At 39.2% G+C, this 144,179-nt stretch overlaps 4 protein-coding genes and 4 long non-coding RNA genes across 8 annotated transcripts in view; 2 read left to right on the top strand and 6 right to left on the bottom strand.

The window, feature by feature from the left end:
* Positions 1 to 961, top strand: part of LOC106085587 (THO complex subunit 3) — a 3,912-nt gene extending 2,951 nt beyond the window's left edge. The window contains exons 3-4 of the mRNA XM_013249900.2: positions 69 to 353; positions 411 to 961. Of these exons, the coding sequence (XP_013105354.1) occupies positions 69 to 353; positions 411 to 905 (780 nt within the window). The 3' untranslated portion in view covers positions 906 to 961. The remainder of the gene's footprint in view (positions 1 to 68; positions 354 to 410) is intronic.
* A 34,169-nt stretch (positions 962 to 35,130) lies between these two features.
* Positions 35,131 to 38,619, bottom strand: LOC131995321 (uncharacterized). The gene is made up of 2 exons (XR_009397377.1): positions 37,189 to 38,619; positions 35,131 to 37,126 (listed from the first exon to the last, which is right to left on the bottom strand). It is a non-coding gene; the product is annotated as an uncharacterized LOC131995321 (long non-coding RNA).
* An 8,235-nt stretch (positions 38,620 to 46,854) lies between these two features.
* On the bottom strand, positions 46,855 to 99,718 carry LOC106085584 (myb-like protein I). Its single transcript, XM_013249896.2, has 7 exons — positions 97,801 to 99,718; positions 91,807 to 92,512; positions 91,586 to 91,739; positions 91,398 to 91,522; positions 70,984 to 71,086; positions 47,513 to 47,799; positions 46,855 to 47,445 (listed from the first exon to the last, which is right to left on the bottom strand). The coding sequence occupies exons 1-7, from the start codon at positions 99,416 to 99,418 to the stop codon at positions 47,331 to 47,333; spliced, it is 3,108 nt and encodes a 1,035-aa protein (XP_013105350.2). The 5' UTR covers positions 99,419 to 99,718; the 3' UTR covers positions 46,855 to 47,330.
* Positions 61,103 to 62,252, bottom strand: LOC131995035 (uncharacterized). Its single transcript, XR_009397083.1, has 3 exons — positions 61,709 to 62,252; positions 61,547 to 61,653; positions 61,103 to 61,467 (listed from the first exon to the last, which is right to left on the bottom strand). It is a non-coding gene; the product is annotated as an uncharacterized LOC131995035 (long non-coding RNA).
* A 3,931-nt stretch (positions 99,719 to 103,649) lies between the features above and the next one.
* Positions 103,650 to 105,560, bottom strand: LOC106085568 (uncharacterized). The gene is made up of 3 exons (XM_059363202.1): positions 104,227 to 105,560; positions 103,971 to 104,157; positions 103,650 to 103,919 (listed from the first exon to the last, which is right to left on the bottom strand). Exons 2-3 carry the CDS (start codon positions 104,109 to 104,111, stop codon positions 103,707 to 103,709), a joined length of 354 nt encoding a protein of 117 aa, XP_059219185.1. The 5' UTR covers positions 104,112 to 104,157; positions 104,227 to 105,560; the 3' UTR covers positions 103,650 to 103,706.
* Positions 105,561 to 108,939: 3,379 nt separating this feature from the next.
* On the bottom strand, positions 108,940 to 109,451 carry LOC106085590 (uncharacterized). The gene is made up of 3 exons (XR_001220992.2): positions 109,259 to 109,451; positions 109,100 to 109,187; positions 108,940 to 109,027 (listed from the first exon to the last, which is right to left on the bottom strand). It is a non-coding gene; the product is annotated as an uncharacterized LOC106085590 (long non-coding RNA).
* Positions 109,452 to 120,153: 10,702 nt separating this feature from the next.
* On the bottom strand, positions 120,154 to 120,885 carry LOC106085589 (uncharacterized). The gene is made up of 2 exons (XR_001220991.2): positions 120,639 to 120,885; positions 120,154 to 120,562 (listed from the first exon to the last, which is right to left on the bottom strand). It is a non-coding gene; the product is annotated as an uncharacterized LOC106085589 (long non-coding RNA).
* Positions 120,886 to 124,035: 3,150 nt separating this feature from the next.
* Positions 124,036 to 124,961, top strand: LOC106085588 (putative lipoyltransferase 2, mitochondrial). Its single transcript, XM_013249901.2, has one exon. The coding sequence runs from the start codon at positions 124,088 to 124,090 to the stop codon at positions 124,841 to 124,843; it is 756 nt and encodes a 251-aa protein (XP_013105355.1). The 5' UTR covers positions 124,036 to 124,087; the 3' UTR covers positions 124,844 to 124,961.
* The last annotated feature ends 19,218 nt before the right edge of the window (positions 124,962 to 144,179 follow it).

Here is a 144,179-nt window from a genome sequence, read left to right as displayed (position 1 = left end):
TGTAAAAGCCAAAACAAATGAACAGATGAAAGAAATTTAAAACCAACATATTTCTTTTTTTGCTTTAGAGTAAAGAAAATACATATCGTGGCCATAGTGGTTCTGTGGATCAGCTGTGTTGGCATGCTTCAAATCCGGATTTATTAAGCACTGCGAGTGGAGATAAAACTGTTCGAATTTGGGATATTAGAGCAGGCAAATGTTCATCTGTTACCAATACAAAGGGAGAAAACATTAATATAACTTGGTCCCCTGATGGCAAAACCATAGCTGTAGGAAATAAGGAAGACCTTGTGACTTTCATTGACACAAGAACGAATAAAATTCGTGCGGAGGAACAGTTTAATTTTGAGGTATGATGAGAAATAAAAATAATAACAAAGTAAGTATTTTTATGTACTTTTTTTCAGGTGAACGAAATTGCCTGGAATAACAGCAGTGATCTTTTCTTTCTCACCAATGGAATGGGTTGTGTTCATATACTTAGCTATCCCAGCTTGGAATTACAGCATATTTTAAAAGCACATCCTGCCACATGCATATGTATTGAGTTCGACCCAACAGGAAAATATTTTGCAACAGGTTCGGCCGATGCTCTTGTGTCTTTGTGGGACGCAAATGAATTAGCATGTTTGCGGGTATTGTCGCGATTAGATTGGCCAGTGAGAACTATTTCATTTAGTTATGATGGCAAACTTATTGCGTCCGCATCTGAAGATTTGCTTATTGATATTGCTCACACGGAGACGGGAGAAAAAGTTGCCGACGTATCTGTGGATGCAGCCACGTTTACAGTCGCATGGCACCCGAAGCAATACCTATTAGCATTCGCTTGTGATGACAAGGACAGTAATGATCGACGCCGCGAAGCCGGTAATTTAAAAGTTTTTGGGTTTCAAGAATAATAATTGTTAACGAAACTATAAAAATAAAAAGCTAACATAATGATAAGAAAGTCGAAGCATCATTTTGAGATACTCAAATTACTAATATTTATATTGTAGATAATAGGTAGTACGTTGCGCTTCGTTACACAACATAATGGCGTTTTGAGTAGAAAAAGTGTAAATGATAAAGGTAAAGAAAAATTCTGAAATAAAGGGTGATTTTTTGAGGTTAGGATTTTCATGCATTAGTATTTGACAGATCACGTGGGATTTCAGACATGGTGTCAAAGAGAAAGATGCTCAGTATGCTTTGACATTTCATCATGAATAGACTTACTAACGAGCAACGCTTGCAAATCATTGAATTTTATTACCAAAATCAGTGTTCGGTTCGGTGAATGAACACACTTCGAACCGAACACTGATTTTGGTAATAAAATTCAATGATTTGCAAGCGTTGCTCGTTAGTAAGTCTATTCATGATGAAATGTCAAAGCATACTGAGCATCTTTCAGTCAAATACTAATGCATGAAAATCCTAACCTCAAAAAAATCACCCTTTATAAGAAGAGAATAGGGTTAAAGCGTCAATCCGCCACGTCCACACGTATGTGCATTCACGCTCACCAAAATGTCTACTCTGTGAGTGCAAACCAGTGGTTATTGTTGTTTTTGCGGTTTGTTGTGTTTTAGCTTTCTGCATGAATCTGTTGAGTATCAAGATCCAGGAACTCTGCGACTAAGATGGTGTGCGTCCAAAAAGATCTGGGTCTGAATCGAGTGGGTCTGGCTGGGCAGTTAAATAGGTGACGTGTATCATGTGGTCCCCGTTCACAATCGGGACATTTATATTGCACGTCGACATCAATCCTTGCTCTATAGGAATTGAGGCGGCTGCATCTCCCGTAAAGCAATCGAGCCAGAAATATTCTGGTTTGCCGAGGGAGGTCAATTTCTTCAGTTGGAATGGGGGGCGGTCGGTCTCCAAGAACTACATTCACCCGTTAGCTATTTACCGCATCTGCTACCGTGTCTGCATGAATGTTGTCTAGAACCACTTGATATCTAGAGGTTCTCTCTTGTAGCGCTAAACCTCACCCAAAAGGTATTGCTTAGACAGCATGAAGTTATGTCTTCGCACTGGTAGCATCCTTGTCCTCTGATGGAGGTGGTCCACATGAGAACTGAGGAGACAGTCCGTCGCTGTTCGGAGGGCAGCATTCTGACAGGTCTGTACATTATTCCACTGTATGTCGCCGCTGACGAGTCCACACTGGCGCTGCATAACTTACCACAGATCGGCCAATTTCTTAGTGCGTGATCAACAAGGTTTCTTTGTCTGCAACCCAAGTTCTGCCGGCAAGTGACTTGAGGATCTTGTTTCTACTTTTGACTTTATCGCAAATTGCTGTGGCATGTGGGGAGAATTTGTAAGAGCTGTCAAATGTGACGCCAAGTATTTTGGGACACTTGATGGTCGGAATCATTTCTCCATCGACCATCACTGTTATTAGTATATGTAGGTTACAATGTGGCTGAAGATATACCGGAATCTTGGAATAATGATTTGATCAAAGTTTTTTAATTACGGAATTTATGGTGAAGGAATCCTTGAGGAGCTTCAAACCATTTAAGTCACCCGGACCTGATGAAATATTTCCGGCGTTACTACAGAAAGAGAGACTATCTGGCGCCTCATCTGGCCAAAATTTTCACAGCGTGCCTAGGACTTGCATATACTCCAAAAGACTGGCAGGAAGCAAGGGTGGTGTGTACACCCAAGCCCGACAAGGCCAGTTACGCGACGCCCAAAGGCCTACAGACCCATAAGCCTTACGTAATTTCTACTCAAAACCATGGAACGTATTGTGGACACCATGATAAAGAGTAGGACATCCAGCGAATACAAACAGCATGTTTATTACTGAGTCTATTACTGAAAGGAAGTAAGAAGGAGGTCAGTATAGCTATTGGTATCATAGCGGGACACAGGACTACGAGCTCACTTATGTAAAATCGGTGCGGCAAGTGATAGCATGTATAGGGCATGCGGAGAAGATTATGAGACGTTGGAGCATTTTTTTTGTCATTGCCCGGCTTTCGCGTCTAACAGATACCCGCACTTAGGTGGAGACACAATACCAGACATGAATCAACTTAGGGGAGTTGTATTAAGGATTTTGTATGTAGCACGGAATTCCTAACTTAAAATTTTTCTTTTTAGAGGCGCACAACAAGCCGATTACTGGCTTAGGTATATGTCCATAGTGGCATGGGGCGGATTAATATCTGCACCCTCTTTTGAACCTTACCTAGGGGCCATGAAATGTGATGCGCATTAAAGTCCCCTAGAACCAGACGATTATGGCCAGATAGTAACCCATTTATGTCGGGGTTGTACGCTTGGCCATTAATTTGGACACAGCTACCAACCGGCGGCATGTACACATTGTATAGCTTGATATCGGCAATACTGGATCTGACCATACACTCCATGTAGGGGTCATATAGTTTATACAAGCAGAGTATATCTCCCTAAGCCAGACTGGCTACTCGGACACACCTTATAATTCAATCTGTGATACATCATCAGGCCCTGGCGACTTAAAGGAGTCGAAACTTTTTATCGCCCAAAGAATTTTTGACTCAGACACAATTTCCCCAACGACTTCCGACGAATGCATACCAGTGACAACCTCTTCTAGATCAGCTACTGTGAATGGGGAATATATTAAAGTATTTTTGGATGAATCCGGTGGCACTGTGGACGAAACATATTTTTTCTTTGCTAAGGTGCCTGCCGCGTTTTTTCTCCCCAACTCCGGTTGAACGGCTTCCTATACACACAAACATTTTACATATATCATTCTGCGATATCATAGATATTTACCGTTACTTAATTGTATTAGAAGATAGACACATTCCGTGTGCATAAACATTTCCAATTCATCCAGTCCCTTTTGCCAGGGCATAACGATCAATTCGCAAGCTGATTTTTTTCGTAAAGGCATCGCATACACATATATACGTTGTGTCGTATTCGGTCGTGTCATTCCGAATTCGGTGGTATATTAAGAGAAGTTTTTTTTTTTGTTTTACATACAACACAAGAGCATAACTCTGCGCTCTTCTTTTCTTTATTTTCTGTTACGTTTTTTCGCGTTATCGAGATAGAAAGAAATAGAAGAGAGTTGAAGTTGTGTAGAGAAAAAAAGGGTGTTGCTGTTATTATAGAAATATCAGTTCTCACATAACCTTGTAGAAATTTTTGATTATGGTTTGGCAACTGGCAAACAGGTTATCCACAACCATTAAAAAATGAATATATATTATACGTGTTTACACTAATCGGAAACAAGAACCCAAAATTTCTGTACCCATTCTAGATAGAATATTTTATTTATACTCATTTACATACTCTCAGAAATTTATTCTTTAACCAATTCTATACTTCAAATTATGTTCTGAGAACTGTCGGGGATTTTTTTGTTCTTTTTCCCGATGGAGAAGTATTTTCTCGGGATACCTACTATTATCTTTTTCTATTCCCGGTCGTGGCGACAGACAATCTGGTAGCTTAATGAGATGGATTATATTTGCCAACACTGGAAATCATCAGTTTCTTCTTTTTGTTTTAAATTGTATTATTTCCAATGAGATGATATTCTCTCTTTCTATTTCTGTCATTTATGAAGGCGGTCCCCTAAATGGATCCTATTAGGATATACGAATATGAGACAGAAAGAAACAAACTTTCGATCACCGATAATTTTCAATTCGTTTTTGTCTTGACTTAAGAATATAAGTGGTAGTTTTGAGGGGTTGGCATGCAAAATTCAAGTTGTGCCGGTAAAGTAAGAACGTTAATGAAATATATATAAGAGCTTTTGGTGGATGTACACCACAAAATTGAAATGAACATATTTAAATTTCTAAAGGAATAGAGCACACCCTAATCGAAAAAATTTCATGAGCAATTTTGATTTTCATATGTTAGTTTCGTTTGTATCACTCGACATGTACAACTCAACATGTGTTAAATTTGACGTCATAAGACAACTACATGCCGTGTAATAGAGCCTTAATGTGATGAACAATTTAATAAATGTATCCCAGAATGCTATTTGATTAAAGTAAAGACATTACATACTACTTTGGCAAAATAAAAGCTCTGTGTGATAAGAAATTACTTTAAATATGAAGAACCATGTGCTTTAAGAGATAAAACTGGAAAATATCATTAGCTTAATAAAACTAAAGAATTACAACAACAAATATCCTTAAAAGTAACGCTAACCTAACTGTCTCACCGCAAACAACAACAAAATGTTGCCTCCATTACAACAGAACAAAAGAAAGCATTGTTAACCAGCCTAACAACAAAAATTTTAAAACCATCTTCAACCGCCATGTATCATCTTGGAAGCAATTTTCAACATTTTGTAAACGTTTACCATCATCATCCATATCGCCATTTTTTCGACAAGGTCCTGATTCGTTTGGAGAAACACATTAACTGAAACCTTTTTAAAAATCTGACGTTTGGCTATTATCTTGCGTAGATTACTTTTTTTCCCTTTCTCCAAAGTACATTGCAATAATAGTATAAATATATTTTATTAAAATCATACTATACTAAATTTATTACACTGGCGTACTAAAACCATTAAATTAACGTTATTTCTTAATATTGCATTTTACATTTTCATATTCATTCACAATAGTTTCCTCCTTATTTGCTTGTCTGGCTTATTGAATTGCCAAATGTATGTATGGAATAGGCAGTCATTCAAATAAATTTGTAACGTTTAAAATAGAATTATAATTCCCTTTTTCTTTTTTTTTTTGAAAGATGAAACCTAAATTGAGAGATAACAAGTATAGGGAGTGAATAGAGATTTTTGTTTTGGGGTAACTTCATATTAAAGGCTGGTAAAACGTTTTCTTGGGGGAAATGTCCTACTGAATGAAATCAGCAAGTTTTTTGCTTCATAATCTATTATCTAAAAAAGTAATCACGAAAAAATGTTGCGAAAAACGAGCATAGTACCAGCCATTAGGCTAGAAGACTTTTCAACCATATTAGGTGTGAGAGCTTCAAGGGCCGTGCGGTGGTATGTTGTATTTAAATCGTATTAAAGCCTAGTACTGACTTTGAGTTTTCGCCCAAACAGTTGTTAAAACGCACTATAAAAAACTTTTGCGAAATGACTACAAAATTTTTTCAAATAAGCAGTACTAAGTTCTTTTACAAAATGATTTAAACATGTTGCTAGCAACATTGGCAAATTTCATAGATTGTAAATGTACATTATTAAATGCAGCGAACAATGACAATCATCTGTTAACAAAAACGACCAAAAGTCTAAGTGACTGCCTAATCCCTACGAATTCAATAAAAACCTCTGCTCCAGTGCCCTCATTCATATATAGACTATATAGAGGGACCAGAGAAGTTCGGGGCGCCCCCATCCCAAAGCTTCCTCTCCGAGAAGTCAAACTCTCTAGTCGCCAAGCACCGCCACAATACCCTGTACTTTCTCCATTATCAACACTATCGTAAGAAATTTTATTAATAACATACATGCTCACAACGTGCCTGGGATTTATATACTCGGAAATCCTGGCAAGAGGCAAGGGTGGTATTTATATCCAAGCCCGGCAAGTTATGCGACATCAAAAGCCTTACGTCCTTTCTACTCAAAACCATGGAACGCATTATGGACCCCATTATAAAGAGTAGGACATGCAGCGAACTGCTCAAATACAAACAGCATGCCTATGTCAAGGGAAGGTCGGTGGAGACTGCTCTGCACACGGTTGTGCATAAAATTGAAGAATCCTTCATTGCCAAAAAGTACATCCTGGCGGTATGCATTGACATCGAGGGGGCGTTAATAATCTGCGGACAACGTTTATTAATAACATACTTACTAAAAGATGCATTACGGTAGGCTTGGGTCAGCAGGGGAACACCTTACGGAGGTATACTGTCTCCTCTACTTTGGAATATAGCCATTAACAATATATTATTAGCTCTGGAAAAAAGGTGTAAAAGGGGTATGCTGATGACGTACAAATTGCGTTAAAGGGAAGTTTCCCAATACTCTTAGAGATATGCTTCAGGAAGCCCTACGTGCGACAGCGAAATTGGCTATCGAAAGTGGTGTAGGCGTAAATCCGTACGAGATAGAAGTAGGTATGTTTAGCCGGAGGTAAAAGTTATTTGCAGTGGCATTTGTCCCCTTGAAGGAGAGAATGTTCCATTTACTAAAAGCGCTAAATACCTGAGTGTTTGGCTAGACAGGAAATTTAACTTTAAATCCAACATTTTGGAAAAGGCAAGAAAGTCAACTCTTGCCCTTACACCTGCAAGAGGGCTATTGGCAAAACTTGGGGGGGTTTAAACCGCGTATCCAGGATTCACTAATAGAAGGTTAGGTCACATGCAAAAACACAAAGTGGATAGGCCCCATAAACATCATTAAGGATGTCAAATCTGACGATTGAAAATGTCATCATATAGGAGAAAACGTAAACAAAGAATGAATGTAAAAAGAGAACAAGTTGACATCCTCAATGCCAAGTACTGCCAAATATTAAAAAAAAAGTATATCGGCTGATCGCTTGGCTTAACCTTATTCAGTGAATCCTGCCGCGTATCATGCACTGGGTATATACTGCAGTTGTCAGACTTATAATGTTATTTGGTGTTGTGGTCTGTTAGACGCTTGCTTCAATATCTATGGACATCGTGGCTAGACAAATTGCTGCTGTGAGAGTAAGGTCATGCGGCGCCTGTGGACACTGTGTTATTCTTGATACAAAGAACGATTTTCCAGGCATTGTGGATTACACACTGACTGTGACGCTTATTGATAAAGGTACTGTATTCTATTTCTGATAGAATCTATTTGAACTACAATATCCCTGTTAATAAAACTAGCATAGATTTGTACATGGATGGCTTCGTACTTAAAACTAGCAGTTTGTAGAAAAATTTGTTTTTAGCTTGGTTGACAGTCACATGATAACAATGATGTCAACATACAACTGTTTGCTACCAAAACAACGCTTTACAAAAAAGTTTAATTACAATTAAACAAATTAGCAACACTGTTGGAAACATTGTGAGATTTCACAAAATTCAATTGATGTTTAGCAACATTTTCCGCACAATAGAAGTCAGTACTAGGCTTAATAATGGTGAAAACGCATCCATGCTACAACTATGAGGTAGCGTCATTAGCATTAATTGATGTTAAGCAAAACTTACCGCATAATATAAGTCAGTATTAGGCTTAAGTGATTAAGTGTGTGTTTATTTGAGTCTTCTTCTTTTTCGATTACATTTGTATGTACTACTTATCGATAACAATAAAAAAAATTATATTCGGAACTATTATTGTCTCGTTCCAATACACGATGATATGGATACTTGCCTACGTGCTTTACAATGAATTGAATAGATATGAATATGGATATCAAAACAAAGTGCTTATGTCTCTTTAATCTTTCCCGAAGATCGGGGATTTCAATGTCGCTTTGATTCGCTGCAATCTCCTTATGCTGTCTCTTGGTTGCATTTATTTGCGCGCTCAAGTTGTTTGTATTTTCACCTTTTGAAATGTCTTGAGATGTTGAAGTCTCCTCCTCCGCTACATCAAAGTCCATGTCCAATGGTAACAAGCCAGGCATCTTATTTGCAAAAATTTGCACTTTAGATGCCTGTTAAATTAGTGCTTTCTCGAAAAATTTATGAATTATTGAATTTTTCCAAGATAAATAAAAAAATATACGTCTGGATGAGTTCAGAGTTGCCGTGTTTTTTTTTCAGTATTAGGCTTAATAAATGTGAAAACGCATCCATGGTACAACTAAGAGGTAGTGTCTTTTGCATTACACAAAAAACTACCTTGAGTAACAAATGCTGTAGATTGAAATGTGAAAGTGGCTTTAGAAAAAAACTTTGTTTTACAACTAATATTTTACAAATGTGTTTTTTATTTGTATTTGCATCTTTATGATACTGTTTGTTGCTAATCGGATCAAATTGGCCATCTTTTTAAGATTTTAGAAGAAAATCACAGCAGTGTTATCCAGCCTTTAACCTTTAGATTTAGTGCAGTTGTATTGATGGCTTCGAACACTAAACAATGGCTCTCGCTGTTGCTCCGTGTGCCTTGGTTCGAATCCCGGCCGGGCTCTGCCAAATTATTTTCTTCCATTTTTCAAGTTGTTTGCCTGTTAGGGCGAAGTTCATTAAATTTTACAATTTTTGTTTGTTTCTCTTTCGAGATGAGTTCAATGATCAGAGATTGCAAAAGAAAAAGGTAAGTCAAAGATAGCAACACACACCAACCACTATGGGACACATTTCGTCTTTGGTTAGAATACATTTTGTCTTTGGTTAGAAGACTTTTTCCCAATGCATGTGTTTTTGTGTAATGACATACTTTTTTCTGTGGCAATTACACTACTTCCGTAGTACACATCAAGATATATTCATTTACAGGTAGTGGCAGTTGTCCAACAACAAAATATGAGTGTGCAATAATAATAAGTGCAACTCTGATTTTGTGTAAGTTCGTGCCATTTTTCGTTGTTTGTGTGTGCTATGGTTCTTAACTATAATACACACACAACCAAATCTCGTTGACAGAATGTTTACGGCACGCTACCTGGTAATTAAGTCATGGTACACATGATTATGTGCATCTGTTGGAAGTTGTATTTATGGCTTCGAACACCAGACAACAGCAGCGGCTCTCATTGTTGCTCCGTGTGCCCAGTAGTATTTTAGTATTCTCAATGGTATAAGTTAAATAAGCATTCCAAAAGCCTTTGCCAGCATATTCCACTTGTATCAAAATAATGTTGTAATTTCAAAACCAATAGCACAACACTATCTTTCACAATGGTCATAACATCGTACAGATTTATTGTAGTAGCTTGCTATGAAAGAAATATTTTTATTTATTTTAGAAGTATATTTAATGATATTTATTAGCAAATTCTTTCTAATTTATACATTAACAAATCCTTATTTTTTCCAAGTACATGTGAGCAAGATCACTAATACTAACAAACACTTAGTTACAATTAGAAGTTTGGCGTTCGCGTTTATTTTACGTAAGAAAACTACTTGTTGCGTAGCAACTGTGGTTGTGCCCTTTTTGGGCATCGTGAAATGTACATTCATTTTCTCTAGATGAAAAAATAAGTTATAGCGAAACGAAAACTTTTCATCAATATCTTTCGCTTATTTCTTTTATATGGATTTTCACCGCGAAAAACGAATATAGTTCCAACCTTAAGAGTGTAAAAGGGTTACCATGGCGTCCTTTAAACGGAATTTAGCAGGAAAAATTACACTCACGGTGACTTCGACTTCTTGATTTTTTAACTAGGTGTCATATCATCTAATTTAACCACGAATCATCTTACAAACGAAAAACCACTTGCAAATTATTGAATTTTATTATCAAAATGCATGCCCTGTTAAGAAAGTTAAAGTTCAAAGGAAAGAGTATGCCAAAATTGGACAAAGCGGATGGACCATTTGAGGCTATTTGCATGAAATAATTTTCGAACAGTAAATTATATGGACCGTACTATTGATTCCAATAAAGACTTCATCCATTCATTTATTGTTTCACGAAAGTGTAACGGCGGTACTGATGAGTGTTTAGGGCAAAGTAAAAAGTAATATTTTTTTTTTATTTTTTATTGTCAATGTTTAGGATACCTCTTTCCAGAATCAAGCTCGAGTCTAAATAGGATGAGATGTTTTTGTCAGCTTTCAGTCTTTGTGTTAAACTTATTGAAGCCGAACTTACGAAATTGAACATTTTGCCCTCTTCGCCAGTTTTATCGCGTTTTTAGCATAATGAAAATGGAAAGATAGTAGAATTTAAGCACATCGAGTAAAACTATTAACGATAATAAGTATTAACATCTCAATGTGAGTTTAACTCAAGAACAAATGAGGATTTGTGCGATAAGGAATTGCTTGGAAGTACGGATATGATTTCGGAATGAGTTAAAAAGTTAAGGTAGGAAGAATTTTAGCCACTTCAATTTAGGGGATTGTGGTGAGTTATGTTTCGGGGGTCCATAGGGGATCGGCGGTAAGCGATCGAAGGGTGGGTAGACAGGGATTCTATTGACACCAGGATCCCTCACCATTAGACCAATCTATAATCAATTACTGTTCATAACTCCGGACAAAATGTGGTACAATCTAGTTTTATATTTTGGAATGGACGTTTCATCGGCCCGGTTACCAAAGAACCTACGCAGGCTGAGCTTAAGTCGGAGGGAAAATTCACAGTACCGCTGCCCGATACCAGCGTCAAGATGGTGAGAAGCTGTCGGATCTGTATATCATCACTTGCTCTGGTTTACGGCCATGGAGTAGTATGAGCAAGAGTATAGTTTTTCCTATTGTCTTGAGGATTTAGCGATGTATGGCTGACCTCAATTACGACGATTTTCATCCTACTGTTTATACATCTTCTTTCATGATCGCAAGGCGGATGTAATGACCGATATCTGGTTTATATTCACAGATACCCGAGCTTCGTCAGCATTTGAGATTAATTTTCTTAATGTTTTGTCACAGGCGAGTTTTGATATACTGAGTTATTAGGAGTTAGATTTTAGTTGGTCAAATGTGATTATTGTAGTGGCATTATAAATTCAATTCCTATCGCATTACCTTTTGTTATATATGTATATATTGGGTTGCCCAAAAAGTTTTTTGCGGATTTTTTAAAAGAAAGTAAATGCATTTTTAATAAAACTTAGAATGAACTTTAATCAAATATACTTTTTTTATCAAATATACTTTTTCCTTTGTAAAACTGTCAAATAAAACTATTTTAAGGTTTCATTAAGTTTTGTGAATACGGCTGTTATATTTTAATGGACGAGAAAAGAGCTTACGAGGGTTACGTTAATACGGGAAGAAAAATTCACGGTGTCGGGCGACTGCAGAACATTCCAACGAGGTTAACAGGTGAGGAGAGCACTTGTCCTTCTTATAGTCCACTGATGATGCGTGTTAATATTGAGCCCAGTGGGCGTTTGAACAGTACGGGAGTGTTTGAAATAATGAACGCCGCAGTTGGGGCGACTCAGGCTTTGATGTTAAGTTAATGCACAGTGAAATGGGAGTCGCGGTTACAGAGGCGGTGAGGACAGCTCTTTATAGTTCCACGGCAACCTCGAATAGCGTACACGACACGACTAATTTTGACTGGCCCCGCGATTATCCGACAGGAAATAGGACCCATCGAGGACCGTCGGTGTATACGAATACGGCACAGCCGGATGGATATAGGGGCGTACCCGTATCGTATGATCAAGGCAAGATAGAAATACCCATATATTAGTAAGTGGGGTATCAAATTAGACGGTACAACCAGTACACCCATCATAGAAGATTTAATTTTTAGAGCAGATTCCAGATTGCTGGATTCCATCATCTCTCAATGAGGAATAATTTGAAGAAGAAACCTGACAGTACAGATGGTAAATGTTGGAATTTGGATTAACCGGACACCATTTTAAACAGTGTACTGCTGCCCAAAGAGGTTATTTTTGCTTTCGTTGTGGACAGTCCGGCGTAACGGCTCCACAATGCAGTATTTGCAGAACGGGAAACCGCAAATCGAACATGACACTAGGTAAGTATTCACGTTCGGCACAAACGATGGATCAAGTAAGCCGAAGGATAAGGGTGTTGGAACTTTGGCAGGACCCAAAGACGTAAATGCGATGATCCGAAGCCGCACTAGGCCGACTATTGAGATAACTGTCATTACCAAACCGGACTTGATATTGTCATTTCATATTTGATTGGAGAATTGAGAATTTAATAATCTGTTTCTAGGAGAATTGTCAAGGCTAGGGAACGCTACAGTTGAAGGCGTAGGCATAGACAAAATTTTTCTTCGGCTGTGATTAATGAGATATCAGCATTAGATCCTCGGCCACCAAAAATCAGTCTACGATTTTAAAAATAACATTCAGTTTAACAACGTTTTCAGGAGCACTTCAACACTGATGAGAAATTTGAAGCCATATGGATGTTCAGATGCTAAACCAAAATTAAGGACCAACTTCACACAACAATTTACTTGGAAATGACCAATTAATCATTTTGTTTTTATTTTATATTTTTTGGGTCATTTTACTATTAATTTCATAATTTATAATATTTTAAGCCAAAATTCATCATATTTGGCATAATTTTAAATCAAACATTCAAGACACTCAAGATCCTTACTTCAAGCGCTTGTTGGTGAGTATTATAAAACTGCGAGTATATATAATATAAGATTATTTTATAATCTATGGGACAAATGCGATGAAAGAAAAACTATTTCACAATTTAGAAACATTATTTATAAAAAAAATCTTAGAAAACCTAAAACATTTTCTTATTCTTGTTTGAACCTTTAGGTGGAGCGGACGTTTTGTTATTTCACTCCGCAAGAATTTTGCTGTAACTCGTAATAGGTCATTATTTTTGGAAGAAAAATTCATGTCACTCAAGGATCGCTGCGATTGAGGTATCCATTTGGCGATTGATCTCGCTCTCAGGTTTATTGAGAGGCTTGGTGCAAATGATCCTAAGACTCTCACTAATAGGGAGCGAGATTCCTTAAATTGGGCTCGGGAATTTTCTGCACAGGCTACCTCAAAGGCTACAAGTCTAGGTTTGGAAACTGCACCGCAGTCAGCCAAAAAGCTGCGGTCACCTGGAGGGCATCCCCTGCCTAAAAGAACTAGGGCGAACAAGATGGGTCCAGGAACCTTTGCTAATGTCGCTAGGGTCAGTTTGGTGATGGCAGTTGTCGACAAGGGAGAAGAACAGGGCTGCATACCTAGGAATAATTGGAGTGGGATAGTCAATGGACTCTCATCAGTATACTCCGATGTCCTTGCAGAATTTCCTGGATCTCCTCCAGTTTGAGAAGATGCAGGCTGGTATCGAGGCCGATACTAACTAATTGCCTTCGAGAATCAACGCTCAAATGAAAAGTATCGTTGTGCGCTAAAAAATATTGGTGAGATCTGGCCATGTGCAGCACTAGATTTAGTCAAAAAGGAAGATATTCCTTCTTGACCAATAGCGCATGCTTGGATACCAAGCATTCCCTCAGATCCTGAATCGATACTTGGAAGACTAAGGGAATGTAATCCCAATCTTTCAACCACCGACTGGAAGATTGGTAGATAGGATGAGGCTGATGGTGACCGGAGACATGCAGTATTCGTACCATACTTATTGAACGTTACAATAATACTATTCTTGAAAGATCTTACCATAATCAGGTTTCGCGTCCGTGGAATTCCTCATTTGCATTTTCAGCATTCAAAAGAAATTTAATTCTTTATTTCCGCTCTTTAAGCAAATTATGTAACTGTTGCTGTATTTTATTGCCATAGACTTCATTGAGTCATATTTTTAGCCCTTTTCTTTCCAGTCTCCCTGACAATTTGCTTTTTGTTATTTTTTTTTTACGTAGGGAAAGTGCGTTAGATTTTTATTTTTACTTCTTATGTTTACGATTTTTTATTTTAGTTTTTATATGTTATTTTTTTTTTATTTTTTATGTTAATGTTTGAAAAATTCACCAATTCGATTTTATGTTCATGTGTTTAAATTCTAAATATTTATATATAGTTCTTTTTTTATTTTGTGTAATGAAACCTCCGTCCTATCAATGTATATTCCACTAAAGGAGTTTGATTGATAATTTACAACTAAATAAATAAATAAAATAAATATTTCCTACATCTGCCTATTTAACAGAACCCAGCAGACTAATGGACCAGACACTTCTAAACTCTGGCTGTCTCGCAAACCTCAACAAGTCTGAAGAGGTTGTATCCTAGTTGAAACTAAAGGTCTATAGAAGCGGTGGGGTTGGGCAATCAAGAGACGACTCAGTAGTTGTTGCTGAACACTTGCCTGAGGAACTATCGACCACATCGCTAAAGTCTGGCGGATTGCAGTAGACTGAAAATCCTCCTGCCACAATCAAGACATGAGAGGATGGCATCAAAACGGGACCCGACAAGCCCTGGGTGGAAGAGTGGTTCCAAAGAGTTCTCACCTGCCCCTGGATGCGTACGTAAGCTCATCATGGCAAGTTCTAACGAATCTTGTGAGGATGAATTCCTGGCGGAGACAGAAGACGAGGCTAACACAACAGTGGTGGAAGTTCTGAATCCTGACTGGTCCGGTTTCTACAGATAAATCTGCACCATGGTAAGGTCGCTTCGGCGGCACTAAAGATCGTCCTGATAGCAGGGGGATTTGACGTGGTTCTTATCCAGGAACCACGGGTGTGTGGAGGAATGGTTCGTGAACTAAGAATTCCAGGATTTAAACTTCTCAAGGGTATTCCGTATTCTTGCAAAGAGTAGTCAAAATGTTTTTCTTCTTACGTCGTTAAGCACTCAAGATTTAGTAGTAGCCAGCCTTGAAACAAACAAGTCTCATTATTGGCTGGCTTCCCCATATATGTGCGCACGATTCAGAGATTCCGCCTTCAAACCTTAAGTCTCTGATTGAAGCCGCGTCTGTAGGGAGAAAGTAATGCTAATGAACATCACCAGATATGGGGAAGTACGGTTGTCAAAAAAAGGGGCGAGCTTCAATCTGGCGATTTGTAATAAAGGGGATAAATCGACCTTTGTTACCAGGAACAGGCAGGAGGTACTAGATATTACCTTTATATCGGAAGATATAAGTGGAAGAATATGCGACTGGGAAGTGTTGGATGACAATAGCTACTCGGATCATCTTTATATTAGTTTCAGCCTTGGAGAAAATACTGAAGTAGTGGTCCCTCGACTAAACAGAAGAAAGGCTGATTGGGATAAATTTCGGCATAAATTCTGCACGTCTATCCCTTCAAGACCAGAAAAGGAAGTGGAAACTACGGAGGATATAGACATAATGGTCAAGCGGATCACGAAGGCCATGAATGATTCGTTTGTGTCAGCATGCCCTAGTGTCAAGCCAAGGGGCAAACAGCGACCGCCATGGTGGACCCCAGAGCTGGTTCGTCTAAGGAAGGACTGCAGAAAACTCTTCAACAGGACAAAAGCCACAAGAGCACGATTGGGACATCTATAAGTCTGAGTTAAGGAAATATAAGGGCGAGCTTAGAAAGGCTCAGAACAGATCCTGGGTAGAATTCTGCAGCTCCGTGGAAGATACATCTGAGGCCTCTGGGATATGGAAGATTCTGTCGTCGAGACCTATTACGTATATTCAGAAGTCAAAGAATGTATGGACAATGTCTAGTGAGGAAACACTAGAACTACTCGTTGATACACATTTCCCAGGAAATTCACCAACGGACAACGTATCGCCAGAAGAGGTTGTCACTGGTATGCGTTCGTTGTGTATTATGTCTGAGCCGAAAATCCTTTGGGCGATAAGAACTTTTGACTCCTTTAAGTCGCCGGGCCCTGATGATGTATCACCGATTGAATTACAAACTGTGTCAGACTGGTTCCCTGGCTTAGGGAGATATACTTTGCTTGTATCAGAATGTCATTTATACCTATGGGATGGAGGAAAACCATAGCACACGAAGACGAACGATTTTCGTCCTATTAGTCTGTCATCCTTTATGCTGAAGACTCTTGAGAAACATATCTTAGGGCAAAGATCCTTGGAGATCCCCCGACGAGGCAGCAGCATGCAAATAGTAAAGGAAAATCCACTGAAACAGCCCTTCACGACCTAGTCGGCTACATAGAGGATTCTCTCGCTGTCAAGGCAGATACAATGGTAGCATTTCTTGATATTGAGTTTGCTTTCAATAAAACCGACGTTAATCATTAATGAGTTGGAGTTTCTAGGCATCAATTCTACCGTATGAAAGTTTATTAATAATTTACTTACTAAAAAAAGATGCATTACGGCAGGTTTGGGATTTGTGGATCTAAAAAGATGGGTCAGCAGAGGAACACCCCAAGGAGGTGTACTGTCTCCGCTACTTCTATACGGATGGTTCCAAACTAAACGAGCAGGTGGGCTTTGGGGTATACTCTATAGATCTAGAACTGGTCATATCGAAAAGGTTACCCGACCACTGCAGTGTGTATCAAGCAGAGATCCTTGCAATAAAGGAAGTGGTGCAATGGCTAAGATATAATGTCATTACGACGATTGGCATAAATATCTTCTCATGTAGCCAATAAATCCCTGGAGAACGTATTTCTGAACACAAAAACCGTCCACGACTGTTTCAGATTTCTCAACGAGATGGCTGAACAGTACAAAATTCCCCAATTCTGGGTGTCGGGCCACAGAGATATCCTAGTGTGTTTTACTCTCTAAAATTTTTTATAATTCTCTCCATGATTCAAAATAAAATAATTTGACAGAACCAATGACGTTTTTAAAAGTTAACATAATATTAAATAACGTTTTCTTTCCTGCCTGGCGTTAAATCAGAAGAAACACCTCCATACGTGAGTTTATTCGTTGCTGTCTCAACAACGACAGAAGCCAAGAGAATAAGAATATGTGTGAATTGAGCATCAACGTTAAGGTAAACATTTTTAGTTTTGTGCGCCACTACTTTATGATAAGCTCAAAAATGTGATTAAAGTGGTTATTAGCTCCATAAACCAATTATTTGAACGTTGTTTTTTCTTTTAAGCAACTTTTTTTTTACTATTTTTATAAAAGTAAATAATTGAAATTTTTCACATGAATGAAAAACTTTTTATTTCATTGGATTAAATTGCGTATAAAAGATGAAATGTATTGCTTAAAAATATAAATACATAAGAAAAGAAGAAAATTGTCGTTTCTGTTATGAACCTATCGTCTTTGTCGGGGAGATGGTCTGTAGAGAGTATTATGAACAAATAAATTTATATACATATTTAATATGAATCGTAATCAATGCCAATCTTAGCATTTTGCGTACATTACCACGAAATCTAGTTTCACATATGTCATCTTTTGTCCTCAGCACCGTTTTTCAAGTCAAAATACCACTATATTGAAAATAATGTATTAAAATAAGATAATATTAATAATATTTATATGCTATATATACCACGTTTGCATTTTACAATTTCCTCGGATTTGTTGCGTTTGGAATTTTCCGTTCTATTTTTCACATAACTAACGTTTTTCATAATCATTTTTTTGTAATTTGCAATTAAAATTAAATAGTTGTATTTTAGGGAGAAGTAAAAGAACATCCACTCTCTATTTTTCTTGATATTTTTTATACCCACGCCACCTTGTGTCTGTATATGATAGAAGTGAGGCATATATTTTACTCATTCTCACTTCTCTTCGCAATGAATCTGATCAATGTACAGTTTATACTATTAAATACCAATTTAATTCGTAGAATTAAAAATATGTTCAACGTATGCCTTTTTTATCAACCACTTGTTGTGACCCAAAAGTAAATCAAATTTCTATGTCAAAAATTATTAAAGCAATTAACACCTTGTTTGAAGTTTTTATAAGTCAATACCATATTTAATCGATTAAATTTAGGTCTATATTTTTTCTGTGTATACGGTTTTAAATCATTAAAATCCGGATAAAGGTAGAAATCATAAATAAATTTATTCAACCCTAGTAAAAAGGTTAAAAATTCGGGACACATTTAAGATCAAATTGTATCTAAATATATCTAATTAAATATAATTTGATCCAAATATATCAACTTCTCAACCCAGAGGTGTTAGTTTTCAGTGGCACGCTGTTCGGACTCGGCATTAAACAGGAGGTCCCCTTATCATTGAGCTTAAATTTGAAACGGGCAGCACTCAATTGATATTGTGAGAAGTTAATTTTCCCCTAATTTGTTCCGTAATGGCATGTTTGGGAAACACTAAACACATATCTGATGGCAGATATAATTGGATCTGAAGGTTGGCCAATTTAACGCAGCACGTTTTCTCAACGAAACGATTTTGATATCTGCCAAGGTCAAATACTTAGGACAGGAAACTGAATTGGAAGTGTCACATTCAGGAGCGTACCGAGAAGGCTCACAGAAGTTAAGGCCGTAGGTTCGAAATGGGGCTTGAATCCGAGGATAGTCCACTGGCTCTATAGAAGCGTGATAAGAACAATACTTACTTACGCCTCATTAATTTCTTGGACTGATATGGAGAAAAAGTGCAACGTAAGGACCATACAACAAGTTCAGAGAACATGTTGTCTTGGCATAGGCGAAGCGGCACTGGATATCCGAACCATTGACATGCAGATTAGGTGTGAGGCAGCCACTGCAGCTATGAGACTTAAGGCGATGAGAGAACGGATCGGGAAGGAAGGGAGGAGGTGTCCGATCGGATACCTGAGACGACACTTGTGGTCGAGTGCGAGGCACTGCAGCCAGCTGCACACTATTGGATTGACGGAACCCTAGTATTGCCATCTGGAAGATCATGTTACACGGTTGGGTCAAAGCTAGAGGACAGAGTGGGCCTGGAGTCTACATTGAGAACCCAGGGACTGAGATCTGTTTTAGACTGCCTGGCCATAATACGGTCCTGCAGGCGGGTAGCCAGCCGATCCCGAAATGCATGAGGTGGTGTGGTGCTAACTTGAGGACGTCGAGTGTGAACATCTTTACGGACAGTCGAAATGCAATAAGGGTAATAACAAGCAGGACGGAAGGGTCACGAACAGTCTTGCAGTATAAGAAGGAGATTAACGCCTTCTCTGAGGATGGAAAAATTCGCATCGTTTGGGTGTCGGGCCATAACGGAGTAAGGGGGAATAAAAGTGGGTTGCCCAAAAAGTAATTGCGGATTTTTCATATAGTTGGCGTTGACAAATTTTTTCACAGCTTGTGACTCTGTAATTGCATTCTTTCTTCTGTCAGTTATCAGCTGCCACTTTTAGCTTGCTTTAGAAAAAAAGTGTAATAGAGTATATTTGATTAAAGTTCATTCTAAGTTTTATTAAAAATGCATTTACTTTCTTTTAAAAAATCCGCAATTACTTTTTGGGCCACCCAATATTATATCTTATACTATGTATATATACTATTTATAACTATAACTATGATAGTAAATATAATTGGATATTTGACCAGATATTATTATATCTTCTATACATAATTATATCCAAAAGATATGCCATATATAACTGGCCTTGGATATAATTATATCTGGCCTAAGATATAATTATATATGTATATCTTGCGCTACAAATAACTGCATTTATTTCTTTCAGTGTTTTAACGTAGAAATGTTTATATTTTATTTAAAATTATATAGTAAATTATATGTTCACATTAGTAATAAGTATTAGGCATTTACTAACAAAGTTTCCAATTCTCAAACTGTGAGATTTTTAATTTTTAAAATTTGAGCAATATGTGATTGTTGGTGCTTAGCCCACTCCCCAGAATATATTTGAAATTTATGGAAATTTGTTGCGAAATAAATATAGGTTCAGTAACGAAATGTTACAAGGTTACAGGTTTATTGAGAGGCTTGGTGTGAATGATCCTAAGACTCACTAATAGGGGGAGAGAAAAAAATTGAGCTAGGGAATTCGTTGCACAAGCTACCCCAAAGACTACACGTCTGTATTCGGAAACTGCACCGCAGTCAGCCAAAAGGCCGCGGTCACCTGAAGGGCATCCTCTGCCTAAAATAACTGGGGCGAACAACAGTAAGATGGGTCCAAGAACCTTTGCTAATGTCGCTAGGGACAGTTTGATGATGACAGTTGTCGACAATGGAGACGAACAGGGCTACATACCTAGGAATAATTGGAGTGGGATAGTCAACGGACTGTCATCAGTATACTCCAATGTCCTTGCGGAATTTCCTGGGTATCCTCCAGTTTGTGACGATGCAGGCTAGTATCGAGGCAGATACAGACTAATTGCTAAAGCGGTGGGGTTGGGGAATCAGGAGACGACTCAGCAGTTGTTGCTGAACACTTGCCTGAGGAACTACCGACCACATCGCTAAAGTCTGACGGATTGCAGGAGACTGAAAGCACCCGTGCCACAATCGAGACAGGAGGGGATGGCATCGAAACAGGACCGGACAAGCCCTATGTGGGTGGGTCACAAAGTTGGATTCGGCTCAAAGTTTGCGCCAGCGGCGATTTTCAAGAAAATTGGTTCAGCCGTTTCTGAGTCTATAAGGAACACACAAACATACTAACAAACAAACAAACACAAATTGATTTTTATATGTAAGATATAAAATAGAATAGACTGGGGCTGAGGATGGATGATAACACAAGTGGATTTAGATTTCGTGGCATTCCAAGCAAAATGCTAAAATTGGTATATTCATTTTAAATATGTATGTATATAAATAATATTGTTTATAATACTCTTTACAGGCGTTGTCGCCGACAACAAACAGAGGCTCAAAATGGAATCGACAATTTTACTTTGAACATTAAGAAAAAATAAAATTTTTTTAGCAATATTTTTAATGTTTTTTGCGTAGTTTAATCCAATGAAATAAAATGTTTTTTATTACTGTGAAAAATATCAATTATAAATTTTTACAAAACAGCAAAAACGTCTTTTAAATGAAATTGCAAATTTCGAATGAATTGAATGAATCTTGAGTTAATAACCATTTTAATTGGATTGAGCTTATCATAAATCCAAATTGCAAAATTGTTAATCAATAATACAATTTCCTTTATAGGTCCGATTTCAGCAAATTTTTTTATTGAATGTACAAATTTCTTAATTAAACATAGTTTTTCATGTTTTCTGAGTAGATTGGATGAGGCTGATGGTGACAGGAGATATGCAGTATTCGTACTAAACTCCGGCTGTCTCGCAGACCTCAACAAGTCTGCAGGAGTTGTATCCCATGGATTCAACAAGTTGAAATTGAAGGTCCATAGAGGCGGTGAGGTTGGGGATTCAGGAAACGACTCGGCAGTTGTTGCTGAACACTTGCCTGTGGAACTGCAAGAGACTGAAAATCCCCCGGCAACAATCGAGACATGAGGGGATGGCATCGAAACGGGACCCGACAAGCCCTGTGTGGGTGAGTCATCCAGTTCGACTTGGCTCAAAGTGTGCGCCAGCGGGGAAGCACCGAACTCAGAAAGTACTTCGACAGCAGCAGTTAGTGAAGCATCTAAGGAAAAATCGTCCACACCGCAAGTGCCCAGTGTTCTGAGGAAGATTGGTTCCACAGCTTTCTCACCTACCCCCAGATGCGTACGGAAGCTCATCATGACAAGCTCTAACGAATCTTGTGACGATGAACCCCTGGTGGAGTCAAAAGACGAGGCTAACATAACAGTAGTTGAAGTTCTGTATCCTGACTATGGTCCGGTTACTACATATAAATCTCCACCATTGAAAGGCCTCTTCGGCGGCACTAAAGGTCCTCCTGATGGCAGGGGGATTTGACGTGGTTCTTATCCAGGAACAATGGGTGTGTGGAGGAATGGTTCGTGGACTAACAATTCCGGGATTTAAATTTCAAGGGTACGGGGAATGGGCGGCACAGAGCTTGTATGCTTGCAAAGGGTAGTATAAATCTTTTTCTTCTTTCGTGGCTAAGCACTGAAGATGTAGAAGTAGCCAGCCCTATATATGGCACACAATTCAGAGATGCCGCCTTCAAACCTTAAGTCGCTTGTTGAAGCTGCTCCTGTATGGAAGAAAAGCCTCATTGTAGAAAGTGATGCTAATGCACATCTCCAGATATGGAGAAGTACGGATGTCAACGAAAGGGGCTGAGCTGCGTATTCAATATATTATAAGTTGCAATTTGGCGATTTGTAATAAAGGGGATAAACCGACGTTTATTACTAGGAACAGGCAGGAGGTACTAGATATTACCTTTATATCGGAAGATATAAGTGGAAGAATATGCGTCTGGGAAGTGTTGGATAACCACAGCTACTCTGATCATCGCTATATTAGTTTCAGCCTAAGAGAAAATACTGAAGTAGTGGTCCCTCGGCTAAACAAAAGGAAGGCGGATTGGGATAAATTTGGGCACAAATTCTGCACCACTATCCCTTCTAGACTAGAAAAGGAAGTGGAAAGATATAGACATAGTGGTCAATGGTGGACCCTAGAGCTGGTTCGTCTAAGGAAGAACTGCAAAAAACTCTTTAACAGAGCAAAAGTCACAAGAGCACAACATGATTGGGACATCTATACTGCTGAACTAAGGAAATATAAGGGCGAGCTGAGAAAGGCTCAGAACAAATCCTGGGTAGAATTCTGCAGCTCCGTGGAGGATACATCTGAGTCCTCTAGGCTAAGGAAGATTCTGTCCTCGAGACCTATTACGTATATTCAGAAGTCAGAGAATGTATGGACACCACACCACACCACCTTACCACATGAAGGCGAACGTTTTTCGTCCTATTTGTCTGTCATCCTTTATGCTGAAGACTCTTGAGAGGTTGATAGAAACATATCTTAGGGCAAAGAACTCTGGAGGTCGCCTGTCGCCGCAGCAGTATGTATATAGTAAAGCAAATCCACTGAAACAGCCCTTCACGACCTAGTCGGCTGTCAAGGAATTTCTTGGCATTAAAGGTGCCAATGTAATGTAATGTAAAACCGACGTCAATCATGAAAGAGTTGGAGTTTCTAGGCATCAACTCTACCGTTAGAAAGTTTATTAATAACTTACTTACTAAAAAATGCATTACGGCAGAGTTGGGATCTGTGGGTCTAAAAAGATGGGTCAGCAGAAAGACACCTCAGGGAGGTGTACTGTCTCCCTATTTTGGAATATAGCCATTAACAATGTATTATTGTCTCCGGAAGAAAAGGTGTAAACGTGGTCGCGTATGCTGATGACGTGGCAATTCCCAGCACTCGTAAGAGATATACTTCGGGAAGCTCTACGTGCAACAGCAAAGTGGGCTACCAAAAGTGGTCTAGGTATAAATCCGTGCAAGACATAATAAGTAGTTTTAGCAGGAGATACAAGTTGCCTACAGTGGAATCTGTCTCCTTGGGTGGAGAGAATGTTCCATTTACAGAAAGCGCAAAATACCTTTGTGTTTTGCTGGACAGGAAATTGAACTTTAAATCCAACATTTTGGAAAGGGCAACAAAGGCCACTCTTGCCCTATATACCTGCAAGAGAGCCATTGGCAAAAGTTGGGTGTTTAGACCGCGTGCCATGCATTGGGTATATACTGCAGTTATCAGACCTATAATGCTATATGGTGATGTGGTCTGGTGGACGGCGCTTCAAAAGTCCACCTACTGCTCAATACTTAACTGTATCCAAAGAATGGCTTGTTTGTGTATCACAGCCGCACTATCTAAATTGCAGCGATCACTATCGTGAGGTTAAGGGAGCTTTCTCATTGGTCAAGTGGCGGCTTATTCCTATTGGTTATTATTTGCGTAAACCACGTCAGGAATACTAAAACCATCTTCATCCCATCTTTTTTCTTCAGAAAAAAATACCTTTTTCCATTTTCTCCAAAATCCGTATGTTTTTTCATTATGTTGTGTATGTTAATGCCGCCTTTTATCTTTATAAAGACCAATGAATGCAATGAAAGCTAATCTTTTCTTTAATAAAATGATCCGAAGTCTTTAAAACTTGTTTAAAGCATCTGGTTGTGACTGGGAGGGTAGACGGGTTCTTTATATAATTATCGATTTTCGACGTTGTTCGGGGTTGACCCAGAACTCCATATAGTACTATAAGTAAACCCAATTTTAAAAGCCCATTTTTCAAAAACATTTACAGATCTCATTATATTTTTGCAATCGCCCGATTTCAAAGAAGTTTGATATGTTAATGCTTATATTTGTCCTTTATCTTTCGCTAATAAAGGGTTTTCATATTTTACTAATTATCACATTTATTGATGTTCAACAATTCAAAAACAATGAGTTTCTTTTTGTTTATGTTCATAAAAATTAAATGACCAATCTTTTGTCACTCGCCAAAAACTGAGTGAGCTTGGCTGGGAACTTTTGATGCATCCACCATATAGCCCTGACCTTGCACCATCAGACTACTATTTATTTCGATCTTTGCAGAACTCCTTAAATGGTAAAACTTTCGGCAATGATGAGGCTATAAAATCGCACTTGGTTCAGTTTTTTGCAGATAAAGGCCAGAAGTTCTATGAGCGTGGAATACTAAATTTGCCAGGAAGATGGCAAAAGGTTATTGAACAAAATGGCAATCATATATTTGATTAAAGTTCATTCTTAGTTTTATTAAAAATGCATTTACTTTCTTTTAAAAAATCCGCAATTACTTTTTAGGCAACCCAATATTATTGAACGTAAAAATTTAAGATTAAAATTTTGTAAATAAATAATATAAAATAAATTCCTTTATTTTTTTACTTTTTTTCTTTATGTGTTTGGGTGAAACTATATTTATTTCGCGCACTGTATAATAATAACTAATTGGATTAGATTATATATAATTTCATATATAATAGGAAGTTAACAACCTTCAATTCACGGATGGTGCATTCTGGAACCATGTTTAATTTAGAAAGCAAAACTTCCATAGATCACATGCGAGGGCTGTTAGATAAGTTTCTGGCCATTTCCATTAGAGAGTTTGACATTTTCTAGCATAATCGTACTAGGAACGTTTTGACGTAGGACCATCATTTGTGTTGTTTACAGTGACTTGAAAAAATTGCAAATGCAAATTTTGCCCATGAACATTCCACTAAGGAACAGGGGCAAACTTCTCATATATCAGTGAGTGCAGTCCGATTCAAGTTTTAAGCTCAATGATAAGGGGCCTCCTTTTTATAGCCGAGTCCGAACGGCGTGCCGCAGTGCGACACCTCTTTCGAGAGAAGTTTTACATGGCATAGTACCTCAGAGATGTTGCCAGCATTAGGAGGGGAAAACCACCGTTGAAAATTTTTTCTGATGGTCTCGCCAGGATTCGAACCCAGGCATTCAGCGTCATAGGCGGACATGCTAACCTCTGCGCTTCGGTGGCCTCCAAAAAAAAAATTACTTTGGGAAAAAAATGGAATTCGTGAAAATTTTCGTGCGACCACTTTTCACAACTTCCGTGGATTATCACGACAAGAGTGCATTGATGAACTAAAATCTTTGTATGACGATGAATCACCATTCTATAACACTGATTTAATAAACTAAGTCGTGGCCGACGCTCGCTCAAAGTCGAATTCTGTGGAGGTCATCCAAAAATATTGATATCGATGCCGTGCGTGAACTTATAATGCAAGATCATCATGTGACATACCACAAGATAGAGGCATTCTTGGACAATTCTTTCACCAGCATACTTTCGATATCAACGTACACTTTGCCGCAAAAAAGGTTTGTTCTGCTAAATCCAGTACAGTTTGATAATCGCTCGAGTCGATTGGTGCTATATCTAAATCTGAATCGATTTCTTTCAAATTCACCAGTGATGGCTAGACTCTTAAGAGATTCACTTTTGCAAATTGCAATACTAGTTCAAATCGGAAGAACATGTATATGGGAGCTATATCCAAATCTGAACCGATTCCCCACAATTTCAATAGGCTTCGTCTCTAGGCCAATAAAAAATCCTGTGCCAAATTTGAAGAAATCGGTAGGAAATTACGACCTGTACTTTGTACACAAATTAACATGAACAGACCCACGAACATATGTAAATTGAATCAGAAAGTGTTTCCGGGTCCATCAGTATACTTATCAATGTTTCTCTTCCCTTTGGGTGTTACAAACAAATGCACTAAATACTAATTTCCTCTATCACAGTAGTCGTGAAGGATATTATAAGTATATGTATTTGTACTTAAAAATCCGCTTTTTAATTTTGAATGGAATTAAAGAAATGATTTTGTAGGTAATAACACTAAAAGAACAAAATTCAATTATTTGTGGTGCAAGATGTACACATATAAAGCCTAAGATATAATTATATATAAGTTATATAAAGCATATTTTTTTGGATATATGGGATATATAATTATGTGTGGTTCCATATACAATTATATCTTCTACCACATATAATTATACATAGCATCAGATATAATTATATAAAGTTGAATATGACAGATCTATTTGGATCTGATTAGGTCTAGTTTTATTTAATCCCACATATCTTTGGATCTGACCATATACATTTTTGTATATAACGTTCAGCTTCATAGGCGGACATGCTTACTTCTGAGCTACGGTGGTCTCCATCACCAATTACTCTTCAATTAATTCCCACATTGTCCCAATAGGTCTACGTGTATATATATCCGCTCGGTGGGTTTTTTAGGGGCTATAAGACCAGGTCATCAAGTCTTAATATTTGATGTCTTGTTCATATTCTTCTACCGAATATTGTTCATTTGCGTCCGATATTCTCCCCTTCGGTCTATATGTTAACTCTTTTTTTCCAATTGATATGTTCAAACTGCTTAGACATCCCCAGAATTTCCTCCGTCACACGCTATTCGGGTATTTGCTATTTGAAGGCATAAATAATTAAAACCTACCCAAAGTTCAGTATAATCAGATAAAAATCAACGCTTTCCAAGGATAAGTACACTGAACAAAGTTTTGTCCTTATGTTAAAGATTCCATCAAAAGATAAGCGAACTTAATTTTTAAGGAAACATTTCCTTTTTTCTGATATTAAGGATCTTTTATTTTAAATGGTAAGTTAATATATTCCTCCTTTGGGGTGATCCGGATCGTGAGAGGAGGAGGCTATTACTGCAAGGATTCAGATTAGGTTTAAGTGGCAGTCTACCATCAGATTCACTTAGAAGTTTTCGTCCATTGTGATACCACTGGAACAGAAGAAGGAAGATGCCTTCTAGTTCCTACCGTTGAACCATCCAGATCACTTTTTTTCATACCCAAGATATCTGCAAAATCATTTACTTTACTTACTTTAATTGGCAATGACAGAATATTTCTTCCACTAGCCGAACGTAGAATAGCGTTCCAAGCGCCTCGATCTTCTGCGCTCATTCTAAAATCTCTGATACCAAGTTTCGAGGTGTCTCTCACAACTTGATCTTTCCATCGGGCTTTTGGTCTTCCCGGTTTGCTTGTACCACCGTGTTTGCCTTCAAAAGACTTCTTTGCTGGAGCTTCTTCATCCATTCTGACAACATGACCTAGCCAACGTCGTCATACAGCTTATACAGCTCGTGGTTCATACGTCGCCTATATTCTCCGTTAACGCAAACTGGTCCATATATTTTACGAAGAATCTTTCTCTCAAATACTCCAAGCACTGCCTCATCTGCTTTCACAAGTACCCATGCTTCAGAACCATATAACAGCACGGGTAGTATCAGTGTCTTATAAAGTGTAGTCTTCGTCTGTCGAGAGGTGGCCTTGTTTCTAAACTGCTTACTTAGTCCAAAGTAGAATCTGTTTCCCAGTATTATTCTTCGCTTTATCTCAAAACTGGTGTCATTCGTTTCGGTTACGACGGTGCCGAGGTAGATAAAGTTACTGACTATCTCAAAGTTGTGGTTCCCAAATTTCTCCATGTTCTTTATCTGCTCGGTTGTACAAGGCTTTTTGTGAGTGGAAACCATCCATTTCATCTTATCTCCATTTACTGCCAGACCCATTTTCACTGACTCTTTTTCGATTCTTTCAAAGGCTGCAGTTACTACTTCCGGTGACTGACCTATGATATCGATATCGTCAGCATAGGCGAGTAGCAAATCATAAATACCAAAAAAAGGTATTTCTTGGGTATTTACCCAATAAATACCCATGCGTTGGTATACATGGGTCAAAACACAAAACAGCCTTACAAATAAAAACGTCTTAAAATGTTTAGTTTCTTTAGGTTAAGATGTTAATTTAGATTCCATTGTAGGATATTGTTCGGTTATAGACCATTTCGTTCAATGCTTTCTCTACACAAAAAAGCACAGCAAAAAATTTTCAAAAGTAAGGCAAAATGTGCGATGTACGGGAATAAAAAAAAGAGTTTTTCGGTTCCAAGTCAGAACTATACAGCGGATGACTCTTCAAATCGATGTTTTCAGTGCTCAAAAATGCAGTTGTTTGAGCCGATGTGTGAGAGCTCGCATTGTCGTGGTAAAGAGTGATCCGTCTACGACGTTTGGTTTTCCCGATTTCTAGGAAGAAAACTGGCAAAAAAAATGGTTGTGTACTACTCAAAATTGACTGTGTTGTTCTAGTGGTACGATTGCAACATGCCCAGTTTTTCCGAAAAAACAGGAGATCATTTGCTTGGCAGAAGAAACTTTTATTGGATTTGACTCATCTTGAAATACCCATACAGTCTACTGCTGTTTACTTTCGGGCTTATACGAGTAAAATTGTGTGGGATCCAACACGAAAAAATTTTTTTGACGGTCAAATGTTCATGCAATATTAAATGTATGCTGGACCCACTAATGCTCAAGGTTGTCTCAATCTCACGATAGGTCACATGACGAACTTGAAATATCAGTTGGCGAACAGCATCAATGGTTTTTGGAACAACTGATTTTGAACGACCTTCACGAAACTCGTCTTGGAGTGAACTACGACCTCGGTTGAATTCATCATACCATCGATAAACACTGGTCCTTGATGGAGCTTCATCTCCAAAAATTAAATTAAGTTCATCGGTGCACTGTTGTTGAGTTAATCCACGTCGAAAGTTGTAAAATATAATCGCACGAAAATGTTCCATTTTGCTAAGATTGTATAGATGGTACCAGTACAAAAAAATAAATATTCATAATTAAAGCAATGGAAATGTGTATGTGGCCGAATGTGGCGAGCATCCGTTACGTTTATTTTAATAAAATCAACTATTCAAAGTGAAATTTAGTTTTTCGTTTACATGTCCTTTTGCAAGAAACCTCTAAATTTTAAGTAATCAGTATTTGTTTTTGCTTTTGCTTTTCAAGGAGAAAATCGCCCGGATGACCCGAAAATTGTGATGAAAGTCCCAAAGCAACTTTAAGACACATCTCGTAAAGAGTGAAGGGTGTCTGATTACGATTTTGGTAAGATGTGTATAAGAGCCAATGAACACGCTAAGTCACAATTTGAAGCATTTAAATCTAGTTGGATTTTCTTTTCTTTTTTTAATACAATACTAAAAAGAAGTGGAATACAACACGAGAAATCGGTATTGGCGATCATGTCCGTAAAGTCTAATGCTATTGGTTTGGACTTAATACATCCTAAATTTTTAAAAACCTTTCTGCCTGATATATTGCCCTACTTGACATTCATGTTTAATAATGTACTTACCATAAACCTGTATCCCACGGAATGTAAACATGCGAAGATAGTGCCCATTCCTAAAAGCTGGCACTACGTCTTTTTTGGGCAAATATTTCCCAAATTCGTTCTTTCGGTGGTTTGACAAGGTTACCACATTTGATTTTTTTGGGTTTGCAGCTGCAAAAACAATAGCACAACACTATCTTTCACAATAGTTGCGCAGCGACTGTGGTTGTGCTTTTCTTGGGCGTCGTGAAATGTTAAAACAAACACTTTTTATCAATATTTTTCGCCTATTTTTTTTATATGGAGTTTCACCGCGAAAATCGAATATAGTACTAACCTTAAGTCTAACATTGCAAACGACTATCGCCTAATCGCAATTTTGCCATATCTCTCTAAAGTGTTCGGGCGGATAATTCACAAACAAGTGCACGCATATTTGGATGATCAAAAAATAAGAATTGATTTAAGATCTGGAATTGACAATGATCTTACAGCCTTTCTGGTACTGTTATACCAAGGCCTTTTGAATGCACCGATCACTATTGACCAAAGCATTTTTTTAAATTTCTCCAACACTGCTATCACATTGATATGAAACTATCTTCGAAATAGAACACAATCAGTTTTTGTTGGTAATGCCAGCTGCGCGCCCTTAGCAATGAATAGAGAGAGGTTCCCTCAAGGTTCTATCTTGGCAACTTCTGTTCTCAATGTACATCAATGATTTGCCACATCAACTTCAATATTTACTTAAACATTCATACATATATGTATATGCAGATGATGTGCAAATTTAACTTCATTGTCCCAAATCGACATTATCAAATGGTGTATTGGAACTAAACAGCGATCTCTGCAAGGTGCATACATGGGCCACAGCGAAAAAACTTCTTATCAAACCAAATAAATTTTAATTCATGCTCATAACCGACCGAAGGTAAAATAAAACATGTGAACTTCCAGTTTTAATTGGAGAAGTTTGCAAAGCTAAGAATCTGGGTATAACAATGACCAGCAATCTGAAATGGACCGAGCATGACATCGCAATGACGGGAAAAATATTTGGCATGCTCAGAACCCTATACCCGAGCTCATCTACTCAAGCAGCAACATATTCGAACTCTTCTGGCCAAATCATACTCACTACCAACACTGATGCATGGCAACGAATTGTTCGGAAAAGTGATTCAAGAAGCAGGCAAAGATTGTAAACAGCCTATAGGAAAGCTGCTCACTATTTAACGATTGTAGGGATTGATTTTAGCAATCAACTAAATGCCAAAGCTCTTATAATGTCACATAAAATCATATACAAATAAGTAAAAGCGCGTAAAGTTCTTTGAATGACTTTTTGAAATATATAAGAGCTATATAAAAATGTTTATACCGATATGGACCGCAGGATTCACTAATAGAAGGTTAGGTCACATGCAAAAACACAAAGTGGATAGGCCCCATAAACATCATTAAGGATGTCAAATCTGACGATTGAAAATGTCATCATATAGGAGAAAACGTAAACAAAGAATGAATGTAAAAAGAGAACAAGTTGACATCCTCAATGCCAAGTACTGCCAAATATTAAAAAAAAAGTATATCGGCTGATCGCTTGGCTTAACCTTATTCAGTGAATCCTGTATGGACCGCAATGGTTTGGGTGTTAGAAGTCGTAGAAAAATACCAACTTCAAAATTGCAGGCAATCTGAATAATAATTGCGCCCTGCAGAGGCTCAGAAAGTCGCATTGGAGGATCGATTTATAGCAGCTATATTAGGTTACGAACCGATTTACACCATACTTGACGCAGTTCAATTCAAAACAAACCGTTAAGTACGGCCAAATCGAAGAAGAATTGCCCGATTATTCAAATCGCGAGATTTATATGGCAGCATTATCGGGTTATGAACTGATTTAGACAAGACTTGGCATAGTTTTTGAAAGTCATATCAAAACCACACGTTCAAAATTTCAATCAAATCGGGTGGTAAATGGGCTTTCTAGAGGTTCAAGAAGTCAAATCTGAAGGTCGGTATATATGGCAGCTATATCAGGTTATGGACTGACTTGAACTACACTTGGCACAGATGTTGGGAGTTATAACAAAACGCAACGCAAAATTTCGGCCAAATCGGATAAGAATTGCGCCCTCTAGAAGTTAAATCGGGAGATCGGTTTTTATGGCAGATATATTAAAACATAGACTGATTTACCCCATTTTTTATCCTAACCGACCTATGATAATAAGAAGCGACTAGCTTTAGTCTTTCGAAGGTTTACGTACTTTCGACAGATAGCCGGGCGGACGGACATAGCTAGATCGATTTAAAACGCCATGACGATAACAAATATATATACTTTACGGGGTCTTAGAGGAATATTTCGGTGTTACAAACGGAATGACGAAATTAATTTACCCCCGTCCTATGGTGGAGGGTATTAAAAGAGGCGGAATATCTTAACAATAAAGTGGGGTTTGGCCGTATTTCGTATTTGAAGGCCATCGTATGTGCGGTCGTTGTTCGTTTGTAGGACGATTCATGTTTAAATTATAGATCAAAGTAAAGAGGTTTGACAGTGAAACAAAATACGAAACGTGCGTTAACTTTTTGAACCAGTGTTGCCAAAAAGATAATAGCTAAAAAAATTACCCTTATATATGGAAAACAATTAGGGATTTATGTATATATATTCTTTATCGTCATGTCGTTTAATAATATATATATATATATATATATATATATATATATATATAATTGCTAGTACCCCGGAGGACGCGTTTCGATAACTGGTTCGTCTGACCGATTGTAGGACACTGAACATCTGAAATCTCTAACTCTAAACCAATAAGCAATTTACTTTTTCACTCTTTATGCTGCATACGAAAAAGTTCTCCCCGCTTTCAAGTACTCTGGATTCCACCAGACCGTCGGTCCCAAGTGGAGGATCTGGTTAACAATTTCTGAACATGTGTCGAACTCTGTAGAGGATCCACCCTTACAAATGTTGAGCTCCGAGTATAGAGGGGACATTTTTACGCTGGATTTTGCGTCGGCAAAATATATCGGTACTGTCAAACAGCTAGTGAGAGGTATCCACATTCTCTGGGAGGGCGCAAAGCTCGACCTGCTGAAAAGGATAGACATCCTCCAGCCAACAAAGGCGACGGTCTCCATCAAGGGATAGGGCAGTAAATATGCGACGGAACGCATGTTGAGATTCTTGAGCAAGCAAAACCTAGGTTTGGTCGCAGAGAAGTGGGAGGAGAAGGAGGAAGAAATTCCCCTTGTGGTTGGCATCAAGTCTCCGTGACGTTTTAAGTTAAGACTAAAGGCAAGGCGCACTACGGGAGCAAGGGTGTCTTTTTCAAGATTGGGAAGACTAGGATAGGCAGAAATCCTCATATTGAGACATCAGGCTAAGCAGTGGCAGTTCACTCAATACCGCCCAACTAACAGGGGGTTGACAACAAGAGAAATATTAGGCAGTGCAATGGCGAGAGACCCAATGCAGCCTAACGAACAGGAACCCGACGATAGACCCATCACCATTTCAAGATTCGGAAGAGTGGGATAAGTAAGCATCCTAATATTCAAACATTAGGCAGAGCAGCGGCAGGAGTCTCAATGCAGCCTGACGAACAGGGAGCCAACATTGGTACCATCACCTACTACTAAGAAGACCACCAACTTAAGATTTGGAGAATGCTAAGAGAAGTAATTGAAACATCAGGCAGTACAGGGAAAGGGAAACTCAATACAGCCTAACGAACAGGGACCCGATGATAGAACAATTGCCGAGTTTATAAAGATTCGGAAGACTAGGATAGACAAAGAACCTAATACGATGACTTCAGGCAGTGCAGTGACAAGAAAGTCAATGCAGTCCTAAGAACAGGGAATAGACAATGAGATCACCACCTACTGCCAAAATGCCCATCTAATGGAGGACCAATGATTGAGGTTATCCTGATAAACCTCCATCGGAGCGAGACTGCTACCTCGCTCTGTTCGAGAGAGGAGCCATGGACGGCCTGGAACAACGTTTCTGGACTGAACCATATTAACTATCAATTATTCTATGCTAACACTGGTACTCGGCAGGGGGCCTGCGTTATTTGTTATAAAAATTTGAATTAAATATTTTCCTCAGAGTTGTCAACGTCGGATGCAAAAGTGGTGATACAGGGAGACAGTGGAGCATACCTGGCATAACTTTATCTGCCTTTCGACAACTTCGCCCACGTCCGCGCTGCATCGGCTGTTAAGGAAAGCAAAACAGACAGGAAACGAGGTACTAATAGGGTGCGATGCAAACCCTCACCACATTTCGAGGGGTAGTACCAACACTAATAAGCGTGACCAAGCACTGGCAGAGTTCTTGAACGCCGCTACCTTTGTTAATAGGATTAGGGAGGAGGTATTAGATGTGACGATGTGTTCGGAAAATCTAAGCGATGAGGTTCAGGATTGAGACCCTCCAATTCATGGAACACTCTTTCTCTGACCATAGCTACATTAGGTTTGAAATAACACGGCCAGCGCCGAATCCGATAAGCTTCCGGAATAAGTTGAAAAACAACAGGCCAAAATTCAGAAGACTACTCAGAAGAAGACTTGGGCAAGATAATTTAGATTGTCCAAGTATAGAAAACATTGACGGCAATCTCAACAGGATTACGACTGCACTGGTGGCGTCTATCGAAGATAGTTGTCCTCTTCGGGAAAGGAAATCAACCCAAGAACAATCCAGGATGATCGGTGAGATTCGCAACATTGGGAAAGAGGTCCGCAGAGTTGTTAACAAAGCACGTCGTAAAAAAGCGGAAGTTTATTAATATGTGTATTACACACGGCTCAAGGAATACAACAAGATCACCAGAGCTGCAAAACGTGCCTCCTGGAAGCTTTTCTGCGAACAGGTCGATAGCGTTAATGACGCCGTCAAGGTGATAAAGTTTCATTCAAAAACCATGTCCAAACTAAAACGTTAGTAGACGACATGGGAGTTAGAGCAGAAACAATGAAAGACATGTTGAGACTTTTAATGAAAACCCATTTTTCACAGCATACGACGGGACTCACGGAACACCGGAATCTTGGAATAATGAGGTTGATCGTATTGCAGGTTTACAATTGTGGAATAGTATTAACTTTCTAAGAACTAACACACGTCTTCAAGGTACGAAATTTGTTATGGAATGAAAATAAAATTTAATGTCATTTGTTAACTAAATTAATATGTAGTCTTTCAAGTGAGAGTTGTTGTCGATTTTAACTCCAACACTCTTCCTCATTCGATTACAACACCAAGAATTTTTCTTATATTGAAGACGGTACTGGTTTCGGCATTTCATCGGCAACCATCATCTGACTTAGACAGTAAACGCATGCGACATCTTTCTTTTCAATATGATGATCTTTAGCAAAATATATTTTTGTGTCAATATGCTTTGTTCGTTGGCTTAGTTTCCCCTCTTTTATCCTTAAGAAGCTTTCAAAGCCAAATAGCTTCTTTACACGCCTCAGAGGATGCTATAAATTCTGCTTCTGTTGATGACAGGGAAACACAGGTTTGTTTTCTGCATGACCAACTGATGGATCCTCAATTTAATTGGAAAACATACCCTGAATTGGGTTTTCTATCCTTTATGACTTCAGCCCAATTAGTATCCGCATATCCTTGAAGGATATATGACTCAAGTTCCGCTTTACTAAGCCTTAGAAAATAATTAGATGTACCCTTTATCCAAACCTCTGACTTGGCTCGCTGACTTTACGCGCAAGAATAGACACGCAGGTAGCAATATCTGGTCTCGAATTAGAACTCAGATTAGAACTTAAAACTTGTATTATCCAGCAACTTTTCTGACATAGATTTACCCATATGATGGGTTCATTGGATAATTCGATTCTTTTGACTTATCAAGTCAATATTCTTTCAAAAGATTATTAATGTAAGTCCTCTGACGTACGCAAGAATTCGACGACTCATCTTGGAGTATTTCCATGTCAGTAACGTAAACCAGATCGTATATTAACCAGTCGGCACTGGAGTGTTGAAAACTGCCATTGGACAAAACATTATGTAAAGTACCGTTCCAGATGTGTGCAGCTTGCTTCAGTCCATAATACTTTTCCTTAGTTTGCATACAAGGTTTTGATCACTTTCTGCAAATCTTGGTGGTTGAGCCGTATATATCCTTCATTCATCTCACCATTTAAAAACGCAGAGTTTACATCATAGTGTACAACCGACATATTCTTACGTCCAGCTATAGACAATAGAGTTCGTACAGTGGCTTGTTTTATTACTTAAGCATAGACTTCCTCGTAATCCAATCCATACTTTTGAATAAATCCTCGTGCTACCAAACGAGCCTTATTTCTTTGCACTTTCCCCTCAGCGTCACGTTTAAGCTTCTATGTCTACTTGCAGCTAACAATATTCAAGTTTTGCGGAGCTATTACCTAATCCCATGTGCCAGTTTTCTTTAAATGATTAAACTCTTCTTTTAATGCATCAATCCATTTTTCTCGCTGGTGTGATTTCAATGCCGCGTTGTAAGTTCTTGGTTCAATCAATTCCGATTTTGGCTCAAATGCGTTATAACCAAATTTTTCTGCATGCCTGTTTTCACAAGATTCAAGAGTATACACATTTTGAATAAATTTAACATCCCTACTTATTGTTACTTTTTTTGCTTTCGTGTTTACCATATGATAACCATTGGAATATTCGTCGTAACCGACAAATGTCAAAATTTCCGTTTTGGTGTCCCATTTTTGCCGTTTCTTACTAGGAATCAATACAGGTCCTTTGGTTCCGAAAATTTTTAACTTTTGTGTATCTGGGCGTCTTTTTTCCCATAATTCATATGGTATCACATTCACGGATCTTGAATATAAACGGTTTTGGAGATAGTTTTATGTCATTATTGCCTCACCCCAGAAATCATTCGGTAGTTAAGCTTCTTCCAACAAGCATCGCGTCATTTCTACCTGTGTCCGGGTTTTCCTTTCCGCAATACCATTCTGTTGAGGACAATAGGGGACTGTGTACTGGTATTGTATACCCTTACTTTCCAAATACTCACCACCATTATCAGATCTCAAAACTGTGGGGTACCTTCCGAATTTATTATTTACCAACTCAACAAATGACTTTATCTTTTCAAAGACTTTATCTTTAGTATTAAGTAAATACACAACCGTGTATCGGCTGAAATCGTCAATAAACGTAAGAATATTTCTTACATTGGTCCACTGACGTCAGTGTGCACCAGGTCTAGAACTCGTGTAGAGTTTTTAGTTGATTGTTTATTGAATAGTGCCCTCGTCGTCTTACATTTGACGCAAACATCACAGATTTTTCGAATACCATAATCTTTCACCGTATGATTATCTATGAGGTTTTTCTTTTCCATCTCTAATTGCATTATGCCAATAATGTAGGCAATTTGAAGATTTGCATTCGGCTAACATACCTTTTTGTCCTTGACGTAAATGGAAAAGTCCTGAGGATAAGTCCGCAATTCCTATTTCTTTCCCATTTCTTCTTCGAATTCGTGCTGTCTCGTTCTTGAATGTAATGCTTTGCCCCTTTTTCAATATTTTATTGACAGATAGCAGATTGCCTTGAAAGGAGGGTATGTATAAAACATCTTCAAGTTTAATGTTAAAAGTGTTGTCGGTGAGCGATACAAAATGCCAACGTTGTGACTTAATATGACAAGTCGAGAATCCATTCCGAACCGCTATTACAAGCGGAAAACAATATCATTACCTTTCTCTGATTCCTTGAACCCGGTAGGCTACTAAACAACATCGCTGCTAACCACCGTTCAGAAAAATTCCCACAAATTGCTTCCAACTTCTCGAATAACAAATTCATGTCCATGATATGGTCTGATATACTCGTGCCCATTGAATATATCATGCTACATATCTGCTTCATTATCCGCACGCTGCTTCAAAGAGTATTCTTCTCGTAGTGACTTTGAAGAATCGTCCATTATTCGTGGGCTGTTTTGGTCTTCTTTATTAACATTAACTGAACATCTTCGACAGAAAGTCCAATAATTGCGGTGGCGTCTTCATTCTGCTTTGTCCAAACTTCTGTTATTTTTTATGGCACAGGCTCAGAAACGCAAATCCATAATCCTTTTACGCAAAATCAACTCCAACTTATATTTCCATAGATGGTAATTATCTGCATTTAGTTTTGCAAACGAAGTTCCATACTGACAGTCCCATTACCTATTGCAGGGTTGTAATTGTGGAATAGTATTAACTTTCTAAGAACTAACACACGTCTTTAAGGTACGAAATTTTATTACGGAATGAAAATTAAATAAATGTTAATTGAAAATATATACACAAAATCATTGATGATTTGATTGTTAACTAATTTAAAATATAAGGTGTTTCAAATGAGAGTTGTTGTCGATTGTAAATCCAACCGATCGAAGGCTTATCATAACGGAATTTTTGGGCAAGGACGACACCAAAGGCCTACAGACCTATAAGCCTTACGTTCTTTCTAATCAAAACCAAAACCGTATGTTGGACACCATGATAAAGAGTAGGACATCCCTACCGAAGTTGTGTATAAAATAGAAGAATCCTTCAAAGCCAAAAGTACACACTGGTGGTATGCATTGACACACTGATCCAATCCTTAGGCCAGTACCGGGTGGACCCGTTCCTTAGAGACTGCATAAACCATATGCTAAGGAACAGGTGGCTATATTGTGTGTCTCATGACATAAATAAAAGGGAGAAAGTGGCGCTAGGTCGCCACAGGGGGCATTTTATCGCCACTCCTATGGGTGACCACCATAAATGACCTATTACGGATGCTGACTGAGGAGAAATTTGAACCCGTCTGCTATGCAGATGATGTTATAATACTTCTTAGGGGTAAGGATTCGAACTATGCAGAAGAGCCGAAAGGGTCTTGTATATGGCATATGACTGGGCTACACCCAGGGGTCTCAATGTTAACCCAGAGAAGGGGTCTCAATGTTAACCCAATTTAACGCACCACGTTGTCTTGGCATAGGCGGAGCGATGATGACCACGCCCACTAGGGCACTGGAAACTATTCTAGATATGCGACCCATTGACATACAGATTAAGTGTAAGTCAGCCACTGCGGCTATGACACTTAAGGCGATGGGAGAATGAATTGGGAATGGGAGTAGCTCATACCATCGCGGTATAATGGAGGCGAACAAAGGAAACCTGGAAGAAAGGGAAGAGGTTTCCGATCGGATACCTGAGATGAACCTTGAGGTCGAGTACGAGGCACTGCTGCCAGCCGCACACTGGGATCTGGGATCTGTTAGAGTACCTGACCATAATGCGGTCCTGCAGACGAAAATCCCGGCGGAACCAGGTGGTGGTGCTGTGAACATCTTTTCGGACAATAAAATTGCCATAAATGCAGTAACAAGCAGGACGGTAGGACACGAACAGTTTTGCAGTGTAAGAAGGAGATTAACGCCTTCTCTGAGGATGGCAAAATCCGCATCGTTTGAGTGTCGGGCCATAACGGAGTAAGGGGGAAAGAAAGGGCAGACGATTTGGCGGTGAAGGCCAGAGGACTGCCGCCAATAAACTTGGTTAACCCGAAGCCTTTCGAGTCAACGAAGTCCGAGTTAAGGGCTTGAGCGACGAATGCGCATGCAACCCTGTGGAACAGCGAAATAGTCCCCAGTAGCGGAAAGAGGCGAAATACATGCACATGCCTGCAAAAGCAGTTAGCAGTACTTCCACACAAATGTAAACACCGTTTCAAAAAAACATTGTTTGTCATTGACACGATGTCATGCACCTCCCATTGCTTAAAATACGCCTGGTGAAGGGGCTGTTAAATATGTCCATTTACGAGTCCTACACATTAAATAAGGCCTGCTGTTACAGCACTGCGAAAAATGCAATATTTGTGTGACCTAAAAAAAAACAAAAAATGAAAAGAAACATTTTTTTTTATTTTTGACTTAACTTGATAACAAAATTGTAGTAAACAACATTCCCCTTCATTGCAGGCAGACGTGGGTGCATGCGATACAGCAAGGGTAAATATGATCATGCACCATCCGACTCCATTTCTACCGCAAACTCAGGTTCGATTCCTGCGGCCGACATTTTTTTTAATTTAATTTTTTAGAAAATTCCGCGCAATTTTTTATGTATTTCTCATTAAACATTTTTTTAAAGTATTTTCTATATTTTTTCAAATTATTTAATTTGTTTGTTTTTTTTTTTATTAATTTTTATTTACAATGTCATTGTCAAAATATAAAGTGTGATTTTTTTGAGGTTAGGATTTTCATGCATTAGTATTTGACAGATCACGTGGGATTTCAGACATGGTGTCAAAGAGAAAGAAGCTCAGTATGCTTTGACATTTCATCATGAATAGACTTACTAACGAGCAACGCTTGCAAATCATTGAATTTTATTACCAAAATCAGTGTTCGGTTCGAAATGTGTTCATTCACCGTAACGTTGCGTCCAACAGCATCTTTGAAAAAATACGGTCCAATGATTCCACCAGCGTACAAACCACACCAAACAGTGCATTTTTCGGGATGCATGGGCAGTTCTTGAACGGCTTCTGGTTGCTCTTCACTCCAAATGGGGCAATTTTGCTTATTTACGTAGCCATTCAACCAGAAATGAGCCTCATCGCTGAACAAAATTTGTCAAAATTTGAACACATTTCGAACCGAACACTGATTTTGGTAATAAAATTCAATGATTTGCAAGCGTTGCTCGTTAGTAAGTCTATTCATGATGAAATGTCAAAGCATACTGAGCATCTTTCTCTTTGACACCATGTCTGAAATCCCACGTGATCTGTCAAATACTAATGCATGAAAATCCTAACCTCAAAAAAATCACCCTTTATAAAAGAGTGGCGTGGCTGACTCACTGATCGTCGCCTAACTCAAACGGCTAAAGGTAAAGGGTGATTTTTTTGAGGTTAGGATTTTCATGCATTAGTATTTGACAGATCACGTGGGATTTCAGACATGGTGTCAAAGAGAAAGATGCTCAGTATGCTTTGACATTTCATCATGAATAGACTTACTAACGAGCAACGCTTGCAAATCATTGAATTTTATTACCAAAATCAGTGTTCGGTTCGAAATGTGTTCAAATTTTGACAAATTTTGTTCAGCGATGAGGCTCATTTCTGGTTGAATGGCTACGTAAATAAGCAAAATTGCCGCATTTGGAGTGAAGAGCAACCAGAAGCCGTTCAAGAACTGCCCATGCATCCCGAAAAATGCACTGTTTGGTGTGGTTTGTACGCTGGTGGAATCATTGGACCGTATTTTTTCAAAGATGCTGTTGGACGCAACGTTACGGTGAATGAACACATTTCGAACCGAACACTGATTTTGGTAATAAAATTCAATGATTTGCAAGCGTTGCTCGTTAGTAAGTCTATTCATGATGAAATGTCAAAGCATACTGAGCATCTTTCTCTTTGACACCATGTCTGAAATCCCACGTGATCTGTCAAATACTAATGCATGAAAATCCTAACCTCAAAAAAATCACCCTTTAGAATCATGAAATTTTGCACAAATGTTGTTAATGGGCCATATGCATGGAATAAGACGGCATAAAGCGATGTTCATGTACTAAAAAGTACGAAATTGTGTGTTTTTACCTAGCACGAATAGATAGGTTGAAAATTATGATTTTGGGCTCAATTTAAAGAGCGTATCGAAAAGATTTGGTGATAACAGTTTTCCAAAATAGTGCCGGAAGTGGGAGAAATAGTACGTTTAGTGCAGCAATTGGTACTATTTGGTACTTTCTTTGTAAATTGAGCTACAGCTCTGAATTTTCGAGCTTTGGTACACCATGGCAAACTTAATTGGATGGCTAGAAGAGTTTTTGGAAATTTGTACTGTTAGGTACTTAAAAAATTACCAAAAAATTTACGAAATTGGTAAACTTTGTACAGGGCGGATAGATAGAGCTAGAATTCGAACTTTGTCTTAAAAAATTGGAAAAATAGTACTGGTAGGGAGAAAACGTACGTTTAGTACAGCAATTGCTACCATTTAGTACTTTCTTTACTAGAGCTAGAGGTCTGAAATTTTGCATGTCGATAGAACTAGGAAATATATGATGGGTGACTAAATGATCTATTCAAAATTCGTACATGTTGGTACAATTTTGTATTTTGGCATGTAGATAGGTTGGGGTTAAGTGACTGTTTGTCATTAGACTCACTTAGACGTTTTTGTCCATTATGATACCACAGGAACAGAAGAAGGTAGATGCCTTCTAGTTCCTACCGTTGAACCATCCAGATCGCTTTAAAAAGCCCAATAACTTGTGAATGTTCACATCCACTAAATCAGGCAGGTTCTCAAAAAAATTAGAATGGAACTCCTACTGACTGCTAGTGCAGGACACACAAACAGAAGGTGTTCTATAGTCTCTCCTTCTTCGATTTCCTCACAGTTTCTGCAAAATTCGTTGCTGCCAACCTTCAGTCTGTCAGCATGTTTTCCGATTAGACAGTGACCTGTCATGATGGACACAATGACTGAGGCGTATGTTCTAGCCAGTGACAGCAAAGCAGTAGACGTCTTCAAGTCTAGATGAGGCCACTACTTCAGTATTTTCTCTAAGGCTAGAACTAATATAACGATGATCAGAGTAGCTATGGTCATCCAACACTTCCCAGACGCATATACTTCCACTTATTTCTTCCGATACAAAGGTAATATCTAGTACCTCCTGCCTGTTCCTGGTAATAAAGGTCGGTTTATCCCCTTTATTACAAATCGCCAGATTGCAACTTATAATATATTCAATAAGCAGCTCACCCCTTCCGTTGCCATCCGAACTTCACCATATCTGGTTGGTGTTGTTGTTGTAGCAGTGTTGTTCACTGAGGCGGCAGCCCTTGCCGATGAAGGAATCCATCGGGTCAATCCGGTACGAACAAAGGGCTGCTATGGCATTGCCCATATCCTGTAATGTGCATTAGCATCACTTCCTACAATATGGCTTTTCTTCCCTACAGAAGCAGTTTCAACCAGCGACTTAAGGTTTGAAGGCGGCATCTCTGAATCGTGTGCCATATATAGGGAAGCCAGCCAGTAATGAGACTTGTTTATTTCAAGACTTGCTACTACTAAATCTTCAGTGCTTAAATCTTTGGTCGAAGTACTTTCTGAGACTGGGCTCAAAGTGCGCGCCAGCGGGGAAGCACGCCCCGCTGGCGCGCACTTTGAGCCCAGTCTAATTTTGTGACCCACCTACACAGGGCTTGTCGGGTCCCGTTTCGATGCCATCCCCTCCTGTATCGATTGTGGCAGTGGGATTTTCAGTCTCCTGCTACTTTAGCGATGTGGTCGATAGTTCCTCAGGCAAGTGTTCAGCAGCAACTGCTGAGTCGTCTCCTGATTCCCAAACCCCACCGCTTCTATAGATCTTTAGTTTCAACTTGTTGAATCCATAGGATACAACCCCTTTAGACTTGTTGAGGTCTGGGAGACAGCCGGAGTTTAGTACGAATATTGTATGTCTCCGGTCATGTATTAGCCTCATCCAATCTACCAATCTTCCAGTCCGTATTTGAAAGATTGAGATTACATTCCCTTAGCCTTCCAAGGATCTAAGGGAATCCTTGGTATCCAAGCATGCGCAGCATGCGCCATTGGTCAAGAAGGAATATCTTCCTTCTTGACTAAATCTAGTGCTGCACCTGGCTAGATCTCACCAACCTTTTTTAGCGCACAACGATACATTTCAATTGAACGTTGATCGCCGAAGGTAATTAGTCTGTATCGGCCTCAATACCAGCCTGCATTGTCACAAACTGGAGGAGACCCAGGAAATTCCGCAAGGACATCGGAGTATACTGATGAGAGTCCATTGACTATCCCATTCCAATTATTCCTAGTATGCAGCCCTGTTCTCCCTTGTCGACAACTGCCATCACCAAACTGTCCCTAGCGACATTAGCAAAGGTTCTTGGACCCATCTTGTTCGCCCTAGTTCTTTTAGTCAGGGGATGCCGTCCAGGTGACCGCAGCTTTTTGGATGACTGTGGTGCAGTTTCCGAATGCAGACGTGTAGTCTTTGGGGTAACCTGTGCAGCGAATTCCCTAGCCCAATTTAGGGAATCTCTCTCTCTATTAGTGAGAGTCTTAGGATCATTCGCACCAAGCCTCTCAATAAACCTGAGAACGATGCGTCTTCTATTATTCCAACCTCTTAAAGAGAGTGTTGGTTTGCCGGGGAAGGCCGATGGCCTAGGCAAATTATGGGCAGGCGAAGAAAGAATAGATTCGGCCTGGTCCTTTAGACTCGAACTGACCAGTCGTCTGTCTGCTAGTGGAGCCTGGAGCAGCCGCTCCACCAGTCGAGCTTTCAGTAGCAGACAACATGCTACGGCCTGATACCACCACCGCAGTTGTTGGGTCTTTGGAGTCCATTCTAAGCCTACTCCCGGGCTCTAGATCTGCGGCTCCACTGGAAACAGACGTAGATCATCGCAGCTATCCTTGAGTGACTTAAATTTTTCTTCCAAAAATAATGACCTATTACGAGTTACAGGAAAATAATAATGAGAGAAATAACAATACGTCCGCTCCACTCAACGGTTCAAATAAGAATTGATTCCTAAATTTTTTTTATATCCCTGCATGTTGGGAGCAGTATGTGACTCCGCCACTGGGTCGGTAGGACAGCGAAAATCCTATGGGGGGATCCAAATCGTGAGAAGACGAGGATATAACTGAAAGCAAGCAAGAACGAGGATAGTAAAGCTATTGGTATTATAAACGGACACATAGAACTACGAGCTCAATCATGTAAAATCGGGTGTAGGGCATGCGGGGAAGATGATGAGACATTGGAGCATTTCCTTTACCATTGCCCGGCTTTCGCGTTTTACAGATACCGGCACTTATGTGGGCACACAATACCAAAAATGAACTATCTTAGGGTGTGGCATGGGAAACAAATAAGGATTTTGTAAGTAGCTCCGAATTCCTAACTTAGATTTTCTTATTCGAGGTTACGTTTTTTAGTATGTAGAGCGCACATTTACTGGCTTAGGTGTATGTCCATAGTGGCATGGGGCGGATTAACATCCGCACCCTCTTTTCAACCTAACCTAACCTACTCTCTCATAAAAATTTCTCCTTAACCTCACTCAATGAAAGAATAGCATAATTACGAGTGAGGCTAGAAATTATGCTGTTCCTTGTTGTTGTTGATTTTGTACCCACATTGTGTGTGGAGGTAGCGATCCTCATCAAGCACCATAGGTGAGCATGCTGGTTCTGGTTCATATGACTGATCGCCGCGGTTACGTAACGGCCATTAGTTATTTAAAGGCTCCAATAACTCGTCTTGGTAAGCCACCGTAGCGCAACACACAATGCTACAACAACAATAACAATTAACACCATACAAATCGGAGCTCATAGTTCCAACCCATGTGGTGCTCATAGTTATCCCGAGCCGAGACCAATCTGTAGCTTTGCTGTCGTTGACAGAAATCTCACTCATCGTGTCCGTCATGACAGGACACTGTCCGATTGGAAAACATGCTAATAGACTAAAGGCTGCAATTAATGATATCTGCAGAAGCTGTGAGGACGTCGAAGAAGGGAAAGCAATAGAACATGATGTGAGCCTGTCTGGGGCTACTGAGACGAACAAGAAGTTTCACTTTAGGTTCTTATTTCTTTGAGAACAACGTAGCTCAGATGTTAGCATGTCCGCCTTTGACGCTGGACATCTGGGTTCAAATCCCGGCGAGAACACCAGAAAACATTTTCAGCGGTTTAGATTTACCTTAGATAATCGGCCGTGTAGAAACTTTTGCAAATAGAGGTGTCGCACTACGGCATGCCGTGCGGACTCGGCTATATATAGGAGGCACCTTATCACGTGAATTGGACAGCATTAATTGAGAAGTTTGCCCCTTTTCTTTAATGGAATGTTCATGGGCAAATTTGCATTTGCAATCGGCCGTGTAAACTTCTCTACTAAAGTTGTTGTTGTTGTAGCAGTGTTTTGTACATTGAGGCGGCAGCCCTTGTCCATGAAGGACTTCATCGGGCAATCCCGTACGTGCAACCAGCTGAATGTTCATGGACAAATTTGCACTTGCAATTGGCCGTGTAAACTCCTCTACTAAAGTTGTTGTTGTTGTAGCAGTGCGTAGTACATTGAGGCGGCAGCCCTTGCCCATGAAGGAGTTCATCGGGCAATCCCGTACGTGCAACCGGCTGCCATGGGATTGTTCTCTACTAAAGTAGTGTCGCTCTGCAGCAAGCCGATCGGACTCGGAAATAAAAAAGGAGGTCTCTTATTATTGATCTTGTTGATCATTTATTTGAGAGAAGACAATCTGACAGGTTCAACGGAAAACATCTTCCTCCTGTTCTGTTGTAAGTGAATCTGAAAATTGTTATTAGCTTTCAAACCGATTGCATTACAGCAAATTCAAATTTTCCCAAGCATCCCATTCCTTTTACTGCCGAAACCGAACGGGGGTTCGCGGAGGGGGAATCACTCGTAAATGTCGCTAGTTTTTAGTGAGGGATCGATAAGCGCTGAAGAATGTTTTTGATGCTCCCGCCAGGTTTTGAACGCAAAATTTGCCCTAGGGTGGCTCTGAACTTATTGGACTATATTGAATATTTTTCCTGTTTATAATAAACTTCTCACAGGCATGCTTGTCACAGATATCATAACACCCCGAATAATCATCAAGTCATATTTTCACACATCAATGCACAACATATTTATAGAATCAAAATTCACACTGGATTTCTTGCTTGCACAGGTTTAATAAGATTTTACATTTATGAGTAACATTACATTTAACATAAAAATGTAGTAGCATTTTTGTTTTGTTTGTTTTGAGTTTATATATAATAAGTGATTTTTTAAGTTTTTGCTTCTCTAACAGAAGTTGCATATTATTTGGTAAAATTACTAAGCATAGGATAAAATCTTAAAAACACAAACTGAAAAAAAGAAAACATATGAACAAAAGTTGACAAAATTCGATGGAAAAGTTATGTAGACAAAGAAAGAAAAATAAAATAAAAATAGTATACACGGTGTAAACAAATGGCAAAATGGAGCAAAAGTAAAAAATATATGCATGATTTTTTAACAGAAATTTAGAGATTCAAGTCAGGTGTAGCAGTAAGAACAGATATTTTCAATTTAATTAATTGCGACGATTTCGCCGACGGCTGGAACCCGGATACGTAGTACTCTGTTGCTGTTGTTGCGGATGTTGTCCACTATATAAGTTGTCGAGGAACTCATGCAAAGATGCCTCACTGTTAAAAAGTAGAAAACGAATGTTAATAGATACATATACAAGTTATTATAAAATAGGCAACTTACGTAGTTGGTATATTGTCACGCTTAAATTTTCCACTAGTTGCTCCCCCAGCATAATGAGATCCTGTGTGTTGTTGATTTTGTTGCTGATGGTGATGTTGCTTTTGCTGCTGCTGCTGTTGAGCTCCTCGAACAATTCGATATTGTACCATGTGCGAATTTGGCTCTAAATGAGCCAATGCCCCTTTTTGGCAATTGGCCCATTCAGTAATGTCATAAACTTTTCCCTCCATTAAAGCTAAATACTTCCAACGTAAACCGAGCATACTTGTTTCAGCCCAGATATCACCCTACAAAAAAATTATACCAACAAATTAAATAACCATTTTAAAAAATTAAACGTGAAAAATATACACTTTGTGACTTTGTTAGTTTCTTTGCAACGCAAAGTGCTTTTAATTAATAATAAGAATTGAGGCAAAGATCAATCGCATTTCTAAAAGCCTTTAAAAATCCAAAATTTTTAAGTTTTTTCTTATCACTCAAAGTTTGCTTTTAAGTGTTAGCATAAAACCAAACCCAAAATGACATATGCGCACTTTTAATATATGTTTATGTCCAATTGGGATTTTTGAGCATTTGTTTTGCGAGGCTACTTTTGTATTACAATCTTACAAATACAAATCTTAGGAAGTGCAACGGGCTGTCTCCTCAGTTCTCACGAGGACCACCTCGATCAGGAGACAAATATTCTACCTGTGCGAAGACATAATGACATGCTGTCTAAGCAAAACCTTCTGGGCTGCTATCGCAGAGACCATCCAAATCATCAACTTGTGTATAGGTATCCACCGCCCATAAGCCTTAAGTTAGGTCTACATGATCTAGAGCGTGAGGTTCAGCGCTACAAGAGAGAACCTCTAGATCAAGCGGGATATTAAGCGGGTCTGGACAACATTCATGCAGATAAGGTGAACAGCTACCGATGGTTTGTGGAGAACGACTTCCTCCCATTGCATCTGAAGAAATTGACATCCTCTGACAAACCGACAAACCAGAGTACTTCTGGCTGAATTACGATCCGGCAGATGCAGCCGAATTTGGACAACATTCATGCAGATAAGGTGAACAGCTACCGATGGTTTGTGGAGAACGACTTCCTCCCATTGCATCTGAAGAAATTGACATCCTCTGACAAACCGACAAACCAGAGTACTTCTGGCTGAATTACGATCCGGCAGATGCAGCCGAATTAATTCCTACAGAGCAAGGATTGATGCCAACGTGCAGGGTGTATGTCCTGATTGTGACCAGGGACCACACGACACACGTCACCTGTTTAACTGCCCAGCCAGACCCACTCGACTCAGACCAAGATTCCTCTAGACGCACCCTATCTTCGTCTGGATATACAACAGAATCAATCAGACGAAAGATAGAAGAGAACTCATTGTTATGTTGTAAGGATGTTATGTTTATTGACACTTGTCTTAAATCTCTGGTTGTCATATAGGATTCTCTCTATAATGCATTCTCCGGTCCGCTGGTTACTCAATTACGAGTTCCTGGAATGTTTAGTATCTCGGGCAAACATCCGTAGATCAGAAATAAGAAGACGAATATCAGACGAACACACACCATGAAAGTACCGATAGAACAGCGCCAAACAATCCACATTGCGACGATGTTCAAGGGAGGCAATCGTCCCAATCAACGCCATCGTTCTCCTCTGTACATGGTCCAGTAGCTCCAGGGATGATTTTCAAGATTCATACATTTTCGTTGTACTCCATTTTTGGCCATATGAAAGTGGTATAGATGTTAAGAAGATCAGAAGGAGTGAAGTAATTTTTACACCGTTTAAGGAAGCCTAAGCACTTGAATGCTTCTTTCGGAACTTCAAAAACACGTTAAGCCCAACGAACATCATTTTGTATTGGCATGCCCAGAACGTCAAGAGCTTCTGATAGCTCAACATCTATACCGTTGATAGACAGAGATGATCGTAATGGGTTAGCGAGTTTGTGTGACAAGAAACAGCACTGAGTCTTCCGTGCATTAAAATCTACTCGATTCATTCGACCCCACTCAGAAATGGGCAGCAAATTGTGGCAGAGTGTGTCGTCCAAAACCCGACTCTTGTCCTCAATCTCCCGAAGTCTCGGCCTATGGTCGAATGAGAGATAACTGTCATTCGCAAATGAGTAGATCGGATTCGATTTCTGACTCAACAGATCGTTGATGAAAATAAGAAAAAGAGAAGGAGAAAGGACAGAGCCCTGGGGTACACCTGCTGTCAATTTATGCTCATTTGATGAGAACCCATCTAAAACGACTCGAATAGTGCGATCTCTGAGAAAGCTGGAAATAGATTTTGGGAAAAATATTTCTCTAATTACGAATAAAGCCTATAGAAGCCTGGGATTTATCAAGCGTTGGATTAAAGAATTTTTAGATCCCTTGATAACTAAGCAATTATATATTACACTTGTGCGTAGTAGTACTTTAGAATACGGTTCCATTATATGGGATCCGGCTTATTCTATTCACTCAAATGCGATTGAGTCTGTTCAAAAACAATTTCTTTTATTCTGCCTCAGGGGGCGTGGCTGGGATCCTCGGGCACTTCCGTCGTAAGAATTCAGATTAAACTTAATTACAACAAATTACCTGCATTAAAAAGCCGACGTACAATGCTAAATATTACTTTCCTTCTCAAAATTATGCAAGGCAAAATAATCTCCGATTTTATTTTGAATAGAATTTATATAAATGTTCATTTAATTAATTTATTTTACATCGAACTATGCAAACAATGATCCTTTACGCCGCCTCTTTGTTGAATTTAATAATTATTATAATCTCTTTGATCTCTCTGATACATAGTTTTTATTGTTTTTTCATGTAATCTTAAATTTTGTATATATTTGTATTGAATATATATTTTGTTTATAATTTAGTCTATAAGGATTATGTAATCTATAGATCTAAGAATGACAAAAAAATCGAACGAAGCCATTACCGACACCAAATGCGACAAGTTTTGATGCACTGCGCCAGACCCTATCAAATGCCTTGGTGATATCCGGAGCCACAACCTTACTCTCCCCACTGGTGGATTGGGCGACTCCGACAGAAATGCCATGAGATCGCCCGTAGAGCGATTTCGCGAAACCCATACTGTTGGTCGCTAAGAAGGCCATTGGACTATAAACACCTCACAAGATGGTCTCCATAACCTTGGAGAGAGCGGATATCACAGTTGGCCGGCAATTCGCAGATTTGTTCGCCTCACCCTTTTTGGGTATTGGCTGAACGTTCGCAACCTTCCAACGCGCCGGGAAGACTCCCGCACTGTAGGCAAGGTTGAAAAGGTTGCGTAATGGACGAGCAAGTGGCGAAGAAAACTTGCGCAAGACAAGTGTTGATATGCCATCCGGGCCCGGGGATTAATTTATATTTATATCTCACCAATTTTGTTAGGGCCCAACGACACATTTCAATTGAACGTTGATCCCCAAAATCATTTATTTTGTATAAAAAATAAAAAAGGTTCGGTCTTTAACTCAAGTCTCGAACTAGGTGTCTTCTCATCAGTGGAGACTGGAGCAGGCACTCCATCAGTCGAAGTCTCAGTAGTTGACAACATGATACCACCACCGCAGTCTTACAGCTGCAGAAGTATCGATTTGTAATGTAAAAAATTTCGGTCTTAAAGGCAGTATCCGCCTCTACCGAAATTCTCATCACCATAAGAAATGCATTGACATATCATAACCGAAATTTTCGTTACCGATACAGATAATGAAAATTTCACTTGCGGGTACGCAGCTCAAATAACATTTTCTACGCGTAACAGAGTGGCACTGCAGAAGTTCTCTTGCAATTTCGAATGAAAATTCATGCCATGAAATAAAGTTGTTTGCAAATAATAACGTTCAATTTAATCCACTTTAAGTGGAGTACGCACCTCAAACGGAATTTTCGGTTGCAGCCAAGAAATTTATGTCTCCACTGGAAAATAGTTGTGTAGACTACAAAACGGCGACAAACATCGGTTTATAATTTTTCCTGCTTTTTAATCATTTTTGGCTAATAGGTAATGAAATTAAATTTATTATTGAAATTAATTTATCTATAATCTTGTAGCATGTAGCTAGGTTAGGTTAGGTTAAAGTGGCAGTCAGCCATCGGACCCACTTAGACGTTTTCGTCCATTGTGATATCACAGGATTAGGAGAAAGAAGATGCCTTCTAGTTCCTACCGTTGAACCATCCAGATCGTTTTTAAAAGAAAATGTTCATATCCGCTAAATCAGACAAGTTCTCAAAGTAATGAGAATCTAAACTGAAAATCTATGAATCTATTCTAGCCAGTGACAGCAAAGACCTCTGTAGACCTCTTCAAGTCTAGATTTGGCCACACCATTTTGGAATGTTCCCGGTCGTGGCGACAGACAATCTGGTAGCTTAATGAGATGGATTATATTTGCCAACACTGGAAACCATCAGTTTCTTCTTTTTGTTTTACATTGTATTATTTCCAATGGGATGATATTCTCTTTCTATTTCTGTCATTTATGAAGGCGGTCTCCTAAATGGATCCCATTAGAATATACGAATATGAGACAGCTTCTGCAAATTCGTTACTGGCAACCTTCAGTCTGTCGGCATGTTTTCCGATTAGACAGTGACCTGTCATGATGAACAAAATAACTAAGACGTTTGTTCTAGCCAGTGACAGCAAAGCGGTAGACCTCTTCAAGTCTAGATTAGGCCACATAGTTTCGGAATGCTCACAGCTTCCTCTTTGTGACCATCTATCATTCGATGTCCTTCGGGCCTGATCGTGAAGCCTTAGCTTATATATCGCTAGAGGAATACCCACACATTCCAGTTCCCATTCTAGAATGTGTAAGGTAGTTCCTAGTCTCGCAAGGTCGTCCGCTCTACAATTCGCTGTGATATCTCTATGGCCCGGCACCCAGAAAAGGGGAATTTTAAACTGTTCAGCCATCTCGTTGAGAGATCGGGGACAGTCGAAGGTGGTTTTTGAATTCAGAAAAACATTCTCCAGGGTTTTAATGGCAGCCTGGCTGTCTGAGAGATATTTATGCCAATAGTCGTTATGACATTACATCTTAGCCATTTCACCACTTCTTTAATTGCAAAGATCTCCGCTTAATACACATTGCAGTGGTCGGCTAACCTTCTCGATATGACCAGTCCAAGTTCTACAGAGTACACCCCAAAAACCCACCTGGTCGTCTAGTTTGAACCATCCGTATAGAAGTCTATGTAACTTCTTTTACCAGAGATATCGTAGTTCCAATCGGTTCTATCAGGAATAGTGGTACAGTACTTTTTATCAAAAAGCAGCTCAGACAGGGTGTAATCCACCCTGCCTGGAACATCGGACATTGTATCAGTGTCCCAGGCCTCCACATGACGAAAAAGAAAGTTCCCTTAGCCCACAGCAGTGGTCGCAGCAATTTGCCTCACTACAATGTCGAGAGGCATTAGATGTAGCATTAAACTCAGTGCATCAGATGAAGTCGCCCTCAGTGCGGATGTGGTGCACATGCTTTGGATTCGGTTGGTATAGAACAGTAGGTGGGATTTTGAAGAGCCGTTTACCAGACCACAACACCATATAGCATTATAGGTCTGACAACTGCAGTATATTCCCAGTATAGGACAAGCGGTCTAAACATCCCACTTTTGCCAATAGGGCAAGAGTTGCCTTCTTGCCCTCTCCACAATGTTGGTTTTGAAGTTCAATTTCCTGTCACGCCACGTCATCAGCATACACCACTTTTACACATATTCTTCCAGGGACAATAATTTATTATTTATGGTTATGTTCCACAGTAGAGGAGACAGTACCCCTCCTTGAGTTTTTTGCTGCTGACCCGTTTTTTAAATCCCATATCCCAAGAATGCCGTAATGCATCTTTTAGTAAGTAAGTTTTTAATAAACTTTCTTACGGTGGTGTTGATGCCTAGAAACATCAGCTCCTTCATGGTTTACGTCGGTTTTATATTATTGAAAGGACCTTCAATGACAAGAAATGCTGCCATCGTAAATTCCTTGACAGCGAGAGAAAATTCTTTGTTGTCGACTAGGTCGTGAAGAGCTTTTTCAGTGAATTTACCTGTACTATATGCATGCTACTGCCGACACAAGCGATCTCCAGGCATCTTTGCCCTAAGTTATGTTTCTATCAACCTCTCAAGAGCCTACAGCATGAAGGATGACAGTCTAATAGGGCGAAAATCTTTCGCTTTCGAATGGCACAGTTTTCCTGCTTTTGGAATGAAAATGACCTTTCTATCCCTCCACTCCACAGGTATATATGACATGCTGACACAAGCAGAGTATATAAGCCAAGGAGCCAATCTGTCGGACACAGCTTGTAATTTAACCAGGGCCTGGCGACTAAAAGGAATAGAAACTTCTTATCGCCCAAAGGATTTTCGGCTCAGATAAAATTTCCCCAATAACCTTCGACGAATGCATACCAGTGACAACTTCTTCTAGAGACACGTTCCCTGGAGAGTTTCCCGGAAAATTTGTGTCAACGAGTCGTTCTAGTGTTTCCTCACTAGACATTGTCAATGCATTCTCTGACTTCTGAATGTAATGTATCCCACCGTAATAGGTCTCGAGTATAGGATCTTCCTTAGCCTTGAGGCCTCAGATGGATTTGTTCTGAGCATTTCTCAGCTCGTCCTTGCATTTTCTTAGCTTAGCATATTTAGAAAATCCAAACGACGCAAACTTCATGCCATTGAGAGCAGAATTCTGCTTGCTGCATGTTCTTAGGCAATTCTTATTCATCTATATTCTCAAGGGCCAGTCTATGTGTGAAATTCAAATTATTTTTCTATATATAATTTATCTTTGACATGCAAATAGTAAAGGCAATTGCACGGAAATAGCGATTCACGGCCTATTCGCCTACAAAGATGGTTCCCTCCCTGTCAAGGAATTTACGACATTGAAGGTGCTTTTTTTCTATTGTAATCTATAGACTTAACAGACTAAATTATAAACTACAGACTAAATTATAAACTAAATATATATACAATACAAATATATACAAAATTTAAGGTTTAATGTATTAGTATTAACTCTCTTTTAATGGAATCACGATTTTCAGAGAGATCAAAGAGATTATAATAATTGTTAAATTCAACAAAGAGGCGGCGTAAAGGATTATTATTTGCATAGTTCGATGTAAAATAAATTAATTGAAGCAGCTGATAGTAACGGGATGGTCTAAAAGGAACATTCATATAAATTCTATCGGAGATTATTTTGCCTTGCATAATTTTGAGAAGGAAAGTAATATTTAGCATTGTACGTTGGCTTTTTAATGTAGGTAATTTAATTAAGCTTAATCTGAGTACATACGACGGAAGTGCCCGAGGATAAAAGCTACGGCTCCTGAGGCAATATAAAAGAAATTGGTTTTGAACAGACTCAATCGCATTTGAGTGAATAGAATATATTGTTTAGCTATTAAGGGATCTAAAAATTCATTACTCCTACGCTTGATAAATGCCAGGCTTCTATAGACTTTATTCGAAATAAGAGAAATATGTTTCCTAAAATCAAACCGTTGGTCCAACAAAATTCCCAAATCATGAATAGAGTCCACATACTCTACTACACAATCATTCAAATAATAACTTATATCTCTTTTCTTGAGCCGAAAGAAAGACATATGTTTACATTTCAAAGTGTTAAGTTTCAATCAAGTAATACTGCACCATTTATAAAACTCGTTGAGATCAGATTGCAATATGCATTGGTTTACTTCCTCATTAAAAGAATAAAAAAGGTTTACATCATCTGCATACATTAGAACCTTACACATAAGTATTGCATTAGGCAGGTCATCTATAAACAATGTAAATAAATTTGGTCCGAGATGACTTCCATGAGGGACACCAGACGTCACATTATTATTGGGTTGCCCAAAAAGTAATTGCGGATTTTTCAGGTCGGCCAAATGATGATGATGACCAAATCAAAGCATTAATCGAATTGGATCGTCATGTAACTGAGCGTGAGATAGGAGAGGAGTTAAATATACCAAAATCAACCGTTCATTATCACATAAAAAATCTTGGACTGGTGAAAAAGCTTGATATTTGGGTACCACCTGTATTGAAAGAAATTCATTTAACAAACCGAATCAACGCTTGTGATATGCACCTTAAACGCAATAAATTCGATCCGTTTTTAAAACGAATCATAACTGGAGATGAAAAATGGATTGTTTACAACAACGTTAGTCGAAAACGATCATGGTCCAAGCATGGTGAACCAGCTCAAACCACTTCAAAGGCTGATATCCACCAAAAGAAGGTTATGCTGTCTGTTTGGTGGGATTGGAAGGGTGTGGTATATTTTGAGCTGCTTCCAAGGAACCAAACGATTAATTCGGAGGTTTACTGTCAACAATTGGACAAATTGAATACAGCCATCAAGGAGAAGCCACCAGAATTGGTCAATCGTAAAGGTGTCATATTCCACCAGGACAACGCTAGACCGCACACATCTTTGGTCACTCGCCAAAAACTGAGTGAGCTTGGCTGGGAACTTTTGATGCATCCACCATAAAGCCCTGACCTTGCACCATCAGACTACCATTTATTTCGATCTTTGCAGAACTCCTTAAATGGTAAAACTTTCGGCAATGATGAGGCTATAAAATCGCACTTGGTTCAGTTTTTTTGCAGATAAAGGCCAGAAGTTCTATGAGCGTGGAATAATATCGAACAAAATGGCAATTATATATTTGATTAAAGTTCATTCTAAGTTTTATTAAAAATGCATTTACTTTCTTTTAAAAAATCCGCAATTACTTTTTGGGCAACCCAATATTTAATAGAAATACCATTTTCACCATGTGAGCTGTACCCATTAGGTAGGATTTTATCCAGTTCTAGGATGTGTTGGAAACCTCCATAAGATACAACTTCAATAACAACAATTCATGAATAACCTTATCAAAAGCTTTGCTGAAATCTGTATAAATAAAATCCGTCTGATATCGACTACTAAACCCTTAATTCACAATTGTAGTTAATTCCAAAAAATTTGTTACTGGAGACCGATGTTTCCATGTTGAAATTTACAAAAAATAAATGAAAATTGAAAAGATAATACCTTAGTCACCATCTTTTCAAATAATTTTGGAATTGTGTTCAATTAAGCAATTCCTCTATAGTTTGACGCTTCAGTTCTATTACCCGATTTAAATAAAGGAACAATAAAAGACTCTTTCCAATTGGTGGTAAATAGCCAGTATCTAGAGACTTATTAAACATTATAGAGAGAGGAAGTGCTAAATTTTCTGCACAGTATTTAAGTATACACAAAGAGATTCCATCCGGGCCTGGGACCGTTGTTTCCTTTAGGCATTTCAGATTGCTAAACACTGTTGTAACATCTAATAATGGAACAGTAATAGTCAAAAACTCCGTATTATCAAAGGGATAGTGGTGTGTAGAATTGTATACTTTATCAGAATAAGTTCTTTTAAAAAAGAGGCAAATATATTAGAAATTCCAGTATCATCATCTGCAACATCTTTTCCGAAATGTAACCTCTTTGGACAATCATCAGATTGACGCTTAGATTTAATAAAACCATAAAAAGGTTTAGGATTTGATATCAATTCATTCTTCATTCTCGATATATAGCCATGATATGGTTTTTTTTCAATATAGTATGTTCCGATCTTATGACGGAGAAATTTACAAAGTCCAAAGAAGACCCACTTTTTTAAAATCTTTTATAAAGCTTATTTTTGATATTCTTAAATCTTGATAAAGCAGCAGAATTTCACGGGGGATCAGTATTCCTAGAGAATATTTTTTCCGGTACAGCTCTAGATATTCTATTTTTTCAAAATAGAGTAAAACATTTCGATCATCTCATCTAATGACTCCAAAGATTTAAGTATAGTACAATCGGCTGAATCTATAAATGAATTCAATTGGTTGTAGTCTGTTTTAGAAAAGCAATAGCTAGTTTCATCCAAATAAGAGTAAGGAGTTTCATCCAAACGCTAAGGAAAATTGTACCTTTATTGTGGGGTGATATTTATCCTCAGTGTAGACTAAACGATCGCATGAAAAAACCAAAAAATCGTGAGGATGATTTACAAATATAATGTCGTAAAGTTTACCAAAGAAGTTGTAAATAATATAAATTTGTGTTTAGCCGGAACTAAATAATCAACCAATACATTAGTTAGTACTTTCACTAGTTGCAGTAGGCAAAAGATCATTAGTGTCTGGACTACAAGTCAATTTTATGTTTGGCAAATTAAAATCTCCGAGAGCAATTGAGAAATCGTTACCATATTGTTATCGTATCGTTATCGTTATTGCTGATTGAAATGCACAAAGAATAGACGACGTATGCTTGACATATACATCAACACTCGAACTAGGTGGAACCTATGAGCATGTGATGTAAAGCGTTAAATTCCTAAGAAAAACTCTAACAGCGACAATTTCAATATCTACCGACAAAGGAAGAGAAATTTCTTCCGCCGTAAATCGAGAAGACACAGCTTTAAGCACCCGCATCCTCTACTTTGTAACAACCATTACGATCACGTCTAAAAGTTTGAAACTATTGACATAAAATTTCTCTAACATATACATTATCTTGGAGCCGATTTAAATCAAAACTATCAAAAACTTAGTATTTAAGCCTCCAACATTTTGATTTACAATAAAAATATCTTTAACAGAAGGTGTTGCAACTAGTTTTTTAAATGAGTGTTTGGCAAATAAACAGCTTTAGGAGGCCAGAAATATGGATTAACAATTATTTCAAAAATATCTTCAGAAACAATAATTTTAAATGAAATCTTACTACATTTTTCGGCATATTTAAATTTAAAGACCTTAATCTCATGAATAGCGCTAATCTTGCTATTAATATAGGTAGTTATATCGTCTTCGGAAGTTTCAGCAGCAAAACGGGGAGCAAATATTGATTTCTTCCACTCTTGGAGTGCTTAGAACATTTGGAGATTTCAGCGAGTTTAAGGGCGAAAAAAATTGATTCGTGGCTGATGGAAATTCAGTGGTTAATTTGTTGACAACGCTAGTTTTTAAGGTGGATGCACTTGTAAAGGGAGTATCATGAAGAGTGATTTTAGGTACAGGTTGGACATTTATTTCATCGTTTACCTCACTACGGGCAGCAATATCTGACGGTTCCTTTCTTTTACGTAAAGAATCAGAAGGAGATTGAAAAAGCTGATCCAAACAGGATGTACTATCAAACATTGCTGCTTTTCCATGACGGAAATGTTCAAAATTTGGCATCATACGATCGGCCTTTTGAACAGGCTTTATTTTCTCTTAGATTGTCAGCAGTTCGAGCGGCTAATTCCACGCATTTGTCGTGAAAAGAGTCAAGACAAAGCCAGCAGGATACCATAGAATCTAAAGACAAGTTTTTGCAATTAACCTTTGCCCCCAGGGTTTTTGATTTAAAATGATTTGTTGTAAAAACTTTACCACATTTAGTGAAAATATTTAAAAAGAGCTTTATCTCGTTCAACAACCAACTTTAACACAATGTTAAATACAAAGCTTCTTTGTAGGAAGAACAGCTATTATGTTAAGAACAGCAGCCAATATACGAAGTGGTGCTTAACGTAATGTTCGTTGACAAGTATCGATCATAGCTTTTTATGGCACAAGTTTTGTATTGGTTTGTTACGAACAAAGCACAAAAAAGAAAAGGTAAAAACTAATCAAACACACAAATTATTTGTTTGTTTTTCCAAAAACAACTTAACAGCCAATCCTGAAGGAGCTGAAGTTTCTGGGCATCAATCTTCTCTACTTTGGAATATAGTCATAAACAATATATTATAGTCTCTAGAAGCAAAAAGTGTAAAAGTGGTCGCGCATGCTAATGTCGCATAGTGGGATGGGAAAAATAAGCGGAAATAAGTCTACCAGTTTGAAACGGATAGAGATATCTTCATGAAATTTTACATGGTTATAGCTGAGGTGTTATCCAGTTTATATGCCCCACCAATGGGGCCCTAGAGATACCAGGGCCCCATTTGTAGGCCTTCAAAGTTGGTCACCAAAAAACAGGCCTAAATGTGCGGGATGTCTTTTATGGTGTCCAAGAAAGTTGACTAACAAATTTTTATACCCACCACCGAAGGATGGGGGTATATTCATTTTGTCATTCCGTTTGCAACACATCGAAATATCCATTTCCGACCCTATAAAGTATATATATTCTTGATCAGCGTAAAAATCTAAGACGATCTAGACATGTCCGTCCGTCTGTCTGTTGAAATCACGCTACAGTCTTTAAAAATAGAGATATTGAGCTGAAATTTTGCACAGATTCTTTTTTTGTCCATAAGCAGGTTAAGTTCGAAGATGGGCTATATCGGACTATATCTTGATATAGCTCCCATACAGACCGATCCGCCGATTTAGGGTCTTATGTCCATAAAAGCCACATTTATTATCCGATTTTGCTGAAATTTGGGGCAGTGAGTTGTGTTAGGCCCTTCGACATCCTTCGTTAATTTGACCCAGATCGGTTCAGATTTGGATATAGCTGCCATATAGACCGATTCTCCGGTTTAGGGTCTTAGGCCCACAAAAGCCACATTTATTATCCGATTTTGATGATGTTCGGGACAGTGAATTGTGTAAGGCCCATCGACATCCTTCGTTAATTTTGCTCCGATCGGTCCAGATTTGGATATAGCTGCCATATAGACCGATCCTCCGATTTATGGTGTTATGCCCATAAAAGCCACATTTATTGTCCGATTTTGCTGAAATTTAGGACAGTGAAATGCGTTAGACCCTTCGACATCCTTCGTCAATTTGGTTCAGATCGGTTCAGATTTGGATATAGCTACCATATAGACCGATATCTAGGTTTTAGGTTTTGGGGCCATAAAAGACCCATTTATTGTCCGATGTCGCTGAAATTTGAGACAGTGAGTTTGGTTAGGCTCTTCGACGTCCTTCTTCAATTTTGCCCAGATCGGTCCAGATTTGGATATAGCTGCCATGTAGACCGATATCTCGATTTAAAGTCTTGGCCCCATAAAAGACGCATTTATAATCCGATTTCACTGAAATTTGACACAGTGACTTATGATAGGCTTTTCGACATCCGTGTCGTGTATAGTTCAGATCGGTTTATTTTTAGATATAGCTAGTGTGCTTATAGTATTTGGTCCAAATCGGAACATATTTTGATATAACTGATATGGGACATACGGTATGAAATTTTCACCGAATTTTGATGAAAGGTGGTTTACATATATACCCGAGGTGGTGGGTATCCAAAGTTCGGCCCGGCCGAACTTAACGCCTTTTTACTTGTTTTATATTAATTTTGGCAGAGGCTGCTCTTATTTTGTTGCTTATGAAATCATTTCTGAACCGATTTAAAAATTTTAACTGATTTGGAAAGCTAATAAAATGTACTATTTTTTGCAGCGATATATGCTAAGGTCCGATTCTTCAGTCAAAACTTATGCGAGTAACAAATCAAAAACTTTTAAAAAAGGAAATTTTTGGCATTTTTTTATAAAAAAATTTAATTTTATTGTTTCGTCTCTATACAGAAAACTTGGCCCAACACTATCAATTTTTGCTTAATGTAGATGTGTTTGAAGTGTAATTTTTATAAATTGTGTTAACTCTAGTAGGAGATCTGTAAAGTAATATATTAGCTTAAAAAAAAACTGCGAAAACCTTTCGTGTTCTCAAAACGCAAAGCTGAGACCACCAACTTTATAACATATTTTCATTGCGCTAACTTATTGCATGCAAAAAAATGTTTGCGCCATTAAAGGATTGAGCTCTCTACGGACATTTTATTTAAAAATGCCAATTTTGCAAACATCTTTCACCACTGTGGGGATTTGGGGAGTTTTCATCACGAAATGTGGCCAAATTTGTTCTTATTTTTTTAAAAAGCCATTCATCTACAAATTTGTGAAAAATTAGAACGATATCTTTAGTAGTTTTGGTTTTATGATATTTTTAATTTGTAATGCGGCTTACCAAGATGAAATACAAGGTTGGGTTGAAAAGATGGTGCTGATATTAATCCGCCCCATGCCACTATGGACATACATCCCCAGTATTCGGCTTGTTTTGCGCTCTAAAAACTATAAAGTAATCTCTAAAAAGAAAATTTTAAGTTAGGAATTCCGTGCTACTTACAAAATCCTTAATTGTTTTCAATGCCACTCCCCTAAGTTGGTTCATGTCTGATATTGTGTCTCCACCTAAGTAGCGGTATCTGTTGGACGCGAAATGACAAAGGAAATGCTCCAACGTCTCCCCGCATGCCCTACACATGCTATTACTTGCCGTACCGACTTTACATAAGTGAGCTCGTAGTCCTATGTATCCCGTTATGATACCAATAACTATACTGACCTCCTTCTTGCTTCCTTTCAGTAATAGCCTCGTCTTTTCACGATCTGGATCCCCCATAGGATTTTCGCCGTCCTACCGACCGTTTCGCTGTTCCACAATGTTGCATGCGCATTCGTCGCCCACTCCCTTAACTCGGACTGCGTCGAGCCGAAAGGCTTCGGGTTAACCAAGTTTATTGACGGCAGTCCTCTTCACCGCCAAATCGTCTGCCCTTTCATTTCCCCTTACTCTGTTATGGCCCGGCACCCAAACGATGCGGATTTTCCCATCCTCAGAGAAGGCGTTAATCTCCTTCTTACACTGCAAGACTGTTCGTGACCTTACCGTCCTGGTTGTTATTGCCCTTATGGCAATTTTACTGTCGGTAAAGATGTTCAGACTCGACGTCCTGGCGTTAGCACCACACCACTTCATGCATTCTGTGATCGCCCAGATCTCCGCCTGCAGGACCGTATTATGGTCAGGCAGTCTAAAACAGATCTCAGTCCCTGGGTTTTCAATGTAAATCCTGAGGCCCACTCTGTCCTCTAGCTTTGATCCATCCGTGTAACATAATCTTCTAGATGGCAATACTAGGGTTCCGTCAATCCAAGACTGTGCCGATGGCAGCAGTGCGTCGCATACGACTTCAAGGTTCTTCTCAGGTATCTGATCGGAAACCTCTCCACTTCCTTCCAGGTTTCCTATCGTCGCCTCGATTATACCGCGATGGTATGAGCTGCTCCCATCCTCAATCCATTCTCCCATCGCCTTAAGTCTCATAGCCGTAGTGGCTGCCTCACACTTAATCTGTATGTCTATGGGTCGGATATCTAGAATAGTATCCAGTGCCCTAGTGGGCGTGGTCCTCATCGATCCGCCTATGCCAAGACACCATGTTCTCTGAACCTGTTGTATGGTCCTTATGTAGCACTTTTTCTCCATAGCAGTCCACCAAACTACTGAGGCGTAAGTAAGTATTGGTCTAATCACGTTCCTGTAGAGCCAGTGGACTATCCTAGGATTCGGGCCCCATTTCGAGCCTCCGGCCCGTCTACATAGTGCCCAACATCAGTGAGCCTAATTAAGTTTCCTGTCCAAGATCACACCTAAGTATTTGACCTTGTCAGATATCGAAATCGTCTCATTGAAGAAACGTGGCGCGTTGAATTGGCCCACCTTCGTCTTCCTCGTGAACAGGCGTATTTCAGTCTTCTCTGGGTTAACATTGAGACTTCAGGGTCTAGCCCAGTCATATGCCATCTGCAAGACCCTTTCGGCCCTTCTGCATAGCTCGTTCGGATCCTTACTTCTTAGAAGTATTATAACATCGTCTGCGTAGCAGACGGGTTCAAATCCCTCCTCAGTTAGCATCCGCAATAGGTCATTTATGGTGGTCACCCATAGGAGTGGCGATAAAATGCCCCCCTATGGCGTGCCCTGTGCCACTATCTCTCTTATGTCATTGGACACACAATTTATCCACCTGTTCCTTAGCATATGGTTTATGCAGTCTCTAAGGACCGGGTCCACCCGGTACTGGTCTAAGTATTGGATCAATGTGTCGCTCCGCACATTGTTAAAAGCCCACTTGATGTCAATGCATACCGATAGTGTGAACGTTTTGGCATCGAAGGATTCTTCTATTTTATGCACAACCTCGTGCAGGGCAGTCTCTACCGACCTTCCCTTGACATAGGCATACTGTTTGTATTTGAGCAATTCACTGGATGTCATACTCTTTATCATGGTGTCCACAATACGTTCCATGGTTTTGAGTAGAAAGGACGTAAGGCTTATGGGTCTGTAGGTCTTTGGTGTCGCAAAACTTGCCTTGCCGAGCTTAGGTATAAACACCACTCTTGCCTCCTGCCAGGCTTTCGGTGTATATGAAAGTCCTAAGCACGCTGTGAACATTTTGGCCAGACGAGGCGCCAGATAGTCTGCCTCTTTCTGTAGTAACGCCGGAAATATCCCAACAGGTCCGGGTGACTTAAATGGTTTGAAGCTCCTTAAGGATTCCTTCACCATAAATTCCGTTATTATAAACCTTCGATCAACGTCATTATTCCAAGATTCCGGTGTCTCCGTGAGTCCCGTCGTATCCTATGGAAAATGGGTTTTCATCAAAAGCCTCAACATGTCCTCCGTTGTCTCTGCTCTCACTCCCATATCGTCTACTAAAGTTTCAGTTTGGACATGGGTTTTTGAGAGAAACTTTTTTATCTTGGCGGCGTTATTAACGCTATCGACGTTTCGCATAAAAGCTTCCAGGGGGCACGTTTTGCTGCTCTGGTAATCTTATTGTATTCATTGAGCCGTGTGTAATACACATCCCAATAAACTTCCGCTTTTTTACGACGTGCTCTGTTAAAAAGTCTGCGGACCTCTTTCCCAATATTTCGAATCTCCCTGGTCATCCAGGGTTTTTCTTGGGCTGATTTCCTTTTCCGAAGAGGACAACTATCTTCGAAGGATCCCACCAGTGCAGTCGTAATCCTGTTGACATTCTCGTCAATCTCTTTTATGCTTGGACAATCTAAATTATCTTGCCCAAGTCTTCTTCTGAGTAGCCTTCCGAATTTTGTCCAGTTGGTCTTCAACTTATTCCGGAAGCTTATCGGATTCGGCGCTGGCCGTGCTATTATAACAAAGGTAGCGGTGTTACCAATATTAAGAGTTATTAGGTCGTTAGTATTCAAGAACTCTACCAGGGCTTGGCCCCGCTTATCAGTGTTGGTGCTACCCCACGATATGTGGTGAGAGTTCGCATCGCACCCTATTAGTACCTCGTTTCTTATCTGTTTTGCTTTCCTCACCAACCGTTGCAGCTTCGACGTGGGTGGCGGTGTCGGAGAGTCAAAAGGCAGAAAAAGTGATGCCAGTTATGCTCCACCGTCTCACCACTGTTGCATCCGACGTTGGCAACTCTGGGGAAAATATACAATTCAAATTTCTATGACAAATAACGCAGGTCCTCGGCCGAGTACCAGTAATAGCATAGAATAATTGGTAGTTGATATGGTTTAGTCCAGAGACTTTGTTCCGGGTCGTCCATGGCTCCTGAATTAAAGCAATATGAATCTTGTCCTTGCTGATTCTCTCCATCAGAGCGTGTGTAGCAATCTCGCTCTGGTGAAGGTTTATCTGGATAACCTCAATCATTGGTCCTTCAGTAAATGGGCATCTTGGGAGTAGGTGATGATCTCGTCGTCTGCTCCCTGTTCTTTAGACTGCATTGTTTTAGTTTTATTGCCTCGTCTAGTCTTCCGACATTTTATAAAATCGGTAATGGTTCCATCGTCGGGCTGTGTTGGGTGTTTCATTAGCCATGAATGCAACTTTTTGTTTTTTACCTTACTTGTGCACTCTGAAAAAGGTTTTTCTTTACGTCAAATACAACCAACATTCTGTGACCTTCTTTCCATTTTTGTGCGAGTTTGATAATAAAATTTCTCAATTGTTTTTTTAATTTGGTGATATTATGTTTTGAGCGATCGATGACGTTAGAAAATATATGATTTTCAATCATTAAACATTTTTTTGTTGGCACTGGCTCGCTATGCCGTATTAAAAAAAGGGTGCGTTTAGATTGAGTCAATATAACTTTAAACATCAAAACTTGCAAAAACTAGCATACAAGTTTTTTTAACTTGGCATAGATAATAATCAATTTAAATAAATTATACAAACGGTGAATCGAATCCACCCTACTTTTGATCCACGCAAAATTGGATTTAATTTCTAAAAACACTTTTACAAATAACATTTTGTTTTTCCACAATTCAGCACTAAAACAAACAATCAACAACTATTTTTTATTATTTAAAATATACCTGTTAATAAAAATAATAATGCAAATCAATTTTTAAAAAATTGTTATCAACTGCTTTCAACAAAATTGGACTTGACAAAGGCACAAAAATAAAAATGTTGATTGCATTTCTGCAACATGTGCTAAATTTGAGCGCTCACAGCTGTGCGAATAGTAGGATCAAAACAAAAAGGAAAACAAAAAAATAACCATTAATGCTTATATTTAAGAAATAATAAATAAATCTAGCCGAATTCTTAATTTGAAAATTTCGCTAAAATACCGCTAGATAGGGCATATCAGCCACAGTGAGTGATACGTCATGATAAGTACAGTGTAATTTGTCGCTCACTACTTACAATGTATTAAAGCTTTATCATGACGCTCACGAAATATACAATTTGGTGAGATAACAGTGTTATATTTATTCGAACAAAATGCAATTCCGCTCTTTTGTTTTTTTTGTGTGATTTTTCAACACTTAGAAAATAGTTACCTTAAGAGATGCGTGATGGCTACGGTATGAGACTTAGAAAGCGAATGTTCTTGAAAAATTAACTGAATTTGCAGCTATCTACATCCGTAATAAGCGAACAAGCTCCTAAGAGAGATGAAGAGAAAGTGCTCTTAAGAAATCTTCCTACAGTCCTGTTGAGCGAACAAGGCTATAAGAGCTACTCTTTCTACGTCCATCTATGTGAACGAGCTCAAAGTAAGGGGTGGAGGGGAAAGGAACAAGCGAATCATTTGATCTTATACAAATGGACTATATCACACACTAACCACTATGGGACGCGCTCCGTCTTTGGTTAGAAGACTTTTCAACCATATTAGGTGTGATGGCTTCAAGGGCCGTGCGTTGTTATGTTGTATTTGAATCTTTTTAATAGCGAAAACGCATCTATGATACAATTACCGCATTAACCACGCTCGACAACCCTGTCTATTAACTGTACTTTTCCCAATGCATGTATTTGGCCAAATACTTCTTATTACTGTAGGTCGGTTGCGATTGTAAATGGGCCATATTGGTCCTTGTTTTGATATAGCTCCCATATAAACCGATCTTAAAATTTGACTTCTTGAGCCTCTAGAGAGCGCAATTCTTTTCCGATTTGGCTAAAATTTGGAACAATGACTTTGCTTTGGTATGAATCGGTTTAAAGCCTGATATAACTCCCATATAAACCGGAATGTGATGGTGTAGTCTTTGGTGTCTTTGATGATGTAGTTTATATTTCTTTCTTTCAACAAAAATTTCATATAAATCCAACCATAAGTTTAACAAGTAAAAGCGTGCTAAGTTCGGCCGGGCCGAATCTTATATACCCTCCACCATGGATCGCATTTGTCGAGTTCTTTTCCCGGCATCTCTTCTTAGGCAAAGAAGGATATAATAAAAGAGTTGCTCTGCTATTAAAACGATATCAAGATATGGTCCAGTTCGGACCACAATTAAGTTATATGTTGGAGACCTGTGTAAAATTTCAGCCAATTCGTATAAGAATTGCGCCCATTGGGGCTCACGAAGTAAAATAGAGATTACGATTTATATGGGATCTGTATCGGGCTATAGACCGATTCAGACCATAATAAACACGTTTGTTGATGGTCATGAGAGGATCCATCGTACAAAGACAAGATCCCAGATCGGTTTATATGGCAGCTATTTCAGGTTATGAACCGATTTGAACCTTATTTGGCACAGTTGTTGAAAGTAAAAATAAAATACGTCATGCAAAATTTCAGCCAAATTGGATAGGAATTGCGCCCTCTAGAAGCTCAAGAAGTCAAATCCCCAGATCTGTTTATATGACAGCTATATCAGGTTATGGACCGATTTCAACCATACTTGGCACAGTTGTTGGATATCATAACGAAATACTTCGTGCAAAAATTCATTCAAATCGGATAAGAATTGTGCCCTCTAGAGGCTCAAGAAGTCAAGACCCAAGATCGGTTTATATGGCAGCTATATCAGGTTATGGACCGATTTGAACCATACTTGGCACACTTGTTGAAAATCATAACAAAACACGTCGTGCAAAATTTCATTCTGATCGGATAAGAATTGCGCACGCTAGAGGCTCAAGAAGTCAAGACCCAAGATCGGTTTATATGGCAGCTATATCAGGTTATGAACCGATTTGAAATATACTTGGCACAGTTGTTAGATATCATAACAAAACACGTCATGCAAAATTTCATTCCAATCGGATAAGAATTGCGCACTCTAGAGGCTCAAGAAGTCAAGACCCAAGATCGGTTTATATGGCAGCTATATCAGGTTATGGACCGATTTAAACCATACTTGGCACAGTTGTTGGGTATCATAACAAAACACGTCGTGCAAAATTTCATTTCAATCGGATAAGAATTGCGCACTCTAGAGGCTCAAGAAGTCGAGACCCAAGATCGGTTTATATGGCAGCTATATCAGGTTATGGACCGATTTGAACTGTACTTGGCACAGTTGTTGGATATCATAGCAAAACACGTCATGCAAAATTTCATTCAAATCGGATAAGAATTGCGCACTCTAGAGGCTCAAGATGTCAAGACCCAAGATCGGTTTATATGGCAGCTATATCAAAACATGGACCGATATGGCCCATTTACAATACCAACCGACCTACACTAATAAGAAGTATTTGTGCAAAATTTCAAGCGGCTAGCTTTACTCCTTCGGAAGTTAGCGTGCTTTCGACAGACAGACGGACGGACGGACGGACGGACGGACGGACAGACGGACAGACGGACGGACATGGCTAGATCGACATAAAATGTCACGACGATCAAGAATATATATACTTTATGGGGTCTCAGACGAATATTTCGAGTAGTTACAAACAGAATGACGAAATTAGTATACCCCCCATCTTATGGTGGAGGGTATAAAAAGTTATTAAGGGTGATTTTTTTTAGCAATTATCTTTTTTGCAACACTGGTTTAAACAATTCACCCCCGTTTCGTGGTTTGTTTCACTGTCAAACATCTTCAGTTTAGTCTATAATTGAATCGTGAATCGTCTTACAAACGAACAACGCTTGCAAATTATTGAATTTTATTGTCAAAATGCTTGCTCTGTTAAGAAAGGTCATCTTTCATTTTACGACGAAGCTCATATTTGACCCAATGGGTACGTAAATAAGTAGAATTGTCGATTTTGGGGTTAAGATCAGCCAGATGCATTGCAAGAGCTACCAATGCATCCAGAAAAAGTCACAGTTTGGTGCGGTTTATGGGTCGGTGGCATCATTGGACCGTAATTCTTCAAAGATGATGCGAATCGTAACGTAACTGTGAATGATGAGTGCTATTGTGAGATGATATCCATTTTTTTTGCTCCAAATGCAAGAGCTTGACGTGCATGGCATGTGGTTTCAAAAACACGGTGCCACTTGCCCCACAGCATGCGTAACAATGGATTTAGGTGAGTTCGGCAAACATTTTTTTTACGTTCGCAACGGTAAATTGGCCGCCTAGCTCGTGCGATTGAACGCCTTTAGACTATTTTTTGTGGGGCTATGTTAAAGCTCACGTCTATGCAGACAAGCCCGCCTCAATTGACGCATTGGAAGACAACATTGAAGCATTTATTCGTGAGATACCGGTACTATCGATTCGAATAAAGATTTCATCAATTTTTCTGAAATGAGAAATTTTATTACCAAACTCGCACAAAAATGGAAAGAAAGTCGCAGAATGTTGGATGTATTTGAAGAGCGAAATAAGACTTGTTTAGATGACATTATTTTCCTAAATCCAGACATTGTCCAACGTAAATAAAACCTTTTTCAGAGTGTACAAGTAAGATAAAAAAACAAAAAGTTGCATTTATGGCTAATGAAACACCTCATCAAGAGTAAATGGTAGGTGCAGCATAAGTCTTAACAAAGGTGGAAAAAGAAGCGCATCACATATAGTTTCAAATTAAGCTTTATATATATATATATATATATATATATATATATATATATATATATATATATATATATATATATATATATATATATATATATATATATATATATATATATATATATATATACATCAATATAAGCCATCAATACCACTTCCAACAGATTCACAAAATCATGTGTAGTACGGCAGAAGTGCAATTTGTCAGAGAAAGAATGTCGGTCATTAAACAAAAATAATGCATTGGGAAGAGTACAGCTAATAGGCAGGGTTGTCGAGTGTGGTTAATGTGGTAATGATGCGTTTTCGCTATTAATACGATTCAAATACAACATACCGAAGTCTTCTAACCAAAGACGTCTCAATAGACTCAAGAAGTCATATCTGGACATACGTTTGTATGGGAGCTATATCAGGTTATTGACCGATTTGGACCATCTGGCACGGATGTTGGAGGTCATAACAGAAGTCGTCATGCAAAATTTCAGGGAAATCGAATAAGGATTGCGCCCTCTAGAGGTAAAATACCGCTAGATTGGGCATATCGGCCACTGGGCGTATGTGTAAAAAACGGTAGCGATGAATTTACCGTCCAAGTTTTTTTTAATAGTTACATTGCGACTATAACCTTGACTGTTTTAGACTCTTTCCGATGACGACATTTTTGTCTCGTTTTCTATTTTCTACAAAAAAATACTCGTGTAAACCTCTTGCAATGGCATATATAAAAATTAGCTTTTAGTCCAAATCGGGATCTAAGCCACTGACTCCGTACAATACAAAGTGTGGACTATCAGCGAAATATGTAGTATATTGCAAAGAATGAATAAAATAAATTAATAAAGTGTGGCGTCGTCAGGTTCAGAAATTTCCACATTAAATGTTCTCCAAACGGCGACGCTCCTCAGCATCCTATGGTATTAATGGTTACTAAATTATTAGTTGAGCTGCAAGTTTCAACCTCCCTCTAAAATAATCTAACCTATCTAGGATATTATAAGGTGCCTTAGCAGTTTCACTTTCACTTTTCCCCTCAAATCAATTTGTTATTACCACGCCAATAAAGTGTCAAATTTTCATCATATGCTTTCCTAAATAAAACGAAATAAGTATTTTACCACAAACTTTTAGTTTTGGTATTTTGGTTACGGGATAGTAACAAATTCATTTGAGGGGACAAATGGGAAGTCAATGTAATTTTTTATATTAATTAAATCATGTATATATGCATACCTAAGTATAAGTTTTTCCATGTGGGAATATATTGTTAGTAATGAACTTTTGGCCGCGAAGCATTTCATATTACAATCTAAATAAACAAAATTAAAAATTTATCCATACCTCTCTTGCAGAGTGTCGAATTTTACATGATGCACATTCTCGAGCCGCGTAATGAGGACGATCAGTAATTTTACGTGGATGGCGTAAGCCGCATGTACTACACCTGGAATTGAAGTAAACAAAAATAATGAATATATACCAAATAACTGTTCTTCTAATATCTAATCTTATTATTTTATGCAATCAGAAAATTGGTTGTTGTTGTTGTAGCCACGTTTTCATGTGGAGGTGGCGATCCTCGTCATGCTATTGATTTGAGCAAGCTCGTTCCGGTCCAAAGGACCGATCGCCACGGGAACAGGGTGACCATTGGTTATTTAAAGGCGCCAATAACTCGCCTTGTCATATCGAGCATAATAGGCAGTCAGTATTTGTGCAAGAGGCGGTACCGCTCGGCCTCTCACTGAAACTCTCCGCTCAATACCACTGATTGTCCGCAACTGCCGTTGCAGCTACTCCGTATGGAGCAATCCTGTGGTCGCGCCCGGTAGCTTGCAACTAAGCTTCTCGTGACAGCAATGAAATCCACATAGATCGGACCTCATTGTTCCAGTCCGTCACAGCTATCCCCATGCTAAGAAGTCGCAATCCGCTTTGGAAGATATCACAGCGAGATGACAATATATAATACCTCGATTTACGTTGTGATTGGTAAACTGGCAAATTAGCCACTTAACGCCTTTTTCATTTCTTCTAAGAAAACCGGCATTTGCTTTTATTAACCCATTAACGCTTGACCTTCGATTCCCTTGTCCGATTTTTATGAAATTACATATTAATCTCTGTTTGTTTCTCTTTCGAAACGAGCTCAATGATCGGAGATGCAAATGGAAAAGGAAAGCCAAAGGAACACCAACCACTATGGGACGCGTTTCGTCTTTGGTTAGAAGACTTTGGTATGTTGTATTTGAATGGTATTAATAGCGAAAACGCATCAATAAAACAATTACCACATTAACCACACTCGACAACCCTGTCTATTAGCTGTACTTTTCCCAATGCATGTAATATTTTTGTGTAATGACAGACATTTTTTCTGTGACAAATTGCACTTCTTCCGTACTACACATGATTTGGTGCATCTGTTGGAAGTTGTATTGATGGCTTCGAACGCTAAGACAACGGCAATGGCTCTCGCTGTTGCTCCGTGTGCCCAGGTTCGAATCCTGGCCGGGCTCTGCCGAATTATTCATTTTTCAAGTTGTTTGCCTGTTAGGGCGAAGATCATTAAATTTTTCAATCTCTGTTTGTTTCTCTTTCGAGACGAGCTCAATGATCGGAGATGCAAATCGAAAGGGAAAGCCAAAGATAACAACACACACTAACCACTATGGGACGCGTTACGTCTTTGGTTAGAAGACTTTTCAACCATATTAGGTGTGATGGCTTCAAGGGCCGTGCGTTGGTATGTTGTATTTGAATCGTATTAATAGCGAAAACGCATCTATGATACAATTACCACATTAAACACACTCGACAACCCTGTCTATTAGCTGTACTTTTCCCAATGCATGTATTTTTATGCAATGAAAGACATTCTTTCATTGACGAATTACACTTCTTCCGTACTACACATGATTTGGTGCATCTGTTGGAAGTTGTATTGATGGCTTCGAACGCTAAGACAACAGCAATGGCTCTCGCTGTTGCTCCGTGTGCACAGGTTCGAATCCTGACCGGGCTATGCCGAATTATTAATTTTTCAAGTTTTTTTGCCTTTTGGTTGTGTCGCAATTAATGGCCAGGCTGACAAGCCCGGCATAAGTGGGGTACTATTTGGCCATAATCGTCTGGTTCTAGGAGACTTAAATGCGCATCACATTTCATGGCATTCTCCCCTAGGTAACGACCAGCGGGGCAAAGCTTTAGCAGAGCAGATTGGAGGCTCCACGTTTTGCACGGTGAATGAGGATGCCCCCAACAGAATTAGGAGGGGGTGCAGCTGCTCGCCAGACATTTCCATTGCATCCCCAGATCTCCTGAGTGACGTATCCAGGCAAGCCGCCATCAGCCCCCAGTGCGGCCCCATTTCCCGGCGCAGGCAGTGGTACTCGCAGACGAGCGTGATGGTATTCGTTGTACGGACCATACTTACTCCAGAATCAGCGAGCCGGTAGTCAACGAACATAAGCAGATCTTGTAGCTGGAACACTTGGAGCAATCTAACCTAGGATCAGGATTAGGCAAGCTGTGGTCTACTGTTAAGTCACTCTCGAACTCCGGTAGACAGGATGACAGGACCTCAGTAACCTTTGGCGACGTAACCGTGACTGATCCGAAGAGATGCGCCAGGTTGTTCAACCGTCAATTTATTGTGCATCCCGGAAGTGACAGGGCAATAGCCATTCGTCGTATTCGTGGTTTCCGAGCCGATGGACAGCCATCACAATTTACCGTGGGCGAAGTTACGAATGTCATCCGTGGCGCCAAATCATCCAAGGCGTTGGGTGCCGACGGAATCTCTACACTGATGGTGAAGAATTTAGGGATAAGAAGTCGAAGCACCGTATAGTAAAACAGGTAGTTCTCCAAGGAGGGGTGATATCTAAACCATTTAAGCTTCCTGAAGCATATCTCTAAAAATGCTGAGAAACTTTCTCCTAACCACAGTTGCACGTCATCAGCATACGCGGCCACTTTTACACATTTTTCTTCCAGAGACAATAATATATCGTTAATGGCTATATTCCAAAGAAGAGGAGACTGTACATACCCTTGAGGTGTTCCTCTGCTGACCCATCTTTTTGGATCTGTAGATCCCAGACCTGCCGTAATGCATCTTTTAGTAAGTAAGCTATTAATAAACTTTCTCACGGTAGTGTTGATGTCTAGAAACTCCAGATCCTTTAACATTTTTCTACATTTTATGACCATTTAGCGAAGAAAAGTGTATTTTACTGACTTAGACATAAAATCGCACCTGCTGTCAAAAGTAGTAGGTTTTTCGCCATACATTTAGTTTTGAACAAGAATTTTAAAAAATTTTTGGTTTGAATTCTTTGTATATAAAATTGCCGACTTTCGAGAACCAATTTACCCCCAAAACATGACCTTATATGCCGGGAGAAATTGATTCGTCTACTTTGCGCCAGTCAAAATTTCATAAGGATGCCTCTTTCCTAGGTAAAGTTAGGTTGAAAAGAGGGTGCGGATATACATCCGCCCCATACTACTATGGGCATTCACCTAAGCCAGTAATTGGCTTGTTATGCGCTCTAAATACTAAAAACCTCAACGTCTCGTCATATTTTTCACATGCCCTAGATATGTTATCACTTGCTGCACCTATTTTGCATAAGTGAGCTCGTCGTCCTATGTGTCCCGTTGTGATACCGAAAGCTATACTGACCTTCTTCTTATTTCCCTTCTCACTACCCGGATCTCCGCATAGAATTTTCGCAGTCCAATCGACCGCTGCTCCACAGTGTTACATGCGCGTTCGTCGATCACAATCTTAACTCGGACGGCGTCGACCCGAAAAGTTTCGGTTTAACGAAGTTTAGTGACGGCAGGCCTCTGGGCTTCACTGAGAATCGTCTGTTCTTTTATTCCCCTTTACTCCGCTATTACGTATTGTGCCATCCTCAGAGAAGGCGTTAATCTCTTTATTAACTTTTTGTACTCCAAGAGTGGTCGAGACCTTACCGTCCGGTTGTTATTGCCCTGATGTCCAGTTTACTGTCCGTAAAAATGTTTACACTCGATGTCCTCGCATGAACACCACACCTTACACATTCCATGATCGCCTGGATCTACAGGATCGTTGTTGTTGTCGTAACCACATTTTCATGTGGAGGTGGCGATCTTCGTCAAGCTCCTGTAGGTGAGCAAGCTCGTTCCGATCCAAAGGATCGATCACCGCGGGAACAGGGTGGCCATTGGTTATTAAAAGGCGCCGATAACTTGCCTTGTCATATTGAGCATCATAGGCACTCAGTATTTGTGCAAGAGCCGGTGCCACCCGGCCTCTAGCTGAGACTGTTTGCTCGATACAGCTGATTGTCCGCGACTGCTGTCGCAACTACTCCGTATGGAGTATTTCATTATCCGCAACCTTTGGACGCACCCAGTAACATGCAGCTAAGCTTCTCGTGACAGCAATGAACACACAGAGATTCGGATCTGTATGTGTTCATTGTTTCAGCCTATGTGGTGCTCGCAGCTATCTCATGCCGGGATGGGTCCTTGAGAAACACCCTGAGTAGTATGCATTGGTGTGGAGATACAATTCCTTACCACAGCATACTAAACACTATCTCGCAGATAATAAGATGTTAGCAGTAGAAAAGCATGCAAGCTTTCTGCATAATATCCCATGGTCAACGCAATCAAATGCTTTTGAGTGATCTAGTAAAATAAGGCATGAAATAATTCCCTCATCTAAGCTCGATCGTATTTCCTTGGTTACATCGATCAGTGCAGTTGTACAGCTTTGCTTTGGTCGGAACCCAGACTGTCTATTTGAAACCATATTGTGTGCATTTAAATATTCATATATTTGCTGATGGACTATTCGTTCAAAAGCCTTGAATAGGTAAGGTAGGATTGAGATTGGTCGATATTCGTTTGTTGACTTAAGAATTGGAATAATTTTGGCATATTTCCAACTGTAAGGGTATTGGCTTGTTGTTAAAATTGCATTAAATATGTGCGTAATGAATGACAGTGTGTAATTTAAAATACTTTTAACAAACTTTGGTTGTATGGTATCTAGTCCCACTGCTTCCAACTTTACAGACAAGCAGCCATTTGCTACATCACTGGGGAGGACACATTCGAATCATAACTGCGGAAATGTATTAGATAGAGGTCGCTGGATTTTCTATGTTAGTGATAATCTGTAATGAATTTTGCGTATTTTAACTTTAGGACATCCTTGTAAAGGATTCATTAATTTTGTCGGGATAATCAATTATTATTGATGGAGTTTTGTCACCGATACCTATGACGAGGATCGCCGAAACGTTCGGGCAGCTCTGGAAGTTAGGTTAGCATTTCCGCCCATGACGCCGAAAGTTTGGGTTCAAATTACGGCGGAAACATAAAAAAAAATTTTTCAGCGGTGGTTATCACCTCCTAATGCTAGCGATATTTACGCGATATTGTACCATTTGGTATGGCAAGCACGTAAAAACTTCTCCACAAAGAGCTGTCGCACTGCGGCACGCCATTCGGAAGCGGATATAAAAAGGAGGCCCCTTATCATTGAGTTTAAACTTTATTCGGACAGCACTCATTGATATGTGAGAAGTTTGCCCCTGTTTCTTAATGGAATTTTTGTTGCCAAATTTGCATTTGCATGGTTTTGTTCAGTTTTCCAGAACCGCCTCCATAGTCGGTTCGTGTCGGTGAGATGTAACCGGTGCATGCAGTGAGTACATTTCCGATCTTGCTCTGACCTTATGTCAATATGAGAGTATAGTTGCGAGATGCTGTTCGAACATAGACAGCAGTGGGTCACAAAAGTCGTCGTCGTCGCCTTCTGCATCCTCGTCGTCGAACTATATGACCCCCCGACCTCACTCGTGCGGCAATTTACGCAACAGCAGCATCCCAGCCCGAATATTGACTGACCATTGCCGGGAAGTATATCATTGATGCAATTGAATTGCAACGGTCCGAGGCAAGATCGACGAGATAGTGGATTTTATGAGTCGGAAGAACATATTGGCTGCTGCGATCCAGTAGAAAAAGCTGACTAACACCTGTACCTTGCACAGTTTTCACGGATACAATGTGCTACGTAAGGATCGCTTAAGGCATGGAGGTGGGGGATTGGGGGGATTCGTATAGTATCGTATTCAGTGCAGTATAGACCCATCTCGCCTGCGTCTGGCGCTAGTTGCCCTTATACCGAGTGTATGGGGATAGCAGTCAGGTTCGGTACTATCGAGATAGAGCTATACAACGTGTACATACCACAGGTTGGTAGCTGTATCCAAATTAATGGCCAAGCTTACAAACCCGACAGATGTTACGAATGTCATCCGTGGCGCCAAATCTACCAAGGCGTTGGGCCCCGACGGAATCTCTTCACTGTTGCTGAAGAATCTGGATTTACCTGGAGTCGAGTACCTTATAACTGTCCTCAACCTGTCTTTGAACACTGTTATAGCTCCCGATGTCTGGAAAATAGACAGAGTGATCCCGGCGGACAGGGAGTTCCCCAAGGCGGGGTGATGTCTCCGGCATTGTTAAACCTATACCGATTCTCCATTCCACATTAATTCCACTGTCTTACTGTCCAACCAGACCCACTCGAATCAAACCCCAACTTAGAAGCAGAGTTCCTGGATCTGGACACTCAACAGAATCAAGCACACGAAAGATAGAACACAACAAACTGCTACAACAACAACAACAGCATGTAATAGGGTAACGACTTTTTGATTTTTTTTCTTAAAAATTATTTCCTGTTGCACGAATAAATGAAATTTTGCCTATTAATGATTAAAATTACGTTTATTCCATTTAAATATTAAAAAAGGTCGGGCACAAACCATTTAGAAAATATGTTTTTGAGAAAAAGCTAATATTTTTTCTTTTTTTATGATATTGGATCTATTTATATCGGGGACAAGTTCGAGATCCAATTAGATCTAATTTGATACAATTAAATCCGAATTTAAATAAATGATGTCAGGTATATCTAAGCCAAATATAATTATATCCAAAGCCAGATATAGTTATATATAGCATATCTCTGTTATATTTTGGCTGGCAATGGATGGCTATGCCATCCTCGTCCGAAGACATTGTCCAACCCCATGAAAGCCGATCGTGGTACGTTAATTTGTCTTCCGGCCTAGCGATAGTCCGCGTGGCATTCTTGGCAATCGCGATGCATGTACCACTAATTCGTTTACTATGTTTTAACTTAAAATTATATGGTACTATGATAAGAAAGTTTTTGTGGGATTCAGATGTCGGTGAATCCAATTATTGTCCCACCCTAGAAGCTGCTCCTGTAGCGAACTCCTTTGGACCGCTTTATGGCATTTAGAAAGCCGCCAAGGGCCCCACTTGGGGTATTCGACCGGCTGGTATAAAGCGAGCACTGCTTGCGCCGGGAAATTGGGTCGCACTTGGGGTATACGACCGGCTGGAATAAAGCGAGCGGCTGCTGCGTTAATAATGTCTCGGAATTTCCTCTCGGCCACACGCACATCAGAGGGGGGTGGCAGTTCACTGAAGCGGAGATTGGTATACTCTCTGAAGCCAGTCCAACCGGCCTTCTTATGATTGATAAACGTCCCGCGCTCAGAGGTTATGAAGTCGGGTGGTCGGTCGATGGTGAGAATTATAGGGAGGTGGTCTGACCCCAAAGAGATTACGGCTTGCCAGGATACGTCACTCAGGAGATCAGGGGATGCAATGGTGATGTCTGGCGAGCTGCTGCACCTGCTCGTAATCCTAGTGGGGGCATCCTCATTCACCGTGCAAAACGTGGAGCTTTCAATCTGCTCTGCCAAAGCTATTCCACGCTAGTTGTTAAAGTCCACGATCTCATCGATCTTGCCACGAAGTCCGTTGCAGTTTAACTGCAAGAACGATACACTTCCCGTCACTGGCCTGGCAATATTTGGGCTGGGATGTTGTCGTTGCGTAAATTGCCGTACGGGAGAAAATTGACGACGAGGACGCAGAAGGCGACGACGACGACGCTTGTGACCCACTGCTGGCTATGTTCGCACAGCACCTTGCGACATAGCCAGTATGTCTATACTCCCGTAGTGAAGTGAGGTCACAGTAAGATCGGAAATGTACCCACACCATGCACCGGTTACACCTCACCGACGCCGACCGATGATGAAGGCGGTTCTGGCAAACTGAACAGAGTCAGGGTCCGGGGTTCTTTTCAATCGCGGCACGGACCAGAAGCGTGCGAAGAAGGCACTCCGGGATGTGCCTCTCCAATGACGAAAAAAGACGAACATATACACTGAGGCGGCAGCCCTTGCCGATGAGGATTCCATCGGGTCAATATGGTGGTACAACCGGCTGCCATGGGATAATTTATATATAATCGATACGGCAGATCCATTTGGATCTAATTAGATCCAACTATATCCTAGCCCAGATATATTTGGATCTGACCACATAATTTTTTTTTTACTTCGGTTATATTTTATTTTAAATAATATATTCACATTAGTAATCCTCAGGATTCACTAATAGAAGGTTAGGTCACATGCAAAAACACAAAGTGGATAGGCCCCATAAACATCATTAAGGATGTCAAATCTGACGATTGAAAATGTCATCATATAGGAGAAAACGTAAACAAAGAATGAATGTAAAAAGAGAACAAGTTGACATCCTCAATGCCAAGTACTGCCAAATATTAAAAAAAAAGTATATCGGCTGATCGCTTGGCTTAACCTTATTCAGTGAATCCTGAGTAATCCTAAAGTATTAGGCATTTTACTAACAAAGTTTCCAATTCTAAAAACTAAGCCAGCAAAGAAATCAAACTCTATTTAAGTAGAACAAACATAACAACAAAAAGTGCACGATATGAAGAATTATTTTCAACACATCACTTTTAAATATGACGAGAAAACTTGCAGAACGATGAAAGACTATAGCAATGAAATGCGGAGACTATTACAACATTCGAAAGGCTGAAATTTCTTTTGACATGTCGGATTACGGAATCATACCAGAACACACAAGCGGAATGACAACTAAGGTAATTCAACTCTTCACATAAACAAGATCAAAGGAAAATTAGGTGCAATAGAGAAATAATTCCACAAGAAAATCTTGAATCTGGAGATGTCACCGGCGAATATTTAATGACGAATGGTTCGAAAACAGAACGGACATGCAATTCCCTTAGGAATACATGTGGATACTGTCACTTAGCAAGAAGTTTGCAATACCGGTTGGCAACAAGAACTTCTATCCATTATACATTCTAACCGACTTCGAAGAATGCATACAAATGTCAGAAGAGAACGACAAAGAGATATATAGAACAAAAGTAGGAAATAGGGTTACCAACTTTAAAAGCCACTTGAAAAACAGTCCAAAAGAGAAATTCATTTTGACTATACACAGAAAGGCTTCAATATCTCTTATGAAACAACGATATTATAATAACACAAGCAGACGGGGAACTAAGACAGTGGCTATGTATAAAAAGGACTGCAAGGAGAAAATAAAAGAACTACTGAATGATAAATATACTTGTAGGAAACTTAGATTAGATCCAACTACAAAATTACAAAAATCAATTAACAACTTAATCACAGAACTTCATAAAGCTAATAACTGTACGGCCTGCCCAAAATACATAGACCTAACATGCCCCTCAAACCCATAGTATCATCCACAAATGTATCATGCTATAAATTATCTAAAAAATATTATATCAACAGATGCGACATTTGAAACTCCATAGAATTGAAACAAAGACTCAAGGACACAATGAACGAACAAAATAAAATTCTGGTTTACCTTGACGTTATTTCCCTCTTTATAAATATATATATAAATTTGATCATCAAAATAATAATGAATAAATGGGACATTATCAAAACACACACAAATATATCAAAAACAAAATTCTTACAAATACTCAATTACTGCCTTAAAGATAACAATTATTTTAATTACGACAATGAAATGTACCAACAGATATTTGGATTGGCAATGGGAAACCCTCTTTCCCCTACAATAGCTGATATAGTTTTAGACGATCTTCTTGGCAATGCTATACAAGATTTAAATAACAACAATACCTCAATAAAATTCCTATGCAAATATGTTGTTGACACGATTTTGATTATTAAGAAGGATGACTTAGATAAGATACATCACATTTTTAACAAATACAACCAGAAAATACAATTTACATTTCAAATAGAAAAGGACTACCATATATTGTAGCATATCTGGATACAAAAATAAATAAAAATAACACCTCAATACAATTTGATTGGTACCAGAAGAAGATGTCATCATCTGGTAGAATCATGAATAACCATAGCACACAACCAAAATCACAGATAATCAACACCGCTAAAAGTTTTATCACCAGAGTACTCCGCATCAGTGGCGAACAATTCCATTAAGACAATTTCAAAACAATAACCAAAATATTAAAAACCAATAGTATTCCACACAGATTTATTAATAAATTTTTCGACGGAATAAAACGCAAACTAAACAGAACTTATGGCAACCCTAGAACGAATGAAGAAACCAAACGATATTGTAGCTTCAAATACATCCCTGGATTAACAGATAACAAACGCTTAAGAACTTTAATGAACAAAACAAACAACATAAAATATGCATACAGAGCGAATCAAACAAACAACAAAATATTCTCCAACGTCAAAACTCCAATCGACAAACAAACAAAACAAACAAAGCAATGTTGTTTTTACGAAATAGAATGTAAGGGAACTGACGAACAAAGCTGTGACTTAGTTTATGTAGGAACAACAAAACGAACGCTGCAAACAAGAATGGGAGAACACAGCGCTGACATTGAGAAAGGAACACAGAAAACAGCTTTGGCGCAACATATTTTGAAAAGTGGACATAAGGCTGACTTAAAAAATGTAAAAAATTAATGAATGCGTTTTCGACGAAAAAATTCATTCATGTGGGCCAAGAAAATCTGAATACAATGCGAGATATTTTTTCAATTTGATTAATGTGATTTTGAGTGTAACCATTTGGTAATATGTGATATATGGGAGTTTTATTTTCTAAATGTAATATGGTTACAGAAAGCAAAATATAAAAAATATTTTTAATCACATTTGCCTATTTGCCTTGTTTTTCGACCAACTTTTTTTTCAAAGACACTTTTTGCTAAAAATTCATAATGGGATTCAAAAGGAACAGCAGATGTTGCCCAAAAAGTTGCACTCACTGTTTCAAATTTATTGACATCGTATGAAAAATGCTACTTTTATGGACTCAATGCTCTATTTCGGGATATCAGTGCCTATGGCAGCTTTATCCAAATATGGTGCGACCTGGACCACATTCGACAAAGGAGTGTAGAGGTCTACTAACACTCACTGTTTCAATTTTCATCGAAATCGGATTAAAAATGCTCTTTTTATGGGCTCAATACTCTATTTCGAGAGATCGCCCAACTATATGGCAGATATATCTAAATATAGTCTGATCTGGTACACATTCAGCAAAAGTTGTAGGGGTCTACAAAAACTCATTGTTCCAAATTGCATCCATAAAAAAACGGATAAAAATGCTCATTTTATGGGCTCAATACTTTACACATAAACGATATGTTGGGTGTGAGTGCAAAATAAATTTAATTAGCGCAAAAAATGCAATTTTATATAATAACACCAAAAACAGAACAAAAAAAGTATTCATCATTGATGTGCTACCATCAAAGTCAAATTCAAATATTATTTGGGAATCCCCCTTTTCTGTTTTATTTAGTAAAGGAGGCTTTGCCCTTGACAGCAAATATTTAATTTCATTGAAAATATAGTTTTTGTCAAAATGGGTCGTAAGCAAAACGAGGTTTCTGATGAGGTAAAAGTTTTGATAATAAAACACCACAGGAATGGTTTAACTCAAAAAACTATCAGTGAAATATTAAATAGACCACGATCTACTATACAATCCATCATCAGAAAGTGGACAGAAACGAAAACTGTTGACAATAAACCAAGATCTGGTCGACCAAAAGCACTTTCAGTTGGAGATGTGCGTTGGCTAGTGCGGCAAGTTCAGAAAACTCCGAAGACAAATGCGACCATTCTTCGTAAAAACACTATGGAATATTTAGGGAAGGAAGTTACTACACAAACAATTCGAAATACACTCAAAAGGCATAGTTACAGAGGAAGAACTGCACGTAAGAAGCCCTTTATAAATAAAATAAACCGAGTGAAAAGGCTAAACTTCGCAAAAATGTATGTAAAACAGCCCGAATCATTTTGGAAAACAGTCATTTTTGCAGACGAGAGCAAGTTTAATCTTTTTGGGTGCGATGGAAAGGTCATAGTGTACAGAAAACCAAATACAGAGCTTGAAGAACGAAACACAGTTGCTACTGTAAAACATGGTGGAGGTGGTTTAATGGTTTGGGGGTGTATGGCGGCTTCAGGAGCGGGAAATCTTGAAATTATTAATGGAGTAATGGATCATAAGTATTACATTGACATTTTAAAGAGGAATTTAAAAGATAGTGCTGTAAAACTTGGGCTTGGTAATAACTTTCAATATTATCAAGATAATGACCCCAAACATTCTGCTTTAAATACCAAGATGTGGATGCTGTATAACTGCCCCAAAGTCATTAAAACTCCTCCTCAAAGTCCCGACTTGAACCCAATTGAACATCTTTGGGAACATCTCGAACGCAAATTGAGAACGCGCAATTTTTCGAGCAAGAGTCAAATGCAACAGGTGATAATGGAGGAATGGACTAATATAGACCAAAATATAACCGCTAAATTAGTCCAATCGATGTCAAACCGTTTAAAAGAAGTTATAAGACGCGGTGGTCGAATAACAAAGTATTAATTTTTTTAAATTATGTTATTTATTTTTTTGTTTTTTTGCAATGATGAATACTTTTTTTGTTTAATTTTTTGTGTTCAGCTGTAAAATGGCCCTTTTTGTTCCAATAAATACTATTTTTTTCTTTAAAAACAATGAAATTGTGTACATATATATCACACAAGCACTACTGCATCATTAGTTTAATATGTTTTTATTCCAATTGTCTTTTGTAGACTTATTAAAAAAAAAACATTGAATGATGAATACTTTTTTTGACCGCTGTATATAAATTTGATCATCAAAATAATAATGAATAAATGGGACATTATCAAAACACACACAAATATATCAAAAACAAAATTCTTACAAATACTCAATTACTGCCTTAAAGATAACAATTATTTTAATTACGACAATGAAATGTACCAACAGATATTTGGATTGGCAATGGGAAACCCTCTTTCCCCTACAATAGCTGATATAGTTTTAGACGATCTTCTTGGCAATGCTATACAAGATTTAAATAACAACAATACCTCAATAAAATTCCTATGCAAATATGTTGTTGACACGATTTTGATTATTAAGAAGGATGACTTAGATAAGATACATCACATTTTTAACAAATACAACCAGAAAATACAATTTACATTTCAAATAGAAAAGGACTACCATATATTGTAGCATATCTGGATACAAAAATAAATAAAAATAACACCTCAATACAATTTGATTGGTACCAGAAGAAGATGTCATCATCTGGTAGAATCATGAATAACCATAGCACACAACCAAAATCACAGATAATCAACACCGCTAAAAGTTTTATCACCAGAGTACTCCGCATCAGTGGCGAACAATTCCATTAAGACAATTTCAAAACAATAACCAAAATATTAAAAACCAATAGTATTCCACACAGATTTATTAATAAATTTTTCGACGGAATAAAACGCAAACTAAACAGAACTTATGGCAACCCTAGAACGAATGAAGAAACCAAACGATATTGTAGCTTCAAATACATCCCTGGATTAACAGATAACAAACGCTTAAGAACTTTAATGAACAAAACAAACAACATAAAATATGCATACAGAGCGAATCAAACAAACAACAAAATATTCTCCAACGTCAAAACTCCAATCGACAAACAAACAAAACAAACAAAGCAATGTTGTTTTTACGAAATAGAATGTAAGGGAACTGACGAACAATGCTGTGACTTAGTATATGTAGGAACAACAAAACGAACGCTGCAAACAAGAATGGGAGAACACAGCGCTGACATTGAGAAAGGAACACAGAAAACAGCTTTGGCGCAACATATTTTGAAAAGTGGACATAAGGCTGACTTAAAAAATGTAAAAAATTAATGAATGCGTTTTCGACGAAAAAATTCATTCATGTGGGCCAAGAAAATCTGAATACAATGCGAGATATTTTTTCAATTTGATTAATGTGATTTTGAGTGTAACCATTTGGTAATATGTGATATATGGGAGTTTTATTTTCTAAATGTAATATGGTTACAGAAAGCAAAATATAAAAAATATTTTTAATCACATTTGCCTATTTGCCTTGTTTTTCGACCAACTTTTTTTTCAAAGACACTTTTTGCTAAAAATTCATAATGGGATTCAAAAGGAACAGCAGATGTTGCCCAAAAAGTTGCACTCACTGTTTCAAATTTATTGACATCGTATGAAAAATGCTACTTTTATGGACTCAATGCTCTATTTCGGGATATCAGTGCCTATGGCAGCTTTATCCAAATATGGTGCGACCTGGACCACATTCGACAAAGGAGTGTAGAGGTCTACTAACACTCACTGTTTCAATTTTCATCGAAATCGGATTAAAAATGCTCTTTTTATGGGCTCAATACTCTATTTCGAGAGATCGCCCAACTATATGGCAGATATATCTAAATATAGTCTGATCTGGTACACATTCAGCAAAAGTTGTAGGGGTCTACAAAAACTCATTGTTCCAAATTGCATCCATAAAAAAACGGATAAAAATGCTCATTTTATGGGCTCAATACTTTACACATAAACGATATGTTGGGTGTGAGTGCAAAATAAATTTAATTAGCGCAAAAAATGCAATTTTATATAATAACACCAAAAACAGAACAAAAAAGTATTCATCATTGATGTGCTACCATCAAAGTCAAATTCAAATATTATTTGGGAATCCCCCTTTTCTGTTTTATTTAGTAAAGGAGGCTTTGCCCTTGACAGCAAATATTTAATTTCATTGAAAATATAGTTTTTGTCAAAATGGGTCGTAAGCAAAACGAGGTTTCTGATGAGGTAAAAGTTTTGATAATAAAACACCACAGGAATGGTTTAACTCAAAAAACTATCAGTGAAATATTAAATAGACCACGATCTACTATACAATCCATCATCAGAAAGTGGACAGAAACGAAAACTGTTGACAATAAACCAAGATCTGGTCGACCAAAAGCACTTTCAGTTGGAGATGTGCGTTGGCTAGTGCGGCAAGTTCAGAAAACTCCGAAGACAAATGCGACCATTCTTCGTAAAAACACTATGGAATATTTAGGGAAGGAAGTTACTACACAAACAATTCGAAATACACTCAAAAGGCATAGTTACAGAGGAAGAACTGCACGTAAGAAGCCCTTTATAAATAAAATAAACCGAGTGAAAAGGCTAAACTTCGCAAAAATGTATGTAAAACAGCCCGAATCATTTTGGAAAACAGTCATTTTTGCAGACGAGAGCAAGTTTAATCTTTTTGGGTGCGATGGAAAGGTCATAGTGTACAGAAAACCAAATACAGAGCTTGAAGAACGAAACACAGTTGCTACTGTAAAACATGGTGGAGGTGGTTTAATGGTTTGGGGGTGTATGGCGGCTTCAGGAGCGGGAAATCTTGAAATTATTAATGGAGTAATGGATCATAAGTATTACATTGACATTTTAAAGAGGAATTTAAAAGATAGTGCTGTAAAACTTGGGCTTGGTAATAACTTTCAATATTATCAAGATAATGACCCCAAACATTCTGCTTTAAATACCAAGATGTGGATGCTGTATAACTGCCCCAAAGTCATTAAAACTCCTCCTCAAAGTCCCGACTTGAACCCAATTGAACATCTTTGGGAACATCTCGAACGCAAATTGAGAACGCGCAATTTTTCGAGCAAGAGTCAAATGCAACAGGTGATAATGGAGGAATGGACTAATATAGACCAAAATATAACCGCTAAATTAGTCCAATCGATGTCAAACCGTTTAAAAGAAGTTATAAGACGCGGTGGTCGAATAACAAAGTATTAATTTTTTTAAATTATGTTATTTATTTTTTTGTTTTTTTGCAATGATGAATACTTTTTTTGTTTAATTTTTTGTGTTCAGCTGTAAAATGGCCCTTTTTGTTCCAATAAATACTATTTTTTTCTTTAAAAACAATGAAATTGTGTACATATATATCACACAAGCACTACTGCATCATTAGTTTAATATGTTTTTATTCCAATTGTCTTTTGTAGACTTATTAAAAAAAAAACATTGAATGATGAATACTTTTTTTGACCGCTGTATATAAATTTGATCATCAAAATAATAATGAATAAATGGGACATTATCAAAACACACACAAATATATCAAAAACAAAATTCTTACAAATACTCAATTACTGCCTTAAAGATAACAATTATTTTAATTACGACAATGAAATGTACCAACAGATATTTGGATTGGCAATGGGAAACCCTCTTTCCCCTACAATAGCTGATATAGTTTTAGACGATCTTCTTGGCAATGCTATACAAGATTTAAATAACAACAATACCTCAATAAAATTCCTATGCAAATATGTTGTTGACACGATTTTGATTATTAAGAAGGATGACTTAGATAAGATACATCACATTTTTAACAAATACAACCAGAAAATACAATTTACATTTCAAATAGAAAAGGACTACCATATATTGTAGCATATCTGGATACAAAAATAAATAAAAATAACACCTCAATACAATTTGATTGGTACCAGAAGAAGATGTCATCATCTGGTAGAATCATGAATAACCATAGCACACAACCAAAATCACAGATAATCAACACCGCTAAAAGTTTTATCACCAGAGTACTCCGCATCAGTGGCGAACAATTCCATTAAGACAATTTCAAAACAATAACCAAAATATTAAAAACCAATAGTATTCCACACAGATTTATTAATAAATTTTTCGACGGAATAAAACGCAAACTAAACAGAACTTATGGCAACCCTAGAACGAATGAAGAAACCAAACGATATTGTAGCTTCAAATACATCCCTGGATTAACAGATAACAAACGCTTAAGAACTTTAATGAACAAAACAAACAACATAAAATATGCATACAGAGCGAATCAAACAAACAACAAAATATTCTCCAACGTCAAAACTCCAATCGACAAACAAACAAAACAAACAAAGCAATGTTGTTTTTACGAAATAGAATGTAAGGGAACTGACGAACAAAGCTGTGACTTAGTATATGTAGGAACAACAAAACGAACGCTGCAAACAAGAATGGGAGAACACAGCGCTGACATTGAGAAAGGAACACAGAAAACAGCTTTGGCGCAACATATTTTGAAAAGTGGACATAAGGCTGACTTAAAAAATGTAAAAAATTAATGAATGCGTTTTCGACGAAAAAATTCATTCATGTGGGCCAAGAAAATCTGAATACAATGCGAGATATTTTTTCAATTTGATTAATGTGATTTTGAGTGTAACCATTTGGTAATATGTGATATATGGGAGTTTTATTTTCTAAATGTAATATGGTTACAGAAAGCAAAATATAAAAAATATTTTTAATCACATTTGCCTATTTGCCTTGTTTTTCGACCAACTTTTTTTTCAAAGACACTTTTTGCTAAAAATTCATAATGGGATTCAAAAGGAACAGCAGATGTTGCCCAAAAAGTTGCACTCACTGTTTCAAATTTATTGACATCGTATGAAAAATGCTACTTTTATGGACTCAATGCTCTATTTCGGGATATCAGTGCCTATGGCAGCTTTATCCAAATATGGTGCGACCTGGACCACATTCGACAAAGGAGTGTAGAGGTCTACTAACACTCACTGTTTCAATTTTCATCGAAATCGGATTAAAAATGCTCTTTTTATGGGCTCAATACTCTATTTCGAGAGATCGCCCAACTATATGGCAGATATATCTAAATATAGTCTGATCTGGTACACATTCAGCAAAAGTTGTAGGGGTCTACAAAAACTCATTGTTCCAAATTGCATCCATAAAAAAACGGATAAAAATGCTCATTTTATGGGCTCAATACTTTACACATAAACGATATGTTGGGTGTGAGTGCAAACTCAAAGAGTAAGAGTGAACTCACACATAAACACTTTGCAAGAGAAAGCAAAAAAAAAAAAAAAAGGAGTATTGACGAGAGCAAAAGACGATGCCATTTTTCTAAAAATATACCAATTGTTACCTTTAGCCATGCTCATTATAAAAAAGTGGTTGGCTGAGTTGGTAGCGCATCTGACTAGCAAACGAGAGCATTCATGTTAAAACCCCACTGGCGGCAAAAAGTAAAAACAACAACATTTAGATGTAAAATAAACAAAAAAATAACAGCAATTTTGTTTTAATTTAAGATCCAATTAGATATTACTATATAAAATTATATTTCTATTTATATATGAGATGAATTAGAGATCAATTTGTATCTAAATGTACCAAATTATATCAGATCCAATTAGACCTAATTTGATACAATTAGATCCAATGATATATAACCACTTTTCGGATCTAACCATATCAATTTTTTTACTGAGGTATACAAAAAATTATATTTTTGCTATTTTCCCCGTAAACTGCACTTCAGCCGTTTTTATAAGTAATCCCACAAGCTAGTCATGATCAGGAAAATGTGTATATAAAAAAATTGTGACGAAAAAGTTCCTGAGTTTATATGAAAACAAGTAAAAGCGTGCTAAGTTCGGACGGGCCGAATCTTATATACCCTCCACCATGGATCGCATATGTCGAGTTCTTTTCCCGGCATCTCTTCTTAGGCAAAAAAAGGATATAAGAAAAGATTTGGTTTGCTATTAGAGCGATATCAAGATATGGTCCCGCTTGGACCACAATTATATGTTGGAGACCTGTGTAAAATGTCAGCCAATTCGAATAAGAATTGCGCACTTTGTGGGCTCAAGAAGTAAAATAGAGAAATCGATTTATATGGGAGCTATATCAGGCTATGAACCGATTCAGACCATAATAAACACGTATGTTAATGGTCATGAGAGAATCCGTCGTACAAATTTTCAGGCAAATCGGATAATAATTGCGACCTCTATAGGCTCAAGAAGTCAAGATCCCAGATCGGTTTATATGGCAGCTATATCAGGTTATGAACCGATTTGAACCATATTTGGCACAGTTGTTGGATATCATAACAAAATACTACGTGCCAAAATTCATTCAAATTGGATAAGAATTGCGCCCTCTAGAAGCTCAAGAAGTCAAGACCCAAGATCGGTTTATATGACAGCTATATAAGGTTATGGACCGATTTGAACCATACTTGGCACAGTTGTTGCATATCATAACAAAACACGTCGTGCAAGATTTCATTCCAATCGGATAAGAATTGCGCACTCTAGAGGCTCAAGAAGTCAAGACCCAAGATCGGTTTATATGGCAGCTATATCAGGTTATGGACCGATTTGAACCATACTTATCACAGTTGTTGGATGTCATAACAAAACACGTCGTGCAAAATTTCATCCAAATCGGATAAGAATTGCGCACTCTAGAGGCTCAAGAAGTCAAGACCCATGATCGGTTTATATGGCAGCTATATCAAAACATGGACCGATATGGCCGATTTACAATACCAACCGACCTACACTAATAAGAAGTATTTGTGCAAAATTTCAAGCGGCTAGCTTTACTCCTTCGGAAGTTAGCGTGCTTTCGACAGACAGACGGACGGACGGGCGGACGGACGGACATGGCTAGATCGACATAAAATGTCACGACGATCAAGAATATATATACTTTATGGGGTCTCAGACGAATATTTCGAGTAGTTACAATCAGAATGACGAAATTAGTATACCCCCCATCTTATGGTGGAGGGTATAAAAAAGGCAAGAAAATATTCATCCAAGCTTGGACAGCTAATGTATGATAGGGGTATGATTAGTGTAATTTGTTCTTGGGGTTGTTCTTAGGGCCCATTTAAATCTAATAACTAGTTTAGTAACTCTTTAATATAAGTACCGCTCTTCAACTTGGAGGAAGGCTTGCAACTAGCTTTTAAGCAAACCGAAGAAATATTTAGCCAAAATTTCTTTGTATTGGTATTGAATAAATAAATTAAAATTCTTGTACATTCCTTTCAAAGCTTCCGAGACTTATTTAATGGGTTGAATACGGCGACCTTGAGTATCACACCGAAACAACCAGTGCTGTGAGCGTCCGATCAAAGTTATGGAAGACTTATACAACTCCTGCCGCAAAAAGGACAACCTCAACCTCAACAACTACTATTCATCCTCTCCAACGACAACGTATATTTAACTTCCTTGTGTGTTTGATGATCCTATGCCATGTTACATACGTGTGTCTCTAAAACTTGTGTTCAATCATATAACTGCTTACAATGACTTAAAAAACCCACCCAAATATGATGCAAGGAAACGAGGTTGTATAAAAGTTACTACCCTTATATGAAATTTATATTATATAAACCTACATTCAGCGTAAAAGATATTCTTATACTAAATTTGACGAAGTAAAAATAGCTAAATTGTAATTAAATATCGCAGTTCCTGGTTCAATTATACTTGCGCCAAATAAAAAAAACTATACATTAATTTGGATACATACCTAATGGTATTTGCAGCTTCAGTAATTTTAGTTTGTAATTGGGAGAGTAAATCGTGTAGTTCCGTCCATGCCTTTTCGGCGTGAAGAGCTTCTGCCAAACTCTGATCATAGGCTAACCGATTTTCCTAAATAAAATAAAAAAATATGAAAATAAAAGATGCAAGTAACCGCTTAAAATTCATCTTTACCGGCTCTCCGATTAATTCAAATGCCCTCTGGAGAACTTTAAAAGCCTCTTCAGCTCCAGGTTGCTTGTTCTTATCTGGATGAACAAGTACAGCTATTTTTTTATAATGTTTACGTATTTGCTCTTGCGAACTATTAGGAGGCACTCCCAAAATGCTAATATATATATATATATGAAAACAAATAATGTAGTGACTTGTCTCAAAGGCAGTTTTTAACATACCTGTAAGCATCTTTTCCTTTACAATTCAGTAGTTGATACATAGCTTCCTCTCCCGTTTGTGGTAAGCGACCTGTTTTAATAGATTCGCCAGTGGTCTCTGGTGGCCGTTTCTTAAAAAATTTCCTCCAAAATGCCCATTTGCTGGTCTTAGAAAATTTTGCATCAAAACGACGGCATGTGTTCCTGAACCAAATACCCGGCTTGTTTGAGTTTTGTTTTAGATCTTTGTATAGTTGTTTGACATATAGGCTACAGTACTCGTATCCAGAAGTCAAGCGATCATAAAGAATACTGCAGCCGACAACAACAATATCATATACTAAATTAAATAGCCATGTCAAAATTTTTACTGTATAGGAGTACCAAGCTTGAAGAACGCGTTTGGCTAATTCGTAGTTCCGATTATTACCTGACCCATGAGAGAACGAAGAATTGTTCATCGATGATGATGTACCATAAGTGCTACTATTTCGGTTACGTTTCGTTGATGAATATGAATAAGAAGCATTAGAAATATTTTGATACCGTGACCTTTGTGGTCCTGGACCAGCTGATGTGTTCGATGACGATGAATTAGGCGATTTTGTTGCTTTTCGAACATACGTATTACTTGCAGCGTTGTACACACTAGGTGAAGCTGTTGCTGTGTTCGACGAAGTCGCATTATTTTTGGCGGACCCGCCACGGCTGTCATTTGCAATTTTAGCTGTGAAATAAAATATGTAGATTAGCATGAATAAACTTTATATAAAAAATCGCAAAAATACTGAGAATACACAATACTCTTAGACAACAACATTTCATATTTAGGCTTTGCAAAGCTCACAAGTACACCGAGAAAGAGATCCGGGGCACGACGAAGGAGGCAGAGGAATATGTACCGGCATCGCAATCGGGCGAAAGTGTAGGATACTGGAAGGGATCGAACTGCCATTCCAAGCATTTTTACGGAAGCTGGAAAGAGAATCAGATCTCCAGAAGAGCATAACACTGCTAAAATGCTGAAGAAGAAAAAGAGGTCTCCGCTTTCAAGTACTCTACGAAAACCAAGCCGGCTATACCGCAATGGAGACTTCACGCAGTGTGGAGGAAGACAAAGTCGGAACAAGAACGAAGGAAGTGCCCACGCCTCCTGAGTCTTCATGGAGGACTGTGACTTTCAAAAGGCGGCCACAGCCATAAGGGAAGAGGAAGATGGTCGCTGAGAATGGTAAGTAGCCGCCCCCTTAAACCATAATGACAAGGAAGCACAACAGAGGTGTGTGTCACTCTCGGGATGCACAATATACAGACGGATGAACAATCTGGCGCAAGAAGCTGCTGGAAGCCACCGTGGTGAAGAAATTAGAATGTCCGCTTATGACGCCGAAACCCTGGTTTCAAATACCGGCGTGAACATTAGAAAATTTTTAGCATTGCTTATACACTTACTAATGCTGCCTACATTTGTGAGGTATCCTGCCATGTTAAAACTTCTCTACCAAGTGGTATCACTATGCGGCACGCCGTTCGGGTTTGGCATAAAAAAGGAGGCCCTTATCATTGTGCTTAAAACTTCAAAGTTCTTCATATGAGAGAAGTATCCTCTGTTCCTTAAAGGAATATTCCTGGGAAATATAGTATTAGTATACATTTTTTATAAACCTATTATATCCATCCTATGGAGTAGGTTTTAATTTTCTGGGTCAGGTAGAAATCCAAAAATCTTGTTACCACGGATATCTTCAATTGTTGCAGAATGGTCTTTTGTTGTTGTTGTAGCAGTTTATTGTGCTGTATCTTTCGTCTGCTTGATTCTGTTGAGTGTCAAGACCCAGGAACTCTGCGACTAAGATGGGGTGCGTTCACAGGAATCTGGGTCTGAGTCGAGTGGGTCTGGCCGGGCAGTTAAACAGGTGACGTGTATCGTGCGGTCCCTGGTTACAATCGGGACATACATCTTACACGTCGGCATCAATCCTAGCTCTGTGGAAATTGAGGCGGCTGCATCTGCCGGAACGTAATTGAGCCAGAACTACTCTGGTTTGCAGGGCGAGGCCGATTTCTTCGGGTGCAATGGGTGGCGGTCGTTCTCCAAGGACTATATTCACCCGGTAGCCAATTACCACATCTGCCGTGTCTGCATGAATGTTGTTTAGACCCGCTTGATCTAGAGGTTCTCTCTTGTAGCGCCGAACCTCACGCTCTAGATCGTGTAGATCTACCTTAAGGCTTCTGGGCGGTGGATATCTATCCACAAGATGATGATTTGGATGGTCTCTGCGATAACAGTCCAAAAGGTATTGCTTGGACAGCATGTACTTATGTCTTCGCACTGGTAGAATCTTCGTCTCCTGATGGAGGTTATCCACATGAGAACTGAGGAGACAGCCCGTCGCAGTTCTGAGGGCGGTATTCTGCCAGATCTGAATATTATTCCACTGGGTGTCACAAATTTGAAGAGACCACACTGGCGCTGCATAACTTACCACAGGCCGGCCAATTGCTTTGTACGCGGTCAACAAGGTTTCTTTGTCTGCACCCCAAGTGCTGCCAGCAAGTGACTTGAGGACCTTGTTTCTACTTTTGACTTTATCGCAGATTGCTGTGGCATGTGAGGAGAACGTGTAAGAGCTGTCAAATGTGACGCCAAGTATTTTGGGACACTTTATGGTCGGAATCATTTCAATCAGATTTTGTGGCGGATATCTTCAGATTTCTTGCAGCGAAATATGAGGCAAGCTCGTTGAGGTAGACGTTCAACCTATCGCAGATGTCATCAATGGGTGGGGGCCTGATGCCATGATCGTACAATCATGCGCATATGATACGATCTCTATGCCGCCCGAAGGGGGTGGAATGGAGGATAGGTAGAGGTTAAACAGTGCTGGAGATATCACCCCACCTTAGGGAACTCCCTGTTGCACTCTACGGTGTTTCGACTTCTTATCCCTAAATTCCACAAAAAACTGGCGACCACACAGATAATTCGTGACTCATCGTTTCAGGCCTGGCCGGAGAGACGTGTTGGCGATATCCTCAAATAATTTGGCATGGCTGACCGTGTCGAATGCCTTCGATAGGTCCAGTGCCACGAGGATCGCACAATCATCCGCATATGATACGACCTCTATGCCGTCTGGTGGGTGTGGAAAGGAGTATAGGTAGAGGTTAAACAGTGCCGGAGACACACAGATAATTCGCAACCCAGCGTTTCAGGCCTGGCTGGAGGAACGTGTTGGCGATGTCCTCAAATAATTTGGCATGGCTGGCAAATTCCGCTTATGTTCGTTGACTACCCTGTTTATTTCCAGATTAAGCTCCAAGCGGGGTTCACAGCACGAATCCCATCACGTTCGTCTGCGAGTACCACTGCTTGCGCCGGGAAATTGGCCCGCATTTGGGGTATTAGACCGGCTGGTATAAAGCGAGCGGCTGCTGCGTTAATGATGTCTCGGAATTTCCTCTCGGCCACAAGCACATCAGAGGGGGGTGGCAGTTCACTGAAGCGGCGATTGGTATACTCTCTGAACCCAGTCCAATCGGCCTACTTATAATTGATAAACGTCCCGCGCTCAGAGGTTATGAAGTCGGGTGATCGGTCGATGGTGGGAATTATGGGGAGGTGGTCTGATCCCAAAGAGATGACGTCTTACCAGGATACATCACTCAGTAGATCAGGGGATGCAATGGAGATGTCTGGCGAGCTCTGCACCTGCTCGTAATCCTAGTGGCGGCGTCCTCATTCACCGTGCAAAACGTGGAGCAATTAATCTACTCTGCCAAAGCTATGACACGCTGGTCGTTACCTAGGGGAGAATGCCATGACGTGTGATGCGCATTAAAGTCCCTTAGAACCAGACGATTATGGCCAGATAGCAACCCACTTATGTCGGGGTTGTAAGCCTGGCCATACACATTGTATAGCTCTAACTCGGCAGTACCAGACCTGACTGCTATCCCCATGCATTCCATGTAGGTGTCACTAGCGCCATGCGCAGGCGAGATAGGTCTATATTGCACGGAATGGTGTATTACGAAGGCTAATCCCCCACCTCCATTCCTTGAACGATCCTTACGTAGCACAATGTAACCGTGACAACTGTGCAAACAAAGCTGTTGGTCAGCTTTGTTTACTGGATCGCTGTGACCAATATGCTCTTCCGACTCAAAGTCCACAATCTCATCGATCTTGCCACGAAGTCCGTTGCAGTTTAACTGCAAGAACGATACACTTCCCGGCACTGGCCTGGCTGTATTAGGGCTACGATGCTGCCGTTGCGTAAATTGCCGTACGGGAGAGGTTGGGGGGTCACATAGTCTGACGCCGAAGGCGACGACGACGACGCTTGTGACCCACTGCTGGCTATGTTCGCACAGCACCTTGCGACATAGCCAGTACGACTATACTCCCGTAATGAAGTGAGGCCAGAGCAAGATCGGAAATGTACCCACTCCATGCACCGGTTACATCTCACCGACACCGACCGATGATGAAGGCGGTTCTGGCAAACCGAATAGAACCAGGGTCCGGGGTTCTTTTCAATCCCGGCAAGGACCAGAAGCGTTCCATCTCTCGTCTGCTTGGTTCAGTTGAATATCCAGATCCAGGAACTCGGTTACTAAAGTGGGGTGTGGTGAATGGGTCTGGCTGGGAAGTTAAACAGGTGAAATGTGTCGTGTGGTCCCAGATCACGGTCGAGGCACACATCGTGCACGTTGGCACCAATCCCTGCTCTGTAAGAGTTGAGGAGGCTACATCTAGCAGATCGTAATGGAGACAGAACTATTCTGGTTTGAAGGGGGAGGTCAATTTCCTTTGGAACGAATGGTGACGTTCGTTCGCCGAGGAAAACATTAACCCAGCAACTATTCACCACCTCTTCCACCAGATGCGGTAAAAAGCTACCGGGCAAATATAGTCCTTGGAGAACGACCGCCTCCCATTGCACCTAAAGAAGTTGACCTCGCCCGGCAAACCAGAGTAGTTCTGGGTCAATTACGTTCCGGCAGATGCGGCCGAATCAATCCCTACAGATCAAGGATTGACGCCGACGTGCAAGATGTATGTCCGAATTGTGACCAGGGACCACGCAATACAAGTCACCTGTTTAACTGCCCAGCCAGTCCAACTCGACTCAGGTCCCCCTGGAAACACCCCATCTAAGTCGCAGAGTTCCTGGATCTTGACACTCAACAGAATCAAGCCGACGAAAGATACAACACAACAAACTGGTACAACAACAATAACAACCTCTGCTACCGTGTCTTCATGAATGTTGTGCAAAACCGCCTTGCTTACCGCTGGATCTAGAGTTTCTGTCTTGTAGCGCTGAACCTCGCTCTCTAGATCATGAAGTTCCACCTTGAGGTTTCTGAGCGGTGTATACCTATCCACAAAATGATGATTAAGATGATCTCTGCGAACACAGCCCAGGAACAAGCAAAGCTTATAATTTATATCCGAAATTAAACTTTTTTTTTTGGACTTTTGGACCAAGTTGTATTTCCGATGTTAGTGTCCCCACCAACTGTAAATTAAAACACGTGTAATAAAAATACAGAATTAAAAACAATGTACAGTTATAACTGTACTGAGTATAACGATGACTAAGCACCAAATCCCGAAGCGTCCAATTCTGATGAATTCTAAATCCAAAGTGGAAATTAAACTCTGGGAAAGAAATTTAATGACATATTGAAAAAAATAATTGCTTATACTTGCTTACTTTTAAAGTTTAGGGCACATCTCCATAACTATAACTACATATATATATAACTTTGCCTATAACTCACAAACGAAAACACGATATTCGAACTAAATTTATTCGTCTGAAAGCGCTTGAAACAAACTTTCTAATCACGTAAAAACTGTACAAAATATGTAATTTTCAGAGGAATCGATGAGGGGCCAAAATAATTGTTTTATAATTTCTTAAATCCCTTTTCGGATGGTTACATATCATTCATCCACAATTTTTAGGCTAGAGGTGATAACATGAATTATTTACTCACCTCCATTAGCTTGAGTATCAGTAGTTTTGGTACTACGCTTTTTCTGCTGTTGCTCATTAGTATTTGTCTTGGTGTTATTTGAATTTTTTTGAGATGATGTTCCTGTTGCAGTACTCTTGTTGTTTGAAGATATATTTGCATTATTTAAAGACGAATTGTTGGCATTATTCGGTGCTATGGTTGCTCCTACCATTGGTGTGCTAAATCGTTTATTAGGTTTATTATTCAGAGATTGCTGATTTTGGTTCTCTTTATTATCGTGAGTTGGAGATTTCTTCGAAGATGTACGCAAAGATGAAAACTCGTCCAAATGACGCCGTGGATTTAAGACATTAGAACTTCCATTATTCTCTAATGGGGAAGAAGAGGACGACGATGATTTAACTGATGATTTTTGTTGATGCTTGTTAGCTGTAGGGTTAAGAGCATGGTGTTTACTATTGGAAGAGTACGTAGATGTATTTTGTTGAGTCTGATTGTTAATTTTGCTCAAAACATCGGAGTACGTCATTCGCATAGGTTTAACCTCTGCGACAATTCGTTTTTTAGGTGCGTCTTGACGTGGAATCTCAGTTTTATGATTTAGTACAGAATTAGTTGATTTCATTATAGTAATAGGCTTTTCATTTGGTTGTACTTTAGCGGATACATTTTGATTAGACGTATTCTGCTGTATAATGAGAGGCGATTCCGAAGTCATATCTGATGTCTCATTTTTGTTTGGGCTTTCCGCTTTCGTAGAATCCTGGCTGCTTTGGACACGATAGTCCATTTCGGTTTGCATTTGTTGGGAATTTTCGAAGTTCTCATAATGGGAATTTATGGACGTATTCCCACCTAACCAGTTGCTTGTCACATTAGGTGTCAATGGTGACATTGACAGCGGTGTTTCAATTTGTTCTTCCTCGTACTCCTCCAACATAGAGATGGGCTCTGCATTTAGATTATTGTTGGTCGCCCCCAGCAAAAGTACAGGTGGCATTTCAGCTGTGGGCAATTGAGTAAATGTATTGCTTGAAAATAACTCATAACTGTTGAAAACTTGCGGTGCCCCACCATTGTTAGAATTTGTAGGCAAATGTGATGGGGTTTGCTGATGAGCTTGTGGCTGCGTTGGTTGAATCGTTGCCTGTGGTTGAATGTGATGGTAAGCAGTTTGTGGTTGTGGGGGAGGCTGTGGGGCAAATTGGTGCAAGGGTGTAAATGACGTTTCCCCTGGCATAGGACCCATAGCATTCTCGGGACAGTGGTAGATTTTTAAAAAGTTTCCATTGCCCACCCTTAAGACTGAATATGTTTCTTGCTGGGCTGTAGATGAAACTTGTGTCGGTGGCAGCGAGGCATATGCAGCTTGCGCTTGAATATTGAATAATACATCATTGAAAATCTGTTGTGGGGCATGAGGATGATGTTGTTGAATAAACGGTGAGCCGCCCATCAATGGATTGGGCCAATGGACAAACTGAGGAGACGGTTGCTGTCCGGATTGGGATGGTTGTTGTACACCCACGCTGCTTACATAGTGCGGAATCTGCGGCTGTGGTATATTTGGATTTAGCCCACCTCTGTAAAAATCATCTCCCACAGAATTGCCATCATTATTAGACGGTGTTGACATTACCGTACTACGTGGTCAAACTCGAAGGCAAAAACTAGTGATTTTTTTCTTCATTTATTTTTCTCTTCAACTCTCTGTCCTAGTACGTAGCTGTATGTATAATGCAACTGTTGTCATACATTTGGTCACATAGAATTTAGCTTTTTATTTGTTTTTCTACACGCGACTACAAATATCAAAAAGAATATTTGACGAAAAAATACTGAAATTGTTTTTTTTTTTCAATATCTTGGCTTTTTTAATTAGTTGATTTAAGGAAAGGAATCTAAAAGTCTTCTTCTTCTTCCTCAGTCTGACATTCACCTAGATTATCATATTTATAAAGATGATAGGCTTTTTATACGGCACATCACGATCGTACTTATCGTGTGTACGTGTTGATTAGAGCTTTAGCCAACAAGGGTACATCGATTTCTTCTTTTTTTAATTCAATTTATTCTTCCAAGCTGTTAACAGTCGGCTAGGTTTGACGGTATTAAGATGTCCGATTTTTGTTCGCATTCTCCTTGTTGTCTTATTATTATTTATTAATTTTTTGATTTCACATACAACAAGACTTTCCAATCTTATGATTAGAGTATGTGAATTTTAATAGCATAAAATTTGTGTGTACAATATTAGATTACGTACTAATTCCTTGAATTAAAATGTATTTTGTTTTAATTACAATTTCGAAACAAAAATTATTAGTTATAATTAAATATCTAATACATGATGAAGAGATCTTTTGAATTTGCTTGCATTGCTTATAAATTGTATTGATGTTGGCAAAGAGCTTCATACACGGACTGCATTAAAAAAGAAATAGCATTCGGACACTAGCAGATTGTGTCGCTTTAGAACGATTAATATCCTTTTGGTGGTTCGGTCAAAATCCACTTTATTGTAGAGATACTCTAGTGTTGTCCTCTTCTTTCTCGCATATTCTCTGCTCATGTACGCACACATGTGCAAACACGCACACAAATTTCTTTGTGTGTTGGCAAAACATTTATCAGCTTGATGACAATGGTGATGATGGCGAATTGCACCATATGATTTGTGGTTGTTGTACTAATGAGATCACCTTTAATTCTTTCGCCATGTTAATTTTCCATACCTTTTTTCTTGTTATTATTTTATTTTAGATAAAATGTGTTTTTCAATACGTGTCTAGTAATGTTTATACCTTTCTGTGCAAACAGTAATCGAAAGACGCCAACCATCGAAAAAATTAAATGATTTTGATTTATCAGCTATGACTGAAGGTTGTTTTTGTTGTAGCAGTTTGTTGTGTCCTATCTTTCGTCTGCTTGATTATGTTGGGTGTCCAGATTCAGCAGGAGTTGAGACGGCTGCATCTGCCGGAACGTAATTGAGCAAGAACTACTCTGGTTTGCCGGAGGAGGTCAATTTCTTCGGATACAATGGGAGGCTGTCGTTCTCCAAGGACTACATTCACCCGGTAGTCATTTACCGCATCTGCTACCGTGTCTGCATGAATGTTCTCTAGACCCGCTTGATCCAGAGGTTCTCTCTTGTAGCGCCGAACGTCATGCTCTATAATATGTAGATCCACCTTAAGACTTCTGGGCGGTGGATATTTATCCACAAATTGATGATTTGGATGGCCTCTCCGATAACAGGCCCAAGGGATTGGTTAGACAGCATGAGTATGTCTTCGCACTGGTAGGATATTTGTCTCCTGATGGAGGTGGTCCATATGATTATAATATGAGAACTGATAAAACAGTCCGTCGCAGTTCGGAGAGCGGCATTCTGACAGATCTGAATATTATTCCACTGCGTGTCACAGAGCTGACGAGACCACACTGGCGCTGCATAACTTACCACAGACCGGCCAATTGCTTTGTACTCGGAAATATTTTGGGACACTTGATGTTCGGCATCATTTCTCCATCGACCATCACATTCAGCTCGGCATTCACCTCACTCGTATTTGTAGTAAACAATGTGGTTGAAGATATCTTCAGAAATATGAGGCACGTTCGTTGAGGAAGACGTTCAACCTATCACAGATGTCAACAATGGGTGGGGGGCTTGATACCATGATCGTACAATCGTCCGCATATGATACGACCTCTATGCCGTCTGGTGGATGTGGAATGAAGGATAGGTAGAGGTTAAACAGTGCCTGAGACACACAGATAATTCGCAACCCATCGTTTCAGGCCTGGCTGGAGGGACGTGTTGGCGATGTCCTCAAATAGTTTGGCATGGCTGACCGAATGCCTTCGATAGGTCCAGTGCCACGAGGTCCGTCCTATCGCAAACTTGGGCTGATTGAAGCCACGCCAAATGTGTGCGGTGATAGCATGCAAAGCAGTTGTGCTATTCAGATTTCGAAATCCATGTTGATGTTCGGCAAATGGAAATACCCGGGAGGGATAATGCCTCAAGCGTCTTTGATACTGGTGAGAGAAGAGGGATCGGTCTGTTCGACTCCCCCAGACTCGAGTCTTTTCCAGGCTTCGGGAACTATAAGAGTTCAAAGACAAGTTGAGGACAGTAGTAAGGTACTCAACTCCAGATTCTTCAGCATCAGTGTAGAGATTCCGTCAGGGCTCAACGTCTAAGATAATTTGGCGCCAAGGAAGACATTCGTAACTTTGCCCACGGTAAATTGTGACGGCTGTCCGTCGGTTCGGAGACCACGGATACGGCGAATAGCTCTCCTCCTTGTTCCGTCACTCTCGGGATGCACAATAAATTGACAGTTGAACAACAGTTGAAGTCACTAAGGTCCTATCACCCGTCTACCGGGGTTGAAGAGTGACTAAACAGTAGAACAGTAGACAGCTTGCCTAAACCGATACCCAAGTGACATTGCTTCAAGTTTTCCAGCCACAAACTCCAACTATATTCGTTGACTACCCTGCTTATTTCCAGAATCAGCTCGCTGAATCAGCCTTCAATCTACTCTGCCAAAGCTATGCCACGCTGGTAGTTACCTAGGGGTGAATGCCATGAAATGTAATGCGCATTGAAGTCCCCTGGAACCTTATGTCGGGGTTGTAAGCTTGGCCATTAATTGGGACACAGCTACCTACCGGCGGTATGTACACGTTGTATAGCTCTTTCTCGACAGTACCCGACCTAACTGTTATCCCCATGCACTCCATGTAGGGGTCACAAGCTCCAGGCGCAGGCGAGATGGGTCTATACCGCACGGAATGGTGTATCACGAAGGCCAATCCCCACCTCTTTTCCTTGAGCGATCCTTATGTAGCACATTGTATCCGTGGCAACTGTGGAATCTGCAGGTGTTGGTCAGCTTTGTCTCCTGGATTGCTGCGACCTATATGTTTTTCCGACTCATAAAATCCACTATCTCATCGATCTTTCCATGGATACTGCAATTCAATAGCAAAAATAATATTCTTCCCGGTACCGCCTTCCGACGACGAGGACGCAGAAGGCGACGACGACGACGCTTGTGACCCACTGCTGGCTATGTTCGCACAGCACCTTGCAACATTTTCAGTGTGACTATACTCTCGTAGTGATGTAAGACCAGAGCAAGATCGGAAATGTACCCAATCCATGCACTAATTACACCTCACCAACCGATGATGGAGGCGATTCTGGCAAACCGAACAGAAACAAGGTCAGGGGCTCTTTTCAATACCGACACGGACAAGAAGCGTGCTGAGAAAGCACTCCAGGATGTGCCTCTCCCATTACGAAAAAAGACGAACACGTACACTGAGACGGCAGCCCTTCCTATGAAGGGTTCCATCGGGTCAATCCGGTGCGTGCAACCGGCTGGATGGTTATGTGTACATGTGACGCATACAACTTTGTTTTCACCAATACTATTACAATGACCATGCATCTGATGTGCCACGTAAACTCCGCATTAGAAACTAGGTCTTCTCCGCATTAAAAAGTACGCTCTATCTTCGATTACTGGCACCATCTTCAATTATCTAACAGCCTGTTTCACTAAGCTGAGTGACAAGCTACGAGAACGAATGGTAGTCACTCACTCTCCGAGTGAGAATGGGTTTCACTTACTCGTATATAATTATTCGCATGGCCTTACGTTTCGTGAGTGAGAGAAAATGCTGCCAGATCTACAGTTTAAAAAAAATACGTATATTTGGCAAAAAAAAACGCGAAAACAGATAAAAAACAGAAAAGTAGTCTTCACTAATCGGAAAAGTTGACACAATGTGTCAAAAAAAAAAAAAAATAAACAAACAAATAAAAGTGAAACAGAAAAAGTGCGTCGTATTTAAATAAAAAAATGTATATTTCGGTGGCAGTATATTTTTTGGGTAGTATATTATGGTTGGCAGTATATTATGGGTTGTTGAGAACAAAAGCCGTACTTAGCACCGGTCGGAACCGCAGATCTAGTGGCTGATATAGCACGGTCTACCATCTCCTCCAATTCTGTTAGGGCACAGAAAGCATATTCGCCACCACCTGTAGCTTCCAAGCTCTTTTTATTATCCATCAGTTTCTTTTTGGTGCGCGATTTTAAGTCCGCCCAAGTCTGAAATTGAAAAATTATATAAAATTAGAACCATTATATTATCGTACATACCTTTCTCCACTCGGCTGTGGTACGCATAGGAGGGCCATGCATGTTTAATTTTGTGGTAATGGTTTTCCACTTCTCATCCACTGTATATTTGGACCCTCCAAATACTGGAATACCCTTGGCCAAATCCGAATCCTCCATCATGGCTTTGACCAGCTCTTGTAGCTGCTGGGGTGTAGATTTTTTTACGCTACAAACAATACGATTTATTAGCAAAAAATAAAACAGCAAAACAGCTTTTTATGTGAAAACAACTTACATTTTCTTTTCCGTTTTTTAATAATTTAGCGCGCGAAGGCTAAAATGCAAGTGAGTGTTTTTGACACTTGTCTTCTTCGAATTGACACTAGCACACGCATAGTGAAACGCAATTATAAAGCAATTTGCTTACGTCTTCTTGCACGTTGTCACTCACCCGATTAGTCGTTTTTCTGCTTCTTATTGGAACCCAAATCAGCTGTTTGACTGATAGTGTGCGAGTGAGTGGAAGCAATAAGCTTAGTGAAACAGGCAGTAAGTCTTGTCGAAGTCGACTTTTACTACTTAATGGGCACTTTACATAGCACATCATAGGGATTGCTTATTGTAGCTGTGTTTTATTTTAGCACTATATATAGGACAGTGTAATGAAATTTGTATGCAAATTTCATCTATCCAGGAGTATTCTGTTCAGCTTTTTAGGCGGAATGCTGTCAAACTCAACAAAAAATGTCGGCGAAACGCTGGAGGAAAAAAGGCGAAAAAGTAATACTCTGTTCATAGTGAGGACAATAGTAAAGAAATTAGTGGCAACACTAAACATCGTTGTCGGCATCATGTTTGTTTTATTGGTTTCAATTGTTCCTTTTTTCTATTTGTTATTTGATTTATCAGGATTGCCATGATATGTTTATCACAAATAAGTGTGGCCATCCGCAGAAATCCTCTATTGTGAATGGCAATATAAAATTAAAACCAATTATTCATGGTACAAAAATTAAAGACATGTTCATGGGAACAGCTGAGAAAATTTTTTTTAATTTGACAAATTTCCTAATATCGATCATTGATGTGCGTGCCTTCATTTGTATGTGTGTTGCTTACATGAAAAAAATACTTGGAAAACGATATACTGAGCGTTGGTTTGTATCTCCTTATTCAGGTTTGGTTTTTGCAAATTAAAGAAATTTCGAGAAATTGAATATTTGATATTTGCATCATCACAATTTTCACATGCGTATTTTATTGTTTCCATAATTGATTCATCTTCTATTTCTTGATGTGGTGTCTCGTTTATGAAAGGAAATGCTGGTATACGTTTTTCACTCAACATAGAATTTGGCGCTCATCGGTGGGTGAACAAAGCAATAACTTTTGACCAGAAAAATTTTTAAACTGCATACTAAACGGCATACTGCTACCCAGCAGGCATTTGACATTACGAGTTGTAAACAATCCACCGGCGTTGCCCAGCAAAATGTTGTTTTTGGCCAAATGACCCTACCAATGCCAATTATTTGTAAAATTGCGTGCACAAATCTTAATATATTTTTGCAGCGAAAAATACCAAAAATTAATCGGCCAATATAGGGTTCAATGGAAAGGTACTTGACTTGTATACGAAACTTTCATAAAAATTTGGGTTCGCAGGCGCATGACCCAAATGGACATGTATACTCATGGTTGAATTAAGAAGGTTGGGTCACTTGCCCAACAACAACGAAATTAATGCTACAACTCTGTGGCGATTGCTGCGCATATTCCCACTAGGCTGTCAAATTTCCGGACACTTCCTAATTGATATTCTGGTCTTTATTTGCATTATCAGGATTGATCTGGCATCATCGAAACAAATCTGACGTATTGTTTTCATATCCTCGGATTTATTAACTTTTGGACATCCAATTGCAGACACTGCAATAAAGGTGCCTGGTTCTGAACCTACGGATATGGAGTGTGATGTGGCAGAGGAAGAAGTGGGGTCCTCTTCAAAAACAAAACCAAATGTGTATACTGGCGGCAAGTTAAATACAGCAAGCGGGCATTCCGTGCAAATGAACGTAAGAGGCAGCGCGTTGGGCAAAACTGTACTTTACGGGGTAGGTCGCAAAAAAAATCTAATTTTTTGCATACCCCTACTTTTGACCCCAGAAACCCAAATATGAAGTCCTCTTTTGGGGCTCGGGCCCGTGGACCCACCCTAGGGGCCTAACCTCTACTTCTGGAGGGGGCGCACGGGATCATATAATTTCCCGGCTATTCGGCAAAATTCTATAAAAGAATCCAATTTCTGGGCATTGCACTTATTCTTAAACTCGAATTTTGCCAAATAACCACCCATAAATCCCGTACGCCTTCCTCCAGCGGGGATAGATTTTTTGGCGTGAGCCCAAGATCCCTCTGTGGAATTTGTATGGGCTCCAGTCTCTGGGTCTTGGTCTTTTATTAAAACAGTAAAAATGTTAATTAAAAGAAATGACAAATTTCAAATGAATGGTTTATTGAGTTATAACCATTTTAATTGGATTTTTGAGCTTATCATAAATACAAATTGCAAAGTTGTTAATCAATAATACAATTTCCTTTATAGGTCCGATTTCAACAACTTTTTTAATTAAATGTACAAATTTCTTACTTGAAGATAGTTTTCCTTACTTTCTGTGTAATAACATTTCTAGGAGATATGTGGTTGGATCTTTATATAAACTATGTAATTATAACACTCAAAGACTAGATCTGATTTAAATGAACTAATGCAGCTATATAGTAATTTTGATGGCTTTGTTCTTGGTGGAGACTTGAACTCGAGAAGTATTTCATGGGTAGATAGCATGGATAATGCAACCGGTAAAGTCATTCCAATCTGGTTAATCGAGAATTCATTAGACGTTGTTGATTATGTGATGCTTTACCATCATACCCAAATGGGTTGTCTTTTCTTGACCATTTTCGTAGTTGACTTAGTTGACTATACATTGCAAAAAATTGTGCATTCTTCTCTCCCACCAGGATTCACTGAATAAGGTTAAGCCAAGCGATCAGCCGATATACTTTTTTTTTAATATTTGGCAGTACTTGGCATTGAGGATGTCAACTTGTTCTCTTTTTACATTCATTCTTTGTTTACGTTTTCTCCTATATGATGACATTTTCAATCGTCAGATTTGACATCCTTAATGATGTTTATGGGGCCTATCCACTTTGTGTTTTTGCATGTGACCTAACCTTCTGTTAGTGAATCCTGCTCTCCCACATATTCCGATCACTTCCCCTGGAATTAGAATTAAAAATTGAGTGTTCAGGCAAAATTACAGCTACATCATAGATCTTAACATCATATAGAAACACGAATTGGAACAGATTTCTTTGTGATCTAAATGTAAAATCCTAGCAACGGATGCCTCCAACAAGTCTTTCACCGAAACGGTGACAGATTCAGCAGTGAGTATAAGATTCTATCCAAACAAAAAACAATTACTAAAAATAACATTAAAGGAAATAAAAGCGTTAGAGCATTAAAAAAAAAGATTGACAAAAATGAAACCTGGCCTGTCCGCATTTAAAGAAATTTGTTCAATATCTGCAATTCGATTCTCTAACTCCTTACCGACAGATTTACCGATATTTGTCGGAAGTTAACGAGATTTGTCTGTATTGAAATTTTAGCGAAATTTTGAATTGTCGGTAACTACTTAAAATCATCAGCAAGTTAACAGCCAGAAAATAGTAGTCACTAAGCCTTACCGGCAATGCAGGATTCACTGAATAAGGTTAAGCCAAGCGATCAGCCGATATACTTTTTTTTAATATTTGGCAGTACTTGGCATTGAGGATGTCAACTTGTTCTCTTTTTACATTCATTCTTTGTTTACGTTTTCTCCTATATGATGACATTTTCAATCGTCAGATTTGACATCCTTAATGATGTTTATGGGGCCTATCCACTTTGTGTTTTTGCATGTGACCTAACCTTCTATTAGTGAATCCTGCCGGCAATGTTTAAACGTTTTGAAAATTCAAATTTTAAAGACAATAATTTTTTTTGAACATCTTCCAGCTCGAGATCAAATTCAATGCTTTATATTCAAAGAATAGCATAGCAAGGAACTTACAAAAGTTGAGCAAGTGTGTTTTGTTATTCAAAACACTTTGACTGGCTGGTGTATCATGATTTCTGTTACGCCATGTAACTTCGTCATCACCTTTGTTAAATTGATTAAGGTTCCCCTTCAAACCCAAAGACTATTGATTGCGTTTTGAAACAGTGCTCAATAAGTCCTCAAACTCTCCTTATCTCAGCAAGACCGAAGAAAGCCTTACTTTCCACTATTCCGATACAAATTAATCAATAATTCTAAGAACAACATTGCCATATTCTTTTTTGTTGTTCACTTGAACATTCTTTGAATGTCGCTCCAAGTATTTTTTTTTTTTGTGCGTACACTCAAATGTGACCAATGGTTGAGTGAAAATAAATTACTTTCGAATAAAGTTGAACTTCATATAGACACAAAGACATTTTTATTCTTTTTTAGTTAATGTAGATCTCAATTATAATAACACCAAATGTACTTCTTTGTTTCAACGTTAAACAAATGTAACAAAATTATTCTTTAGTAAACAATCGTGAAAGATATTTTGAACTGAAATCAACACAATTAAAGTAATAAAATATCCGAAATATTTACTGTGTGCTAATGCATCTGAACAAAATTTTGCCAAAATCTCGGCTTCTATTCCGTTCAGATTTAACCAATGCGCATGAAATAATTTACTTGATGGTAGATGTATTGTCTATTCTCAGATTAATCCTTTGTTTTATTTTGTTAAAAATTCCGAAATAAGTCGCATAGGAGTTAGCGCCATATGTACCTAGAAGTTCCGTTGCGCCATATATACAATATTTTATAGACTGTTAAAAGAGAAGTGAAAGTGTTGAGTATAGATACATACGTATTTTTTTATTCTAATACTTACCATCAAAGGTGTCCGTCTGTAATTAGTAGTGTAAATCCTTTGCGAAATTGTTTGCGTTAAAATATTCATTCACTGCATAAATTGTAGATCGCATTTCAAAGTTCCTGCAAACAAAGTTAAATAAATATCAGCAAAATAACAGAATAATTTTTGTTTTTTTTATTGATAATGCTTACCCAAATTTCAGGACGTTTTGATTCGGAAACGATTAGAACTAATTTCTGTTTACCACTGCAGCATATTCAATTTCTTCCTGTAATTATACTATGAGACAAGAATGAAAAACGTTATTTGAACAGAAAGAAGAGATGGGTATCGTGAATCACGAAATTTACCTTGGTAATTTTATATCATATTTTTGCATTTTTTCCTCCCGTCCACAATCTTTCTTGGAAAAAAAGTATATCACACTGAGCACTTGTGCGTCACGGGAATGGTTTGCATGGTTTTCAGCTGTTACCTGTGCGTGCGTCGCTGACGCTGATGATGCTTAACTGCACAGCCCAGGTTAATAGAGGAAAATGTAAAAGTCGGATTTTCCTTTTTAAATAAGAATTTGTGTCAGTATTAAACCTTTAAAGTTTTCTAAGGGCATTTTATTTAGAGTTTCTAACAGGGATCTATTTATCCTATACAAAATGAAGTCACAAATCAAACGTTCTTGTATTATGATTTTCTAAGTTTTTAATTATGTGATTATTGTATGACTGACAAACAAAGTGTTTAAAAAGCACCTTTATAAATTCTAACTATTTTGAACAAATATTTTAAAATTGAGAAATATAGGTTTAAAGGAAGCGTTTAACTCAACATAATAACATGTTTATATTGGGTAAATAATAACGTAATTTGCTATAGCATTATTTAGCTTGTTGAGAAGAGGCTTGGTTAAGTTAAATGACTTCTCAAACCCAAGTTAATGAACTATTTGCCACTTATTACAGATGAGTAAAACTTACTACAAATTTGCATTTTATCCTTGTTTTAATAAAAATTTAACCAAATTAGATTAAAATTTTCTAACTTATTTGGAATAAGTGTTTTACTTAATTTTATGCGCACAATTTTTCTGAGTGTGAAAGCGAAAGGTTAAGAGCTTCCTTAGGAGGTCTTGAAATTCCATTTAAATAAAATTCAACATGCCTGGGCACAAATGCGATAAAATGTTGATTTTTTTTTTTTTTTTTGAATTTTTAACCTGCAAAAAACAAACAAAACTACTTCTATATAAAGGCTGGTACTACGTTCTTTTTTACGGAAAATTTTCTGAGAGTCGTTCTTTCGGTAGTTTGACATGGTGGATTTTTTTGGGTTTCTTTGGCCAAAATGTTGCAATTTACATATAAAAAAATAGTATGGCATCAAACAATTTATCAGCAGCTTACGAGCATGTATGTTTTTGCAATTTCAACCAAAACCCACCCCTTTGTAATTAATATATAATAAAACACAAAACAATTTAAAAAGAGACATATGCAAAATTTATTTGTAAAAATTATTAGATTTTGCAGTATTTTCACTATTATAAGTTAAATTAGCACAACTTTCCAAAAGCCTTTGTCAGCATCTTCCACTTTTATTCAAATATTGTTGTTGTAATTGCAAGTCCAAAAGCGCAGCACATTCTTTCACAAACCTTATTATTTCGTACAGATTGATTGAGTTGCATGTTGTGAAAGAAAAAACCGAGCCGGGCTTAAGGTGGCTCTCAGAACAGTGTTGGCTTACGGTTTTCCAATTTGGTTTACGGTGTCTCCAAAGAGTCTGACATTTTCGAGCGTAAAGTCTTGCGGAAGAGTGTCAATTAAAAATTTTAAAAACCATACCAGAAAATTCTCCAATACCGCCATTTGTGAAGTGATACTTCTGTGCAAATACGCATTGGGTCACTAAAAGTTGTTCATCGAAAAACTTATTACACATGAATACCATTAAACGACATCTACACTGATAGAAAGATGAAGGTACTTTGCCAATACCGCCTTTTATTATTTTGTTCGCGACATTGGTAACGATTTTTGATATCATTTGGTATCCATTCAATACCAGACAAAAGAGGCTATTAAGAATTGACGGCGTCACAATTATATTCTTGTCATCGCGCCAGAAGTGTTGTTCAGCTTTGTAATCAAAATATTGTTGCCAAGATATATATCTTATATATAAAAATCAATTTGTGTTTGTTTGTATGTTTGTGTGTTCCTTATATACTCAAAAACGCCTGAACCGATTTTCTTGAAATTTTCACAGATGGTGCATAATGACCCCGTGGTGAAAATAGGGTACTACATTTTTTGATATCTGAAGGGGATGGGGGTGGGGCGGACCTTCCCCCTTACCCTAATTTTCAGAAACGCCAGATCTCGGTGATGGGTGGTGCGATTTATGCTCTCATAAGTACCCTAAAAATAAAAATTTGGTATCCAAATTTCTGATGGGGTACCTAGGGGGGCTGCTCCACCCTAAAACCTACCAAACATATATTTACACCAATCACGACAATATGGAACTCAAATGAAAGGTATTTAGGATAAGTAAACGTATCTGATATCTAATTGTCGGACCAAGTGCTAGGGGGACCACCCCAAGCCCCAAAACACCCCTAAATCGGACATATTTACCGACGATGGCAATATGGGACTCAAATGAAAGGTATTTGCGAGTATAATACGAATCTGATATCCAAATGTGGGACCACGTTTCTGGGGGTCCACCCCTTCCCCAAAACACCCCCCAAACTGGTCTTATTTACTGGCAATGGAAATATGGGGCTTAAATAAAAGGTAATGTAGAATACAAATCTGATATCCAAATATGGGACCAAGTGTTTGGGGGGCCTCCTCTCACCAAAAACATCCGCCAAAAGGGACAAATTTACGACCATAGCAATATGGGGCTCAAATTAAAGGTCTTTGGGAGTAAAACACGACTTTGATATCAATATTCGGGAAAAGTGTCTATGGGGCCACGCCACCCCCATAACACCACCCAAATAGTAAGTATTTTCTGACTATTGCAATATGAGGCTCAAATAAGAGGGGTTTTAAAGTGGAACACGAATCAGATATATATTTTCAAGACCAACTCACTGAGTGGCCGCCCATCCCCCAAAACACCCCCCAAGCCGTTCATTTTTGCTGACTATGGAAATATGGGGCTCAAATCAAAGGTTTGTGGGAGTAGACCACGTATCTGATATCAACAGTAGGGGCCAACTGTCTAGCGGACGTCCCACTACCATAACAACCCCCAAATAGGACGTATTGTATTTGCTCACCAAGACAATTTGGTTTCTAAAGAGAGTGGAGCTAAATATTCATAGCTTTAAGGGCCAATATCCCAAACCGGACATATTTGCTGACTTTTGCAATAAGGAGTTTAAATGAGATTAGAAAACGAAGAACGAGCAAGAATTGATACCCATTTTCGGGACCAATTTTCTGGGGGTCTACACCTTCCCCAAAATACCCCACAAACAGCAATTTTTTACTGATCATCGCAATATAGGGCTCAAATAAAGGTATTTAGAAGTAGAATACGACCATGTATTTAGGGCATCACCCCTTTCCCAAAACACCCCCAAAGGGTAAACATTTTTTGACCATGCCAATATGTGGCTCAAATGAAAGGTATATTCGATGCTGATAAAGGCACTTATATTGTTAAACTGTTAGTCAAGTTAGCATGGTATTTCACTAAAAGATCTCTAATTGTAGAAAATAAATATTCCAAGGAAAATTTTGTTCCATATAAAGTAAAAGAAGGCGCAGCGGAGCGGGCCCGGGTCAGCTAGTTATGTTATAATGGCGACATTTTAAAATATTTGTTAAATAATTATATAAAATGTTTTAATACAATTTGAGTGCGTAAAAACCTTTTTAAATAAACGAAAGTGGTGAAGATCGAAATTGAACAAAGTCTTAGGACATTCTACACCAAAAACATGATAGTCCATTGTGTGGAAACGATGCTGTGCTGGTGTATTCATATGAAAACCACTTCTGGTAATTGATGCTACCTTTATATCCGGCTGTGCTCAGAGCAAATGGAGGGTGTTCTTACCAGAAGGAATTGGTCCAGGTCGTCTACAAAATATATAATTTTTTTAAAGGTAGCCTTTATATGTAAATGACGGAACCGTGACTATCTGCATCGGTAAGAAAAAATTTAAACGAAGAACGTGATGTTGATTGTCTTCTTTTAGTCGAATAACCCTCCCAATCATGCCGACTAACAAAATTAATTTGTCAGCCCTTATGCTTTCATCCTAAACTTCAATTTCGTGAATGATTTAAAGTGATTTTAATATAAATTGTCATAATGAATATATAGGTTAGGTTAGCTTTAAGTGGCAGTCTGCCATCAGACTCACTTAGACGTTTTCGTTCTATGTGATACCACAGGAACATAATAAGAAATATGCCTTCTAGCTGCTACCGCTGAACCATCCGGACCGCATTAAAAATCTCAATAACTTGGGAATGTTCACATCCTAAATCAGCCAGGTTCTTAAAGATATGAGAACCTAAAGTGAAACTCCTTCTGACTGCTAGTGTGGGACACACACATTTCTTCGAAGTCCTCACAGCTTCTGCAAGTCATTGCTGGCAACCTTCAGTCTGTCAGCATGTTTTCCGATTAGACAGTGGCCTTTCATGACGGGCAGAATGACTGAGACGTCTGTTCTAGCCAATGACAGCAAAGCATTAGACCTCTTCAAGTCTAGATTAGGCCACATAGTTTTGGAATGCTCACAGCCCCCTCTTTGTGACCATCTATCATACGTTATCCTTCGGGCCTGGTCCTGAAAACTTAGTTTACATGTCGCTAGAGCCATACCCACAGAAGTCTATGTAACTTCTGTTACCAGGGATATCGTAGTTCCAATCGGTTCTAACAGGAATAGAGTTACTGTAATTTTTTATCGTAAAGCGGCTCAGGTAGGGTGTAATCTACACTGCCTGGCCGCCACATGACCAATGAGAAAGCTCGCTTAACCTCACGGTAGTGGTCGCTGCAATTTGGGTAGCCACAATGTCCAGAGGTATAAGATTAAGTTCAGTGCATCAGATGGTGTCGTCCTCAGTGCGGCTGTGATGGACAAACAAGCCAGACCACAACACCATATAGCATTATAGATCTGACAACTGATATATATACCCAATTCATGACACGCGGTCTAAACCCCCAACTTTTGCCAATGGCTCTCTTGCAGGTGTATAGGGACCACAAGACCACTCTCGTTAGCCCACTTTGCTGTTGCACGTAGAGCTTTCTGAAGTATATCTCTTAGAGTGCTGGGAAACTTTCCTCCAACCGCAATTACCACGTCATCAGTATACGCGACCACTTTTAAACCTTTTTCTTCCAGAGACAGTAATATATTGTTAATGGCTATATTCCAAAGTAGTGGAGACAGTACACCTCCTTGAGGTGTTCCTCTGCTGACCCATCTGTTTTGATCCACAGATCCCAGCCTGCCGTAATTCATCTTTTAGTAAGTAAGTTATTAATAAACTTTCTTACGGTAGAGTTGATTGACGTCGGTTTTACATTATTGAAAGCACTTTCAATGTCAAGAAATGCGACCATTGTATATTCCTTGACAGCGAGGGAACCCTATATGTAGCCGACTAGGTCGTGAAGGGCTGTTTCAGTAGATTTTCTTACTATACGTTCAGTAGATTTTCATGCAATATGTCCGCTCGACTCGGTTCAAGAATCTGGTATCAACGCTCAATGAAATGTATCGTTGTGAGCTAAAAAAGATTAGTGAGATCTGGCAAGATGCAGCACTAGATTTAGTCAAGAAGGAACATATTCCTGCTCGACCAATGGCGCAGGCTTGGATACCACGGACTCCCTCAGGTCCTGAATCCATACTTGGAAGACTAAGGGATTGTAATCCCAATCTTGCAACCACCGACCGAAAGATTGGATGAGGCTGATGGTGACCGGAGAAATGTAGTATTCGTTCTAAACTCCGGCTGTCTTGCAGGCTTCAACAAGTCGAAAGGAGTTGTACCCTACGGATTCAACAAGTTGAAACTGAAGGTCTATAGAAGCGGTGGGTTGGGGAATCAGAAGCCGACTCATCAGTTTTTGTTGAACACTTGCCTGTGGAACTATGGACCAAATCGCTAAAGGCTGGTAGATTGCAGGATACTAAAAAAACACCTGCCACAATCGAGACAAGAGGGGAAGGCATTGAGACGGGACTCAAGGTGTGCGCCAGCGGGGAAACTTACTTACTTTAATTGGCTATGACGGAACATATTTTCCACGAAACGTAGAATAGCGTTCCAAGCGTCTCGATCTTTTGCGCTCATTCTAAAAAATCTGACACCAAGTTTCGAGGTTTTTCCCACAACTTGATCTTTCTATCGGGCTTTCGCTCGTCCCGGTTTGCGTGTACCACCGTGCTTGCCTTCAAAAGATTTCTTTGCTGGAGCTTCTTCATCTATTCTGACAATATGACCGTTGTATTTTGATGCGTGTAACTATGCTTTCGTCATCATACAGCTCGTGGTTCCTAAGTCGCCTATATTCTCCATTAACGCAAACTGGTCCATAAATTTTACGAAGAATCTATCTCTCAAATATTCCAAGCGCTGCCTCATTTGCTTTCCCAATACCCACGTTTCAGAACCATATAACAACACGGGTAGTATCTGTGTCTTGTATAGTGTAATCTTCGTTTGTCGACAGGTGGCCTTGTTTCTAAACAGTTACTTAGTCCAAAGTAGCATCTGTTTGCCAGTATTATTCTTCGCTTTATCTCAAACTGGTGTCATTCGTGTCGGTTACCGAGGTTCCCAACTTTCCCCACTTTTTTTTTATCAGCTCGGTTGTACAAGGTGTTTGGGAGTTGAAACCATCGTATTATCCTTATTTACTGCCAGGCCCATTTTCACTGAGTCTCTTTCGATTATTTCAAAGGGAGCAGTTACTACTTCCGGTGACCGATGTCATCAACAACATGCTGTCAGCATGTTTTCTGATTAGACAGTGACCTGCCATGACGGACACAATGACTGAGACGTCTGTTCTAGCCAATGACAGCAAAGCGGTAGACCTCTTCATGTCTAGATTAGGCCACATAGTTTTGGTATGCTCACAGCCCCCTCTTTGTGACCATCTATCATTCGTTGTTCTTCTAGCCTGGTCCTGAAAACTTAGCTTACAAGTCGCCAGAGGCACATCTGTTTTCGGTATACATGACATTCTGATACAAGCAGAGTATATCTCCCTAAGCCAGGGAACCAGTCTATCAGACAAAGCTTGTAATTTAACCGGTGATACATCATCAGGGCCTGGCGACTTAAAGTAGTCGAAACTTCTTATCGCCCAAAGGATTTTGGGCTCAGATACAATTTGCCTAATATCCTCCGACAAATGTATATAAATGGCAACCTCTTCTGGCGCCACGTTGTCCGTTGGAGAATTTCCCGGGAAATGTGTATCAACGAGTAGTTCTAGTATTTCCTCACTAGACATTGTTCATACATTCTCCGACTTCTGGATATACCCCACCGTAATAGGTCACGAGGACAGAAACTTCCTTAGCCTAAAGGCCTCAGATGTATCCTCCACGGAGCTGCAAAATTCTACCCAGGATTTGTTCTGAGCCTTTCTCAGCTCGCCCTTATATTTTCTTAGCTCAGCCTTATAGATGTCCCAATCGTGTGGTGCTCTTATGGGTTTTGCTCTGTTGAAGAGTTTTCTGCAGTCCTTGGACCAACCAGCTCTGGAGTCCACCATGGCGGTCGCTGTTTTTGGCTTAGAATTAGGGCATGCTGACACAAGCGAGTCATTCAGGGCCTTCGTGATCCGCTTGACCACTATGTCTATATCTTCCGTAGTTTCCACTTCCTTTTCTAGTGTAGAAGGGATAGTGGTGCAGAATTTGTGGCGAAATGTATCCCAATCCGCCTTTCTTCTGTTAAGTAAAGGCACCACTAATATAACGATGATCAGAGAAGCTGTGTTCATCCCACACTGCTAAGTGGCATATTCTTCCACTTATATCTTCCGATACAAAGGTAATATCTAGTACCTCCTGTCTGTTCCTGGTAATAAAGGTCGGTTTATACCCTTTATTACAAATCGCCAGATTGCAACTTATAATATATTCAATAAGCAGCTCACCCCTTTCGTTGTCATCCGAACTTCCCCATATATGGTGATGTGCATTACCATCACTTCCTACAATGAGGCTTTTCATCCTTATAGAAGCAGCTTCAACCAGCGACTTAAGGTTTGAAGGCGGCATCTCTGAATAGGCACACGATTCAGAAGGGCCTTACAATGGTGGAGATTTATCTGTAGAAACCGGATTATATTCAGGAATCAGAACTTCCACCACTGTTGTGTTAGCCTCGTATTCCGACTCCACCAGGATTTCATCCTCACAAGATTCGTCAGAACTTGTCATGATGAGCTTCCGTACGCATCACAGTGGGAGGTGAGAAAGCTGTGGAACCACTCTTCCTTAGGACACTGGGCGCTTGAGGTGTGGACGATTTCTGTTTAGATTCTTCACTAACTGCTGCTGTCGAAGTACTTTCTGAGTTCCTTAAGACTCGAACCAGGTATCTTCGTCCAAAGCCCTTCTGACCAGTCGTCTGTCGGCTGGTGGAGCCTGGAGCAGCCGCTCCACCCTTCGAGCTTTCGGTAGCGGACAACATGCTGCGGCCTGATACCTTTGGAATCCATTCTAAGTCTGCTTCCAGATGCAGATCATCAACCGCCTAATGGATACCTCAATCACAGCGATCCTTGAATGACCTAAAACTTTCTTCCAAATATAATGACCTATTACGAGTTACAGGAAAATTCTTGTGGAGTGAAATAACAAAAGGTTCAAACACGAATAAGAAAATGTTTTAGGTTTTCGAAGATTTTTTATAAATAATGTTTCTAAATTGTGAAATAGTTTTCCCTTCATCACATTTGTCCCATCTTATATAAAAAAAAAAACAATTTGTGTTTGTTTGTAGGTTTGTTTGTTTGTATGTTTGTGTGTTCCTTATAGACTCAAAAACGCCTGAACCGATTTTCTTGAAATTTTCACAGATGGTGCATAGTGACCCCGTGGTGAAAAAAGGGTACTACATTTTTTGATATCTGAACGGGGGCGGACCCTAATTTTCAGAAAAGCCAGATCTCGGAGATGGGTGGTGCGATTTAAGCGAAATTTTGTATGCTCTCATATAGTACCCTAAAAATAAAAATTTGGTACCCAAATTTCTGATGGGGTTCCTAGGGGGGCTGCCCCACCCTAAAACCTACCAAACATATATTTACACCAATCACGACAATATGGGACTCAAATGAAAGGTATTTAGGATAAGAAAACGTATCTGATATCTAATAGTCGGACCAAGTGCTAGGGGGACCACCCCAAGCCCCAAAACACCCCTAAATCAGACATATTTACCAACCATGACAATATGGGACTCAAATGAAAGGTCTACAAATCTGACATCCAAATGTGGGACCACGTTTCTGGGGTCCACCCCTTCCCCAAAACAACCCCCTAACTGGACTTATTTACTGACCGTGGGAATATGGGGCTTAAATAAAAGGAATTTGAATGTAGAATTTGTATCTGATATCCAAATATGGGACCATCTGATATCCAAATATGGGGCCGCCTCTCACCAAAAACATCCCCCAAAGGGGACAAATTTACGACCATAGCAATATGGGGCTCAAATTAAAGGTCTTTGGGAGTAAAACACGACTGTGATATCAATATTCGGTAAAAGTGTCTATAGGGCCACGCCACCCCCACAACACCACCCAAATAGAAAGTATTTTCTGACTATTGCAATATGAAGGTTTTTAAAGTGGAACACGAATCCGATAAATATTTTCAAGGCCAAAGGCGGATGGCCGCCCATCCCCCAAAACACCCCCCCAAGCTGGTCATTTTTGCCGACTATGGAAAAATATTAAAGGTATTTTCGAGTAGACCACGTATCTGATATCAACATTAGGGGCCAACTGTCTAGCGGACGTCCCACCACCATAACAACCCCAAATAGGACGTATTTGCTCACCAAGACAATTTGGGTCTTAAAGAGAGTGGTACTAAATATTCATAGTTTTAAGGGCCAATACCCCAAACCGGACATATTTGCTGACTTTTGCAATAAGGAGTTTAAATGAGATTAGAAAACGAAATTGATATCCAATTTTGAGGGCAATGGCAATATGGGGTTCAAATAAATGATATATAGATATATGAGAATAGAGAACGTTGCTGATATATTTTCCGGGCTTAATGTTTGGGGGACCACCCCAATCCCCAAAACACCCCTTAATCGGGCAAATTTAATGACCATGTCAATGTGGAGCTTAAATGAAAGGTATTGGGGGGTAGAGCAAGAATTGATACCCATTTTCGGGACCAATTTTCTGGGGGCCTACCCCTTCCCAAAATATCCCACAAAGAGCAATTTTTTACTGGCCATCGCAATATGGGGCTCAAACAAAGGTATTTGGAAGTAGAATACGAATTTGATATCCAAATGTAGGACCATGTATTTAGGTCATCATCCCTTTCCCAAAACACCCCCAAAGGGAAAAAAATTTTCGACCATGCCAATATGTGGCTCAAATGAAAGGTATTTGAATTAAAAAACGAATTTGATAACCTATTTTGGACCATGTGTTTAGGGGACGCCTCATCCTGTAAACTCCTCTTAAGCCAATGGCAATACGTGGTTTAAATAAATGGTATTTGAGAGAAGAGCACCACCTATCCCCCGAAAACACCACTAAATCAGAAATCATGAGAATATCTGGCTGAAATGAAGTATTTTAAGAATGGAGTACACCTTACATCCAAACTTAAATTCGTAGACCAATAAAGATCATATGAGATTCAGATAAAGGCACTTATATTGTTAAACTCTTAGTCAAGTTAGCATGGTATTTCACTAAAAGATTTTCGAAAATAATTATTCCCAGGAAATTTTTGTTCCATATAAAGTAAAAGAAGGCGCAGCGGAGCGGGCCCGGGTCAGCCAGTAGGTTATAAAAAAATAAGTTTATAATCACAGTTTTATTATCCTCACCAACAAGCGCTTGAAGTAAGGATCTTAAGTGTTTTGAAAGTTTGAATTATAATTATGCCAAATATGATGAATTTTGGCTTAAAATATTTTAAATTATGGAATTGATAGTAAAAAGACCCAAACAATATAAAATAAAAACAAAATGATTAATTGGTCCTTTCCAAGTAAATTGTTGTGTGAAGTTGGACCTTAATTTTATTTTAGGATTTGAAAATAGAAAAAAGGACATCCAAATGGCTTCAAATTTTTCATCAGGGCTGAAGTACTCGTGAAGACGTTGTTAAACTGAATGTTATTAGTTTTCATATTCAGCTGAAGAAAGCTTTCTATATTCTTAAGCAGTCAGGAGAAATTTCTTTGAATTTAAATGTATTGATTTTTTTGGCTACGCATAGGCTTAGAAATTTTTATTCATCATAGACTTCTAAATTATGATGCAGGAAATTTACGCCATTTATTTATTTACATGTTGGACCTTGTTATTGCTTTTTATAAAGGAGACTGCAGGATACCACAGGCATCCCAAAGCCTCGTCTGGCTGATATATCGAAAACTCTACACACAAAAGAAAAGAATAATACATAAATAATTTTTTCTTATAGAATTTATTTTTTTTAACATACTAACTTACCAGATAAATATAAAAATGCCATTGTATCCAGTTTAGTCCAAATATAAAAAGTGTCTTTTTGTTGAAATTAAATATGTAACTCTCTTGCAAAAATTCTTTCACTCCACAAAAACTTATAAAATTCTTCCGTATTCTCCTGGACTATATAATATTTCAATATGTAATGGGGAAAAAATACAGAAATTTCCAAATACTTCGAAAAAATAAAAAAAACAGTATCAAAGTGCTCACACCATACCATCCGGTATTGTTGTTTTACTATCAATACCGTATATATATATATTGGGTTGCCCAAAAAGTAATTGCGGATTTTTCATATAGTCGGCGTTGACAAATTTTTTCACAGCTTGTGAATCAGTAGTTGCATTCTTTCTTCTGTCAGTTATCAGCTGCTACTTTAAGCTTGCTTTAGAAAAAAAGTGTAAAAAAAGTATATTTGATTAAAGTTCATTCTAAGTTTTATTAAAAATGCATTTACTTTCTTTTAAAAAATCCGCAATTACTTTTTGGGCAACCAAATGTATATATATATATATATATGCTTAAGAACTTGCACTTCCAACAGCTGTGCCGAGTATATATATATATATATATATATATATATATATATATATATATATATATATATATATATATATATATATATATATATATATATATAGCTGTCATAAAAACCGATCTCCCAATTTGACACTCTGAGCCACAATTTTTATTTGATTTCCCTGAAATTCTGGAGGTGGTATTTTTCTACGACTTCTAACAGCCAAGACAAGTATAGCCCATATCATGTTTGGTTTACCTCATATATATAGAGGATTCACTAATTGAAGGTTAGGTCACATGCGAAAACATAATGTGGATAGTCTCCACGAAAATCATTAAGAATGTTAAATCTGCCGATTGAAAATGTGATCATACAGGAGAAAACGTAAACAACAAATGAATGCAAAAAAAGGGATCAAGTTGATAACCTCAATGACAAGTACTGCCAAAAATTAAAAAAAATTTTATGTCGGATGATCGCTTGCCTTAACCTTTTTAGATGAATCCTGATATATATACATATATTAAAAAAGTCAATTAAGGAACTCGACAAATGCGATCCACCGTGAAGGGTATATAAGATTCAGCCCTATACTTGACCCTATATTTACTCCCTATACACTTCAAACCTGAAGTAAATTTAATATAGCTGCCGCGAAAATGGATTGTTTAGATTTTTTGAGTTCATTCGAGACGTATTTTTGCTTTAAGGCGCTGTATGCACCTCTGTCGAAGTTGTCGTTACTATAAGAAATGTATTTACATATCATAAATGAAATTTTCGTTACCGTTCCCGAAATTTCGCTACAAAAATGTTCGAAATGTGTTCGTTTCGTTATAACTTGTGTTTACATTTCGGGACGCCCATTGAGAGCACAACCACAGTCGCTGGGCAACTGGGTGTTTGTTAGTGTTAGTGATGTTTTACCTGGGTGGAAATAAAGTGTTTGTGGATGCATAAATAAGAAAGTATTTTTTTAATATAAGTAAATATACTCGAAAGAAAAATAAATATTTCTTTAACAACATTCAAATCAATCAATCTAATAAGGTTTATCAAACAATGTGTTGCGCTTTTGGTCTTGCAATTACAACAAAAATATTTGGATAAAAGTGGAAGATGCTGACAAAGGCTTTTGAAAATTTGCGTTTATTTAACTTATAACAGTGAAAATACCACAAAATCTAATAATAATTTATTTATAAATTCTGCATTTGTTTCTTTTTAAATTGTTTTGTGTTTTATTATATATTAATTACGAAGGGGTGGGTTTTGGTTGAAATTACAAAAACATGCTTGAATTTCAGTACGACCCATACACTCATATTTGTGTGTACACATGCTCGTATGCAGCTGATAAATTGTTTGATGTCATATTATTTTTTTAATATGTAAATGGCAACATTTTGGCCAAAGGAACCCAAAAATTATCAAACTTGTCAAACCACCGAAAGAACGATTTTCCGAAATTTTTACGTAAAAAAGAACGTGGTACCAGCCTTTACTTATGGACATTTTTATTACTTTTCATTTGGGTTTTTGTAGTGTTTTAAAAAGTTACCGTGAAAAATATGCTTTTTCAACTGTGAAAAACGAATATAATATGCTTTTTCAGCTGTGAAGAACAAATATTGTTGGTTTTAACCTTATTTTTTTTTTTTTGGTAAAAATTCAGTTTTAATTTTTTGACATTATTCAGGGCTGTGTTTATTTAGCGCAGTTTAGGCATTCATTTGGGGCCACATGTTTTGAATGGCTTGATGTTGTGACAATCTAGTCGTTTTGCCCTTATAAATTGTAAAGGAAAAACAAGTCGCTCTCAGAGCATTATAAAAAGACAACGAGTCGCTTTCTCAAAACAGCTTTGGTCTGAACATTGTATAACGTCACCGGTAACAAAAATTTCGTTTAGAATATGCCAAAGCACTTCATAAGGCTGGAACCATGACATAGTTACCAGGTAGGAAACAGCTGAGTACAATTTTTTTCCCGCGAAGTGCACTATCTGCCAACGAGTTTTGGTTGTGTGTGTATTATAGTTAAGAACCCTAACACACACATAACGAAAACTGACGCGAACTGGTAACATACTCAAAATCAGAGTTGCACTTATCACTGATTTTGACCCAATATTTGGTTGTTGGACAACTGCCACTACCGGGAAATAAATATATACTTTTTTTTTTGGAAAAAAATTTCCGAAAATTGTTTTTTCATTGGTTTGACACGTTTACCACATTAAATTTTTTAGGGTTTCATTGGCTAAAATGTTGCCATTTATATATAAAAATTAATATGCCACAAACCAATTTATCAGCTGCTTACATGCATGTATATACACAAATGTGAGTGTGTGGATCTTACTGAAATTCATGCATGTTTTTGTTATTTCAACCAAAACCCACCCCTTCGAAATTAAAAAATAAAGAAACACAAAACTATTAAAAAAACGAATGCAGCTTTTATTTGTAAAAATAATAATATTTTGTAGAATTTTCACTAGTAAAAGTAACATAAGCACAACTTTCCTAAAGCCTTTGCCAGCATCTTCCACTTGTATCAAAGTAATGTTTTTGTAATTGCATGTTCAAAAGCACAACACGTTCTTTCACAAAATCAGAGTTGAACTAATCATTGATTTTAACAGATAGTGCAGTCAATATTTTGTTAATGGACAACTGCGACTACCTGTAAATGAATATATCATGATATGGAGTTTCACCGCGAACACTGAATATATTGTAGTACCAACCTTTATGGTAAAGAACATTTCGCCAGAGGGGCATACTGCGTTTACAGCGCTGATTTTCTTCCAAATAAATCTGGCAGCCCTGTATTTGGTTCATATTTAAAGAGTCGCAAAACACATCTACCTATATTAAACATCTGTGGAATCTGTGGAAGTATGTGCAGTTCTAATAAATATCCTAAAATGACTAAAGTAAGACCGTTGGTTACAATTTTGAACGTTGGCAAAATTAAGTATGAAAGTGGTTTGGCACTCCAAACATATCTGACAAAGCATCAGCCTAATGAACCTCACACAGATTTCCGGAATTACTTGGTACTGCAGGAGTTTCACCCGGTTTTTACGATAGGTATAAGAACCAAATGTTATACAATAAAGGATGAACAGAGGTTGTTAAAACTAGGAGCGGATTTTTACAGAACAAATCGCGGTGGCCTAATTACTTTCCATGGTCCTGGTCAACTCGTGGCATATCCCTTATTACACTTAAAACAATTCAATCCCAGTATGAGGTGGTATGTGTCTACACTGGAAACTATGGTCATTAAAACCTGCAGGGAAATGGGTCTTAACGATGCAACAACTACGAAAGATACTGGAATTTGGGTTAAAGACCGTAAAATTTGCGCTATTGGCGTTCACGGCGGACGATATATTACGACTCATGGAATCGGCTTTAATTGTTGCACCGACTTAAAATGGTTTGATTATATAGTTCCCTGTGGTATTGAAGGAAAAGGGGTTACGTCGTTGAGCCAGGAACTCAAAAGAGAAGTTACAGTTGAGGAAACATCACGACAATTGGTTAAAACTTTTTCAACAGTTTTTCAATGCGATGTCCAGGAAAGCCCTAAACATGTTTCAAGCGATTTACTAAAACTGTCACTAAAATTTTGTTCAAAAAACCCGTAAGAAGGCTACTCGGCATAACTAAATATAGTACCCATATGGGTCGATTGTGGTTACCTATTTGTTGTTTGACAACGCCATCGAAATAAACATTTGTATTACGAATGACAACTTTTGTAAATCGATGCCGATAAGTGCTGTTTTATTTTTGTACTTTATCGTGCAAATCACGATTAGGCGTTTATTGTTGTCTGTTATCACATGATGTTGAAAACTAGCCAGTTCAACTTTGCATTGACATTCTATCCAAAATATCTGTTGTTGTTGTAGTCACATTTGCATGTGGAGGTGGTGATCCTCGTTAAGCTCTTATAGCCGAGCAAGCTCGTTCCGGTCTATACGACCGAACGCCGCGGGAACATGATGGCCCTTGGTTATTTAAAGGCACGAAAACAGTCAGTATTTAAACAGTATTTACCCAGCACAGTATCTCTCGATACTGTTGGTTGCTGTTGTTGTAGCAGTGTGTTGTGTTCTATCTCTCGTCTGTTTGGTTCTTTTCAGTGTCTAGGGAGGAATCTAGGTCTGAGACGGGTTGGTCTGCCTGGGAAATTAAGCAGGTGAAGTGTGTCGTGTGGTCCCTGTTCACAATCGGGACGTACATCCTGCACGTTGGCATTAATCCCTGCTCTGTAGGAATTGAGGCGGCGGCATCTGTTGGATAGTAATTCAGCCAGAACTACTCTGGTTTGCCGGGGGAGGTCAATTTCTTCAGGTGTAATGGGAGGCGGTCGTTCTCCAAGGATCACATGCACCCGGTAGCTATTCACCGCATCTGCTACCGTGTCCGCATGAATGTTGTATAGGACCGCTTGATCCAGAGGTTCTCTCTTGTAACACTGGACCTGACGCTCTAGATCATACAGATCTACCTTAAGGCTTCTGGGTGGTGAATACCTATCCACAAGATGATGATCTGGATAGTCTCTACGATTACAGCCCAGAAGGTACTGCTTAGACAGCATGTAGTTATGTCTTCGCACGGGTAAGATTTTTGTCTTCTAATGGAGGTGATCCACGTGAGAACTGAGGAGACAGCCTGTCGCAGTTCGAAGGGCTGCATTCTGAAAGATCTGAATATTATTCCACTGCCTGTCACAGCTGACGGGATCACACTGGCGCTGCGTAACCTACCACAGCCCGGGCCCAACGCATTGGATGACTTGGCGCCACGGATGACAATCGTAACTTTGTCTACGGTAAATAACAATATGATAACTGCTCTTCGGCTCGCAGACCACGGATACGACGAATGGCTCTCCTCCATTCGCCCTTTTACTCTCGGGATGCACAATAAATTGACGGTTGAACAACCTGTCGCACCTCTTCGGATCAATCACGGTTACGTCGCCAAAAGTGACTGTGGTCCTGTTGTTCCGTCTACCGGGGTTCGAGAGTGACTTAACAGTAGACCACAGCTTGCCTAAATCGGTACTTAAGTTATACTGCTCTAAGTGTTGCAGCCACAAATTCCACTTTCGTTGATTACCCTGTTGATTTCCAGATTCAGCTCGCTGATTCTGGGGTTAGTGGGGTCAATACAACGAATCCCAACACACTCATCTGCGAGTACCACTGTCTGCGCGGGAAATTGGGTCGCACTTGGGGTATTCGACCGGCTGGTGCGTTAATGATTCCTCGGAACTACCGGGGTTCGAGAGTGACTTAACAGTAGACTACAGCTTGCCTAAATCGGTACTTAAGTTACACTGCTCTAAGTGTTCCAGCCACAAATTCCACTTTCGTTGATTAGCCTGTTGATTTCCAGATTCAGCTCGCTGATTCTGGGGTTAGTGGGGTCAATGCAACGAATTCCATCACGCTCGTTTGCGAGTACCACTGTCTGCGCGGGAAATTGGGTCGCACTTGGGGTATTCGACCGGCTGGTATGAAGCGAGCGGCTGCTGCATTAATGATTCCTCGGAACTTCCTCTCGGCAACTAGCACATTTGAGGGGGGTGCCAGTTCACTGAAGCGGCGATTGATGTACTCTTTAAAGCCGACCCAATCGATCTTCTGTTGACTAACACCTTCGGCGCTCAAAAGTTATGAAGTCGGGTGGTCGGTCGATGGTGAGAATTATGGGGAGGTGGATTACAAAGAAATCACGGCTTTCCAGGATACATCACTCGGGAGATCAGGGGATGTAATGGAAATGTCTGTCGAGCTGCTTCACCTGCTCGTAATACTAGTGGGGGCATTCTCATTCACCATGTAAAACATGGAACCTTCAATCTGCTCTGCCAAAGCTATGCCCCGCTGGTCGTTACCTAGGGGAGAATGCCATGAAACGTGATGCGCATTAATCTAGAACTAGATGATTATGACGAGACGGTAGCCCACTACGGGCTTGTACGCTTGGCCAATTACGTGGTCAAAACTACCAACTGGCGGTATGTCCACGTTGTATAGCTCTTTCTCGGCAGTATCGGACTTGACTGCTATCCCCAGACACTCCATGTTGGGGCCACTAGCGCCATTCCATTCCTCCCCCATGCGATCCTTACGTAGCACATTGTATCCGTGACAAATGTGCAATCTGCAGTTGTTAGCCAACCGTTGTTGCTGTTGTAGCAGTTTGTTGTGTTCTATATTTCGTCTGCATGATTCTGTTGAGTGTCAAGACCCAGGAACTCTGCGACTAAGATGGGGTGCGTCCACAGAGATCTGGGTTTGAGTCGAGTGGATCTGGCCGGGCAGTTAAACATGTAACGTGTATCGTGCGGTCCCTGGTTACAATCGGGACATACATCTTGCACGTCGGCATCAAACCTAGCTCTGTGGGAATTGAGGCGGCTGCGTCTGCCGGAACGTAATTGAGCCAGAACTATTCTGGTTTGCCGGGGGGGGGTCGATTTCTTCGGGTGCAATAGGTGGCGGTCGTTCTCCAAGGACTACATTCACCCGGTAGCCAATTACCGCATCTGCTACCGTGTCTGCATGAATGTTGTTTAGACCCGCTTGATATGCCGTAACGCTGAATCTCACGCTCTAGATCATGTAGATCTACCTTAAGGCTTCTGGGAGATGGATATCTATCCACAAGATGATGATTTGGATGGTTTCTGCGATAACAGCCCAAAAGGTATTGCTTGGACAGCATGTAGTTGTCTTCGCACCGGTAGGATCTTTGTCTCCTGATGGAGGTGGTCCACATGAGAACTGAGGAGACAGCCCGTCGCAGTTCGGAGGGCGCCATTCTGACAGATCTGAATATTATTCCGCTGCGTGTCACAAAGTTGACGAGACCACACTGGCGCTGCATAACTTACCACAGACCGGCCAATTACTTTGGCCAGCAATTGACTTTCTACTTTTGACTTTATCGCAGATTGCTGTGGCATGTGGGGAGAACGTGTAAGAGCTGTCAAATGTGACGCTAAGTATTTTGGGACACTTGATGGTCGGAATCAATTCTCCATCGACCATCACAGTCAGCTCAGTATTCACCTCACGCGTATTTGTAGTGAACAATGTGGCTGAAGATTTGGTGGTGGATATCTTCAGATTTCTTGCAGCGAAATATGAGGCAAGCTCGTTGAGGTAGACGTTCAACCTATCGCAGATGTCATCAATGGGTGGGGGGCCTGATGCCATGATCGTACAATCATCCGCATATGATACGATCTCTATGCCGTCTGGAGGGGGTGGAATGGAGGATAGGTAGAGGTTAAACAGTGCTGGAGATATCACCCCAATTTGGGCAACTCCCTGTTTCACTCTACGGTGCTTCGACTTCTTATCCCTAAATTCCACAAATGACTGGCGACCACACAGATAATTCGTGACCCATCATCTCAGGCCTGGCTGGAGGGACGTTTTGGCGATGTCCTCAAATAATATGGCATGGCTGACCGTGTCGAATGCCTTTGATAGTCCAGTGCCACGAGGACTCTCCTATCACATGGCCTGAGCTGATTGAAGCCACAACAAATGAGTGCTGTGATGGCATGAAAAGCAGTTGTTGTGCAGTCTTCGATGTCCATGTTGAAGCTCGGGAGGAGTAATGCCTCAAGCGTCTTTGCTACTGGTGAGAAAAGGGAGATCGGTCTGGTCGACTCCCCCAAACTTGGGCCCTTTCCATGCTTCAGTAGCGGGATCACTCTGCCCATTTTTCAGGCATCGGGAACTATAAGACTGTTCAAAGACAGGTTGAGGACAGTAGTAAAGTACTCAACTCCAGGTAAATCCAGATTCTTCAACATCAATGTAGAGATTCCGTCGGGACCCAAAGCCTTGGATGATTTGGCGCCACGGATCACATTCGTAATTTCGCCCGCTGTAAATTGTGTTGGCTGTCCATCGGCTCGGAGACCACGGATATGGCGAATGGCTCTCCTCTTTGCCCTGTCACTCTCGGGATGCACAACAAATTCACGGATGAACAACCTGGCGCATCTCTTCGGATCAGTCACGGTTATTTCGCCAAAAGTGACTGAGGTCCTGTCGTTCCGTCTACCGGGGTTCACGAGTGACTTAATAGTAGACCACAGCTTGCCTAAACCGGTACTTAAGTTATATTGCTCCAAGTGTTCCAACCACAAATTCCGCTTATGTTCGTTGACTACCCTGTTTATTTCCAGATTCAGCTCGCTGATTCTGGGGTTAGTGGGGTCCATACAACGAATGCCATTACGCTCGTCTGCGAGTACCACTGCCTGCGCCGGAAAATTGGGCCGCACTTGGGGTATTCGACCGGCTGGTATAAAGCGAGCGGCTGCTGCGTTAATGATATCTCGGAATTTCCTCTCTGCAACTAGCACATCCACGGGGGGTGGCAGTTCCTTGAAGCGGCGATTGATATACTCTCTGAAGCCAGCCCAATCAGCCTTCTTCTGATTGATAAACGTCCGGCGCTCAGAGGTTATGATCTTTGGTGGTCGGTCGATGGTGCGAATTATGGTGATCGAATAAGGTGATCTGACCCCAAAGAGATGGCGGCTTGCCAGGATACGTCACTCAGGTGATCAGGAAATGCAATGGAAATGTCTGGCGAGCTGCTGGATGATGAAGGCGGTTCCGGCAAACCGAACAGAACCTGGGTCCGAGGTTCTTTTCAATCCTGGCATGAACCAGAAGCGTGCGTAGAAGGCACTCCGGTCCCATGCCGAAAAAACGACGAACACGTACACGTACACGTGAAGGATTCCATCGGTCCAATCCGGTGCGTATAACCGGCTGCCATTGGATTGCTGATTGTCCCCGACTGCAGTTGCAATATCCGCAACTTGTGGACGCACCCGGTTACTCCCAGCTAAGCTTCTTGTGGCAGCTATGGAGACCACAGAGATTGGAGCTCAAAGTTTTGCACAAATTTTTTATTTGTTGCTATGTAATAGCATTGGTGGATGATTTTAATTAGAACAAGAGAAGTAAGGTTTTACTTGTCTCCTATAGCGAGTGTGAAGCAAGAATGCTTTCAACCCAAACTATTTTAAATGGCATGTAGAGCACAATTGATCCGTTTGACAAAGCCAGCCAGATAGCCAGTCAAATGCTTTTAGCAGTATCACACTTGTACTGACTTTTAAAAAATTAGTTTTGCTTTACTTTTCTTTGAATAGAAAATGTGCAAAGCGGTCTATAGCCGGACAATATCCTGCAATGAAATCTTAATGTAATTTTTAGACGTAAAAATGGTTAAAAGTTAATGAAATACTATTTTTATTTGCACCAGTATAAAATCAGTACAATGGACGTTGTTAGATGCTAATTTTGTTTTTATATTCGTTTTTCGTATAAATATTAAACTCATAACACATGGTCGCCCGGTGGCGTCCTCCGACTATCTGTGCGGGGTCGTCGGTTCGATTCCCACCAGAGGCCTGGTGTCATAACGGACAAACAATTGTCTGAGTCTGTTAAAAAATTACTGTCACATGGTGTTGTTGTAGTTACATTTGCAATTCAAGCTCCTGTGGGTGAGCAAGCTCGTTCCGCTATAAAGGACCAATCGCCGCGGAAACGTTGTTGTTTTTGTACCCACATTTTCATGTGGAGGTGGCGATCCTCGTCAAGCACCTGTAGGTGAGCAAGCTCCATCCGGTCCAAAGGACCGATCGCCGTGTGAACAAGTTGGCCAAAGGTTATTTGAAGGCGCCAATAATTCGCCTACACATCAAAAATGTAGACCTAAATTCCACCGATTAAAAATTTAATTGACTTATAAAAAACTTTTTAAAGGATGTTTTTGCTTCAATTATTTTTAACATTGAAATCCGATTTTTTTTATTATGGCAAGTGATTGGTAAAAAATGCATACGTTGAACATATTATTAATTGTGCGAATTAAATTGTTGTTTAATAATACAGATTGTGATTAATAATACAATTATTTTTAACATTGAAATCCGAGTTTTTTTATTATGGCAAGTGATTGGTAAAAAATGCATACGTTGAACATATTATTAATTGTGCGAATTAAATTGTTGTTTAATAATACAGATTGTGAGTATTTATTTCTGCTATCTGCTGCGTCCTCTTTCGCAAATATGCAATGCAAAGAAGTGCGAATGAGCCAAATATATGTCAAGTTTCTATCAAAAAACACATAGTGGCGTGGGTAGACAAAAAAATCAAGAAAAATAGAAAGTGCGGGTTTTATTTAACTCCTAATAAAATAAAATAATTTATTAATAAATAATTGCTAAGTAAAAACAATATATATTTTAAAAAGTGTTATGCTGAAATAGTGTAAAGCGGAAAAAATTAGGATGTGGACATGAAAGAAGCGCGCAGAGGTTAGCATGTCCGCATATGACGCTGAACGCTTGGGTTCGAATCCTGGCGAAAACATTAGAAAATTTTTCAGCGGCGGTTATTCCCTCCTAATGCTGGCGACATTTGTGAGGAACTGTACCATTTGGTATGGCAGCCATGGAAAAATTTCTCCACAAAGAGATGTTGCACTGCGGCACGCCGTTCGGACTCGGCCATAAAAAGGAGGCCCATCATCATTCAGCTTAAACTTGAATCGGACAGCACTCATTAATATGTGAGAAGTTTGCCCCCTAAATATTATTTTATTTTGCACATCCCAGTCTTTCTGGCCGTTATCTACCACTTCCCGTAGGTGTTCTTCCACGTTGCGATTGAACCTTTCCACCATGCGGATTCGGATTGCGGATCTAGAGGCGTTGTTCTGGTTTTCCTGATTCGATATGAGTCACACATTTCTTTAAAAATTGCAGATTCAAAATTTCTGCCCTGATCAGAATGAATCTCCGATGGAACTTCGTAGCGACAAATCCAATTTTTGCTCAAAACATCCACAATTGTCTTTGCTTGTTGTTGTTGTTATAGCAGTTTATTGTGTAGTATCTTTCGTCTGCTTGATTCCGTTGAGTGTCAAGACCCAGGAACTCCGCGACTAAGATGGGGTGCGTCCACAGGGATCTGGGTCTGAGTCGAGTGGGTCTGGCCGGGCAGTTAAACAGGTGACGTGTATCGTGCGGCCCCTGGTTACAATCGGGACATACATCTTGCACGTCGGCATCAATCCTAGCTCTGTGGGAATTGAGGCGGCTGCATCTGCCGGAACGTAATTGAGCCAGAACCACTCTGGTTTGTCGGGGGAGGTCGATTTCTTCGGGTGCAATGGGTGGCGGTCGTTCTCCAAGGACTACATTCACCCGGTAGCCAATTAACGCGTCTGCTACCGTGTCTGCATGAATGTTGTTCAGACCCGCTTGATATGCCGCTTGATCTAGAGATTCTCTCTTGTAGCGCTGGACCTCACGCTCTAGATCGTGTAGATCTACCTTAAGGCTTCTGGGCGGTGGGTATCTATCCACAAGATGATGATTTGGATGATTTCTGCGATAACAGCCCAAAAGGTATTGCTTGGACAGCATGTAGTTATGTCTTCGCACTGGTACGTTCTTGTCTCCTGATGGAGGTGGTCCACATGAGAACTGAGGAGACAGCCCGTTCGGCAGCAGTTCGGAGGGCGGCATTCTGACAGATCTGAATATTATTCCACTGCGTGTCACAAAGTTGACGTGACCACACTGGCGCTGCATAACTTACCACAGACCGGCCAATTGCTTTGTACGTGGTCAACAAGGTTTCTTTGTCTGCACCCCAAGTGCTGCCAGCGAGTGACTTTGTGACCTTGTTTCTGCTTTTGACTTTATTGCAGATTGCTGTGGCATGTGGGGAGAAAGTGTAGGAGCTGTCAAATGTGACGCCAAGTATTTTGGGACACTTGATGGTCGGAATCATTTCTCCATCGACCATCACATCGACCATCGACCATGAACAGTGCAGCGAAATATGAGGCAAGCTCGTTGAGGTAGACGTTCAACCTATCGCAGATGTCATCAATGGGTGGGGGCCTGATGCCATGATCGTACAGTCGTCCGCATATGATACGATCTCTATGCCGTCTGGAGGAGGTGGGATGGAGGATAGGTAGAGGTTAAACAGAGCCGGAAATATCACCCCACCTTGGAACTCCCTGTTTCACTCTACGGTGTTTTGACTTCTTATCCCGAAATTCCACAAATGACTGGCGGCCACACAGATAATTCGCGACCCAACGTTTCAGGCCTGGCTGGAGGGACGTGTTGGCGATGTCCTCAAATAATTTGGCATGGCTGACCGTGTCGAATGCCTTCGACAGGTCCGGTGCCACGAGGACCGTCCTATCACATGGCCTGGGTTGATTGAAGCCACGGCAAATGAGTGCTGTGATGGCATGCAAAGCTGTTGTTGTGCTGTGCAGTCTCCGAAATCCGTGTTGATGCTCGGTGAATGGAAATTCTCCTACGAGGCTCGGGAGGAGTAATGCCTCAAGCGTCTTAGCCACTGGTGAGAGAAGGGAGATCGGTCTGTACGACTCCCCCAAACTCGGGTCTTTACCAGGCTTCAGTAGCGGAATCACTCTGCCCATTTTCCAGACATCGGGAACTATAAGAGTGTTCAATGACAGGTTAAGGACAGTGGTAAGGTACTCAACTCCAGGTAAATCCAGATTCTTCAGCATCAATGTAGAGATTCCGTCGGGGCCCAACGCCTTGGATGATTTGGCGCCACGAATGACATTCGTAACTTCGCCCATGGTAAATTGTGATGGCTGTTCATCGGCTCGGAGACCACGAATACGGCGAATGGCTCTCCTCCTTGCCCTGTCTCTCTCGGGATGCACACTAAATTGACGGTTGAACAACCTGGCGCATCTCTTCGGATCAGTCACGGTTATCTCGCCAAAAGTGACAGAGGTCCTGTCGTCCCGTCTACCGGGGTTCGAGAGAGACTTAACAGTGGCCCACAGTTTGCCTGCACCGGTGCCTAAGTTACATTGCTCCAAGTGTTCCAGTCACAAATTCCGCTTATGTTCGTTGACTACCCTGTTTATTTCCAGATTCAACTCGCTGATTCTGGGTTTAGCGGGGTCCATAGCACGAATCCCATCACGCTCGTCTGCGAGTACCACTGCTTGCGCCGGGAAATTGGGTCGCACTTGCGGTATTCGACCGGCTGGTATAAAGCGAGCGGCTGCTGCGTTGATAATGTCTCGGAATTTTCTCTCGGCCACAAGCACATCAGAGGGGGGTGGCAGTTCATTGAAGCGGCGATTGGTATACTCTCTGAAGCCAGTCCAATTGGCCTTCTTGTAATTGATGAACCTCCGGCGCTCAGAAGTTATGAAGTCGGGTGGTCGGTCGATGGTGAGGATTATAGGGAGGTGGTCTGACCCCAAAGAGATGACGGCTTGCCAGGATACGTCACTCAGGAGATCAGGGGATGCAATTGAGATGTCTGGCGAGCTGCTGCACCTCCTCGTAATCCTAGTGGGGGCATCCTCATTCACCGTGCAAAACGTGGAGCTATCTATCTGCTCTGTCAAAGCTATGCCACGCTGGTCGTTACCTAGGGGAGAATGCCATGACGAGTGATGTGCATTAAATTCCCCCAGAACCAGACGACTATGGCCAGGTAGCAACCCACTTATGTCGGGGTTGTAGACCTGGCCATTAATCAGGACACAGCTACCAACCGGCGGTATATACACGTTGTATATCTCTATCTCGGCAGTACCAGACTGCTACCCCCATACATTCCATGTATGGGTCACTAGCGTCAAGCGCAGGCGAGATAGGTCTATACTGCACGGAATGGTGTATAACGAAGGCCAATCCCCCACCTCCATTCCTTGAGCGATCCTTACGTAGCACATTGTAGCCGTGACAACTGTGCAAGCTGCAGGTGTTAGTCAGCTTTGTCTCCTGGATCGCTGCGACCGATATGCTCTTCCGACTCATAAAATCTACAATCTCATCAATCTTGCCACGCAGTCCGTTGCAGTTTAACTGCAAGAACGATACACTTCCCGGCACTGGCCTGGCAATAGTAGGGCTAGGGTGCTGTCGTTGCATAAATTGCCGTACGGGAGGGGTCGGGGGAGGTCACATAGTCCGACGACGAGGACGCCGAAGGCGACGACGGCGACGCTTGTGACCCACTGCTGGCTATGTTCGCACAGCACCTAGCGACATAGCCAGTATGACTATACTCCCGTAGCGAAGTTAGGCCAGAGCAAGAACGGAAATGTACCCACTCCAAGCACCGGTTACACCTCACCGACATTGACCGATGATGAAGGCGGTTCTGGCAAACCGAACAGAACCAGGGTCCGGGGTTCTTTTCAATCCCGGCACGGACCAAAAGCATACGGAGAAGGCACTCCGGGATGTGCCTCTCCCATGACGAAAAAAGACGAACACGTACACTGAGGCGGCAGCCCTTGCCGATGAAGATTCCATCGGGTCAATCCGGTGCGTACAACCGACTGCCATGGGATTGGTCTTTGCTTCTTGATTTGGGATGGCATAAACCTCTGATCATTTGCTGAAATAGTCCATGAAAACTAGGACATACGGTTTCCTGAATCGCTAATTGGGAATGGTCCAGCCACATTCATCCTTCCTTTTTTGTCTCCTTCCTTTGACAGAATTATCTTATCCAGGATGGGATCTTCTCGCTGTTCTATTGCCCAATCCTCACCAGATTCAATCGTCAGCAGTTTAATATTCACAATGCTTTCCTTAGATTGCGACGAGGCAATTCGCAAAGCTCATTTTCCTTCCCACATACACAGTGTCAGTGCAACGCACGTGGTGCCATCTAGTTTTAGGTATGAAGTATTGCATGAGTTATTGAATTTTATTTGTCAACTGAATTATTGAATTAAAATTAGTTACTATTGAATTATGGAACTAAGTCGGTTTTGCCGCGAAGCTAAATTTAGCGTAGGAAGTCTATTTTGTATTTTGTCAAAGCATCGACATTTTGTGTAGCAACAACAAAACACTCATGGTAATTGTCGAAGGGAATATAAACAACATCACTACACAAGAGTATCAAAGCATTAAAAATGTGGGAAACAAATAAACATTGACCTTAGCAACAGAGGAATTTTGTGTAAACAAGTTACCGTTATCCCGAAGAATAAAAAGGGCAAAACCGGCTTGAAAAGGAGCAGTGAAGTGTAATCGTGGCAGTATCCAGGTAAGTGGAGTGAAAAAGATTTTAGTGTGCTAAGCCTGTAGATAAACATAGTCGCCAGCGTTTTGCCCGGTGTCAACTCGACGTCAGTGAACAGTGAACCAGTGAACACGTGAACCACCACCCCGTGACGTAGTATCGTATTCCCGCCGTGAGTGAATCACGTCCATAAAACCAACATAGTCAACTCATCGCCTTTGTCCTTCGGATATAAGACCCGCGGAGCCCGCGAATACACCTACTTGCCTTCTGCTTACGACCATCACCTCTTGCCCTAGTGCCGTATCCGTGCCGTGAGAGAATCACGTCTCCAAAGCCAGCACATCACTTTTGTCCTTCGGACATAAGAGCCGCTGAGCCCGCGAATAGACCCACGTGCCGTCTGCCTACGATCATCACCCCGTGAATTAGCTCACAACCACAGCCAGAACCTCGCCTTTGTTCTTCCGACACAAGAGCCGCTTCCCTGCCGTGAGTGAATCACGTCTTCAAGAGACACTTAGCCAGCACCCCGCCTTCGTCCCTCCGTCGTAAAAGTCGTGAACGCACACTGCCTGCGACCGCCTCACCGTGACTTAGAGGCATATCCACGCCGTGAGCGAATCACGTCCGCAGGCCGCAGATCTCCTTCTAGAACCTCAGTCTAAACCGATTACGCCTAGATTAAGTACTACTTACCAAATAAAACTCATTGAAAACAATACAAACCGCCTTTTCTCTCTCTGTCGCTGACACAAATAAATTTCTGTGACTGGCCCTGCTCCGGTGAGCTGTACCCCAGCAACCAGAGGTAAACTTGTCGGTACAAGATTCAGCCTTTGAGTAACGCCTACATTCAATCTTGCATGGTTGCCGTAACAGTGCATCAGCATTACCGTCTTTGCCTCCTTAGTTCAGTCCTTAGCAGAAAGTGCTGCCCATATAGATACTTGTGGTAGTGTTTTATGACTTCTACAACTGCCAGCAATTCCCTTCTGGTTACTCGGTAATTCCTTTTAGGTTCAGACATAGTACGGCTGTAGTATCCGATGACCTTTTCTTGACTGTTGACTTGCTGCGACAAGACACCTCCGATACCATATGCGCTAGCGTCCGTATCCAAAATAAAGTTCAGGAACGGGGTAAGCCAAAAGAGGGGCTGTAAATAGAGTCCTTTCAGTTTCTCTAATGATTCCTCTTAGTCTCTGTTCCACTAAAACTTCTGGCCTTTCTGTGCCAATTTGTGTAAACTTGCTGCTATGCTGGCGAAATTTGCTATGCTGGTAATAAGTACAAAGACAAAGAATGCTGCGTAGTTTGTGTAGGTTACGGTTACGTCGTTATCCGTTGCTATACCCTCCGCCATAACACGATGTCCCAGATATTTTACTCCTTGCTGGAAAAGTTGCACTTTTTCGCATTAAGTCTTGGGCCGGAGGCTGATAGTTACTGTAGAACATCCTTCAAGTTCTTAAGATTCTCGTCAAAGGTTTTTCCGATATGATATCGTCAAGGTATACTTCCTGTGAAGTCCCTTCAATACACGCTTCATACTGCTCTCAAATGTGGCTGGGGCGTTGCAGGGTCCGAATGGCATAACGTTGAATAGCCAGAGACTGTCATTAACGCCAAATGCAGTTTTGTCTTTCCTTGCGATCTCTATCTGCCAGTTACAACTATGCAGATCAAGTGTGGTGAACCATTTTGTCCTAGCTAGAGTGTCCAGAGTATCATAAATTCTCGGGTGTGCTTCTGTGGTATTTATTTCATGTTTTACTTACTATTCTGGAATTTTCTTCTTCTTGGAGCTACCACAGTTCGTTTACAATTACTTTACTTCACAATGATTTGTTGATCTACTTATTTGCTTTTAAACTTGCTAATTGCTGTTTGCTGATACGTTTTCGGTACACGCAAGATATATTCATTTACAGGCAGTGGCAGTTGTCCAACAACAAAATATTGAGTGCACTATCTGTCAAAATCACTGATTAGTGCAACTCTAATTTTGTGTGTTATAGTTCTCAACTATAATACACACACACACAACTAAAACTCTCTGAAAGATAGTGCACTTCGCGAGAAAAAATGTACTCAGTTGTTTACGGTGAACTACCTGGTAATTATGTCATGGGTACACGCTATCAGATAGGACTGACTCGTGTTGCCTTAAGCCACTGCGTTATATACCTCTTGCTGTCCACATCGATGTTTCGTGAATACCCAGTCTGGTAACTTCGCGATAGGTCCTCTCTTGATCTCTGCTAAAGCTGACCAGCATCGACAACGCCAAACACACATACATAACATGATACTTGACAGGCAAACAAATACACTTACATCTATTGAACATTTAATTTAGGATTGGAGCCAAAAAAAACAACAGACATTATTACGAGTATGAGACCAACAACAAAGAACAATAAAGAATTTCTAGGTAATACTAGAAACAATGTGCGATGACGTATCTGTTGCAATTTGAAATTTAAAATAACGGACATTTAATTAAAGGGACCTTAAAACTAATAAAACCCAATTGTAACCACATATTAAAAAAATATTTTAAAGCAAAATATTACGTATGTTATCCGCAACTTAATTCAATAATATGTAAAGTTGTTTATTGATGCAAAAAAAAAAAAATTATATTATTTAATTAATTATTATTTATATTATTAAATTATTATTTATATTATTAAATTCGTAAAAATATTATTTGAGAGAAGGAAAAACTTATATTTACTTATATAAAATAAATTAGTTTATTGAGTAAATAACCGCTTTTGTTCCATTTTTGATCTTATCGTAACCCCAAATTACAAAATTGTTAATCAATAATATAAATTCGTTTATAGGTCCTATTTTAACGAATATTTTGATTGAATGTACACATTTCTTAATTGAACTATGTTTTAAATTTTTTCTGTGTAGAAAGTTTAAAAAGTTTTTTTAACCAATTTGTCTCAAGCGATCTTGTTCAATATCTACACTATAGCTGATGAGAAAACATCCATTTTCCAATTTGCAGATGACTTTATTACCTTGGGGCATGACAAAGACTTCGATACTGACTGACTACAATGTATGTTGCCAGGATTCACTAATAGAAGGTTAGGTCACATGCAAAAACACAAAGTGGATAGGCCCCATAAACATCATTAAGGATGTCAAATCTGACGATTGAAAATGTCATCATATAGGAGAAAACGTAAACAAAGAATGAATGTAAAAAGAGAACAAGTTGACATCCTCCATGCCAAGTACTGCCAAATATTAAAAAAAAAGTATATCGGCTGATCGCTTGGCTTAACCTTATTCAGTGAATCCTGGTATGTTGCCAAAGGTGCAAGGAATGTACCGCTTATAATGCTAGAGGGAAAACTGATAAAACTTGTATTCTCAATCAAATTTCTTGGCAGAACGATCAAAAATAGCCTATCTATGAAAAATCTTTATGATTCAGTGACTCGATCATGTCAAAAACCACCGAACGCTTTAAAAATGTTAACGACTTTCAAATATGGACCTCACCCCACAACAACATTAAATTTGTCCAAAACCACTATCTTTTCAAAAACAGAATATCAAATATCGCCTATGGCGCAAATGATGACATACTTGAACAAGAAAATCACAAGGTTCCAAAACCAAATCTTAAGAAAAAGTATAAACTTAAGACTCACAACGCCTACTCATGTTGTGTATGCCTTCCCGCCAAATAAAGGTCACAAATGCTAGCTGCGAAAGAGCTGATAAATCTATAGATTTTCAGTTATGATCTACATATATAAGCCATTAACTAACTCACCTTCTACCAAAAACTCCATTAGTACGATTTTTATAAAATTAAAAGAAATCTTTGAGAATCTACCAATACGCCCAAAAAGTCTTAGATCAACACAGAAAAAATTAGAAACATGGTTCAATTAAGGAATTTCTACATTCAATGAAAAATTCGCTGAAATTGGACCCATAAACAAATTTGTATTATTGATTAAAAATTTTTTAATTTGGATTTATGACACGTTAAAAAATCTAATTAAAGCGGTTATTAACTCAATAAACCAAATTATTTAAAAGTTGTCCTTCTCTCAAATAACATTTTTAACAGTTTAGTAAAAGGAAATAATTAAAAATGTTTTTCATTAATCATGGCGAAACAATTAAAGGTGGTCTCATTTGTACAACAACCACAAATCATATGGCGTAATCCGCCATCAAGGTGATAGGTATATGTGTACGTGCATGAACGGAGAATATGCGAGAAAGAAGATAACAACAAAGAGAATGCAAACAAAAATCTGAAATCTTAATACCGTCAAAGCCGGCCGGCTGTTAACAGCTGTTCGCGTGAGACCACCTTTTTAAATTCTCCTTGTGCATTAATAAAAAACTTTTTATTTTTGATATTGGAAAAAATTTCGGATAAAACATGTAATATTGCAATATATTGCTTTAAAATATTTATTTTTTAATTTATATTTTCTAAAAGAAAGAAGAAAAAGTTGTCTTTCCTTTGTGAGCCGCTCTTGTCTGTCGTGGATACCGTCTGTAAAAAGTATAATGAACAAAATAATTTTTATACATATTAAAGTGAATCCTAATAAATACCAACATAGCATTTTGCGCACAATACCACCAAATCTAGATCCACTGAATACTGCGTTTGTTATCTTCAGCGTCGTTTTCCAAGCCAAGATAATAACATATTAAAATAAAGCAATATTTATAAATACCACGTCTTCTATGTCCTAAAATTCTCTTTGTTTGGAATGAATCTTTTTCATTTGTTCACATCCTAATTTTTCTGCTTTCAACTTTTTCAGCATTACACTTTTTAAAATATATTGCTTTTACTTAACAATTATTTCTTTAATAAACTATTTTATTTTATTAAGAGATAAAAAGAGAAAAAAAAAGATTAAAACCGCACTTTCTATTTTACTTGATATTTTTGTCTACCTACGCCACTATGTGACTGTATATGATAGAAACTAGACATATATTTGTGGTTCATTCGCACTTCTTCGCAGAAATAGGAATTCACAATTTGTAATTTAATTCGTACAACATCAAAAAAATTTTCGACGTATGCCATATTTTACCTATCACTTGCCGTAATACAAAAAATCTGTTTGTTAAAAAAGTTTTTTATAAGTCAATACTATGTTTAATCGGTAAAATTTAGGGCTATATTTTTTGTGAAGCAAAGTTGTTTTCGAGTAGGATCTTTTCAAAGGTGACAATCATTCGATATCCAACGAATGTATAAAAGCTATGTACAATGAATAAATTCAATGCCTTCGAGTTGGGTTCTTCATTTGGGCCACTGACGCATCTCTAACTGAAACCTCAACTAAATGCAGAGTCTGCAACATATAAATGAAACAAAACTTTTTATTTTACATACCTGAAAAGGTATCGTTTCTATCGGGAGAACTTAACGCTTAACGCGATAGATAAGGCGATTGACTTAATCATTGAAGATGGTATTGGCAACGCTGTCTGCTACTTCAGAACAACACCTCACGTAATCACCTGGTAAACACTATCATTAAATGGCAATAAAAAGTGAGCTCGTTGAGCTTTGTTTTTAAGTATTAGAAACATAACTCAAGGCGCTCATTCTGTTTTGGCCTTAAGAAATTTAACGCCTCCGATATTTCTGAATTGATGATAATATGGACACCGTCCCACTTTGGAATAGCTCCCAATGAAAAAGTAGACTACTTCGCCAAACATGCTGCGACTGTCGGCTGCCCAATAAAATCCTACTTATAGCCTAGTACTGACTTCGACATGTCACACGAACAACTGTCAAAACGCACTATAAAAAATGATGACGAAGATAATGCGAACACACTTCGTATATGTGCAAGTTGCATCAGGATAAATTTCCCACAATTTTAATTGCAAATGTATTTAAGGGTATTTAGAGATGGTCATTTTAGTTCCTTTAAGTGATCGCTCCTTTTGGTTCCGTTCCACAAAATGAATAAATTCAATGAATAAATTCATTTTTTCATTTGCGATCCCCTTTTTTGATTCCTCCATACAAAACAAAAAAAGAGCTTTGAATTTTGTTGTTGTTGTGTTGTTTAGAGGTGGTCATTTTAGTTCCTTTAAGTGATCGTTCCTTTTGGTTCCGTTCCACAAAATGAATAAATTCCTTTTCTTAGTTCCTAAGGTCCTTTTTCATTTGCGATCCCATTTTTTGATTCCTTCATACAAAACAAAAAAAGAGCTTTGAATTTTGTTTTGAACCTTAAAATGAGTGTTTTTAATTGTACATATAGATACAAACATTCCGACTGTAAATATAATTGATTCTAAAATTAATTTTTTTTACTTTGTTTTAAACAAGTATTAAGTCTCGATGCTGATTGAAAAACACGAATCGAAGCGCATCAAAACAATTTAGATTTGTTGAAAAAAATATGTGGATGCCTACACGTTTCTATATTTGTGCCACCACATTCGTTTAATATGGTTGTCACAAAGAATTTATTATCCTTTCACCTATATTACAACGTTGTTGTCCATTAAAAAAGTTGACGCTTTTATTTAGTTGTTGTATGAAGCTGAAAAATATGCAAAAAGAGGAACCATAAGAAGGAAAGAGATGGAACTAGTTCCAGCAATTCCTTAATTGGATAAGTTCCAATGAACTAGCTCAATCCGGAACTGTCCAACTCGAGTGTTGTTGTTTGTGTTCTGACAAAAAAAATAATCCGTCGGATTTCGCAATAATTTAATGGGCATTTGCAGTGAATGAAGTCAGCACTAGGCTAATCGGTAAGAGAACAAAATAAGGTAGTCTCTGTGAAATGAATAAGTCGATCATTAAAAAGAAGTCAGTATTCTAAACGTGTAGTGCCATAATTTAGTATACATGGCAACCTTTTTTTATTTTATGTTATCGAACATTCGTTTTTACTCAATTCTTTCGTTACTTTAAAGTTCGTTGGTCTTGTCCATTTCACGTTAAACTGTACTTCAACTGTATCATACCATTTTAGTTAACCTTTTTAATAAATTGTAATTATTGAATTGTACCTTAAGGCTGGTGCTACGTTTTTTTGGGGAAAAATTTCCCTAAATCGTTCATTCAGGGGTTTGACAAGGTTACCACATTTAATTTTTTGGGTTTCATTGGCCAAAATGTTGCCATTTACATAAAAAAAACTTATACACAAATGTCAGTGTGTGGACCGTGCTCAAATTCATATATGTTGTTGCAATTTCAACCAACTCCCATCCCTTCGAAATTATTAAATAGTGAAACACAAAACTATTTAAAAAGCTTTTATTTGTAAAAATAATTCGATTTTGTAGTATTATCGTTGGTATTAGTTAAATAAGCACAACTTTCCAAAAGACTTTGCCAGCATCTTCCACTTGAATAATGTTGTTGTAATAGCAAAACCAAAAGCACAAGACTTTCTTTCACAATCGTTATTACTTCGTACAGATTCATTGCAATAGCTTGTTATGAAAAAAACATTTATTTTTTATTTATTTTAAAAGTAAATTTATTTATATTTTTATACAAATAGTTTATTTGTGCGTCCACAAATAAGCGTATTTTTTTATTCAACTCTAATGGCTGGTACCAAGATATATTATTGGTTGCCCAAAAAGTAATTGCGGATTTTTTAAAAGAAAGTAAATGCATTTTTAATAAAACTTAGAATGAACTTTAATCAAATATACTTCTTTTACACTTTTTTTCTAAAGCAAGCTAAAAGTAACAGCTGATAACTGACAGAAAAAAGAATGCAATTACAGAGTCACAAGTTGTGAAAAAATTTTTCTACGCCGACTATATGAAAAATCCGCAATTACTTTTTGG

This window comes from Stomoxys calcitrans, chromosome 2, assembly GCF_963082655.1.
Source record: "Stomoxys calcitrans chromosome 2, idStoCalc2.1, whole genome shotgun sequence".
NCBI classification, from domain to species: Eukaryota; Metazoa; Arthropoda; class Insecta; order Diptera; family Muscidae; genus Stomoxys; species Stomoxys calcitrans.
This window is presented reverse-complemented; position numbering and strand designations above follow the sequence as displayed.

What these genes read in the sequence shown, in the direction of transcription:
- LOC106085584 (XM_013249896.2), bottom strand. Translation starts at nt 99,418, where the DNA reads ATGTCAACACCGTCTAATAATGATGGCAATTCTGTGGGAGATGATTTT. An exon ending in AAAGGAAAAGATGCTTACAG is followed by an intron (nt 91,740 to 91,806) that starts GTATGTTAAAAA and finishes TATATATATTAG; the next exon opens with CATTTTGGGAGTGCCTCCTA. An exon ending in TTGAATTAATCGGAGAGCCG is followed by an intron (nt 91,523 to 91,585) that starts GTAAAGATGAAT and finishes TATTTTATTTAG; the next exon opens with GAAAATCGGTTAGCCTATGA.
- LOC106085568 (XM_059363202.1), bottom strand. Translation starts at nt 104,111, where the DNA reads ATGATGGAGGATTCGGATTTGGCCAAGGGTATTCCAGTATTTGGAGGG. An exon ending in CCACAGCCGAGTGGAGAAAG is followed by an intron (nt 103,920 to 103,970) that starts GTATGTACGATA and finishes TTTCAATTTCAG; the next exon opens with ACTTGGGCGGACTTAAAATC.
- LOC106085588 (XM_013249901.2), top strand. Translation starts at nt 124,088, where the DNA reads ATGTGCAGTTCTAATAAATATCCTAAAATGACTAAAGTAAGACCGTTG.